We start from the raw sequence: 144,179 nt of genomic DNA on the forward strand, positions 1-144,179 counted from the left end.
AAAGTACATGAAAGACATCATCACCAATAAGAGAAAAATACCGGAACCTGAAATCTCCACCATGCATGATAATTATACTTTCAAAGATGGAGTACCTAAAAAACTTGGAGATCCGGGAATACCAACTATACCTTGCTCCATCAAAAGAAATTATGTTAAAACATGCTACCTTGCTGTTTTTATTATTTCAGATTACAAATACCTTTATCTTCTATCCATATTGCACTTGTACCACCATCTCTTCGCCGAACTAGTACACCTGTACAATTTACCATTGTATTGGGTGTGTTGGGGACACAAGAGACTCTTTGTTATTTGGTTGCAGGGTTGCTTGAGAGAGACCATCTTCATCCTACATCTCCTACGGATTGATAAACCTTAGGTCATCCACCTGAGGGAAATTTTCTATTGTCCTACAAACCTGTGCACTTGCAGGCCCAACAACGTCTACAAGAAGAAGGTTGTGTAGTAGACATCAAGCTCTGTTCTGGTGCTGTTGTCGGGGAGGTGAGTGCTTGAAGGTATATATTTAGATCTTGCAATCAAGTCTTTTAGTTTCTTGTTTTATCACTAGTTTAGTTTATAAAAAAATTACAAAAAATGGAATTGAGTTTGTCTCATACGCTTCATCTTTTTAATATCTTTCGTGAGTATGATGGAAAGGAAAATTGTGCCAAAGTGTTAGAAGAAGAATGCATTAAAATGTTTGTCACTAAATATTTAAATGATGAGCATGATTGCAATGTTGTTAGTATGAATTCCTTGAATATCCATGATGCTAATGATATGCAAAGCCACAAGCTTGGGGAAGCTATGTTTGATGAAGATGATATTTTTTGTCCCCCAAGCTTTGATTACTAAATTTACTATGATGAAAGCATTCCTCCTATCTATGATGATTATTGTGATGACACGTATGCTTTAAAGAATAATGATAACCATTAAACTTGTCATCTTGATCTTAATTTTCAATCACATGATAGTTATTTTGTTCAGTTTGCTCCCACTATTATTCATGAGAAGAATTTTGCTTGTGTGGAGAGTAGTAAATTTTCTATGCTTGTAGATCATGAAAAGAATGCTTTAGGTGCTGGTTATATTGTTGAATTCATTCATGATGCTACTGAAAATTATTATGAGGGAGGAACATATGCTTGTAGGAATTGCAATAATATCAAGTTTCTTATCTATGTGCTTAAAGTTTTGAAGTTATGCTTGTTTTACCGTCCTATGCAAGTTGATTCTTGTTCCCACAAGTTGTTTGCTCAAAAAATCCCTATTCATAGGAAGCATGTTATACTTAAATGTGCTAGTCATATTCTTCATGATGCTCTCTTTATGTTTCAATTCTTATCCTTTATGTGAGCATCATTGAAATCATCATGCCTAGCTAGGGGCATTAAACGATAGCGCTTGTTGGGAGGCAACCCAATTTTATTTAGTTCCCTTCTTTTTGCTCCTATTTAGTAATAAAGAATTCATCTAGCCTCTGTTTAGATGTGGTTTTATGCTTTTAATTAGTGTTTGTGCCAAGTAGAACCTTTGGGAAGACTTGGGAAAAGTCTTGTTGATCATGCTGTCAAAAACAGAAACTTTAGTGCTCACGAGAATTGCTGCCATTTTTATTTGGAGAGTGCTATTTAGTTAATTATTTTTGCAGATGATTAATAGATAAATTCCTCAGGTCCATAAATTTATTTGAGAATTTTATGAGTTCCATAAGTATACGTTTGATCCAGATTACTACAGACTGTTCTGTTTTTGACAGATTCTGTTTTCGATGTGTTGTCTGCTTATTTTGATGAATCTATGGCTAGTAAAATAGTTTATAAACCATAGATAAGTTGGAATAAAGTAGGTTTAACACCAATATAAATAAAGAATGAGTTCATTACAGTACCTTGAAGTGGTGATTTACTTTCTTATACTAACGGAGCTTACGAGTTTTCTGTTAAGTTTTGTGTTGTGAAGTTTTCAAGTTTTGGGTAAAGATTCGATGGACTATGGAATAAGGAGTAGCAAGAGCCTAAGCTTGGGGATTCCCAAGGCACCCCAAGGTAATATTCAAGGATAACCAAGCATCTAAGCTTGGGGATGCCCGGGTGGCATCCCCTCTTTCGTCTTCGTTCATTGGTAACTTCACTTGGAGCTATATTTTTATTCGCCACATGATATGTGTTTTGCTTGGAGCGTCATTTTATTTTCTTTAGCTTTGCTTGCTGTTTGAATAAAATACCAAGATCTTAAATTATTAAATGTTAGAGAGTCTTCACATAGTTGCATAATTATTCAACTACTCATTGATCTTCACTTATATCTTTCGGAGTAGTTTGTCATTTGTTCTAGTGCTTCACTTATACCCTTTAGAGCATGGTGGTAGTTTTATTTTGAAGAAATAGATGAACTCTCATGCTTCACTTATATTATTTTGAGAGTCTTGATAGCTTGGTAATTTGCTTAAAATCCTAATATGTTAGGTATTCAAGAATAATAAAATTCTCTTATGAGTGTGTTGAATACTAAGAGAAGTTTGATACTTGATGATTGTTTTGAGATATGAAGATGGTGATATTAGAGTCATGCTAGTTGAGCGGTTATGAATTTGAGAAATACTTGTGTTGAAGTTTGTGATTCCCGTAGCATGCACGTATGGTGAACTGTTATGTGATGAAGTCGGAGCATGATTTATTTATTGATTGTCTTCCTTATGAGTGGCGGTCGGGGACGAGCGATGGTCTTTTCCTACCAATGTATCCCCCTAGGAGCATGCGCGTAGTGCCAAGGTTTTTGATGACTTGTAGATTTTTGCAATAAGTATGTGAGTTCTTTATGACTAATGTTGAGTCCATGGATTATACGCACTCTCACCCTTCCATCCTTGCTAGCCTCTTCGGTACCGTGCATTGCCCTTTCTCACATCGAGAGTTGGTGCAAACTTCGCCGGTGCATCCAAACCCCGTGATATGATACGCTCTGTCACACATAAACCTCCTTATATCTTCCTCAAAACAGCCACCATACCTACCTATTATGGCATTTCCATAGCCATTCCGAGATATATTGCCATGCAACTTTCCATCATTCCGTTCATCATGACACGCATCATCATTGTCATATTGCTTTGCATGATCATGTAGTTGACATCGTATTTGTGGCAAAGCCACCGCTCATAATTCTTTCATACATGTCACTCTTGATTCATTGCATATCCCGGTACACCGCCAGAGGCATTCATATAGAGTCATACTTTGTTCTAGTATCGAGTTGTAATCATTGAGTTGTAAATAAATAGAAGCGTGATGATCATCATTCAATAGAGCATTGTCCCAAAAAAAAGAGAAAGGCCAAATAAAAAAATAAAGGCCAAATAAAAAAAAGGGACAATGCTACTATCCTTTTTCCATACTTGTGCTTCAAAGTAGCACCATGTTCTTCATATAGAGAGTCTCTTGAGTTATCACTTTCATATACTAGTGGGAATTTTCATTATAGAACTTGGCTTGTATATTCCAACAATGGGCCTCCTCAAGTGCCCTAGGTCTTCATGAGCAAGCAAGTTGGATGCACACCCACTAGTTTCTTTTGTTGAGCTTTCATACATTTATAGCTCTAGTGCATCCGTTGCATGGCAATCCCTACTCCTTGTATTAACATCAATCGATGGGCATCTCCATAGCCCATTGATTAGCCTCGTTGATGTGACACTTTCTCCTTTTTTTTGTCTTCTCCACATAACCCCCTCATTATTCTATTCCACCCATAGTGCTATATCCATGGCTCACGCTCATGTATTGTGTGAAGGTTTATAAGTTTGAGATTACTAAAGTATGAAACAATTGCTTGGCTTGTCATCGGGGTTGTGCATGATTTAAATATTTTGTGTGGTGAAGATGGAGCATAGCCAGACTATATGATTTTGTAGGGATAGCTTTCTTTGGCCATGTTATTTTGACAAGACATAATTGCTTAGTTAGTATGCTTGAAGTATTATTATTTCTATGTCAATATGAACTTTTGTCTTGAATCTTATGGATCTGAATATTCTTGCCACAATTAAGAAGAATTACATTGAAATTATGCCAACTAGCATTCCACATCAAAAATTATCTTTTTTATCATTTACCTACTCGAGGACGAGCAGGAATTAAGCTTGGGGATGCTTGATACGTCTCCAACGTATCTATAATTTTTGATTGCTCCATGCTATATTATCTACTGTTTTGGGAAATATTGGGCTTTACTATCCACTTTTATATTATTTTTGGGACTAACCTATTAACCGGAGGCCCAGCCCAGATATGCTGTTTTTTGCCTATTTCAGTGTTTCGAAGAAAAGGAATATCAGACGGAGTCGAAACGGAACGAAATCAACCGGACAAGTTATTTTTGGAAGGAAACACACCTGATGGACTTGGACCCCACGTCAGGGGAGACACGAGGTGCTCACGAGGGTGGGGGGGCGCGCCCCCTGTCTCGTGGGGCCCCCGTGGCTCCTCCGACGTCCTCCCTGCACCCATATATATCCACGTACCCTAAAACTTCCAGAACAGAGAATAGATCGGGAGTTCCACCGCCAGAAGCCTCCGTAGCCACCAAAAGTCAATCAGGACCCTGTTCCGGCACCGTGTCGGAGGGGGGATCCCTCACTGGTGGCCATCTTCATCATCTTGGCGCTCTCCATGACGAGGAGGGAGTAGTTCTCCCTCGGGGCTGAGGGTATGTACCAGTAGCTATGTGTTTGATCTCTCTCTCTCTCTCATGTTCTTGATTTGGCACGATCTTGATGTATCGCGAGCTTTGCTATTATAGTTGGATCTTATGTTTCTCCACCCCCTCTTCTCTCTTGTAATGAATTGAGTTTCCCCTTTGGAGTTATCTTATCGGATTGAGTCTTGAAAGATTTGAGAACACTTGATGTATGTCTTGCCGTGGATATCTGTGGTGACAATGGGATACCACGTGCCACTTGATGTATGTTTTGGTGACCAACTTGCGGGTTCATTAACCAATGCATAGGGGTTGGCACACGTTTTCGTCATGATTCTCCGGTAGAAACTTTGGGGCACTCTTTGAGGTCCTTTGTGTTGGTTGAATAGATGAATCTGAGATTGTGTGACGCATATCGTATAATCATACCCATGGATACTTGAGGTGACAATGGAGTATCTAGGTGACATTAGGGTTTTGGTTGATTTATGTCTTAAGGTGTTATTCTAGTACGAACTCTAGGGCTGTTTGTGACACTTATAGGAATAGCCCACTGGATTGATTGGAAAGAATAACTTTGAGGTGGTTTCGTACCCTACCATAATCTCTTCGTTCGTTCTCCGCTATTAGTGACTTTGGAATGACTCTTTGTTGCATGTTGAGGGATAGTTATGTGATCCAATTATGTTAGTATTGTTGAGGGAACTTACACTAGTGAAAGTATGAACCCTAGGCCTTATTTCCTATCATTGCAATACCGGTTATGCTCACTTTTATCACTTGCTACCTTGCTGTTTTTATTATTTCAGATTACAAATACCTTTATCTTCTATCCATATTGCACTTGTATCACCATCTCTTCGCCGAACTAGTGCACCTGTACAATTTACCATTGTATTGGGTGTGTTGGGGACACAAGAGACTCTTTGTTATTTGGTTGCAGGGTTGCTTGAGAGAGACCATCTTCATCCTACGCCTCCTAAGGATTGATAAACCTTAGGTCATCCACTTGAGGGAAATTTGCTACTGTCCTACAAACCTGTGCACTTGCAGGCCCAACAACGTCTACAAGAAGAAGGTTGTGTAGTAGACATCACTGGCTCAGCCACGCCGCGGGCCGTAGGCAGGCAAGGGACCTCCGTTCCCAGGACGCCGACACGATGAGGTTCATGAAAATACTCAAATAAATAATAAAGAACTAGACAATGATGTTGAGATAGAACCTGCAGTTGATCTTGATAACCCACAACCCAAGAATAAAAGATATGATAAAAGAGAGTTTGTTGCTAGAAAACATAGTAAAGAAAGGGGACTGTGGGTTCAAAAGCCTATGCCTTTTCCACCTAAGTCAACTAAAAAGAAAGATGACGAAGAATTTGAACGCGTTGCTGAAATGTTGAGGCCAATCTTTTTGCGTACCCGCTTGACTGATATCTTAAAAATGCCTCCTTATGCGAAGTACATGAAAGACATCATCACCAATAAGAGAAAAATGCCGGAACCTGAAATCTCCACCATGCTTGATAATTATACTTTCAAAGATGGAGTACCTAAAAAACTTGGAGATCCAGGAATACCAACTATACCTTGCTCTATCAAAAGAAATTATGTTAAAACTGCTTTATGTGATTTGGGAGCTGGTGTTAGTGTTATGCCTTTCTATTTATATAAAAGACTTGATTTGAATAAGCTCAGACCTACTGAAATATCTTTGCAAATGGCTGACAAATCTATTGCAATACCTATCGGTATTTATGAGGATGTGCCCGTTGTTGTTGCTAATGTTACTATTTTGACCGACTTTGTTATACTTGAGATACCCGAGGACGACAACATGTCGATTATCCTTGGTAGACCCTTATTGAATATTGCAGGGGATGTTATTGATTGCAATAAAAGCAAGGTAACTTTTCATATCAATGGTAATGAGCATACGGTGCACTTTCCGAAGAAACAATTCCAAGTGAATGGTATTAATGTTATTGAAAAATCTCCGACAATCACTATTGGAAGTTTTCAACTACCTCTACCTACTATCAAAAAGAAATATGAAATGCTTATTGTTGGGGATATTCATATCCCCGTTGCGGTAACTTAGTGATTTACGAAAGTTCTTCGGTTTCATGCTAATCGAAAGTGGTTGTTAATAAGACTTGATTAACCTTATTAATGGATCATTTTTAGAGGTATGGAGGTGATGAATTTAGTAGGCACTACCTTCTGTCCCTACTTTTTGTTTTCTGTTTTTATTAGTTAAATAAAATAAAATGCCATGTTTTGTCTGTTTTCCAAATTTCCTGTGCAATAAAAAATTACCCAAAAATAAAAGTTCTCAGAATGCTCTAAAAAATTAATACGATTTTTTCTGAATAGTTAAGAATTTTTGGTGCAAATAGCATCAGAGGGAGGTGCACCAGGTGGGCACAACCCACCTGGGCGCGCCAGGACCACCAGGCGCGCCCTGGTGGGTTGTGCTCCCCACGTGGGCCCCTCACTTATCTCTTCATCCCACATCACCACCTACCTCCAGAAAAAAATCACCATTGCTCTTTCTCTCTCTCTCTCTCTCTCTTGTATTCTTGTTCTCAAACCCGCGGATTTCAATATCTTTGCTCGAAGCTCCGTTTCTGAAACTGCTTTGGGGGATTGTTGCTTGGTATGTGACTCCTTCGTTTGTCCAATTAGTTTTTGCTTTAGTGGTTTATATTTTGAATAATTAGCTACTCTTGGAGTTTGTCCAATTAGCTTGCATGTTGAATTCTTAGAGTTTTAAGTAGTTTGTGTTAGAATACAACTTGTATTAGTATTATGACTCCTACTCGGTTTGTAATAAGGCTAGGTCAGGTGCGGCTTAGCTCTTATATATACTTCTTGTATCAGCACAATATTGCATCAACAATTATTCAATACAATTCTACATGGTATCAGACTTTCGATCCTAGGGTATGGCTAACCCGTCAGCCCCGCCACCGCTGCCACCGCCCGGCTACTTCGAGCGGCGCGCCGCCATCGTCGCCGCCAAGGTCGCTGCGGCCACGGCCTCCTCCGCCTCTACCTCTACTCTAGCTCTACCTCCACCAATACCCCCTTCCATCTCCTTCACCGACACCATCTCCGATATTAGCCCCTACATCCCCGTAACCCTAGACTTCGCTGCTCACAACTACTATCATTGGTGTCACCTCTTCGACGTCCACCTTGGGCGATGCAATCTCCACTCTCACGTTGCCGACGACTCTCTTCCTCAACTTCATGATCCGCAATGGGTCAAGGATGATCTCGCCATTATTCAATGGATCTACATGCGAGTCTCCACAGAGATCTTCAATCTCGTCCACTGTGACGGTGCCTCCGCCGCCGATCTATGGGCGGCCCTTTGTCAACACTTCCAAGACAACGTCGACGCTCACACCAAAAATTTCCACACTGAGATTCAGAATATGGTGCAAGGTGATTCACCAGTCGGCGTCTACTGCCAACGCCTCAAGGCGATCGCGGATGAACTCCACGAACTTGGTGATCCGATCGACGATCGCCAGCTCATCAACGTCCTCCTTGTCGGCCTCAGCGAGTGGTTCGAGAAGCAGGTCTCCTTCATCCCTATGATGCGTCTGCGTCCCTCCTTCACCGAGGTTTGCTCGATGCTCCAATGGGCCGATCGTGCCCTAACTACGAAGGACTCCCGTCCTCAGGTCTTCACTGCTTCTCCTCGCCCGCCTGCGTCGATGCCGCCACCACCACCTCCACCAACAGCACCTCCTCAACAATCCAGTTGGCGTCCAAGTCCCAATTACCGGGGCAAAAAACCCTAGGCTGCCGCAGTTCCGCACGGCGCCCGCTCCTGCTCCGCCTCCGGCTCCACCAACTGCACCATCGCCGCCCTCGGCTTCATCAACTGCACCACCATCGTCGCTCGGATGGCGCCCATCTCCTGATCCATGGACAGGGCTAGTCCAGGCATGGCCTATGCCCTGGTCCGCCCCTACGCCATATGGTGCCCCACCTGCCTATACCGGTGGCTGGCAGCCCGGTGCTCGCCCTCACACCAGCGCACCCATCCTCGCGCCTCGACAGCTAACGGCCGCGTACCACGATGCTCCCTCCTACGCGCCACCGATCTACAACACTAGTCCTTATGCATCCTATGGAGCTCCATCATCCCCCTACATGCAGCAGTACAATGATGGTGTCTCTCTCTTTACGCCGATGCCAGCCCTACTACCGACGCCACCACACCCGCAAGCTCCCATGACTACACCGGCCTCTACTTCGACTCCGAGCTGGGACCAAGCTGCTTTTCTACAAGCCATGAACAACTTTGCTGCACAAGGGAGCTCAGGTACGGATTGGATTTTCAATTCTGGTGCTTCTCGTCATATGTCTGCATCGAGTAATTTGCTTTGTTCTTGCACACCTTCGTCTTTTCCCTCTATTACTCTCGGCGATGGATCTTCTATTCCTATTTACTGTGACGGTCAGGCTCAAATCCAATCCCCAATTAAGCCTTTGCTTCTTCGTGATGTTCTTGTAGCGCCTGCTCTTATTAAAAATCTGATTTCTGTTCGCCAAATCACCACTGATAATCATGTTTCTGTTGAGTTTGACCCTTTTGGTTTGTCTGTGAAGGACTATCCGACCAAAGCCGAGATCGCTTGATTCAATAGCTCCGGTGATTTATATTCTCTCCATGGTGCTCCGATCGCTGCTCCTCCGACATCTATGGTGGCCTCTGTTGATCTGTGGCACCAACGTCTCGGCCATCTAAATAAACATGTGTTATCCACACTTCTTAGTGAATTTTCAATACCTTATAATAGAGACTCTCATAATTCTTCCATGTGTCAGTCATGTCAATTGGGCAAACATGTTCGCCTTCCCACCAAGTTTTAGCACGATCTCATGGTGAGAACGGAAATAGCTTCAATTTAACAATATCATTATCCACATCTTTCTTCTTTTGCATATCACACAACTCAACGAAATTATTTAGATGGGATGCGGCATCTTCACTAGGAAGGCCAGAAAATTGATCTTTCATAACAAGATTCAGCAAAGCGGCATTAATTTCATAAGATTCCACACTAGTGGCAGGAGCAATCGGAGTACTAATAAAATCATTATTATTAGTATTGGAGAATTCACACAATTGGTATTCTCTTGAGTCATCGTGACAAAGCAAGTAGTCTAAAACACGAGCAAACATTAAGCAAGTGAAAAGACGAATGGAAGAAGGGCGAATAAAAGGGCAAATCTTTTCGAAAATCGTTTTAGAAGTGGGGAGAGGAAAACGAGAGGCGAATGGCGAATAATGTAATGCAAGAGATGATAGCTTTATGATGCGTACTTGGTAGGCTTGACGTAGATCTCCCCACCAACGGCGCCAGAAATTCTTCATGCTACTTCTTGAGCTTGCATTGGTTTTTTCAATGAAGAGGAAAGGGTGATGCGGCACAGTAGAGATAAGTATTTTCCTCAGTTAAGAACCAAGGTATCAATCCAATAGGAGAAACGTGCAAGTCCCCAATAGATGCACCTGCACAAACAATCAAACACTTGCACCCAACACGATAAAGGGGTTGTCAATCCCTTCACGGTCACTTGCAAAGGTGAGATCTGATAGAGATAGATAGAACTAAATAAAATATAAACTATTTTTGGGGTTTTTTGGTTTATAGATCTAAAAATAAAAGACTGCAAAATAGTAGATCGGAAACTAATATGATGGAAAATAGACCCGGGGGCCATAGGTTTCACTAGAGGCTTCTCTCATGAAGGCAAATAACACGGTGGGTGAACAAATTACTGTCGAGCAATTGATAGAAAAGCGCGAATTATGACGATATCCAAGGCAATGATTATGCATATAGACATCACATCTGTGTCAAGTAGACCGACTCCTGTCTGCATCTACTACTATTTCTCCACACATCGACCGCTATCCAACATGCATCTAGAGTATTACGTTCATAAAGAACGGGGTGACGCCTTAAGTAAGATGACATGATGTAGAGGAATAAACTCAAGCAATATGATGAACACCCCATCTTTTTATCCTCGATGGCAACAATTCAATATGTGTCTTGCTACCCTACTTTGTCACTGGGTGAAATCATGCAAGATTGAACCCAAAGCTAAGCACCTCTCCCATTGTAAGAAAACCAATATAGTTGGCCAAACCAAAACGATAGTTCGAAGAAAAATACAAAGATATCAAATCATGCATATAAGAATTCAGAGAAGATTCAAATAATATTCATAGATAAGCTGATCATAAATCTACAATTCATCGGATCTCGACAAACACACTGCAAAAGAAGATTACATCATATATATCTCCAAAAACATCGAGGAGAACATGGTATTGAGAATCAAAGAGAGAGAGAGAGAAGAAGTCATCTAGCTACTAGCTATGGACCCGTAGGTCTGTAGTAAACTAATCACGCTTCATCGAAAGGGCAATAGAGTTGATGTAGATGCCCTCTGTGATCGAATCTCCCTCCGTCAGGATGCCGGAAAAGGCCCAAGATGGGATCTCACAGGAACAGAAGGTTGCGGCAGCGAAAAATTATTTTCATGGACTCTTCTGGTGGTTCTGAAATATATGTGAATATATAGGAGGAAGAGCTAGGTCAGGGGAGTCCCGAGGGCCCACAAGGTAGGGGGTGCCCCCCTAGGGCGCGCCCTCCACCCTTGCCGCTGACTCGTGGCTCTTCTGGCTTGGACTCCAAGTCCCCTGGGTGTCTTTTGGTCCAAGAAAAATCATCATGAAGTTTTATTCCGTTTGGACTCCGTTTAGTATTCTTTTTCTGTGAAGCTCAAAAACAAGGAAAAATAGAAACTAGCACTGGGCTCTAGGTTAATAGGTTAGTCTCAAAAATAATATAAAATAGCATATTAATGCATATAAAACATTCAAAACAGATAATATAATAGCATGAAACAATCAAAAAATATAGATACGTTGGAGATGCATCAGCCATCCGACCTTAATTGTAAAGATTTGGACTATGGTTCATCCAGGACAAAAAATACTTAATAATACTAGTAAAGATATGTATTCTAGGTTCATCCTTCAGAAAATACCCCACCACGAACAACGAAAACACACTGATCAACCAATCCTGACTCAACGACTCAGTCATAAATAGTTGACTCGTTGTTTAGTAGAGATTCCATGTCTTCTTGAAGCACTTGCCACAACTCTCACACTTTAAATTGAAAATCATTTTCCCTCGCAAAAAAAATAATTGAAAATCCTTTTGGGAGTCGACTTTAGAGGAACAAGTGGGCAGCTAAGGATCCAAAAGATACCATAGGAGTATGTAGTATACCGACCCAATTTTGCTTTACTGTACCCAAACAAAAGTGCACCGTGGTCAAGCTTGGTGACTAAAAAATCATTGTTTTAACCTTTTGGCTAAAGTCTAGCATGATTTGACCCCATCTTGAAAGTTTTTCACAGTTTGACCTTTTGATGACGCCGCCCACTGTGACGCTTGCATTGCACTGTAGACGCCATGGTCCATGGCGTTTGGCCCTGGCCCACCATCTGGCTCTCCATGTTGAATGGATCGAACTGATCCATCGTCTTACAACCTTTTGTCTCTAGTTAGATTCAGCAATCCATTTCAAGTAATTCATGTTATGTTGTTTTTTGCAGGACCATATCATGTTGTTTTGCATGTGGCTTTTTGAACGACATTGGACTAAAATGCTCAAGATGTGACAATTATTGTTTTGCCTATCTTGGAAATGTTTGTATGACCATCCATTCAGGTGTACCAAACAGTCTTTCACATGCATATACTCCCTCAGGTTCTTTTTACTTTGTGTATTAGATTTATGTCAAGTCAAACTTTACAAAGTTTGATCAAAGTTATATTGAAAACTATCAACATCTACGATACCAAATATATATATATATATATATATTACGAAACTACATTTCATAGTGAATCTAACAATATTGATTTGGTATTGTGAATGTTGATACTTTTTTCTATAAATTTGGTCAAAGTACAAATACTTTGACTTCGAACAAAACTTATGTGCAGACTAAAAAGGACTGGAGGAAGTATATGCTCATACGCGTTGTTAACAATGTTGTAACTTTCAAATGGCAGTTTTTTGTATTAGTGCTCTAATGCGAGTATGGGGAGGATAGTTAGGTATGTGAAACTTTAGTCATCTTTGGACAAATATGCATACTTCGAGTATTTGTTTAAACAATTGAATCATAAATGATTAAAATGGGAGAAAACAAAAGGCAACAGCTATAGAAGTAAAAGTAGGAAAAGAAAACTCAAAAAACGAGAGAGAAAGAGAGAGGAGTGATGGCGGGGAGGGTTGTAGTGTCAGAAGATGAAGTCTTGCCTCCCCTCACCGCCGCCTTTCTAAAAGCTTTATCGAATATACAGTTACAAGATGACCAGTATACCTTTAGATGGATTTTTCTAAAGGTATATGCACAAGAGGAATTATACTAACTGAGCGTCTTGAATGCCTAAAAAAATCCTCTTGAATGCCTAAAATTGCATGCACATGAGCATCTTGAATGCCTAAAAAATTCCTTTTGTTACTGTTTTTTTTTTGAATTTACTATTCACATCCGGGCATAGATGAGCCTTGGTACAGAATCGCTTTCCGTTCCATTGTGATGATTATATAAGGGGAAGGAAAAGTATAGATACCCCTAGAAGTATCTCGTTTCGTCCACATAAACCCTCATGTCAAAAAATAGGATCTTAATCTCCTCAACTATCGAAAACCATACAAATCACTCTCGACCCCACCGAAGCGGTATGGAACGGTGGTTCTGCCTACATGACGCTTGGGTTGAGCGACCAACTGCAATTGCAACTACAAAGTAGTGTGGAATGGTAGGTTGAGCGACCAACCGACCATGCCAGATATGTTGGGAAATGTTGCATGGAAAACAAAAATTTCTACGCACACGCAAGATCTATCCATGGAGATGTATAGCTATGAGAGGGGAGAGCATCTACATACCTTTGTAGATCGCTAAATGGAAGCGTTTATCAACACAGTTGATGTAGTCGTATACCTTCAGGATCCGTTCCAATCAAGCACCGAACGTACAGCACCTCCGCGTTCAACACACGTTCAGCTCGATGACGTCCTTGCCTTCTTGATCCAGTGAGGGGCGAAGTAGTAGATGAGTTCCGGCAGCATGATAGCGTGGTGACGATGGTGGTGAAACTATTTCCGCAGGGCCAAGCACAACAGTTTTAGATCATAGGATGAACTAGAGGGAGAGGGGGCGCCGGCACACGGCTTGGTGAATCGTGGTGTGTTCTAGGGGCTAGCCCTGCCCCTCTATTTATATGTTGAGCCCTGGGTCGTAACTTGGAGAGAGGGCCTCTCCAAAGTCGGTTTGAAATGCAAGGAAGAGTCCTTCTCGGATTCCAGCACCAGACGCCAGGGTCCCTGGCGTCTGGTCCCTGACCTCCGCAAAACTTCCTTTTGCATCGACCTAAAGCCCCGTGGGCCTTAACCCTTGGCCCAACCAAAGTGTCCTCGCACCAGAACATTTCTGGAAACATCTGAAACCCTTTCGGAGATCAAACACTATCATCCCATGTATCAATCTTTACCTTCGGACCATTCCGGAGCTCCTTGTCATGTCCGTGATCTCATCCATGACCCCGAACAACATTTGGTCACCAACATACATAACTCATATAATACTATATCGTCAACGAACGTTAAGCGTGCAGACCCTATGGATTTGAGAATGATGTAGACATGACCAAGACGCTTCTCTGGTCAATAACCAATAGCGGGACCTCGATGCCCATATTGGTTCCTACATATTCTACGAAGATCTTTATCGGTCAAACCTTTATGACAACATACGTAGTTCCCTTTGTCTGTCGGTATGTTACTTACCCGAGATTCGATCGTCGGTATCTCCATACCTAGTTCAATCTCGTTACTAGCAAATCTCTTTACTCGTTCTGTAATACATCATCTTGTAACTAACTCCTTAGTCACTTTGCTTGCAAGCTTCTTGTGTTGTTGTATTACTGAGAGGGCCCATAGATACCTCTCCGTCATATGGAGTGACAAATCCCAATCTCGATCCATGCCAACTCAATAGACAGCTTCGGAGATACATGTAGAGCACCTTTATGATCACCCAGTTACGAAGTGATGTTTCATACACACAAGGCATTCCTCTGGAGTCCGGGAGTTGCATGATCTCATGGTCGAAGGAATGTATATTTGACATTAAGAAAGGAGTAGCAATAAACTGAACGATCATATGCTATGCTAACAGATGAGTCTTGTCCATCACATCATTCTCCTAATGACGTGATCTCGTTATCAAATGATAACTCATGTCTATGGTCAGGAAACCTTAACCATCTTTTGATCAACAAGCTAGTCTAGTAGAGGCTTACTAGGGACTTGGTATTTGTTTATGTATTCATACATGTATTTAAGTTTTCGATCAATACAATTATAGCATGAATAATAAACCTTTATCATTATTAATGAAATATAATAATAACCACTTTATTATTGCCTCTAGGGCATATTTCCAACAAGATATAGGTTTTGCTGGGAGCGGTCTAAATGACCCTCTGCCCCTTCACCTTCATCCCCTTCTCTTCTCATCTTCACATCGCAATTGCCCCTCCCCCCTCTCTCTCACGGCAGTGACAAGGTGTGAGACGAAGATCACTGACATGAACCCAACATCGTACAATGGTGTGACGAGCAGATCTGTCACCATAACTAGGGAGTGTTTGGTTTCCTAGGTGCATCCGACCTGCATCACATGAGGGAGCTCGGTTGGGTCTGGCCTGGTTGAGCTGATGCAAGATGGAGTTGAGATGTGTGTTTGGTGTACTTGCATGGGGCTAGGTTCACCTCAGATGTTGTTTGGTAGGCTGCATGAGGCCAAATAATATGATAGATGTGGAATTTGATTCTAGGTACTACTACGTCTTGAGCTTGCGTTGGTTTTCCCCGAAGAGGAAGGGATGATGCAGCAGAGTAGCGTAAGTATTTCCCTCAGTTTTTGAGAACCAACGTATCAATCCAGTAGGAGCCCACGCTCAAGTCTCTCGTACCTGCACAAAGCGATAGCTACTCGCAACCAATGCGATTAGGGGTTGTCAAGCCCTTCACGGTCACTTACGAGAGTGAGATCTGATAGATAGAATATTTTTGGTATTTTTGATATAAAGATGCAAAGTAAAAAGTAAAGGCAAAGTAAATAGCAAAACAATATAAAAGTGATGGAGATTGATATGATGAGAATAGACCCGGGGGCCATAGGTTTCACTAGTGGCTTCTCTCAAGAGCATAAGTATTCTACGGTGGGTGAACAAATTACTGTTGAGCAATTGATAGAATTGTGCATAATTCTGAGAATATCTAGGCATGATCATGTATATAGGCATCACGTCCGTGACAAGTAGATCGAAACGATTCTGCATCTACTACTATTACTCCACTCATCGACCGCTATCCAGCATGCATCTAGAGTATTAAGTTAAAAACAGAGTAACGCTTTAAGCAAGATGACATGATGCAGAGAGATAAATTCATGCAATATGAAATAAACCCCATCTTGTTATCCTTGATGGCAACAATACAATATGTGCCTTGCTGCCCCTTCTGTCACTGGGTAAGGACACCGCAAGATTGAACCCAAAGCTAAGCACTTCTCCCATGGCAAGAACTACCAATCTAGTTGGCCAAACCAAACGGATAATTCGAAGAGACTTGTAAAGATAACCAATCATGCATAAAAGAATTCAGAGAAGATTCAAATATTGTTCATAGATAGACTTGATCATAAACCCACAATTCATCGGTCTCAACAAACACACCGCAAAAACAAGATTACATCAAATAGATCTCCACAAGAGAGGGGGAGAACTTTGTATTGAGATTCAAAGAGAGAGAAGAAGCCATCCAGCTACTAACTATGGACCCGAAGGTCTGAGGTAAACTACTCACACTTCATCGGAGAGGCTATGATGATGTAGAAGCCCTCCGTGATGACGGCCCTCTTCCGGCGGAGCTCTGGAACAGGCCCCAAGATGGGATCTCGTGGATACAGAAAGTTGCGGCGGTGGAATTAGGTTTTTGGCTCCTGTTTTGATCGTTTGGGGGTACGTGTGTATATATAGGAGGAAGGAGTACGTCGGTGGAGCACCGAGGGGCCCATGAGGCAGGGGCGCGCCCTAGGGGGGGCGTGCCCCCCACCCTCGTGACCTCCTCTTTGATCCCTTGCAGTAGGGTCCAAGTCTCCTGGATCACGTTCGGTGAGAAAATCACGTTTCTGAAGATTTTATTCCATTTGGATTCCGTTTGATATTCTGTTTATCCGAAACACTGAAATAGGCAAAAAAACAGGAATTCTGGGCTGGGCCTCCGGTTAATAGGTTAGTCCCAAAAATAATATAAAAGTGGAAAATAAAGCCCAATATAGTCCAAAACAGTAGATAATATAGCATGGAGCAATCAAAAATTATAGATACGTTGGAGACGTATCAGGCATCCCCAAGCTTAATTCATGCTCGTCCTCGAGTAGGTAAATGATAAAAAGAGAATTTTTGATGCGGAGTGCTACTTGGCATAATTTCAATGCAAATCTTCTTAATTGTGGTATGAATATGAGACTCGCTATAACATGGTGCTACTTTGAAGCACAAGTGTGGAAAAAGGATAGTAGCATTGCCCCTTTTTATTTTTTTTATTTTTTGGGGGGCCTTCTTTTTTTGGCCTTTCTCTTTTTTTGGGACAATGCTCTATTGAATGATGATCATCACACTTCTATTTATTTACAACTCAATGATTACAACTTGATACTAAAACAAAGTATGACTCTATATGAATGCCTCCGGCGGTGTACCGGGATATGCAATGAATCAAGAGTGACAAGTATGAAAGAATTATGAACGGTGGCTTTGCCACAAGTACTATGTCAACTACATGATCATGCTAAGCAATATGACAATGATGGATGTGTCATGACGAACTAGATGGTGGAAAGTTGCATGGCAATATATCTCGGAATGGCTATGAAAATGCCATAATAGGTCGGTATGGTGGCTATTTTGAGGAAGGTATATGGTAGGTGTATGATACCGGCGAAAGGTGCGCGGTATTAGAGAGGCTAGCAAGGGTGGAAATGTGAGAGTGCGTATAATCCATGGACTCAACATTAGTCATAAAGAACTCATATACTTATTGCAAAAATTTAGAAGTTATCAAAGCAAAGTATTACGCGCATGCTCCTAGGGAGATAGATTGGTAGGAAAAGACCATCGCTCGTCCCCGACCGCCACTCATAAGGAAGACAATCAATAAATAAATCATGCTCCGACTTCATCACATAACGGTTCACCATACGTGCATGCTACGGGAATCACAAACTTCAACACAAGTATTCTTTAAATTCACAACTACTCAACTAGCATGACTTTAATATTATCACCTCCATATCTCAAAACAATTATCATGCTTCAATCTTTTCTTAGTATTCAACACACTCAAAAGAAAGTTTCACAAATCTAGAATACCAAGCATATTATTATTAGGCAAATTACCATGCTATTAAGAGACTCTCAAATTAATTTAAGTGAAGCATGGGAGATCAATAGTTTCTTTAAAACGAATCCACCACCGTGCTCTAAAAGATCTAAGTGAAGCACATAGAGCAAAATTATCTAGCTCAAAGGATATAAGTGAAGCACATAGAGCAAAATTATCTAGCTCAAAAGATATAAGTGAAGAACATAGAGCAAAATTATCTAGCTCAAAGGATATAAGTGAAGAACATAGAGCAAAATTATCTAGCTCAAAGGATATAAGTGAAGCACATAGAGTATTCTATCAAATTTTAATTCATGTATGGCTCTCCCAAAAGGTGTGTACAGCAAGGATGATTGTGGTATACTAGCAAACAAAGACACAAATAATACAAGATGCTCCAAGCAAAACACATATCATGTTGGTGAATAAAAATATAGCTCCAAGTAAATTACCGATGGAAGTGGACGAAAAGAGGGGATGCCTTCCGGGGCATCCCCAAGCTTTAACTTTTTGGTGTCCTTGGATTATCTTGGGGGTGCCATGGGCATCCCCAATCTTAGGCTCTTTCCACTCCTTGTTCTATGATCCATCAAAAGAATTCACCCAAAACTTGAAAACTTCACAACACAAAACTCAAAATAGAAAACTCGTGAGCTCCGTTAGCGAAAGAAAACAAAAGACCACTTCAAGGTACTGTAATGAACTCATTATTTATTTATATTGGTGTTAAACCTACTGTATTCCAACTTCTCTATGGATTATAAACTATTTTACTAGCCATAGATTCATCAAAAAAAGCAAACAACACACGAAAAACAGAATCTGTCAAAAACAGAACAGTCTGTAGTAATCTGTAGCTAGAGCAAGATCTGGAACCCCAAAAATTCTAAAATAAATTTCTGGACGTGAGGAATTTATCTATTAATCATCTTCAAAAAGAATTAACTAAATATCACTCTTCAAATAAAAATGGCAGCAGTTCTCGTGAGTGCTAAAGTTTCTATTTTTTACAGCAAGTTCAACAAGACTTTCCCCAAGTCTTCCCAACGGTTCTACTTGGCACAAACACTAATTAAACACAAAAAACACAACCTAAACATAGGCTAAATAATTTATTTATTAATAAACAGGAGAAAATAGCAAGGAATAAAAATAAAATTGGGTTGCCTCCCAACAAGCGCTATCGTTTAACGCCCCTAGCTAGGCATAACAAGCAAGGATAGATCTAGGTATTGCCATCTTTGGTAGGCAACCCATAAGTGGCTCTCATGATAGTTTCATATGGTAATTTTATTTTCTTTCTTGGAAAGTGTTCCATGCCCTTTTTTAATGGAAATTGAAATCTAATATTCCCTTCCTTCATATCAATAATCGCACCAACCGTTCTAAGGAAAGGTCTACCAAGAATAATAGGGCAAGAAGGATTGCAATCTATATCAAGAACAATGAAATCTGCGGGCACATAATTCCTATTTGCAACAATAAGAACATCATTAATTCTTCCTATAGGTTTCTTAATAGTGGAATCCGCAAGATGCAAGTTTAGAGAGCAATCATCAAAATTACGAAAATCTAGTAAATCACACAAAGTCTTGGGAATAGTAGAGACACTAGCACCCAAATCACACAAAGCATAAAACTCATGATCTTTAATTTTAATTTTAATAGTTGGTTCCCACTCATCATAAAGTTTTCTAGGGATAGAAACTTTCAACTCAAGTTTTTCTTCATAAGATTGCATCAAGGCATCAACAATATGTTCGGTGAAGGCTTTATTTCGACTATAAGCATGTGGAGAATTTAGCACGGATTGCAACAAGGAAATACAATCAATCAAAAAGCAATTTTCATAATTAAATTCCTTGAAATCCAATATAGTGGGTTTAGCAACATCTAGATTTTTATTTCTTTCAATCCCACTTTCATCAATTTCATCATTAAGATCTAAATACTCTGAATTTTTAGAACGCCTTCTAGGTAAAGGAAGATCATATTCAGTTTCATCAAGATTCATATTGCAAAATAAAGATTTAATGGGAGACACATCAATAACTTTTAGATCTTCATCATTACTTTCATAGGAATTGGTAGAACACGCTTTAATAAAGGCATCTTTGGAAGCACGCATCCTAGTGGTTCTTTCTTTACACTCATCAATTGAGATTCTCATGGCTTTTAGAGATTCATTAATATCATGCTTAGGTGGAATAGATCTAAGTTTCAAAGCATCAACATCAAGAGCAATTCTATCAACGTTCCTAGCCAAATCATCAATCTTAAGCAATTTTTCTTCAATCATAGCATTAAAATTCTTTTGCAAAGAAATAAATTCTTTAATATTAGATTCAAAATCAGAGGGCATCTTATTATAATTTCCATAAGAGTTGTTGCAGGAATTCCCATAATTATTAGAAGGATTACTAGGATATGGCCTAGGATTAAAATTCCCTCTATAAGCGTTGTTACCAAAATTATTCCTACCAACAAAATTCACATCCATAGATTCATTATTATTCTCAATCAAAGTAGACAAAGGCATATCATTAGGATCAGAAGAAACACTCTTAGTAGAAAATAATTTCATAAGTTCATCCATCTTTCCACTCAACACATTAATTTCTTCTATTGCATGCACCTTTTTATTAGAAGTTCTTTCAGTATGCCATTGAGAATAATTAACCATAATATTATCTAGGAGTTTAGTAGCATCTCCTAAAGTGATTTCCATAAAAGTGCCTCCCGCGGCCGAATCTAAAAGATTTCTAGAAGCAAAATTCAATCCGGCAAAAAAAATTGTATAATCATCCACAAATTCAAACCATGAGTAGGGCAATTACGTATCATTAATTTCATTCTCTCCCAAGCTTGTGCAACATGTTCATGATCAAGTTGTTTAAAGTTCATAATATCGTTTCTAAGAGAGATGATCTTAGCGGGAGGAAAATACTTAGAGATAAAAGCATCTTTGCATTTGTTCCATGAATCAATACTATTCTTAGGCAAAGACGAAAACCAAGCTTTAGCACGATCTCTAAGCGAAAAGGGAAATAGCTTCAATTTAACGACATCATTATTGACATATTTTTTCTTTTGCATATCACATAAACCAACGAAGCTATTCAGATGAGTAGCGGCATCTTCGCTAGGAAGGCCGGCGAATTGATCTTTCATAACAAGATTCAACAAAGCAGTATTAATTTTGCAAGATTTAGCATCGGTAAGAGGAGAAATCGGAGTGCTAGGGAAATCATTATTATTGGTATTGGTGAAGTCACATAATTTGGTAGTATCTTGAGCCATCGCGACAAACAAGCAATCTAACACACGAGCAAACAAAAAGCAAACGGACAAAAAGAGACAAATAGAGAGGGGGGATAGAGAGAGAGGGCGAATAAAACGGCAAGGGTGAATTGGGGGGAGAGGAAAACGAGAGGCAAATGGCAAATAATGTAATGCGAGAGATAGGGATTGTGATGGGTACTTGGTATATTGACTTTTTGCGTAGACTCCCCGGCAACGGCGCCAAAAATCCTTCTTGCTATGTCTTGAGCTTGCGTTGGTTTTCCCCGAAGAGGAAGGAATGATGCAGCAGAGTAGCGTAAGTATTTCCCTTAGTTTTTGAGAACCAAGGTATCAATCCAGTAGGAGCCCACGCTCAAGTCCCTCGTACCTGCACAAAGCGATAGCTACTCGCAACCAACGCGATTAGGGGTTGTCAAGCCCTTCACGGTCACTTACGAGAGTGAGATCTGATAGATAGAATATTTTTGGTATTTTTGATATAAAGATGCAAAGTAAAAAGTAAAGGCAAAGTAAATAGCAAAACAATATAAAAGTTATGGAGATTGATATGATGAGAATAGACCCGGGGGCCATAGGTTTCACTAGTGGCTTCTCTCAAGAGCATAAGTATTCTACGGTGGGTGAACAAATTACTGTTGAGCAATTGATAGAATTGTGCATAATTATGAGAATATCTAGGCATGATCATGTATATAGGCACCACGTCCGTGACAAGTAGATCAAAACGATTCTGCATCTACTACTATTACTCCACTCATCGACCGCTATCCAGCATGCATCTAGAGTATTAAGTTAAAAACAGAGTAACGCTTTAAGCAAGATGACATGGTGTAGAGAGATAAATTCATGCAATATGAAATAAACCCCATCTTGTTATCCTCGATGGCAACAATACAATACGTGCCTTGCTGCCCCTTCTGTCACTGGGTAAGGACACCGCAAGATTGAACCCAAAGCTAAGCACTTCTCCCATGGCAAGAACTACCAATCTAGTTGGCCAAACCAAACGGATAATTCGAAGAGACTTGTAAAGATAACCAATCATGCATAAAAGAATTCAGAGAAGATTCAAATATTGTTCATAGATAGACTTGATCATAAACCCACAATTCATCGGTCTCAACAAACACACCGCAAAAACAAGATTACATCGAATAGATCTCCACAAGAGAGGGGGAGAACTTTGTATTGAGATTCAAAGAGAGAGAAGAAGCCATCCAGCTACTAACTATGGACCCAAAGGTCTGAGGTAAACTACTCACACTTCATCGGAGAGGCTATGATGATGTAGAAGCCCTCCGTGATGACGGCCCTCTTCCGGCGGAGCTCCGGAACAGGCCCCAAGATGGAATCTCGTGGATACAGAAAGTTGCGGCGGTGGAATTAGGTTTTTGGCTCCTGTTTTGATCGTTTGGGGGTACGTGTGTATATATAGGAGGAAGGAGTACGTCGGTGGAGCACCGAAGGGCTCACGAGGCAGGGGGCGCGCCCTAGGGGGGCGCCCCCCACCCTCGTGACCTCCTCTTTGATCCCTTGCAGTAGGGTCCAAGTCTCCTAGATCACGTTCGGTGAGAAAATCACGTTTCCGAAGATTTTATTCCGTTTGGACTCCGTTTGCTATTCTGTTTATCCGAAACACTGAAATAGGCAAAAAAACAGCAATTCTGGGTTGGGCCTCCGGTTAATAGGTTACCCCAAAAATAATATAAAAGTGGAAAATAAAGCCCAATATAGTCCAAAACAGTAGATAATATAGCATGGAGCAATCAAAAATTATAGATGCGTTGGAGACGTATCAGGTACTTATACATGTATGTAAAATAATTAGAAGATAGTTTTGGTGACATGCACTTCAACTCAGATATTTGCTTATTGAAGTAAAAAAATGATCAAATACAGATAAGAAATCCTGATATTCTAAATCTGACTAATTTCATATGAAGATCCTTTGAATCAAAGAGGTGGCTAAACAGCGAAAGGAAACAAATGAAAACCAATGTATTTCTTTGTGTACTCCATTGTCAGCATTCATGAGGTCCTATAAATTAGCAGCCGATCCCTGTGTTTCCGCTCAGCCTGGCTGGGAGCCCGATTTTGCATCAGTCGGGTCTGGCCCAATGAGACATGCAGCCTACCAAACATGGAGAAAATTGTATGGTGGATGCGATGCAGGTGCAAGCCAAGAAACCAAACATGCCCTAGATCTCCATATGAGTAATTTATGAATCTCTCCTTATTATCAATTCAGGTAGTTTTAGGGGTTTGGGGGATTTCAAAATCGGTTAGGGTTCACCTTAGATTGCATCAAAGACTATCTTTAGATGCTTTAATCGACCTCGTGTCACAGGTTTATTAATTTTCGGAGATCTATAACTTTAAAATATTAAATATGAAAAATAAGTGGCTTTTGATAACATCAATACTCACAAAGGGCATCGTGGTTATCTTTATTAATTTAGGAAAATAGCCATACCATCCACGAGAGTTTTTGAGAGAAAATCAATGGGCATCGATGAAGCTATTGCTGATTCGTCGTCGGCTCTGACTCTTACTAAGAAAACAGAAAACTGGAGAGAGAAAAGGTGGATATTGCACAGGAGAATCTGACCAAAAAAATCTCTACCTAATAATAAAAGGGCTATTGCTTCTGGCGGTACGTCATGTAATTTACCCTATAAGTTAAAAAAAATACCCATCAATTCCACCCGTAAGTCAAAATCGTTTTTTTCTTAAGTTGCCTCCACTGGCTTTTAGTTCATGTACATCTATGTCCTAAAACATCACAAGTGAACAACTCGCTAACTGTCAAGCGTTTCAATCCCCCCTACTCCCTGTTTTCTGTTTTTTTCCTCTTCTAACTGGCAAGCGGTTCGATTCCCCTACTCTCTATTTTCTGTTTTTTTTCTCTTCTAATGAGTAGGTGGGCCGCACAGTGTCACAGTTCGACCCAGCCTCTCTGTTTAACTTTTCTTTTTTTGGACATTTAAGTATTTTTAAAATAATCATATTTTTCAAAAATTAACACCAAATTTAACATGTTATTTATGGAAATCGCTTAGAAAAATGTGTAGATTTCAAAAATGCTTTTTCCTCAGAAATCTTACATGTTAATCATTTCAAAAAAGTTAATACTTTTTCTTATATGTGGTATTTTAAAATGTCTATTATATATTTTTCCTACCCATTTAAATTAACTAGATAGGATAGTACAATGTCACAATTCGGCCTGGCTTCTTTGTTTAACTTTTCTACTTTTTGACACATTCAATTACTTTTTAAAATATTCATATCTTTCAAAAATTAACACCAAATTTAACATGTTATTTATGAAAATCGCTCAGAAAAAATGTGTAGATTCCAAAAATGCTATTATCTTACATGTTAATCATTTAAGAAAAATAGTACTTTTTCTTATATGTGGTATTTCGAAAATGTCAATTATATATGTTTTCCACTCATTTAAATTGACTAGATAAGATAGTTAGATGCTCTCACAAAATATATTATTTGGTGCCTAGCTTTCGCTCCTTTAAAAAAAAACTACCAGCTAGCTTTTGTTCTTTTTCAAAGAAAAACTACTAGCTAGCTTAGTGATATATATGTACGTGTAGAAATATATGTCTACATGTCGTTGTGTACAGTGGGGCTGCCGCCATTGCATGTCAACGCCCACCAATGTGAAGCAGTTGATGGTCGGCTACAAATGACATGGACTAAAAAGGAATAATGTCCGATTCGCGCGGGGGGGGGGGGGGGGGGGGGTGCTCAAGGGAGGCAGGGCCTGGAGTTTGCACAAGCCGTGACATCAGACGGTGATTGGAAGGGCGGGAGGTCTCGACCAGATATCAATCATGATCTTGCCTAACACAAACAAACATGTTTTGCTTGCTCCCACCGTTACTCCAGATTAATCTACTTGATGTTATTGTTACTATTAAATTTGTTCATAATATTATTTATTTTTAATAAGCTGAAGTAAGTTGACTCGGGACCAAATCTCATGTTTCAAATTGACATCCTGAGAAATCCTATCCTCAGTTGATTCATTGTTCGACATGTTGTTCATTGTTTTGGAAGCTCACTGTGCCGAATGACCACTGGTTGTGATGTTAAAACAGAGGGCATGGACTTGTGAAGAGTGGTGAGAATGCTTATGATATTAGAGACGTGTGTTATTGTTTGATCTCCCGCACATTTACAGGTAGTATAAATCTAAGTTCTTCTCCAAAGAAATTATAAATCAAGTAGCACAACCGTATATCAGAAAAACAACGCCGCAGAGTCTCAAAAGGCGACCAGCCACGAAACCAACTGAAGTCTGAGCTCTGGCACCCTCAATCTGTACGGACTAGAGTCATGAATCGACGCTCGCGCCGCAGAGGCAAGCGCGGGCGCACGAGCCCGGACCCCCCGGCGAAGCGCCGCCGCGGCCCGCTGGAGTCGATGCCCGGCGAGCTGGAGGCCGCTCCAGCTCCAGCGCCGTCCGTAGTGATGGTCGCCGGGCTGCCGCCCGGGTGCGGGGTGATAGAGCTAAAGTCGCGCCTGGAGGCGTACGGCCCCGTCGCGCGCACTCGCATAGACGCAGCCGCGGCCACCGGGCACGTCACCTTCCGCTCCGCTGCCGCTGCCACGGCCGCCATTGCCGCTTCCCTCGACCCCGAGTGCGGCATCACCATCGGATCCAAGAAGGTAAAGATCTACGTTTGCTGAAGCGTGATGTCGCAGTTGCTGGATTCAGCATCAGGGGAGCCAATTTTTTGCTAGATTCGGGCCAATGCTAACTTGCTGTACATCTAGCAAGATCCGGTTAAGGTTCCAGCCTTCTTTTACTTGTAGTGCCAAAACAGCTGGATTTGTTGAGGTGCAAACCAGCTAGTTGATGGTGAATGCGTGAATTTCCCTGATGCCTCTAACAAGGCTAGACCAGGCATTGGTAGTCCATTACCCCTTTTAGGTTCATATTATGTTGGTAGGTTTTAGCTCAGTTCAGACATGTCAAACCCAATCTGGTTGTTCACTTTTGTCATTCACTTGGTAGTTTAATTTTTATTTACCCAAGCATTCTAGATTTTCGTAATCTAATCAATTTGCATACTCATTATCTCTGCAAAGTTGATTGACTATTTGATATGTTGTGCTTCATAGCAGTAACAATAACTGATTAAAATGGCAGGACTTGCAAAATTGAATACAGACCAGAATTAAGCATTTATATCTGTGATATACTGCTTGACATCACCCAATAGACTCTGTTGATCTCTGTGAGATTCTTGCTCAATTCATATGAAGCGTATGGGTGTGGGTTTCAGATGTATACTGTGTCTTGCTTTCACTTTATTCGCCAACCTTTGGTACTCAGATTGGTGTTTCTTTCGTTTGATACAGGTTTTAGTTGTACAGGCAAGTGAGGCGCCAAATAATTCGACAAGCGTAGTTCAATCAGACCCAGCGGATGCGAGTAACAATATTGCGAGTGATGCTTTGGCCATCCCAAGCTCCAGAATAGCTCCAGAAGCGATCCACAAAGCACGAGAAATAGTCGCTTATGATGATCTGTTCTGATAGGCGTTCTTACTCTAGATAAGGGAGAAATCAGTGTGCTGTTGTGCAATATTAGGGTCTTTAGGTGTCTAACTGTAACCGAGGTATCTCCTATCTTGTGATGTTGCACTGTAGGCTGCAACTAATTGCTTGTCTTCATCATTGAACCTATGTGTAGATCAAGCAGTGTCGTACTATGTGAGTTTTCACTGAATTAATTTACTACCATGCAAATCAGGCATTATACATGATTACATTTGTACTAGAAACAAAGTGATGTAGGCAAAAAAGAAACCAGAAAGCAACTCCTGGTTAACCAAAATTGTGTTCTCGACCAGCATAAAAAGTAGCAACAATAAAATTTAAAGGGCACATCATCTGTACTCCATGTATATCCTGGAAGAAATGGTATCAAATAGTTAGCCTATACACACAAGCTATTATTTACACATTAGTATCTGGGAAATGAGCAAGTTCCTTTCTTAGTGTGGGCAAGATTCTTTCTGCAGCATGATGTCATTGGACCTTGCCAGCATTTTCACTGAATGGCTTGCCTCATCTTGGTGATAGTTGGGTGCTTTATCAACTTCAGTCTGTTGGTACACCACTTACTTGAGCTCTTTCAAATGGTGACTTTACTGACTCAGAACACATTGCAGCTGAACTGAGCAATTATGTGCTATTCTTGAAGCTTCTTGCCTTCCTTTTGGGGTACCACTCAGCATGTCTCACTAATGTTGCTACAAATTTTTAAAATAAAGAAAGTTAAGGAGAATCCCAAGTAGTAATCTGTGTGCTGGTAAGATAAACGAAGACGTAAATTCTAGGCCAATGTCACAACAGGTTAAATACAAGGTATAGCCAAAATGCATCATTTGTTGAAAGAGGAGAATAGCCTTGTAATAATATCTGCCTGCCCAATTATTCATAGGATAGTGTTGATATGACTGGTTGATTACTGTCAGAAGTAACCAACGTTCTACACAGATAGATTGGTCAAAAAAAGCAGACATAATTCTAACATTATCTTGGTCGCATCTTCATACTCTTTTTGGATTATGAAGCTCAAGAACAGCATGCCATAGTGCACTAAGGTTATTAAGACAAAATGTGTGCACTTCATCAAATGAAAGCAACGGGAATAAAAGACAAAGAGACAGGAAAGGAAGGTTTTATCCACTAGCAACAATATTGATAATAGGAACAGGGATAGAGATTAACCCGTCTTGCTCCTTGCGATTCGATATCTTCACAAAAGCGGACTGCCAAACATTGAGAATGAGTAGCTGGGGGGAAATCTTCAGCTGGCATTGCAAATGGGCGGGTCATTTTATCAAATTTGTCTAAGGTGAGATATGAACCAACTTCTTGCAATTGCTCCGGTTCCATAATTTGCATTGTGTGGTCATCAGGTAGAAAACAATCTGTGTTAGTTGCACTCTGCATGGAGAAATTTTAAGAAACATGTGAATTAAAGAGTAATGCATTCATTAAGAACAAATTCATGTTAATCAACCAAAATCACCTCTAAGCAACTTATATCTGCGCCACGACTATATGTCATCTCTATACGGAACCTCTTTGGATCTTCCAAAGGCACCTGTAATAGTAGTGCCAATTAAAGAAAAGAAACAACATTGCTTCATGTTAGATATGTTTCTTGCATGTCCTAATTGTTCCAGAAAATCAGTTCATGACTTCGAGGTGGTATAAGCCTCAAAACTTATAAGACAGAATCAGAGATATTATTTATCTAAAATATTGCCATGGAATGAATCCTAAAAGCATTAAAAGCACCTGTATGAAACTGATGTAGTTGCTGGCATGCTGTTCTCCATTATTATAATTAATATGGGTGCAACTAGATTGCTTAAAGAAGCAGTGCCGCAACCCCACTGTTAATGCTTCTCCGTATCAGGGATTTTGAGGATTAAATTCACGGAAACAAATACTTAATATTCCCCCAATATCAAGATACTGAAACTAAATCTGGAACAGATGTAGAAGATTTATCTGTATTTCAATTGGTCATGCTTTATGTTTTTTCCTGGCATGATGCTGGCAAATTGGGTTCCAAACTTGTTTATACCAAGAGATGGAAACTACATCAGCTATTTACTGCAGGTTTCACAAGTTTGTATCAATTTGATAGCAATTATACTGCACCAAGTAACATGTAAGAAAACAAGTGTATTTACACATTTAATAGTAGATCCTTTTCTAAAAAATAAAAGATAAAGACAGTAATAGTTGTACTGTTTGCTTTTCGTTGGTGAAGTTAGTAACAAACACTGCAAAGGTACGACGATCCATCACACATGGTTAAGGGAATTTTAATACCTCCGTATTCTCAAACATACGCAACACAATGTAACTCATGTAGTCAAGTTCCTTTGTTTTAAATAGATGATCTGAAGCATTTTTGCAGATAAGACTCTCTTCTCCATTCAGAGACTCATCCAAATAGCAGTATCGAAGTACGTTCATTAGAGAATGTATATGTGATTCCTACAAGAAGAGAAGAACAAAATCTTGAGTCGCTTCTGAGGAGAAAACGAGTGAACAAGAAAACTACTCCAGGATACACTTAATTTATTGAGAATGTAAAAAATGAGCATGATTGATATTTCATGCTCTATGATGTCATAACACGAGAAAGCACAAATGAACAAAAAAATCTTGCAAAAAAGAAATAAAGGTTGAAGATCATCTACATACCGATGTAAAATAGAGCCTTGTTCGAACACGTCTCTCGGGATCCATCACATTTGCATATCTGCAGGAAGATTATTTGCTTATCTGTTTGTATCATTCAGAAGTCAAAATGACTGGAATTCTTGGTAAGTTACTTACTTCGGATCTAAGCAGTATTTTGTTTCTTTATGGGAATCTAGATCAACTGACTTCTCGTCTGTGCTAGATCCTTCAAAACTCTCATTCCTAACACTATCATGGTAACACCTCTCCTTACGTTTTGTAGAAGATACTACTATTGGATCATGTCGTGTACTAGATTCAGCAGCTACCTCGGTAATCTCTCGTCTGGTGTTGTGCAGGTCAATCAGTATCTTGCCCAATAAACGGCGTGCTATCTGCAGAAATGGACAGAAGAAATAGAACGTGATGATTTTTACCACGAAACAAAGGGGAAAACACCCTAGCGTTGAGTAGTAGAATGTCTGCGGATTGTCCACAAGTTATCAGTTTATTTATATTCAGCATCCTCCCTGTCTAAATAACTTTATCTTCTTATTTACAATAAATACTGCATAATGAGCAATTGAATATACAACTATACAAGATACGTCACATTGAACAAACCCAACTTACAGAATCAATTCAAAAGACAATACCTTTGAACCTATTTTGAGTTTTTGTTTCGGATTTATCCCGTACTCGTTTGGAATGACACCATCAGCTAGCAACTGAGTGAAATAGTAACACAACAAAATAATTAGAAATGTAGAGCAGAAAATTTCAGAAAACAAAAATATTGGGCTGAAAATGGATCGAGAGATAGCACTGGAATGAGGAAACATCAAATTGAAGAGTACGTTTCGTAAGACTAGGCATACTTTCATCAAACTATCAAAATACTACACTTCTCATATTTTGTTTCACAAAAATGACACTCTTTTTGTCACACTGTATGCCAAAAAATCAAGGACTGAGAACTTCTTGGGCCCGGATAGCTCCAGCACCGAATAAAATGATCAACAGCGGGGAGCATTGCATCTATCAACTCTGTTTTACTTTGGGGATGAGAAACATGCTCGGTTTACCTGAGATACTTTGAAGAGATCATGCAGACCATTAAGATTTAGATGTGAGTTATGCAGAAGGTCATACCTGTCATGTACAGTATTATTAGAAAATAATGACAGATCAGCTTAAAGGTGATGTGCAGAAATGAAGAACCACCATCTTCTTCAGATGCATCATGCCATTTTGAATAAGCACAGGAAGCTTTGAATATAAGAAATAAAATATTTAAAGAAAAATAATGCACACAGGCACCGGAAAGCAATCAGCAAAAAAGGCAAAACAGTGTTGGTACGGTGATATTTCTTTCTCTTTGTGATACCTCCATTTGAAATTTGAAGTGATCCACCAGAGCAGCATATATAACACTAATCAAGGCTAAAAAGACCTGCAGGTAAGCTCAGATCTTCTCCGGGACTTGGGCAGAGTATGAGATCAGAAATTTATTGTCCTATGACCCTTCAGTGAACTCACTATTCTTGTTAAAGTAGGTCTTTGTACCAAATGACGCCTACATGAGGCAAGTAACTCATTATTCTTGTTGAAGTAGGTCTATTGCTGAGCATGGAAAATAGACAGTGACAGCAAAAGATTAACTAAGTTGTCAGACACTAAAAAGTTGTTGGCTATGATTTTCCATAGCACTTCTATTCGATCTTTATCAGAAAATAAAGGCCAGCTGTTTGCCTTTTTTATAGCTGTTTCCCAGATTTAGTTGGAAGAGGAACATGGAAAATTATATCACTGCTAGTTTTCAGGAAAGATGCAGGGTGTTACCATCTTGCAAGCTCATTATAAAAGACAACTTTGAATGGGTCTGGCAGTAATTTCCAGAGATCTTACAGAAGAGTATATGAAAACATATATTCAGCTCTTCTGTAAAGACAAAACCCAAACAGAAGTAAGAATCTGAGGGATAGACTGTTACCTACTTGCAAGAGTCATATATATCGGGAATCTGTGTAGTGTCAAAGCGCCTGCATTATAGAGAGAATTCTGACAATGGTTACACAAGGCTGCATTTCCTTAAGAGGACTTCTAAACGGGCAAGCACTCAATAAGAATGTTAAAGCTGGGAGGCATACTTTTTCCTTTCATTGTAGAGATCCCTCTCTAGTTTCTTCCAACGGGCAAACATCAAAAGGAAGCTTTCGCTGCCACAAGGCAATCCAGCAGCGATGCGGTCCATGTCAATTTCTGTTCTCCATAGTGCCTTCGCTTGATCATAAGGATGATTAGGTGAGTCACTATCGGTTGCAACCTCCTCATTTTCATCATCAGAGAGCCGCTTCACTTGTGAAGTTATTTCTTTTGTTAACTCAGCCTGATCAGAGAGGGACAACTTAGTTACTACCATTATAATTGACATATTAGAGTGTGTTGAAGATATAGCTGGATGTTTTAAGTGAGAAGAATGAGCAATAGTTTTGGCATTCTCTGGGGCATTCGCGATTCATGGCAATTGAAGCGAGAAATAGAGAAGAAGTAGCACATTTGTGTGGAACCTGTGGCCGACATGGCAAAACACAAAATTTCAACCAGTTTTCGGGATACCATGCACCAGTTTTGACAGTAGCCCGGTTTGGAGTAAAGGGTTTGTTCCCGACTCGAACAAGAGCTTTTATTTTGGAAAGGGTGGGGGAATCAAGTCACTCTTGTATAAAAAGTATAAATCTAGAATTCAAGGGAAATGAAAGAAGATATCTAATGGATTTACCAAATCTGTTAGAAGCTGAGCAGCATTTGTAGACACATCAGCCCCATCAACCATCCATGGAAACCCCGCAGGATCACCACCATTTGCAACTTTTGAAGAGATGATAATATCATGCAACTGAGCCTGCAGTGAACGGGCATTTTAGAAACATTGGACTCAATCTCAACATGAAACGTTTATTTATGAGCAAAATATATCCAAGATCATAAGCACAGGATAGTCTCACTGAGGCTTATATTTGCACAATTGGTTCAATTTCCTTCTAACAGCTAATCGTTTTACTTCATTCAGTTCTAAATATCATCTATAGTTTTCACTCTCTAATTTCTTAGTGCGATCGAGTTTTTGGGTATTATGAGTTATCCCCCCCCCCCCACCCCCACCCCCCCCCCCCCCCCCCCCCCCCACACACACACCCACACCCACACCCACAAAAAAAAGGGTATTATGAGTTTATATTGGTTCCCGTGGCAAAACTTATTTGAAGTTTCAAACTAATATTTACTATAGTTATGGTATTGGCATCTGAAGCATACCTTTGCTTCACTTATCTCAATAGTACCATCCTGCAGTCCATCAAGCATAGACGAGTCCTTACTCACTAGTGAAACCTGGACATATCACAATCCAGTGAATAGCAGTTCTGCTTTGCTTCAACTGACATATATATAGTATTGAAGAGGAACAGACCAGGATTGGCGTTAAGTCCCCTTCCAAATCAAGAAGACCCTTTGCGAAAGCCGCGGCAGACATCTACAATAAATCAATTAGCAAATATGGAAGCAACCAATCCAAAATTACCAATACATGCAGAATGACATAACAACAGTAAAGACTGGGAAATGTCCTTCCCAATGCCTAAAACAGTTGGGTTCAATGGAACAACCTTACAACCGTATGAAAGATCAACCAATTTATAATAGGATAATGCTACTCCCTCCATTTTTTTTACAAGGCCACTACGTTTTTCGTGTCAAACTTTGAGTTATAATTTGGCCAACAAAATATGAATTATATGTCATTAAAAATATATCATCGGAAAGTTCTTTGAAATGTGCATCCAATGAAATAGTTCTTTATGGCATATAACTCAATTTTTGTAGGTAAAATTAATGGTCAAAGTTAGACATAAAAATATGAAGTGGCCTTGTATAAGGGAATGGATGGAGTACTATTTTGGGTGTCCCAGTGACAGGCAGTGGAATTAGAAGAGTTGCGAGTAAATAATGAATCATGTCATGTGGACATGCATTTTCTCCCAAAACTGTACGCCGGGGGGGGGGGGGGGGGAGCAGTTATTTTATTAATAAAGTAAGCGAGATGTTTATTCTTTCGAAGAGAGTATGCATGATTTTATTTTAGAAAATGGAAGCTTCATTATCACTGGCCTGCATGCAGGTTTTGGTTTCCGTTCCGAAATCCTAAAACCTGCTATAGACCATGACATACTTTGATAACACAGGATTGCAAGAAGAATACTACGGTTTACCTGGACACGGCCTTCATCTGAACTATATATTTTCAGATCATGCCTATATGTACTGTGCAGGCGAAGCAATCCTGGTCCTTCACCTAAGTGAACCAAATTTGTAAAAATCAACACAACATTCACAGGCATTAACTGTTTAGTCCATTCAGATGGTTCACAAAACACTTGAGAGCCGCTGTCTAGTGAAGTCTGAACAGAAATAAGAGCCAAATTAACAAAGAAAAAAAAGGATATACTTAGGGTACCAAAGATCAAGAATGGGAATTAAAAAAAGATCAAGAACGGGAATAAGCGCGATCAAGAATGTGGTCCACATGGCGAGGGCACAACAGCAAGGTCTTTTATCCGGAATCCAGTGACATAGTGTATGTGTTAGATGAGTTCAAAGCAGAATCTGAGCATTCGGCAGTTGCTTTCACTCATCGGTCGCATGATCCCCTGTGAGGTTTACCCTCTAGTCTGTGTTGTTTAGGACTTTTTTTGTGTTTATTTCATTTTCAAGATGCTTTTTGCGGTCTTCTATATGACTATGCTTTTCTGCTTAATGATAAGATGTGCAAAACTTTTGCACGTTCTCTAAGGATATGAATGGACATGAGACAATGGAGAATGACCATATAAGCAGAGTCAACAATCTGACCAGCAGAAAGGAACTGCATGGTAAATTGAGGAACATGAGCAACAGAAGGAACATGAAAAGATGAAGTTCTAAGAGTGCTTTTCTTAATGGTGAGGAGGTCTACATATACCCAACCCAACACCTGGGTATTTTGTTCCTGAGGGCATGGTATGTCATCTTCGCCGTTCTCCTTATGGCCTTAAGCAAGCCCTTTATGCTTGGTTTGAGCGTCTCACCTCTGGTCACTGCTGGGTATTTAGTGAGTGATCATGATCCTCCACTCTTGTCCACCATTTGTCCCGAGGTCGGACTCGTCTTCTTCTATAGGTGCAATCGGCCTTGCTAGTGACCTTATGAAGCATGAGCTCGCATAGCATACTGGCGTTGATGTTTCCTTCTTGCGATTCCATGTGCAACAGCTGTTTACTCTTTAGTATGTGCCTTCCTGGCTTCTGTTTTGTGGATTTTTCACTAAGGCCCAAATTAGAGCACAACACAAGTTTTACACCTCCAAACAGTGTTGTTCATCCACCATGAGTTTTGAGAGGGGGAGAGAGAAAACTGTGAGTTCTTTTTGGCGTATTTAACACACTACGTGCGTGTATATATCAACATATGGCCTCATGGAAATACAAGCTGCAAATTTCCTCACCTTCTTGATGACATGATAACTAAAAAAAATTCAACATACAACTTGCATTAAAGTAAATCAACTGAACTGAACCTAAACTGGCCAGAAATATTGAAATTTTAGCCAAAGCCAAAGCTGCGCACTGAAACTCAAGTGGTAACATTAAGAAAAATTGTTCTAGTGAAAAGTAGAATAATATGGATAGCTTATGGAAAATGTTTAGTTACTCAGTTCACACATGCATTTCAGCAAATTCGATTATCTCTTTGGCGACTAAAAGAATGATGTGGCAAATAGACAATTTGATATAGCAAATGTACCAAGGTTTATGAAGGCGTACTTGGATACATATTATTTCTGAAATATCTTCCCAGCTCTTCTGCCTGCACAATGAAAAAATGCACATGAAAAATGCATGACAGGAATTTATGTGAGTGAACTTAAAGGAATTCAGGCATGTTAAGGTTGTAGAGATAAAATAGTAACAACTTTATATTTAGAGAACAGTAGGCTCAATATTTGTACACTGGGATACGAAAAGATCGTTGAGCTAACCCAAGAAACATAAGAAATCAATAAAGTAATGCATAACATCCTTAACACCCCAAAATCTTTAGCAAGGTGCCCATTATGTTCATCAAACAATGGCTTAAGAACATAACAGAAACTTGAACATGTGAAGTAGTGCCAACCTGCTTTCTTCCTGCATGGGTTAGAACACCACCATACTTAAGAATCATTAGGGCTTCGCTTGGAACCTCCTCCTCCCCTTCTCCACTACTTTTAGGAATATGGGCCCAGTTTGATGGTTTTAGCTGTACTTTCCTATAGATACCTGAAAAGTGTCCACCCTGAAGGCCACAGGAACTAATATTTAATGTGTGTAAAATTATTGTTTTCTTCAAATACCCAAGGATAGAAAGATGTGCAGAATACATGTGCTAAGCAAAATATACATGTCTAATCATATTCCTGTATACCGCAGCACAAGTGCATTTCAGGACGAGAAACATGGCTAAATAATTTGCCTACTGATGTCCTTGTATTTACATCAACAAAAAGTATCCTTAGAAAATAGTTTCATATTTGAGTTTCATGCAGCATTATAAGCTAGGACAGTATTTTTGTCAAGATAAATCTAACCTCACTGATGACCAGGCTGTTTTATGAGTAAATATGACATATGCCGCTGGACCACTTAGCCTCAAGTTTGGGATGGTAGTATCGAATTATAGTTGAACATAAATCTTGGAGAACCAAAGATAACCCTCTAGGTGAAACGAGATTAAGTATAACATCTGTCCACAACCATCGGATGGATATTATAAAAATTGGATTAGAGATTTTGGACGGCTCAGATCAAAAGCATATCAACCAACTCGTGCATTTTTATGTTGGTATACATAATAACAGCAGACATTTCTCTTCCGTTCACATATACATGGAGTCACATTTCTTAGTTCTTGTAGAATCTCGCTAAGTCTACTAAGTTTTCACTATGATTTAGTTCCCACCGTCAACCAAATAATTGTATCTTCAGATCTAATATTTGCATGCTGACATGTATAAAATTCCAGGTTGTTAAGAGGACTGTATGGTGTAAGGATATATCAACTTGTTTGCACCATGACTTCTATGCTTGCTTTCTAGGTAAACAAGGTATACAAAGCGATTATAATCTAAAACATTATCGAGGTAAATCATAATTTATAAATACTTTAACTTTGTTACCTCTTCAAGAACCGCTCTAACTTGCCGTAGCTTCTCTGCATGCTCGACCTCAGCATCACTATCACTTTCACGGCCAGATCTAAAGTTCATAGCAATTTTCTCATCTTTATTGAGGACGCAAAAGAGAACCAATATTAAATAAATTTGATTTATGTTCTAAATATGAGAACAATAAGGTAGTAAAATTATGGTCAGATGCTGTGAAACCTACTTAAGAATTCCACTGGGCTCCCGCTTGGGAGTGTGACGACTTCTTAAGAACACTTTTAACATATTCTATAAGTGGTGTGTATGAAATTTGGTAGCTGTTGTCCAAAATTACCCAATTCAATGGCACAATGTAACAAAACAGAGTAATCCTACAACAACAACATCAAAGGCTTTAGTCCCAAACAAGTCAGGGTAGGCTAGAGCTGAAACCCATAAGATCTCGCAACCAACTCATGGTTCTGGCACATGGATAGCTAGCTTCCACGCACCCCCGTCCATGGCTAGTTCTTTGGTGATATTCCAGTCCTTCAGATCTATCTTTACCGACTCCTCCCATGACATGTTCGGTCTACCCTAACCTCTCTTGACATTATCACCACGCTTTAGCCGTCCGCTATGCACTGGAGCGTCTGGAGGCATGCGCTGAATATGCCAAACCATCTCAGACGATGTTGGACAAGCTTCTCTTGAATCGGTGCTGCCCCAAATATATTCCGTATATCATCATTCCAAACATGATCCTTACTTGTGTGGTTGCATATCAATCTCAACATGTGCATCTCCGCTACACCTAACTGTTGAACATGTCACCTTTTAGTCGGCCAACACTCAGAGCCATACAATTTGCAAGTCGAATCGCCATTCTCTAGGACCTGCCTTTTAGCTTTTGTGGCACTCTCTTGTCACAGAGAACGTCAGAAGCTTGGCGCTACTTCATCCATCCGGCTTTGATTCCATGGCTCACATCTTCATCGATATCACCATCCTTCTGCAGCATTGACCCCAAATATCTAAAGGTGTCCTTCTGAGGTACTACCTACCATCAAGGCTAACCTCTGCCTAGTAGTACCGAAACTGCACCTCATGTACTCGGTTTTAGTTCTACTAATCCTAAAACCTTTTGATTCCAAAGTTTGTCTACATATCTCTAACTTTCTATTAACCCCCGCCCGACTATCAATGACTAGCACCACATCATCCACAAAGAGCATACACCATGGGATATCTCCTTGTATATCCCTTGTGACCTCATCCATCACCAAAGCAAAAATATAAGGGATCAAAGCTGACCCTTGGTGCAGTTCTATTTTAATCGGGAAGTCATCATTGTCGCCAACATTTGTTCGAACACTTGTCACAACATGCTCACTCTACTTCTCCACCTCTTGCCGATTTGCCGCCACCATCTCCCACGGTTTCCTTACCTCGCATGTCACTAGATTCTGCACCTTCATCCCCGGTGATTTCTTCGTCTCCACCTCCTGATTCTACCTCGGCTATTCCTCCTAGTATTCTTCCATCTTTGCCTCAGCATTACACTCGTCGTTCACGTACTGTGGATGTTTCTGCTGACGTGCCATCCTCCTCGTCTCAGCCTACCTATGGCTTGCGTCCTCGTCCGCTTCCGCCTGTTGATCGCCTTGGTTTTTCAACCGTTGGTGTTGTTGTTCTTGAGCCGACTTCTTATCGTGAGGCTGTTGTTCATCCTGAATGGCAGTTTGCGATGGCAGAGGAGATTGTTGCTCTTGAACGCACTGGTACATGGGATCTTGTTTCTCTTCCTCCAGGTGTCCGTCCCATCACTTGTAAGTGGGTCTACAAGGTTAAGACTCGCTCCGATGGTTCTCTTGAGCGTTACAAAGTTCGTCTTGTGGCTCGTGGTTTTCAGCAGGAGCATGGTCGTGATTATGATGAGACATTTGCTCATGTGGCCCATATGACCACTATCCGCACACTTCTTGCCGTGGCCTCTGCACGCCACTGGTCTGTATCCCAGCTTGATGTTAAGAATGTCTTTCTTAATGGTGAGCTGCGTGAGGAGGTATACATGCAGCCACCACCTGGGTATTTTATTCCTGATGGCATGGTATGTCGTCTTCGTCGCTCTCTCTATGGCCTTAAGCAAGCCCCTCGTGCCTGGTTTGAGTGTTTTGCCTCTGTGGTGACTGCCGCCGGTTTTTCAGCGAGTGCTCATGATCCAGCATTGTTTGTCCACCTTTCTCCTCGTGGTCGGACTCTTCTTCTTCTCTATGTTGATGACATGATCATCACTGGCGATGACCCCGAGTATATTGCCTTTGTAAAGGCCCGTCTTAGTGAGCAGTTTCTTATGTCCGATCTTGGACCTCTTCGCTATTTTCTTGGGATTGAAGTCTCTTCTACCTCTGATGGCTTTTTTATATCCCAGGAAAAGTATATACAGGATCTTCTTGTTCGTGTTGCTCTTACCGATGAGCGCATTGTTGAGACTCCAATGGAGCTCAATGTTCACCTCCGTGATACTGATGGTGACCCCTTGCCTGACCCGACGCGTTATCGTCATCTTGTTGGGAGTCTTGTCTATCTAGCTGTCACTCGTCCGGATATCTCTTATCCGGTTCATATTCTGAGTCAGTTTGTCTCCGCTCCCACTTCGGTTCACTATAGTCACCTCCTTCGTGTTCTCCGATATCTTCGGGGCACGATCTCTCATCGTCTATTCTTTCCTCGCTCCAGTTCGTTACAGCTTCAGGCCTATTCGGATGCTACGTGGGCTAGTGATCCCTCCGATCGCCGTTCACTTTCTGCTTACTGTGTTTTTCTTGGTGGTTCTCTCATTGCCTGGAAGACGAAGAAACAGACTGCAGTTTCCCGTTCGAGTGCAGAGGCTGAGTTACGAGCTATGGCTCTTTTGACGGCAGAGGTGACTTGATTACGGTGGTTACTTCAGGATTTCGGTGTTTCTGTTACTACACCTACTCCGCTCTTGTCTGACAGTACAGGTGCTATTAGCATTGCGCGCGATCCTGTGAAGCATGAGCTCACCAAGCATATTGGTGTTGATGCTTTCTATGTGCGCGCTGGTGTGCAGGATCAGGTTATTGCTCTTCAGTATGTGCCTTCTGAGTTACAGTTGGCGGATTTTCTTACGAAGGCCCAGACTAGAGCGCAGCATGGCTTCTACCTCTCCAAACTCAGTGTTGTTCATCCACCATGAGTTTGAGGGGGGGGTGTTAGAGTTATATACATATAGCCATGTAACCTTTCATATTTACCCTATTGTATAAGGGGTTTCCTGCATATATTCCACACCTGTACATGTATATATACTGGCCTATGGCCACCTGGAAATACAAGTTGCATATTTCCTAACAATGATGAGCTACACAGAATCCTAACAGAGTAACCCTAACTCTTACAATATTTGATGATGATGAGCTACAAAGAATCCTAACAGAGTAACATGTATCTCTTGCATTTTCCACAGAACTAATGATGTTGAGCACGAATTGGACGGAAAGCAATTATAATGTAAACATATTTAAAATAGATCTTGGTGGGGGTATAGGGATCGTTTAGAGCTCCATAAACCATAAAAGTGGAGCAACCTTGAGATTCCAGAAAGTTACCTAGCACGTGGTACAAGGATTCTTGTTGCATCTAACAGATCTTGCAGTTGCAAGGCACTTTTAAGCTTCGCCTGCGTAATTATAACAACAGATTTTTTGTCAAGCAGCGAAGATACAAAGGATTTGAATAGAACCAAATAAAATTAACATAATTTTCTCACCTCCGCATGGGCCTTTCCGCCATTGTATTTCAGCATCAATTTTAAAAGCTTCTCTTGAGTTATTTTCAGCTTTACCTTCTGCTTTGGTGTGCGATCCCCACTTGCATAATTTGCAGTATCAGAAAGCAGCTTCATGGTAAGAAAAATTGAGAATCTTAATAATTATCCTTACTGGCGTATAACAGCTATGACACAGCGCAACTCTTCTGATTGCATGGGTATGCCCACAGTTCCCCGTTCTCGATTTCTTACAGCATCTGATGGTTGCGCTGGCTCACTGATTCTCCATGGAAGATGGGCAGGAATGGTATAAATATGTGGAGCTTTCTCATCAAGAAACATTTTCCTCAGAATGCATGCAGCGTCATCATAGTACCTGGAATTATGAAAGCATTCGCCATCTAAATAAGATATACAAAGGACTTCTGGGCTCTGACCATACTAATACATGAAAATTTTAGAATGGTCGTTGTCACCAGAAAGATGCTTACTTGTATGAGCTTTTCACAAAACTCCAGCCATTCACATCACATACATAAGATCTTGCCTCCCCCAGGTCACACCTTAGAAGATCAAAGCCACATACCTACACACAAAAAAGGGATATGTAACATGGGGATGCTACGTAAGTGCGTGGTTGGAAATTTCAGATAGCTTCAGTCTGGGCTCTGCTCATTTGGAGATTGGCTCAAGCAATGACGAGCATAGCTTATATTCTAGATTCTTGTCCAGTTAAATTTCAACCATAGAAGACCATATGAGGAAGTGCACTGCTCAAGGAATCGATCATGTTCTGTGGATTTGGTTTGACCTTGTTCAACACCAAGGTCTACCATGGAAAAAAGAGTCTGGACCTTATCAGATTTTACCATTTAACAAATTTGAAGTCAACTGCTGAGACAAGTTCTTACATATTGACACAGGCTTTGGCCTACGTCCTACTCCCAATGTGGCCGTCTCAAGATTAGCCATGAGTGATACCAAGATACACTTTAGACTGATGAAAGAACGATAATTAAGCTAAGCCTATTTCAAATTTCTGGCTGAGTTGCGGCCAAAACTCACCTACTCTGACTTCCACAGCAATCAATTGACATTTGATAACAAACAAATCCAACTGGAATGTTTGAGAAGAGAAAACAAGAATGATCTCGATGTCGGTATCCACTTTTTCTGGTTGTACCCACACTCTAACAGCTCATAATGAATAAGAGAGATATATGCATAGGTTCTGAATGTAGATTTCATCATAGTAGTCATTAAAAGAGAAAAGCATCTTGAATGTACCGCTTGTCTGAAGGCTTGGCAAACATTCCGTGCAATTTGTTTCTCGGTAGGTGTCAGTAAAACAGGATAGCGGACCTTCAAGCAAGATACCAAATACATTATAAGACAAGACAAGAAACGAAGGAACACACCAAGGAAGCAATTTATCACTTTCTCTTTTCTTTAATTGTTCCATCAACATGCCAAAAACACTAGTCTAATAGATATAAAGTAGTGAATCCTAATGAGGCAAGGAAGGGTACCTCTTTTCCATCAGAATTTCTCATGACAACCCCATCTACAACTGGGGATTTACGAGCTTCAGCATGTGCATATCCTGGTCCAATTGTATAAACCTACAACAGAAAGCGCACATTCCCTTTTCAGTTAATAGAAGTAAGAGTGTATCTAACAATATAACTATCTATTGCTCCTTTCCTTAGAAGAAGAAATGTAGCCATTACTACCATATAACTACTTTAGTACTGTGCTGCCATGCAAAATTCTAACAGAATCACTAAATTACCTATACAAGTAGGAATATTGACTACAAGAGTATTTGTGCTGTCACTTCAATTAACAGAGATATATTTAAAATGGACCATATGGGCTAAATCCACGGACCTGTGGTGATACGGTGGGCACTATTGTATTGTGGATGACATATCACAAGAATGATTACAATCTTGGTAATCAGATAGTACTTAAAATCTCTGCAGTCAGTTTGGTGACAAGTGCAGATTAAATATACGGCACCCGAGAACTCGAGGGATGAATTCTCACTGCTTAGTAACTCAATCAAGAAGCTAATGCAGGACCAGATCTGTTTGAGCCTGTTGTGGATGACCGTCTTGTTGCTTAATTTCTTTACATGAAATCTGGGTTAGTGTTTTTATAGCTTATAATAGGGCAAAAAAACACCCTGCATCCATCAAGAAACCATGATGTTGAAGACGGACTTCCTTCGGATGCCAGAATTCAGGGTGAATTTGAACCCCTTTTGGTAATTCTACAGAGATTCTAGGCTCCTTATCATGGTGGGTTTTATGATGCTCAAGTAAATTACAGAGTTTATGACATGTGTTGATGAATGTATCTTTCTATTCAAGTGTCTAAATTATAACCATCAGCAAGTTGTACAAGCCCATTTTTTCACATATTACACAGGAGAGGAAAAATAAAGAAAAAGAGAAAGTGATAAATGCAAGGTGTATCACCTTGACATCTGTTCCTCCTGTAGGCATGAACTCCTCATAAATGTAAGATCCATCTCGCCTCACCTTCCTAACTTCTGGATAAAATTCACTAGATCTGTTGCCAACCTGCATAAATTTGGAGGAATTTTACATCTCATCACTGCATTTGTGTGTGTGTGTGTGTGTGGGGGGGGGGGGGGGGGGGGGACAACAATATGGACTTGAAGAACATACATGATACCACTATTTGATGAAGAAAAAAATCATACATATGTGTAACCTATGGAATCACAAAAAGAAACTAGATATCATTCACCCATATGAAGCCAAGATATTACTCCCTCCGTCCCAAAATAAGTGTCTCAACTTTGTACACTAAGCTTGAGACACTTATTTTGGGATGGAGGGAGCATTTATGCATTTTATAGGAAATAAGCTAGTTCATTGTAGTGCTCCTGAACTATGCAAGAGTGTCAGCAAGGAATACTGACAGTGTCAATTTAGAAGCAAAAAAGATAAGTAAAGTGTTTAAACAGAAAGCAGATCATTTTCTAGTTAATTATAAGCTTATAACTAATACCGTGTCAGAGTAGGCTCGTTTGTATTTTCTCTAGCTGTAGCCTATTTCAGGCCTGTACAACAAGGCACAGCAGTCATTGCATTTTCTAGAAGTAAAAAAGAATGCTAATACTGTATTAGCTGCTATGGTTTCAACTTGGATTTTCTTGAACATAAAGATTTGATCGCAAATTTCAACCAAGAAGTGTGTGAAATTAATGGTATCAAAACTTTACCTTACGGAACAGTTCTTTCATTCCTCCACCAGCATAGCTAGGATAATATATCATTATATTATGGTCATCTCCTTCATGAATAAAGGTAATCAGGAGCAGAACAGGTTTATTTTAATACTTCTTCACCTTAAGTAGGTGACTAGTAGTCAAGAGAACAACAGTTTGACAATGAAATTGCAGTATTGTACATATAACGGAATATGCATGGACGCACCAATACTGGCAACTCACACAAAAAGGCTCCATGCGTCCAGAATTAATTACAGAACAACTAGGCAGTTAGGAAGGGCAGGCTTTTCAGAAAATGGAAGAGCACACTGAACACAAGCATGCAATTTAGAAGTACCATGCCTATAGTAGGTTATAAAATAACAAGAAAAGGTGAACATTTTATCCATCAAACTAATATGTAATATACATACCATGTCAGCAACAATATCTGTGGTAATATTCTAATTTTTTATGGTAGGCAAGTATTGAGCTGAAAGAAAAAGAAACAGCTTCTATTCTTTGTGCAAATCGGTGAAGGGAAAACAACAAATCATGGAAGGACAGGCTGAATATATTAATCAAGAGATATTACCATCAATGGGTTTCTCCACGAAAGGCTTGCAAAAACGCTTTCCATGAATCTCAATAAAATCATCTTGCTCGATAAAGTAGTTTAACTCTTGATTAGGATGCTCTCTTCTGACAACAGCATAAGTAGGGACCGGAACTCCGAACAATTTAAGGTGCTAAACAAGCAAAATACAAATATATCAACATTTAGATCAAGAGAATATATGTTTGAATGTAAGATGAAGAAGCCTTTATGTAATAGGCTACAATCAGAATGCACTGAGTTTTGAGCAAGATCATTTCTTCCCCAAGCATCATAGAATGACACTACTCTATCAAGAAGTAAAAGGATAAACTGTTACAGGACAAGCGTTTTATTGAAATACCGAAGATGGAATAACAAAGTAGACAACCTGGTAGGAACCGGATCCCTACCAGGGCGTGGTCTCAGGTTGTAGAGGTGGAAGGAGGGATGGCGTGGAGGAAGGCGTGGTCGCCGGTGCTGGGGCGCCGTCGTTGCGTGCGCGCGCGCGAGAGAGAGAGAGAGAGAGCGCAGGGGCGGCGGCTAGGGTTAGGTCTCCTGGCTCCCTAAGGAAGCCGAGCAAATATGATTGCTTCTTGCTTAATCCCAAAACGGGTCCTTACACGAGTTTATATAATCCTCCTAATAAGATAATTGGGCTAAGCCCCTAATAACGATAAGATAAACTGGGCCACAACTAACTAGGCTAAGCCCCTAATATGCCAGTCATAACATCTCTCCCCGCCTGCACAAACAGCTCGTCCTCGAGCTGGAAGGCGGGGAAGATCAACGGTCGCCAAACACCTCCACGTCAACTGGGGCGGCCTGGTCGCCGAGCCCGGCGGTGGCAGGGTCCTCCTCAATGTAGTCTGCAGCCTCCAGGTAGAAGAGTCATGGGCAGACGTGGCCCGGTACGTAGGGCTCGTCGCAGTTGAAGCACAACCCTTGGCGGCGACCCTCGAGTTGCTCAGCCGGAGTGAGCGGCGGAATGGGCGTGCCGCAGCCACGGCAAGGGGCGCCGCGGAAGCCTGGGCAAGCCGACCCTGCGCGGTAACTTCCGGCCAGGGTGGCGGCCCAGCGGCCCAGGGCAGTGGCACCTGCTGGATGGCTACCGCGTGACGCTCGAACGCGCGGGCGCAGTACATGGCCGTCTAGAGGTCCTGTGGCCCGCGCATCTCCACGTCCATGCGGATGTGGTCCGGTAGGCCGCCGACAAAGAGCTCAGCCCGCTAACGAGCCGAAACGACAGGGGCGTGGCACGCCAGTGCTTGGAAGCGATCGGCGAAGTCTTGCACCGAGGTGAGGAACGGAAGACGCCCAAGCTCCGCCGGACGGCTCCCGCGTATAGGCGGACCGAAGCGCAAGAGGCACAAATTGCGGGAGCGCTCCCATGGTGGCATGCCACCCTCGTCCTGGTTGAGGGCGTAGTACCACGTCTGCGCGGCTCCTCGAAGATGATACGAGGCGATCCAGGTGCGGTCGGACGCGAGCGTGCGTTGTCCCCTGAAAAATTGGTCGCATTGGTTGAGCCAATTCAGGGGGTCGACGGTGCCATCGTAGGTCACGAACTCCAGCTTGGAGAATCTCGGCGGCGTCTGGACGTGGACGACGGGCGGGTGCGCTTCGTCAGCACGGAGCGGCGAGGATGACGGGGCCGAGTAGGCGGGCATCAGGGTGCCGCCCTGGAACAGGGGCCCGTCGACGTTGGCGAAGGGCTCGGCGGAGCCCGAGGACCCGCCAAACTGCATGGCCGGGTGCGTCACCGGCGGAGGCAGCACGTGCGGCCCAACCAAGGCCGTCGTGTAGACCGGCTCAAGGGACCCAGCAAGCCAGGCCGGTAACGGAGACGGCGACGGGGGAAACCGGACCTGGTGGATGGGCACCCCCGGGCCCAGGGCCGCGGTCGCCAATGGCGGCGGCTGCAGCTGTTGCCCCTGCTGCATGGTGGAGGCGCCGGGGTTCGTCGCTGGTGGCGGCTGCCACAGCAGCTGCTGCATGGCGGCGGCGACGGGGGTCGCCGAGGATGGCAGCTGCCACGGCGGCTGCTGCGGCAACGGGGCGATGGCGAAGGGCACAGGCGGCTGCGGCCCATAGGATCTCCCGAGGAACGTGTAGATGCCCGTGACCGCCTGGGTGAGATCCCGGATGGCAGCCGTCATCTCCTCGGGGGTGAAGACGACGGGGACGGGCGCGGCGGAGGAGAGCGGGGCGCTGGCCGTGGTGGCCATCGGGGCGATCGTCGCGGTCGGCAGCGGGAGGGTCGGGGTGGGCGGCGGCGAGGACATGATCGCACCAAAGCTATCTGATACCAAATTGTTATGGTACTGCTAGAAGGAGGGCGTGAAAGGGCCGGCCGGGGGCCTTTTTGCCCATGGCCGGGCAAGAGGGATGGGATTTCCTTCTTAATTCTTGCTTGATTAGATTGATATATCTCCTCCCCTTATATAGAGAAGTTTACTTGACTCCCTAGCAAGGCTTACTTGACCCCTAAGCAAGCGACCCTTATCTCTCATTAACCCTAAGACTAATGGGCTATAGCGCCAGCCCGGGCCAATTACGTACTCTAACACAACCGATGTATTGCGTGTGCGGATTAAGATCAGAAAAAATCCATAGTGTAACGAACAAATATAAAATCATAGTGTATACTTTGCATCATCTAGACAATTTTCTTCAAATACAAAATGGCAGGCATTTTGGTGGCGTCTTTGAGAAAAGCTAGTATACGGTAACCATATACTAACATAGTTACGTTAGGCAAAGTTCCGAAAATTCCAGAACATAAATGAAAGATATACCTCCATCTCAAAATATAAGACGTTTTTGTAGGCTAAACTAGCCTACGAATATCTCTAGTAGTACTTATGAATTAAAAATGGGTTTTCTTTGCAAGCCAAAATAAACATCTCTGATTACATCGTTTGCTAAAATATGGTTATCTCGGTTGTGCAAATTTCCCCCAAAAAGAAGTGCATTTGAAGTTTCGAACTACTGTATTTATTGGGGAAAAATATCCTATTTGTATGAACAGTGTCACGCGGCGATACCCAATACTGTAGGCCTGAAATTAACACAGTCATGAATAGACTGCAGCAAAAAATAATCTTGTGAAAGAAAAGTCCTTCCTTTTAGTTTGGGATGACATTAAACTGTCGTCTTCCAATGATAAAAGGCATGAAAAAATCCAGCTTCAAAGCATCTACTATAGAGGGGGAAACTCATTTGAGCTCCGAAGGGAAGTTAATGATTTTAAGTAAAGTTAATGATTGAAATAAATCTATAAGAAATACATGAAGGCCAGCTTGTTATGATATACCTCATATACTTTGCTGCGATCATGAAGCAGGTATTGTGGGTCCAACTCATTGACCAAAAAAGGCCTGAATAGCAATATTAACAAAATCAGATCGTAGAACTCCTTCAAAGTTGAATAAGTATTATAACTTCTAATCGAAGTTGTGTTCTTGAAAGGATAAAATATATAATTGAAGTGTCATTTGCTTGTGTCTTTTCAAACAGAAACAAAAAGGAAATACATTCAAACTAAGTTGGCGCATGCAGCTTTGCAGCGCAAAAATGAACTCAGAGGATTATCTATACGATCTGTGAATTCTTTCATTTCTCCGGTTATGGGAAAAGGGGCATGGAGGAGATCACACCTATGAATACTGATAGGAGTTTAAGAAATATTGTTTTAAACAGATTGATTTAGGCAGGTGAATTAGTCATGGGTAAATTCAAGGACAACTGTATCGGAGTAACTTTTTAGAAGGGAGCAATCCTTGAAGACAAAAAGGAAAGGTGTTTTGAATGAGGACTGGGAATCCATACAGAAGCCACACATATATGGTCAGTCTTAGAAAATATTTGCATGTCAGGAAAGCATAATGCACAACTATAAAACTTTGTCAAACCCAATACTAAGATCATTTGATGCATATTTAAAGTGGGTGCTTTGAAGAATTTATGAGACAGAAAGCATTTAACCTGCGTAAAACAGCATATTTCTCCGCCTTTTCTAATGGGTAGCCAGCTGAATAAAAGGCGATTAGACAGTCACATAAAGGCCAACTGCCAAAAAAAAACAGTGGTTAGTTCAATACTATGAAAACTTGCACTTCTAATGGTGTCACAAACAAAAATACTGTCATGGGGTCATGGCAGGTCTGATGGGTAAGTGACATAGATGATAATCATCGACATTACAGGAATAAGAACTTAACATCTGCTAAGAAGCGCATAGATAATGGAAATTTAGCACCACAAAGTACAAAATTCTAAGATTTTACAATACACACAGATATTTCCAGTCACTCCCACATTGAATAAATATGGATAAGCTAGAGGAATAGTAGTTAGTTAAGTAATAATATTTACTAAACTCCATCCTTCGAGTAGGACAGCATGATCCACTAGTCCTGTTTGTGTATCTGTAAAGTAAATTTTGGCCTGCCTATACTCACTTTCTTTTTTCATTCAGAAAATTAATACTGAAAAATTCATATTCTAAGAAGACTTGCCCTTCACATTGTCAGGTATACCTTTCAATCGGATCTTCTAGAATTACCTTGTCACCAAAAATTATAATCTGCATACATCAAACATGCATATTACTTCAGTCTTGAATCTTGATGATCAGGACAATGATTTTAGTAACTTACCATGCTAAAGAACTAGAGTTCCTAACATTTGAACAGAAACAGGGGAAAGGACAATAAATGAAAAGCTCGTCTAAGAGCTTAAGAGGTTCTGTATTTCTGAATCATGCCAGCAGTAATATAAACTTAATGGTCCAGCCTCAAATTCTGGTGTTCACATTTACACACACAGACTTGCACGCGCGTGTGTGCGCACCTTGCAAGGTTATTCCTTTATACTCCCTCTGTCCCAAAATAAGTGTCTCAACTCTAGTACAACTTTATACTACACGCAAAAAAAAATAGTACAACTTTATACTAAAGTTAGTACAAAGTTGAGACATATTTTGGGACGGAGGGAGTGCCATTTGCTAAGCATGCATATTTTTTCTATGATGATTATAAACTTGAATTTGTGTCTCTGCGACACATTATTCAGTTGTATGCACTGATTCAAGAACTGTATGGTACGATGATATGTACTTTTTGTGACGACTAATATTCCAAGAATGGTGCAAGGGACTGATTAAGCAGAACGAAAAAAAAAAAAAACTTCATTCACGGACACAAGGAATTGAACCCAAGTGGCGGGACTGTACTACCCCCAATCCCCCAACCAAGGGAGCCAAGCATTCCCCACAACTCTGTTTATCTCCTCAATCATTGTAACCAATTAAATCATTTCTACAAGCACCAAATTAGTTACCGAAAGAAAACATAGGCGATAATCCGCACGGAAGGGCGGCCGAATCCCGAGCCATACCTCGAATTCGCCGAACGCGTGCAGCCTCTCAAGAATCTGCTCCATGGGAGAACATGACACCTGCAAAAAAAAACACGAAGAAACAAGCGGGAGAAGGACTCAGATAATCTTGATATTTTTCTTCTCACTCCCGCATTGCGGCCAACCCAAGAAACACAGACCACGAGAACTCGAAATTTTCTTGTCCCAAAACGCGCACCTTCTTCTCCATGACGCAGACACCAATCCTGATCTTGCCTCCGCCGTGGGCACCATGGTTCCGCCGCTCCATCCCCTCCGGTCCCCTCCCGTCCGTTGGTCCAAAGGTTACAGCAGGAAAGGGGATGTTTGTTTCTTGGGCATTCTTGCTCCCCAGGACCGGAATCTGGGAGGCTTTATGCTTTACAGAGGGGAGGAAGGAGGAGAAGTGAACGCAGCCCAAGAAGAAGAGGGGATGTCAGCAGTGAGTACTGTGTAAATGAGACTGGGAGGTTTCTTTTCTTCTCCTTCTTCGTCTTTTGAGCTGACTGAGACGCTTTTTCTTTTTCTTTTGAGCTGACTTGAGCGGCTTTCTTTCCCCCCGAACGCCGTGTTTATTTATGGATTTTAATCTATTAGAGCAACTTTAATGGGACGATTCATTTTGTCCGCGGTCATTTGTTTGGGTCGACGCGGACAGAAAAAGCGGCCCAACGCGCCGACCCAAACGGATGCGCGTCCGTTTCTCGTCCGCGGGCGACCCATTTTCCAGTCTTTTTTAACCTAATTTGCGTCAGCGCGGACACACGACGGACACGCGCGCTCGCCTACTCCTGTCCCCGGGCCCGCTAGTCTGTGACACATTGGCCTCCCCTCTCACCCCCCCCCCAGCCAACAAGTAACCCTCGCCCCGGCTCCTCCTCATCGACGCCGCCGCCCATTTTTGCCAGTGACTCTTCCAGCTACCGCCGCCTCCACATTCGCCCAGCACGCCGCCCCTGCCCCCAGTTGCCCGCCGTCGCCGTTTGCCGCCAGGGAGTAAACTGGTTCCCGCCGCCGCTTCCCCCACCACACAGCCGCCCGCGATCAAGAAGACGCCTCGCCGCCCCTGCCACATCCGACCAGCACGCTCGTCGGACGCCGTCACACTCGTCGGACGCCGGCAGGGCAACTAGCTAGTCTGTGGGCGCCGCGTCTACCCTCGTCGGCCGTCTCCTTCTTCGATGCCCGCAAGTTGTTCGACAGTTTGCCAAGGTACGAAAATAGACTCCGCCGACGAGTTCTTTTTCCACAATTTCCTTTGCGACTCTGACGATTCGTCGTCCGACGACGACGAGGAGATATTGACTGCCGTGTTGGTCCATCACCACCTCAACAACCAGCGGCCGTTGTTCCGTGGCTCCATTCCGGGCCACCTTCCGGCGTTGAATCGTAATCGAGAGAGCGGGCATTTCCTTCTGTGAAAGGACTAATTTGTTACAACAAACCCGTTGTTCAAACATCACAAATTCCGCCGCCGGTTCCGTGTGAGTAGGCATGATTTCAACCGTATTAGAGAGCGAGTGGTCGGCTATGATGACTACTTCGAGTGCAAAGAGGATGTCGTCGGCAAGATTGGTTTCTCCTCTTATCAGAAATGCACTGCCGCCATCTGAATGCTTGCATACGGAGTGCCCGGTGATCTCATTGACGAGTACGTCCGTATGAGCGAGTCTACATGCCTAGAGTCCCTGTATAAGTTTTGCACGGCTGTGATTGCTGTGTTTGGCCCTGAGTATTTGAGAGAGCCGACAGCTGAAGATACAGCCCGTTTGTTGGCGATGAATGCCAGCAAGGGCTTCCCGGGGATGCTTGGCAGAATAGACTGCATGCACTGGGAGTGGAAGAACTGACCTTCTGCTTGGCAAGGACAGTATAAGGGACATGTCAGGGCTTGCATTGCCATACTAGAGGCCGTGACGTCTCAAGATCTCTGGATCTGACACTCTTTCTTTGGCATGGCTGGATCACATAATGATATCAACATGCTTCAGCGCTCGCCGGTATTTGCTAGGCTTGCCGAAGGCAACAGCCCACCGGTGAACTTTACTGTCAACGGCCACAACTATGACAAAGGGTGCTATTTGGGTGACAGTACCTATCCTCAGTGAACCACTATTGTCAAGACAATACCCAACCCTGTCGGAGAGAAAAGGAAAAGATTTGCCCAAGAACAAGAGAGTGCTAGAAAGGATGTCGAGCGTGCCTTTGGTGTTTTGCAATCTCGATGGGGCATCGTTCGGTATCCTGCTAATACTTGGAGCACGCAGAAACTATGGGAGGTGATGACTGCTTGTGTGATCATGCACAATATGATAGTAGAAGACGAGCGCCCGAAACGTTTGTATGATCAAGGCTTTCAGTTTTGGGGTGAGAATGTTGTGGCTGAGCATGGAGTAGCGGCAACATTTGAACAGTTCACTCAGTTTCATGAAGACATGCGTGATTGGAAAACTCACGTGCAACTGCAAAATGATTTGGTTGAGCATATGTGGGCTCATGTTGGCAACCAATAGATGTATCTTCTTTTATTCGTTTGCAAAACTATGTGAAACATTTTTATTTGTATTTGGCTTGTAAAACTATACTATTTATTTGGGGGGCTAAACTATTTTGCTTGTTATTTCATTTCACAATATGTTTGAATGCAAATCAATGTAAAATTGGGCGGCCAGCCGGCCACGCCTGCACATATGAGTCGGCGCGTTGGGCGCGCTGCCGACCCATATGAAAAACAGGACGGACGCTGGGTGAGCGGCCGACCCAAACGGATAAAAAGCGGACGAAATCGCCGTCCATTTGGTCGGCCCGTTGGAGTTGCTCTTATGGATTTGCTCAGCGAAAAACTGTAAAAAAATCCTACTCCCTTTGATCCATATTACTTGTCGCTCAAACGGATGTATGTACGTTCATTTTTATTTCATGTTCTTGGTATAATTAAGAGTATGAGTGTGAGCTGTAAAAAGTGTTATCGAAATATGTAAGTGGCAACCGTGTGGCAGATTGCAAAACTGCCACACGCATCGCCATCCCGATCTCTTTCCTTTCCCGCACGCCTCCCGATCTCCTTCCTTTCCCGCACGTCCTCCCGATCTCCTTTCTTTCCCGCCCTCCTAATTTTCACCAGTTACGGCCCTATGCGCCTTTCAGATTTTTGGGCAAAAATAATGCTTGAATTGGGATTTATCTCTAGTCTGCAGGTAATTAACGAAGGGAGCTAACCATCTCGCATATGACACTAATTGTTGAACAAGCTAAGAAAAATAATGTTTTTGACAAGTTTTGCCTTTAATATTTTAGCACTGAAAAACTTTTGTTTCACCTATCAAACCTGGCACATAAACTTTTCCCGTGGTAAATTCTCCATCACCACCACGATAAATGACGCACCACCAACATGATAACTTCTGTATACCACGCAATACATTATGTGTAAGTAGCATGGTCATAAGCATTGATGGCGTGATAACTTTGGTGAAAGCATCATGGTAACTTTGATCATTGGAAATAAATTTGTTGAACCCCGGCCCCCGGTAATTTCTGTAAATAGCACGATAACATTCACGCCATAGACCTGATAATTTAGATACAAACATTATGGTAACTTTAACCATTGGGGAAGAAAAATGTGAAAAGATACCAGATAATTTATGTGTAAATAGATGATAATATACGCAGCGCACATCTGATAACTGAGATAGAAACACCATGGTAACTTTGACCATAGGGAAGATTTTTTTTAAAAGATACTCCAGTATCTTCTGTGTAAATAGTACGGTACTATACCTCCATCCCCTGGTATTTTTATGTGTAAATAGCATAAAAACATATGCCCCGTGATAACTAAACACCATGATAAGTTTTTGACCCATGGGGGGGGAATTTCGCTGAAACATACCCCTGATAAAGTTTGTGTAAATAGCATGATATTTTAAGCACTGCGGGCTTGATAGGTTACCTAGAATCACCATGATAACCTTTTGTCCCGGAGACAAGTTGTTTAAAACATCCCTGATAATTTTTACGTGAATAACATGATAATATAAGCACCGCATAACCGATAACTTACAATATAAACATGATGGTAACTTTTTACCAAAGGAAAACAAGTTGTTAGAAACATACACTCGCCTCGCGGGGCCTCTTAGATGAACACAACACATGATGTTGAAGGAAATATGCCCTAGAGGCAATAATAAAGTTATTATTTAAGGAAGTTTATTATTCATGCTAGAATTGTATTAACCGGAAACATAATACATGTGTGAATACATAGACAAACAGAGTGTCACTAGTATGCCTCTACTTGACTAGCTCGTTAATCAAAGATGGTTATGTTTCCTAACCATGGACAAAGAGTTGTCATTTGATTAACGGGATCACATCATTAGTTAAATGATCTGATTGATATGACCCATTCCATTAGCTTAGCACCCGATCGTTTAGTATGTTGCTATTGCTTTCTTCATGACTTATACATGTTCCTATGACTATGAGATTATGCAACTCCCGTTTGCCAGAGGAACACTTTGTGTGCTACCAAACGTCACAACGTAACTGGGTGATTATAAAGGAGCTCTACAGGTGTCTCCAAAGGTACGTGTTGAGTTGGCGTATTTCGATATTAGGATTTGTCACTCCAATTGTCGGAGAGGTATCTCTGGGCCCTCTCGGTAATGCACATCACTTAAGCCTTGCAAGCATTGCAACTAATGAGTTGGTTGCGGGATGATGTATTACAGAACGAGTAAAGAGACTTGCCGGTAACGAGATTGAACTAGGTATAGGATACCGACGGTCGAATCTCGGGCAAGTAACATACCGATGACAAAGGGAACAACGTATGTTGTTATGCGGTCTGACCGATAAAAGATCTTCGTAGAATATGTAGGAGCCAATATGAGCATCCAGGTTCCGCTATTGGTTATTGACTGGAGACGTGTCTCGGTCATGTCTACATTGTTCTCGAACCCGTAGGGTCCGCACGCTTAAGGTTACGATGACAGTTATATTATGAGTTTATGCATTTTGATGTACCGAAGGTTGTTTGGAGTCCCGGATGTGATCACGGACATGACGAGGAGTCTCGAAATGGTCGAGACATAAAGATTGATATATTGGACGGCTATATTCGGACACCGGAAATGTTCCGGGTGATTTCGGAGAAAACTGGAGAGCCGGAGGGTTATCGGAACCCCCCCGGAAGAAGTAATGGGCCATATGGGCCTTAGTGGAGAGAGAGAGAGAGGGGCAGCCAAAGGTGGGCCGCGCGCCTCCTCCCCCCTGGTCTGAATTGGACTAGGAGAGGGGGGCGGCGCCCCCCTTTCCTTCTCCCTCCCCACTTCTTTCCCCCTCCTAGTAGGAGTCCTACTCCTACTAGGAGGAGGACTCCTCCTTGGCGCGCCATAGGGGCCGGCCGGCCTCCTTCCCCTTGCTCCTTTATATACGGGGGCAGGGGGCACCCCTAGACACACAAGTTGATCCATGTGATAATATTCTTAGCCATGTGCGGTGCCCCCTTCCACCATAGTCCTCGATAATATTGTAGCGGTGCTTAGGCGAAGCCCTGTGACAGTAGTACATCAAGATCGTCACCACGCCGTCGTGCTGACGGAACTCTTCCCCGACACTTTGCTGGATCGGAGCCCGGGAATCGTCATCGAGCTAAACGTGTGCTAGAACTCGGAGGTGCCGTAGTTTCGGTGCTTGATCGGTCGGGCCGTGAAGACGTACGACTACATCAACCAAGTTAACGCTTTCGTTGTCGATCTACAAGGGTACGTAGATCACACTCTCCCCCTCTCATTGCTATGCATCACCATGATCTTGCGTGTGCGTAGGAATTTTTTTTGAAATTACTACGAAACCCAACAGTGGCATCTGAGCCTAGGTTTTATATGTTGATGTTATATGCATGAGTAGAACACAAGTGAGTTGTGGGCGATATAAGTCATACTGCTTACCAGCATGTCATAGTTTGGTTCGGCGGTATTGTTGGACGAAGCGGCCCGGACCGACATTACACGTACGCTTACGCGAGACCGGTTCTCCCGACGTGCTTTGCACATAGGTGGCTTGCGGGTGACAGTTTCTCCAACTTTAGTTGAACCGAGTGTGGCTACGCCCGGTCCTTGTGAAGGTTAAAACAGCACCAACTTGACAAACTATCGTTGTGGTTTTGATGCGTAGGTAAGATTGGTTCTTGCTTAAGCCCGTAGCAGCCACGTAAAACATGCAACAACAAAGTAGAGGACGTCTAACTTGTTTTTGCAGGGCATGTTGTGATGTGATATGGTCAAGACATGATGCTAAATTTTATTGTATGAGATGATCATGTTTTGTAACCGAGTTATCGGCAACTGGCAGGAGCCATATGGTTGTCGCTTTATTGTATGCAATGCAATCGCGCTGTAATGCTTTACTTTATCACTAAGCGGTAGCGATAGTGATGGAATCATAAGATTGGCGAGATGACAACGATGCTACGATGGAGATCAAGGTGTCGCGCCGGTGACGATGGTGATCATGACGGTGCTTCAGAGATGGAGATCACAAGCACAAGATGATGATGGCCATATCATATCACTTATATTGATTGCATGTGATGTTTATCTTTTATGCATCTTATCTTGCTTTGATTGACGGTAGCATTATAAGATGATCTCTCACTAACTATCAAGAAGTGTTCTCCCTGAGTATGCACCGTTGCGAAAGTTCTTCGTGCTGAGACACCACGTGATGATCGGGTGTGATAGGCTCTACGTTCAAATACAACGGGTGCAAAACAGTTGCACACACGAAATACTCAAGTTATACTTGACGAGCCAAGCATATACAGATATGGCCTCGGAACACGGAGACCGAAAGGTCGAGCGTGAATCATATAGTAGATATGATCAACATAGTGATGTTCACCAATGAAACTACTCCATCTCACGTGATGATCGGACATGGTTTAGTTGATTTGGATCACGTGATCACTTAGAGGATTAGAGGGATGTCTATCTAAGTGGGAGTTCTTAAGTAATATGATTAATTGAACTTAAATTTATCATGAACTTAGACCTGGTAGTATTTTGCAAATTATGTTGTAGATCAATAGCTCGCGTTGTTGCTTCCCTGTGTTTATTTTGATATGTTCCTAGAGAAAATTGTGTTGAAAGATGTTAGTAGCAATGATACGGATTAGATCCGTGATCTGAGGTTTATCCTCATTGCTGCACGGAAGAATTATGTCCTTGATGCACCACTAGGTGACGGACCTATTGCAGGAGCAGATGCAGACGTTATGAACGTTTGGCTAGATCAATATGATGACTACTTGATAGTTTAGTGCACCATGCTTAATGGCTTAGAATCGGGACTTCAAAGACGTTTTGAACGTCATGGAGCATATGAGATGTTCCAGGAGTTGAAGTTAATATTTCAAGCAAATACCTGAGTTGAGAGATATGAAGTCTCCAACAAGTTCTATAGCCAAAAGATGGAGGAGAATCGCTCAACTAGTGAGCATGTGCTCAGATTGTCTGAGTACTACAATCGCTTGAATCAAGTGGGAGTTAATCTTCCAGATAAGATAGTGATTGACAGAATTCTCTAGTCACCATCACCAAGTTAGTAGAACTTCGTGATGAACTATAGTATGCAAGGGATGACGAAAACGACTCCCGAGCTTTTCATAATGATGAAATCGATGAAGGTAGAAATCAAGAAAGAGCATCAAGTGTTGATGGTAGTCAAGACCACTAGTTTCAATAAAAGGGCAAAGGTAAGAAGGGGAACTTCAAGAAGAACAGCAAGCAAGTTGCTGCTCAAGTGAAGAAGCCCAAGTCTGGTCCTAAGCCTGAGACTAGGTGCTTCTACTGCAAAGGGACTGGTCACTGAAAGCGGAACTGCCCCAAGTATTTGGCGAATAAGAAGGATGGCAAAGTGAACAAAGGTATATTTGATATACAGATTATTAATGTGTATTTTACTAGTGTTCGTAGCAACCCCTCGGTATTTGATACTGGTTCAGTTGCTAAAAGTAGTAACTCGAAACGGGAGTTGCAGAATGAACAGAAACTAGTTAAGGGTGAAGTGACGATGTGTGTTGGAAGTAGTTCCAAGATTGATATGATCATCATCGCACACTCCCTATACTTTCGGGATTAGTGTTGGACCTAAATAAGTGTTATTTGGTGTTTGCGTTGAGCATGAATATGATTTGATCATGTTTATTGCAATACGGTTATTCATTTAAGTTAGAGAATAATTGTTGTTCTGTTTACATAAATAAAACCTTATATGGTTACACACCCAATGAAAATAGTTCGTTGGATCTCGATCGTAGTGATACACATAATCATAATATTGAAACCAAAAGATGCAAAGTTAATAATGATAGTGCAACTTATTTGTGGCACTGCCGTTTAGGTCATATTGGTGTAAAGCGCATGAAGAAACTCCATGCTGATGGGATTTTGGAATCACTTGATTATGAATCACTTGATGCTTGCGAACCATGCCTTATGGGCAAGATGACTAAGACTCCGTTCTCCGGAACAATGGAGCGAGCAACTGACTTATTGGAAATAATACATACTGATGTATGTGATCCGATGAGTGTTGAGGCTCATGGCGGGTATCGTTATTTTCTGACCTTCACAGATGATTTGAGCAGATATGGGTATATCTACTTGATGAAACACAAGTCTGAAACATTTGAAAAGTTCAAAGAATTTCAGAGTGAAGTGGAGAATCATCATAACAAAAATAAAAAGTTTCTACGATATGATCGCAGAAGTAAAATATTTAAGTTACGAGTTTGGCCTTCAGTTAAAAACAATGTGAAATAGTTTCACTACTCACGCCACCTGGAACACCACAGCATAATGGTGTGTCCGAACGTCATAACCATACTTTATTAGATATGGTGCGAACTATGATGTCTCTTACCAATCTACCACTATCGTTTTGGGATTATGCATTAGAGACAGCTGCATTCACGTTAAATAGGGCACCATCTAAATCCGTTGAAACGACACCGTATGAACTATGGTTTGGCAAGAAACCTAAGCTGTCGTTTCTTAAAGTTTGAGGTTGCAATGCTTATGTGAAAAAGTTTCAACCTGATAAGCTCAAACCCAAATCGGAGAAGTATGTCTTCATAGGATACCCAAAGGAGATTGTTGGGTACACCTTCTATCACAAATCCGAAGGCAAGACTTTGTTTTCTAAATTCGGAGTTTTTCTAGAGAAGGAGTTTCTCTCGAAAGAAGTGAGTGGGAGGAAAGTAGAACTTGATGAGGTAACTGTACCTGCTCCCTTATTGGAAAGTAGTTCATTACAGAAATCTGTTCCTGTGACTACTACACCAATTAGTGAGGAAGCTAATGATGATGATCATGTAACTTCAGATCAAGTTACTACCGAATCTCGTAGGTAAACCAGAGTGAGATCTGCACCAGAGTGGTACGGAAATCCTGTTCTAGAAGTCATGTTACTAGACCATGATGAACTTGCGAACTATGAGGAAGCAATGATGAGCCCAGATTCCATGAAATTGTTTGAGGCCATAAAATCTGAGATATGATCCATATATGAGAACAAAGTATGGACTTTGATGGATTTGCCCGATGATCGGCAAGCCATAGAAAATAAATGGATCTTCAAGAGGAAGACGGACGCTGATAGTAGTGTTACTATCTACAAAGCTAGAATTGTCGAAAAAGGTTTTCGACAAGTTCAAGGTGTTGACTACGATGAGATTTTCTCACTCGTATATATGCTTAAGTATGTCCGAATCATGTTAGCAATTGCCGCATTTTATGAAATCTGGCAAATGGATAAACAAAACTGCATTCCTTAATGGATTTCTTAAAGAAGAGTTGTATATGATGCAACCAGAAGGTTTTGTCAATCCTAAAGGTGTTAACAAAATATGCAAGCTCCAACGATCCATCTATGGACTGGTGCAAGCATCTCGGAGTTGGAATATACGCTTTGATAAGTTGATCAAAGCATATAGTTTTATACAGACTTACGGTGAAGCCTGTATTTACAAGAAAGTGAGTGGGAGCACTACAACATTTCTGATAAATATATGTGAACAAAATATTGTTGATCAGAAATAATGTATAATTTTCTGGAAAGCATAAAGGAATATTTGAAAGGAGTTTTTCAAAGAAAGACCTCGGTAAAGCTGCTTACATATTGAGCATCAAGATCTATAGAGATAGATTAAGATGCTTGATAAGTTTTTTCAATGAGTACATACCTTGACAAGATTTTGAAGTAGTTCAAAATGGAATAGTCAAAGAAAGAGTTCTTGCCTGTGTTGCAAGGTATGAAATTGAGTAAGACTCAAAGCCCGACCACGGCAGAAGATAGAAATAGAATGAAAGTCATTCCCTATGCCTCAGCCATAGTTCTATAAAGTATGCCATGCTGTGTACCAGATCTATTGTATACCCTACACTGTGTTAAGCAAGGGGGTACAATAGTGATCTAAGAGTAGATCACTGGACAGCGGTCAAAATTATCCTTAGTGGAATAAGGAAATATTTCTCAATTATGGAGGTGACAAAAAGGTTCGTCGTAAAAAGTTACATCGATGCAAGTTTTGACACAGATCTGGATGACTCTAAGTCTCGATCTAGATACATATTGAAAGTGGGAGCAATAAGCTAGAGTAGCTCCGTGCAGAGCATTGTTGACATAGAAATTCGCAAAACTTACGGATCTGAATGTGACAGACCCGTTGACTAAAATTATCTCACAAGCAAAACATGATCACACCTTAGTACTCTTTGGGTGTTAATCACATAGCAATGTGAACTAGATTACTGACTTTAGTAAACCCTTTGGGTGTTGATCACATATCGATGTGAACTATGGGTGTTAATCACATGGTGATGTGAACTATTGCTGTTAAATCACATGGCGATGTGAACTAGATTATTGACTCTGGTGCAAGTGGGAGACTGAAGGAAATATGCCCTAGAGGCAATAATAAAGTTATTATTTATTTCCTTATATCATGATAAAAGTTTATTATTCATGCTAGAATTGTATTAACCGGAAACATTATACATGTGTGAATACATAGACAAACAGAGTGTCACTAGTATGCCTCTACTTGACTAGCTCGTTAATCAAAGATGGTTATGTTTCCTAACCATGGACAAAGAGTTGTAATTTGATTAACGGGATCACATCATTAGTTGAATGATCTGATTGACATGACCCATTCCATTAGCTTAGCACCCGATCATTTAGTATGTTGCTATTGCTTTCTTCATGACTTATACATGTTCCTATGACTATGAGATTATGCAACTCCCGTTTGCCAGAGGAACACTTTGTGTGCTACCAAACGTCACAACATAACTGGGTGATTATAAAGGATCTCTACAGGTGTCTCCAAAGGTACGTGTTGAGTTGGCGTATTTCGAGATTAGGATTTGTCACTCCGATTGTCGGAGAGGTATCTCTGGGCCCTCTCGGTAATGCACATCACTTAAGCCTTGCAAGCATTGCAACTAATGAGTTGGTTGCGGGATGATGTATTACAGAACGAGTAAAGAGACTTGCCGGTAACGAGATTGAACTAGGTATAGGATACCGACGATCGAATCTCGGGCAAGTAACATACCGATGACAAAGGGAACAACATATGTTGTTATGCGGTCTGACCGATAAAAGATCTTCGTAGAATATGTAGGAGCCAATATAAGCATCCAGGTTCCACTATTGGTTATTGACCCGAGACGTGTCTCGGTCATGTCTACATTGTTCTCGAACCCGTAGGGTCCGCACGCTTAAGGTTACGATGACAGTTATATTATGAGTTTATGCATTTTGATGTACTGAAGGTTGTTCGGAGTCCCGGATGTGATCACGGACATTACGAGGAGTCTCGAAATGGTCGAGACATAAAGATTGATATATTGGACGGCTATATTCGGACACCGGAAGTGTTCCGGGTGATTTCGGAGAAAACCAGAGAGCCGGAGGGTTACCGGAACCCCCCCGGGAGAAGTAATGGGCCATATGGGCCTTAGTGGAGAGAGAGAGGGGCAGCCAAAGGTGGGCGCCGCGCCTCCTCCCCCCTGGTCCGAATTGGACTAGGAGAGGGGGGGCGGCGCCCCCCTTTCCTTCTCCCCCCCCACTTCTTTCCCCCTCCTAGTAGGAGTCCTACTCCTACTAGGAGGAGGACTCCTCCTTGGCGCGCCATAGGGGCCGGCCGGCCTCCTTCCCCTTGCTCCTTTATATACGGGGGCAGGGGGCACCCCTAGACACACAAGTTGATCCACGTGATCATATTCTTAGCCGTGTGCGGTGCCCCCTTCCACCATAGTCCTCGATAATATTGTAGCGGTGCTTAGGCGAAGCCCTGCGACAGTAGTACATCAAGATCGTCACCATGCCGTCGTGCTGACGGAACTCTTCCCCGACACTTTGCTAGATCGGAGTCCAGGGATCGTCATCGAGCTGAACGTGTGCTAGAACTCGGAGGTGCCGTAGTTTCGGTGCTTGATCGGTCGGGCCGTGAAGACGTACGACTACATCAACCAAGTTAACGCTTCCGTTGTCGATCTACAAGGGTACGTAGATCACACTCTCCCCCTCTCGTTGCTATGCATCACCATGATCTTGCGTGTGCGTAGGAAATTTTATTGAAATTACTACGAAACCCAACAGATGTGCCACAGAAAAGCCACATAATGTTTAGTGTCATGAGGAAGCACATGTACTTGTGGGTTGGCCCAGAAAAATGGCCCACTTTGACGCGCTATAGGCGTGATAAGTTACGCAAAAACATCGTGGTAATTTTTGACCTATGGAAAAAGTTACCGAAACACACCCAGTTTTTTATGTGTAAGTATGAAAGAACATGCGGTGCCCCCATGTTTGGTTTTGGTAATTGATGACAATCTCTATGGACTAATGGTTGCCTTGAGTTATATTTGAAGGTTTTGTCCATAGGCTTTTCTTGGAGTACATGTGTTGGTTTCAAGGAGAGTTTGTGTTGACCAAGGTGCTATTAAGGAATTATCCAAAGCTTGGTCATGTGAGAGTTGAGCTTATTGCAAGCATGTCTTGAAGAAGAAGATTGTGTGATCATTCATGTTTACCTTCAAGACATCATCCAAATGAAGAGAGTTGGAAAGATTCAAGGTTGATCAAGACTAAGTCAAGAGTGAATCAAGTTGATCAACTCACAAAGCGTAGAAGATGTACCGAGAGGGATCAAGTGATCCCATGGTTTGGTAAGCATTGTCCATTGTGCTTTGTGTACTAACCCATGGTCTATGTGAGAGTTCTACGTGGGGTTAGGTACGTGTTCATGGGCTTGTGTCAAGAGGAAGATATCACTCAACCCATGGAGAGGATGACATCAAGTGGTGATCGTCATCAAGATTGCCATGTGCAAGTTCAAGTGGATCATCGCGAAGAGATCAAGTGCTTGAAGCTTGCCGTCCATTGTGGTGACAATGGACTTGTGAAGATGTGCCGAAGAGTGGCTCACCCATAGTGGACTATGGGGGAGCAATCATCTAGTCTTCATCGAGCCAACACAATCAAGAAAGGTGGTCCAACTTGAGGGAGTCAAGATCGTCATCATCTAGCTCAAGTGGACCATGTGCAAGGCAAAGGTTTTCCCTTGATAGGTTTTCTATTTTACCGGTCTCATGGTGGTAGTTTGGAGACCGGGTTATAGGATCGTTTGCCGTACTATCAAGGGGGGCTCTCAAGTTGGTAGCTTGATCGTATCGTTAGTAGACAGCTCAAACCATTGCATCCTTGCATCATCTTTCTTGGTTCTTGTTTGGTTCTCTTTGTGAGTCTTAGAGCTTATGGTCATCTTGATTACAAGCTTGAGTTCATCGAAAACGGAGTTCGCATGCATCTTCTATGATGTTTTCGCTGTTGGAGGTTTTACCGGTCTTTTCCGAGGAAGGGTTCTCACCATTTTCTTATGGGACTTTTCTCATTTGCTTCTTATTGATATTTCTTTGAAGATTGTGTTAGCCCTTGTCGCTAGCTTTCCAACAAACTTGGTTTCATCGAATTCGGAGTCCGTTTGCAAAAGTTGTGACAGTTTTGGTGTTCTGAAAAGGCTGCAGCGGTACTACCGCGAATTGGAGTGGATGTAATTTTTTACTACCGCTCCAGAGCAGTACTACCGCGGCTCCTACAGCGGTAGTACCGCTCCGGACCAAAAACTCGTCCCAAGTCTTGCGGTGGTAGGCCCGGATATATTTTTTTAGTACCGCTCGCAAGCAGTAGTACCGCTACCATTTGCGGTAGTACCGTGAGGACGAGCGGTAGTACCGCTCCGGCGGTTCTTCTGGCCTTTTGCCTCCTCGCTGTTGTTTTTCAAAGGGGTACTTCCGCCCTAGCGGTAGTACCGCTCCTTGGAGCGGTAGTACTGCTTTGTGCGGGCTGTGAGCATAACGGTTGGATTTTTCCCCACCTATAAAAGGGGGTCTTCTTCCCCAATGAACCTTATCTCTTGAGCTCGTTTTTGCCCCCATTGTTGACCTTCTTTGAGCTTGCTAACTCTCAATCCCTCCATGGATTCTTGCTAGTTTTTGAGGGAAAAGATAGAGGAGATCTAGATCCACATTTCCACCAATCACTTTCTCCTCTATGTGAGGGGAACCCCTTGGATCTAGATCTTGGAGTTCTTGGTGTTCTCCTTGTTCTTCCTCTCATTTTCCTCCCTAGCATTAGTTGCTCCAGTGGGATTTGAGAGAGAAGGACTTGGGCACTCCGTGTGCCCTTGCCATTGCATTTGGTGCATCGGTTTGAGTTCTCCACGGTGATACGTGGAAGTGAAGTTTGAGAAGCTTATTACTCTTGGGTGTTTGGGCACCCTAGAGCTTGTTCCTCTTGGGTGCCTTGGCGCCCTAGACGGTTGGTGTTGTTCGGAGCTCAATCATTGTGGTGTAAAGCTCCGGACAAGCGTCAGGGTCTCCAATTAGGTTGTGGAGATCGCCCCGAGCAATTTGACGGGTACCGGTGACCGCCCCCAAGGGTTGCCAAAGTGTACGGGTTCGGTGACCGCCCCCAAGGGTTGCCATTTGTACGGGTTCGGTGACCGCCCTCAAGGGTCCCTTAGTGGAATCACGGCATCTTGCATTGTGCGAGGGCGTGAGGAGATTACGGTGGCCCTAGTGGCTTCTTGGGGAGCATTGTGCCTCCACACCGCTCCAAACGGAGATTAGCATCCGCAAGGGTGTGAACTTCGGGATACATCATCGTCTCCGCGTGCCTCGGTTATCTCTTACCCGAGCTCTTTACTTATGCACTTTACTTTGTGATAGCCGTATTGTTTCTTGTCATATATCTTGCTATCACATAGTTGCTTATCTTACTTAGCATAAGTTGTTGGTGCACATAGGTGAGCCTAATTGTTTTAGGTTTTGTGCTTGACAAATTAACCGCTAGGTTTATTCCGCATTTGTTCAAGCCTAAATCGTAATTATTTTAAAACGCCTATTCACCCCCCCTCTAGGCAATATCCACGATCTTTCAATTGGTATCAGAGCCTCGTCTCTCTTTGTTAGGCTTAACCGCCTAGAGAGTAAAGATGTCGACTAGGGGATTAGGATTCTCTCACACTCTTAGTTTCGATGGCACAAATTTTGATCTTTGGGTAATTCGCATGCTTAATCTCTTTAGGGTCATGGACCCAAATTTAGAGCGAATTGTAGATATTGGTTTTTCTCCTCCAAAGGATCCTCAAAGATTATCTTTAGAGGATGAGAAAAACTCTTATCTCAATGCTCAAGCTTCTAATGTGCTTTTCGATGCTTTGAGCAATGTAGTTGTGGTGGCGACTTACGCAACACAGGCCTGATAACTTGCATGCGAACACCATGGTAACTTTGTCCCGAAGGAAAATCGTGGTTATTTTCTGTACTTTTTTGTAGTAACACAATTGTAAAAAAAGGGATCAAAACGATTAGTTTCTTTAGTTTGAGCAACAAATACCTAAGGGTGGGGTTGTTGTGGTGGCGCGCTTTGGTGCCAAGGAGGTGTGGGTTTGAATCCCACATGTGCAATATTTTTTTTATCATGTGGTAGACGTGAATAAATGGCAGTTTTCTCAGGGATGGGTGCGCGAGATGTGCGGGAGAAGTAGGTTTCTCGGGCAAGCCTGCAGGGTCGTTCGAGAGAAGGCGGGGTTGAAGGAAGAAGGATCGTGTGGTACTTTAAAGTGAAAGAGATAGAGATGTGACAGTTTTGCTTATATGGCGCACATGTGCCAAATATCACAGTCCAAGTGTTATAGACAAAGTCCAGTTCACAAATTATGTAAAAAAGAGTCCAGTTCTCAAATTGTGTTAAGTTGCCCTTTTTTGTGTGCATGACACGCTTAGTCGTGTTTTGACACCAAATTTAAAATGAATATACCATGATGTATATCAGATAATCAAATAGGCATGACACTCTTTAGTCATGATGAATATAGATAATTTAAATTCAATTTGGAATAACCTAGTTTCGTTTTGCGAAAATGATCCAGATCTATTATCAAAGTTCCGCGAAAGTGGAAAGTATCTCGAACATAATAAAAATTGCATTGAGATTCCAAGACTCCCAAACAACCACTATTGCCGCCAGAACGAGCCGCCAACGCGCCGCTGTCGCCGCTCCCCCACCGGAGTAGGCTTACCTTGTCGATGGCAGCCAAAAAGTCTTCGTGCACGTGCCCCTAAAGACCACCGCCCTAGAGACGCAGTCGTCGCCGTTGAATCCTTACATAGATCTGAAGCACCTTACACCAAATATGTCCACATGATGAGAAACACTAACCTCACCGGCCCAAAGAGACGCCAGGAATTACGCCGGAGCTCCATCGACTACGTACAGACATACGTACTCGAGGAGGATCAGAGTCCGGAAGATAAACTCAAAGAAGTAGCGTTGTCATCTGCTCGAGCACCGCCCCTGCGAGGACTAAAAAAATCCTAACCTAAACTACTAGCCGGAGCAGAGGCACCGGAATTCCCCACTCCGCCACCGGCCGCCGGAGCCGCAGGCAGAGGGGAGGCGAATCCATGGGCTCGCCGACGAACTTCGGAGAGAATAGTTTGCCCTAGCCACCTAAGGTTAGTGAAGGAAAAACTTCGTTGGGCGATACGTATTAAAAATCGCCAACCAACAATAGAGTCGGCGGGAGGGACCAGTTCTTGTTTTTGGTAGGTTCAACGGCTTGGTTGGGGTTGTGTGGCGGTGACGATGTCCCTCAGTAGGAATAAAAAATAGCGTCGGAGGAGGATGTGTGCAGGTGTGTCTCCGTCGAATCTCACGGGATTCGTTCAGTGTTGGTCTTCAGTGGATCTATTTAGATCCAGCTTTTGTTCGACTTCGTTCTTGTGGTTACTGGTTTGAACTTTTCGATCTGGTGCGCTAGTCCTTTGGGACCTTAGCATGACGACTTTCCGACTGTCTACTACTACAAGGTTTGCCCGGCTCTGGTGATGGAGAGCGATGACGGCAGCGCGCCTTCGGCTCGCTCCAGTGCTTGTAGTCGTCGCTAGGTGATCCATGGACCTGATTGTAGTTTTTATTACCTCTAGCGTTTTTTGTACTGTCATGATTGACGAATAGATTGGAAATTTCTTGCAAAAACAATAGAGTAGGCAAACCTGAAAAGATTAACAGAATTACCACAATTGACTGAGTCAACCTATATCAGAGCCTAAGTGTACAGTTTGCACAAGCCCTTGATTCTCGGGGTCGAATTTGACTCGTAGTATATGGCATCTTCGTAGAGAGCAAAATCCCTATATTTATAGAAGAGCAAGACAAACATTCTCTAAGGAGACACAGGAAAGCAGGACATTCACAATAGAGTATTATTTAGAGTAACGAAGAGCAGGACAAACACGTCAGGCAGCTTAGCACCTCTTTAGTCTTCTACTCCCTCCATTCATATATAAGATGTTATTACACTTAAAATAATATGTGAGACAGATGAAGTATAACTGTTTCCCATTAGTATTAAGTGTGTCAGACAGACCTTGAACTGAATAAGGAAAGACCCAAGTAGGAATATTACAGTGAACATTCAGCTAGGCCGGGTGGGAATATCCGAGCAGCCAAATGCTCTGCTCCCCATGGAATGGAAGAGCATCCAGAGTTACGCGAAACCGGATCATATTACTTGTCGTAGCTTTAGTGCTTTAGTAAACATTTATTAAAGTTGAGGCAAGTAATATGGATTAGAGGGAGTAGGATATCTTATAATGCCGAACGGAGCGAATAGGTACAATCGTAGAAAGGCGTATATTTATCGAATAGCAAGACAAACGTTCTCTAACAAGACACGGGAAAGCAGGAAAATTCACATGACAATACAGTATTAAAGTATGGAGCAGCTGAGAGTGGATTCATAGCGTATGTTTTTTTTAACCAGTTTCATGGCGTATGGTCAAACACGTCAGGCGGCTTAATCACTCTTTAGTCTTGTATATAACTGCCCCCCATTAGTATTAGGACTTGTGTGGCCTTGCGCTGAATAAGGAAAGACCAAGTAGGAATATTATAGGGAACATTCAGCAAGACCGGGAATATCCAAGCAGGCAGGCAAATGCTCCCCCATGGAAGAGCATCCCAAGTCAGGCAGCCCTCGTGACTTGATTGATTGATGATGGCCGATCTAATGGCTGTTCCCGTCGCCGTACGTAGACGTCGGGATCGCGGAGCATCCAGCCGGAATATCCCAAACGTCGGTCCTGGTCTTGGGATCCGTCCCCACCAAATATACTACTGACACCATCCATCTACTCCAAAAGACTTGTTGGAGCCTTCCCTCCAACATCCATACTCAGCTTGGAATTTGACCTTCGGTTTACGCAAGAGCCAGCCCACCTATCGACCACAGCCTCTGTATATGTAGCGTATCTCTTCCTCTTTTCCTTGGTTTGAACTTTGAAGATGGCGTCCGGGCACACTGTTGTTTTCTTTTCCTCCAGGAACCAGATGCATCACTATTGATACCCTGTAGTATTTATATCCCCAATCCACAATATGGTCCTCTGCAATTATGAATGGCACTGGACAGTACGGTGTCTGTATTATTCCATCTTCCATTTTCACTAATACTCCAGTTGACAAGTCCAAATCGCGGGATGCAACAATATTGCTGCCCCGAGCCGGATTATAATACTAGACAACAAGTGGTTCATTCATACACACACGGAGCAAATCCTGTTGCGCTCCTCCTTCACTCTCCAACAGCATTACAAGAAAGCATCTACACTGGTGTTCACCTTTCTGACATACTGTGTGGAGACATAACCAAAATACGGTGGTACAACAGTACATCTGCCACTAAGGCAGGCTCACGGCGACGGTAAATCCGCTCCCACAGTACACGCTGAGCGAAGCAGAAGAACGTGAGCCCTCGTCGCCTAGATTTACTCTCCGAGGAACCACCTGATCACAAGTATCTCCCAAGCCCAGTTGCCCGTGCTCTCCCCAGCCCCAGGTGAACAATGCTCCGCTGTCTGAGAAAAACATGCGAAGAGCAGCAGTTAGTCCGGCCGCTGCTCATCTTATTCATTTTTAGATTCTGGGATAAAATGACCTCTTACCTGTCACCAAAGCTGAATGTTCAGTGCCGGCTGCTATCTGGGTCACCTGCTGTCCATGAATAGAGGGCACCTTCGCTAAATTTGACACTGAAGATGATTCTGCACAACACACACATACTTTCAGAGGGCGTGAGAGGTGCAAATGCGACATGGTCATCAGATGGAACAAATATGAATCTACTCTAGGAAAGTTAAAATGGATATAGAATAGGCTGGGGCGTGTATTAACGGCATGTAGTGTGAGCATACATAATGATAGTATTTTCTCATCATCCGTTCGTGCAGTGTGCACTATCTGCAAAACGCTTTTGTACAGTTCACACCAGTCATATTTTCTCATGAATTTTCACAAGTTCATATGCTGTACATCTATGATTGTCTTTTTTCTCATTCTTTTAAATACAGAAGAGATCAAGAGAATGCATTCTTGCCATGGGGTGCAGACAAGTTGTCGCAGTCATATAGATTTGACTTCCCATCTGAAGGTACCATTTTGTGCGAACAGTTGGCATATTCTCGTTTTGAAGGATGCTCAACTGCTTGGCAGTATTTACCAGATGAATATACAAGATACATGTCTCTGTTCCATAATTCAAATATGATGTAGCATATCAAAAGTTGTGAGGAGTACCATGATGTTTACTGCTTGTTGTGATAAGATTCAGTTTCTGCGCTACTGCATTTTCTGACACAGAAGGGTCACACTTCTGATGGCGGTAAGCACCAATGGTGTACAATTCACCTCCTAAGATAAATAAAAAAATGTCAACCTTCTGAGAAAGCTTCTGGAAAACATAGTTCAATTAATATGAAACAACTACATACCAGATAAAACTAGTGCATGATGCCATCCTAATGCCACTTGAGAAATACTCAAAGAGGGAAAGGCTGCCCGAGGTTGGTCATCATCATGTTCACCAACTAATGCTCTTCCCCAGATGTACAACTGGCCAGATTCTGTTATATTCAATGAAAGGGAAATTATTAGGCCAAGTATCAAATAGAAGAGAGTTGGTAACTGCAGGTCTACAATGCTTACCATCCAATGCAGCACTATGATCTCCATTGGCATATAAATTCACTATTTTGCAGTTTGGAAAACCATCAATTAATCTAGGAGTATTACAAAACTTCTGATTTTTGGAAGCAGATTTGCCAACTTGTCCCCGTCTTGCTGAGCCAAATCCATAAACTGAATTATCTGGAAGAAATAAGAATAATGTGTCATTTACTCGTAATGCACATGGGCCAAATTTGATAACTGTGTCATTTATCTGGAAGAAAGAAGTCTGTTATAAAGGAGAAATGGTATGGTCAATAAACTTCCAGCTGTCTGGTGAAAAGATCCTAAGATCATGATGATCTAACTTTTTTTCCTTTTTCCTCTTTAGTAGCTTCATTTACAGATTTTTTGCTTTCCATAATTTTCAGCAAGTTGCGCCCTGTTTTCCGCACAAAATACAGAATACTGGAATATTGATTAAGTATTGCCTTGCGGATGTCAGAACCTTAGGGAAGGCATAAATGAGTCACTATAGATCATGGTTTTTGAGTTGCGACTAGTCAAGTCGCCGCCAGCCCTGCGGCTCGGCGATTAGTCGACCCAAGTCGCTGTACAGTCGCGAGTCGCCCTGATTTCTAGAAAACGACTTGGCGATTAGTCGGCGACTATACAGCGATTAATCAGCGACTCAAAAACCATGCTATAGATATTGGGTGTTGCCAGAGACTAAAAAGATTACTGATCAAGTTGTTATGGAAAAGGTATTACCAGAGAAATTTGTGTTGTTCCATGAACATGCAATTTCATGCACCGGGCTGCCCATGAACATGCAGTTTCTTATAAATTAATGTGTCACTGTAACAGTCTGTCATAATTTTACCTACCTTTCAATAGGACAAGAGAATGGCGCATCCCAAATGCAAGCTTCTCAACATGCTTTGTGGTAAAGGATGGCACTTCAAATGGCGAGTTCCTTGACTGAGTATCACCAGTGCCAAGCTGTCCAAATGAGCCATCTCCGCACATGAAGAGTTGCCCAGAATCTGAAAATAACAACTAGAAACATCACAGCAAAGCTCATCAGTGACAATTCACTTTCCAAACAAAATAAGACAACAGTTCTAAAGCAAAACAAAATAAGAAACGGGCTGGCATGAAACGTGAAGACCAAAATAGAAGTAAAACGTAAATGAATGGTTTCAGAATTTGGAGACCTGTAGCAAATCCAGAATGGTTCCATCCAGTAGACACACAGGTTACTGTATAGTTTTCAAAGAACTTAACGGACTTTGGATGAGGGATGTTCTCTATGTTCCCATGGCCAAGCTGACCATGGGTACCTCTGCCCCAAGTAAATACTTCACCATCACCTGAAATGTTGAGTAAAGATTTTCAGAAAACTAACCCATATTGGTCTAGTCAGACATCAGTGAGGGGAAAATGACCTTTGGTGCATAGACAAGTTTTTTCTTGAGTCACTGGTAAAAATGGCACAGCAAGGTAAACAGATTATCTTCAACAAACATAGTATGTTGACAAGTAAAATGCCCAGGGAGAGATCAGCATGTCAAAATGCTTTAATCATTCCTACTCGCCAAGATGGAAAGCGGACCTGAACTAAAAAGCAACTTAATCACTGAACTGAAGAGGGGGGCTGTTTGGTTTATGCCCCCAACTAACCCTACCAAAATATTGGTCACGCCAAATCCCTTATATGTTGTTTGCTTTGTTGCCAAATATTTGGCTGCCAACGAGTCCTCTATTCTTTTCTTCACAGATTCTTGCCAAATTTTTGGCCAACCCTGGGCGGTGGAATCCCACGCCAAATAATTGGCAAGCCAATATTGGCAGGGCAGCTATAGGCAAGAACCAAACAACCCTTAGTCACTGAACGATACAATGGTGTATCACTGTATGGAACTGTGAATATAAGATCCTCTCTTGCATTACCAAGTTGGACAAGGAGGCAGTTCTAAAACCATGCGGTGGAACTCTATTCCTACCGAGCAGCGTGTCTATCATATAAGTCCGCACTGAATATGTATATGCAAATCCAGCTCAAGGGAACGAGATGAGGATGTCCAGACAAGATTCATAGGACACAGGGACCTAGAAGCAGGCAAGTAGGTGCGTGTACAAGAAGGAAACCTGCAATGCAATTCCAACTCTCTGAAACTGTGATGCTATGGTTACCAAAGCCCATTGTCGTGCACAAACTCCTCACCAATCTAAGTATCTAATCGAGTTCAGCTTCTACCCATGTGAGAGCCGTGCAATCATTAGACGACGAGGACCACGAAGACGAGCAGGCCCGCCTGACCAAATCCTATCGAGAAAGATCCTACTGAGGTGGGGTATCTGAACGAAGACCGAACGTACTTGTGAGGGCGATGGCGTGGGCGCCGCCGCCGGCGACGAAGGAAACGCGGCCACGGCAGCGAGGCGGGAGGAGGAGCGGCTGCGGGAGATGATAGTCCTGGAAGCCGCCGTTTCCCAGCTGCCCGTCCGTGCCCGCGCCCCAGGTCCACGCCCACGCTTCCTCCGGCTCCTCTTCGGCCGCCACCGCCGCCGCCGCCGCCGTTTTCTCCATGCCGCCCTGAGGAAGAGAGGTCATCCGTGTCGGCTCGATTGACCCGTGGTCGTGGTCTCAATCGAATTACTGAGACTACACCGTCCGATCGGGAAGCGAATGGCCAGGATTTCGCTCAGGGCGGAGAAGAAGGTAATCTACTAGGTACCCCCTCCGGTCCTTTTTACTCTGCATATTAGAATTCTCTGAAGTCAAACTTCATAAAATTTGATTGTATTTATATGAAAAAATATCAACATCTGTCATGCTAAAGTTATACTACAATAAGAAATTTTAAGTAATGACACATCTATTGATATTGATTTTAGATTGTAAATGTTGATACTCTTTTCTATAAAGTCGGTCAAACTTTATGAGTCTTGACTTCAGTCAAATCTTATATGCGAACTAAAAAAAACCGGAGGAAGTATCTATCCCACAACAGAGGCACTTTAACCCTCTCTTATCTTCACTTATTTAATATAGCTATGCTAGGGAAGCAAGGCTGGAGATTAATTACCCATCCGGAGACCCTTTGCTCGAGAGTTCTAAAAGAAAAATATTTCCCGCTCTCAGACTTTCAGAATGCCACTACACCAGCTCGATCATCTTAGTACGTGGAAAGCTATTGTGGCAGGTCAGAAGGCTCTTGACATGGGTCTCATAAAACGTGTTAGAGATGGCACATCGATTGCGACATGAACGGATTGTTGGATTCCGGATACTGTCACTATGAAGCCAATGGGGCGCACCGGTGTTGCTCAGCTCCCCAGAGTTTCAGATTTGATTGACAACTACACAAGGAATTGGAATGTAGATGTTGTGCGACAAAATTTCTTTCAGCCTGACGACGAGGCTATACTGAACATCCCTTTAAACCCTGCGGGAGGAGAGGACTCGCTAGCTTGGGCTCTTGAAAAATCGGGCATCTACTCTGTAAAATCCATGTATCGTTCTCTTATGACTCGTAACGAGCTTGGCTCTCTAGATGAAGGGACGAAACACAGAATCATCACCGTCAAATAAACAGCTGTGGACTGCTCTGTGGAAGCTTCATGTGGTATCAAAGGTCAGAGTTTTTTGGCGGAGAGTGTTGCGTGGTATTCTCCCAAACTCGGTCACCTTGCAGTACCGACACTTCAAACCTCTAGGCATTTGCGATATATGCAAAGCTATGAATGAGGACCTCAAGCATGCGCTTGAATGCATGCATGCCAAGAAATTTTGAATTGCTGTCAAGGATCGGTTCGAGTTCACCTTACCGAGACTACATACAGATACATGGGCTAGAGACATCTTGCTTGATCACATGTTCAATGATGACACAAGGTGCAAGATCATCACCATTATGCACTTCATCTGGACCTCAAAGGAATAATTGGACACATGATAGGGATGGTTATGACCCAGTTCAGGCGATAAAAATGGATGCATGAGACTTTGACACTAAAAGTACACACACATCCTATCCCTATGACCACCTCCGAGAAACTGGGCCGACATATCATCTTGAGATTTACGAAGTCACCATAGACGCCTCATCGTCGACGGGAACATCTCCTTCCACTGAAAGCGCATCGCCGGAAATCCTGAAATTAATTCAGAAATAATACGAGCACCAGGATTTGAACCCTATTGGGCTGAGGATACCACTGTCCTTCTAACCATCCAACCACATATTGGTTCGTGAAAAAAGAGTAAAAGATTAGACCCGTTGGCTAGCGGTGTTAGTAGTATGTGTGTGTACATATACAGACGCGGATACTAGAGGTGTTAGTTGGATGTATGGATTTCAACTTCGGTATTCAGAATTTAATTAAATCTTCACAATATATTTTGCTTAGAATCAACTAAAGTTTGGCGGACTCTATTTGTTCATAGAGGAGTTGTTTCAATTTTTTCTTCTAAAAATCCTCTGATTTATTATTGGCATGCAATAGTAGTACAGAAATCATCGAAAGTATATGTTCGAGTTGATTGGTCCTACCTTAAACAAATGATGCAAAAACTTGGCTTCTCTCACCGATGGGTTAGTTGGATAATGACTTGTGTGACCTCAGTGAGATACCACGTAAAAATTGATGGAGCCATCTTGGATTCTTTTGCACCGATGTGTAGGCTTCTGCAAGGTGACCCTTCATCTCCATATTTGTTTCTGTTTGTTGTTGATGGTCTCTCTGCTCTGATAAATCAAGGTATTGAATTGTCAATATTTCCCGCTAAAAATTACAGGAAGAGCTACTGATATATCTCATTTGCTATTTGTGAATGATACTTTGTTGTTCTTTAAAGCTTGTAACTAAGAGGCTATACATGTCCAAAATATTCTGGATGCTTATGAACATGCCACGGGCCACCTTATTAACCCTACAAAGACACCAACAGAAAAGAGGCCCAATCAAATCCAAACGGCCTTGCGGAGGACACATATTCGTACGCCCTTCGTCAGTGCTAGGTGCACCACTAGAGCAGGGATATGACCGGAGGATATTATTCTAACTTTGGAACGCCGTTGCCGCATCACCGTCCCAACCAAGACACCAAAAAAGTACCTAAAGCAAATATGCTTCTATCGATCAGTTTGTCGTTGAAGCCACGGACGAGACTTGCCTGCTCCCCGCACGTGCGTCCATCCGTGCTCCCACATACGTGGTTTGATTTGATTGGAACAAAATAAGGCTCGGCCCCACCCTTTAAAATCAGGGGGGAGAGATGATTAGATTAAAAAAGAAAAAGAAAAAAAGACAGTTGTAGGATAAAGTGGAAGCACGGATGAGAGTATGAAGAGAGAGCAGGCAAGCCGGATCCTGAAGCCACACAATCTGATGTCGATGTCTCGGAAATCTGTCAGGTACATTTCCTACGAAGAGATGGTAGTCGCTACAAACCTGCGTTCCTGCCGATTTTCCTTTAGTTTTTCCTCAAAGGTGGCGATATCCCCTACAGTTTCTGAATTCTGGCAACCTGCAACTGCAAATGCAGACGGTTATCTGAACCCTTATGCTTAGGTTTCACGGTTGTGCACCACGCGTCACTCCCGTGTGCCTGCTGGAAGGGCGGCATAGACACAGAAAACTCTAGAGAAGGCGATCTGGTTGCTACGAATCGTGCAAAAGAAACAAAGAACCCAGCATCTACCCTTGAATCGTCGACCGATTTCTGATGATTTAACCGGACCATGCATTCTCCTCGTCTCGCCGTCTCGAGTTGGCAACGTCGCTTTACCTGCCTCTTACCAACGAAGAAGAAGAAGATCGTAGCTCGCGTTGCATGCAGAGGTTTAGATTCCCAGCGTCTTTGGTGTCTGATGCTGGTTACCGAGTTGTGCCGTTCACATTACAAGGTGGCGCATTAGCATCGATCCCTAGCGCTTGTTAGATAACTACTGTAATTGTAAATAGCGACAGCAAGCAGAGATAGAGTTCAATCGTATGAATATGATCCCCCCATTTGCTTGAAGTTAAAGGCAGGAATAATCCACGGAAGGTCAAAAAGGAAGGGCGGAATTAAAAGGAAGCAAAGAGATAATAATCGGATAACGATCGAGTAGCTTTATTCGTTTCCCCTCGCTGCCGCCTAGGATCGATGAGCTGCCGACAGCGGCCCGCCGAATGTTTCAGAAGCGCCACTAAAAGTGCAATCCACGGCAAAAATATACTAGCAGGCCACTTGATCTTCGGTTTGCAGCCGCTATTTATACTCCCTCTAGGTCCAGCACCGGCCGGTCCACTTCTGCTAGCAGGCAGCCATCTGCAGCTAGGGTTCATAGTTCATAGTCAGTGACCAACATGAGTGACCGAAGGTACGGGTACTCGTACCCACACAACCAAGGTAACTCCCACGCATGATAGATAGACGAATATATGTTTGTGTTTCTTGCATTCCATTTCCCTTTTCCCCTTCTTGTTTGCTCACGCTCACTGCCTTGCATGAAACTGAAACTGGAACGCGCGCGCACATGCAGGGTATTACAACGGACCGCCGGTGATGGCGCCGCCGCAGTACGCCCCGCCGCCGAGACGGCAGACGGGATTCCTCGAAGGATGGTAATAAAAAGCTACGAACCTGACGGTTTTTCTTAATTTCCTCTGCGTAAACTATGTGGGCAGTGCTAATCTGAGGTGCTCTGTGCTTGCATGCCCGCAAACTACGTACGAATAGCCTGGCTGCTCTGTGCTGCTGCTGCCTCGTCGACGAGTGCTGCTGCGACCCGTCCATCATATTCGTGAGCTGATCGAAACACGTACGCGGTCCAGACGACGGCCGACCGACCGACCGACCGACGAACCATCCGAGCCGAGCTACGTACCTAACGTACTGGTAGTAGTACATGTGCGATTTATATATGCGTGTCGTGTGTATGTGTGCTTCCCTTGAGCTGTTGCTTTCAGTTATAGCAATAGCATATGCCCCTAGAGGCCTAGAACAGAGTAGAACTGCAGAAAGAATAGCCACCCCGTCCTGCCGTTCGGTTCAGCTCTCCAGCGGCACGACGGGTGGGTGGTGTGTGTTGCATGTATGTATGTATCTGATGTGATCCCCTAAAAAAAAGTATCTGATGTGAGTCTACGAATAAGATGAGGAAAAAGAAAAGTTCGGCACCTTCTATGATGTGAGCCTATGACATCCTGAATTTTACAAAAATAACATTATCAATATCAGGCTCACAGGAGATGCACCGGTAAGGTAGAAAGTCAAAACTGAGCGCCATGACGAACGCAAACACACGCCCCCTCCAGAGAATTGAATCGCACCGAACAGAGTCAAACAGAGTGAAGCGGAACATACAGGAAGCGAAGAGGCACATTGGTTCGAACAAGAACCTGAAGAGACAGGCTAAGGCTAGCACTGGTAGTGTGCGCAATCTGTGGCAGGAGCCGATGGTTTCGTCTCTCCGGTTGCGCGGGGAGTGGCGGCCCGGAGGCGGAATCGGTGCAGCGGCGATCCACGAAGAATATGTGCAGCGGCGGCTGGGGGTGGACAAAGGGCATCCTGCCCGTCTTCTGGCGCGTTGCGTTCCGCGGGCGCGGCGTGGAGACTCCTCCAGGCTCCAGCAACCGCAAGAGCTACTAGCCCCGCCCACGAAGTTCTCAAAGAACAAAATGCGCCCATGAATATGGCCGACTCAACATAGTCTCTCTGTCCCAAAATAAATGTAGTTGATTTATATTTATTTTAGGACGGAGGGAATAGATGTTGACATTTGCAATATATTATTTTAACGAGATTTAATTGTCTTAGAATTTAAATTTGAGATCAAAGGTTAAAAAATATACATACTATGATTTATTGTATTTGATTATTATATACTCCCTCCGTTCCTAAATATAAACCTTTTTAAAAATTATAATATGGACTTTATACGAAGCAAAATAAATGAATTTACACTCTAAAATCCATCTATATACATATATTCATATTGAAATCTCTAAAAAGACTTATATTTAGAAACGGAGGGGATATTTATAAAACACAAGTACTATTTATGCACACAGGGAGATATAAAAGTAGTGACACCACGCCCGTCCGTCCTTCCTTTGTCTCTCCTCTCAAGGAAAGGCAACAAGGGTTTCTGCCTCCCGGTAGCGGAGCCGCCGATTTGCCACGTCTCCTGTTGCTTTAGGGTCATGAGTGCATGGTGGATCCCATCCCTTGCCGGTGGAAGGGTTCCGTTCTTAGGTGTTACTTCAAGTTTGGTTAGGGTTTGTGTTCTGCTCAGAAAGACAAGACATTGACGGCTTCCTGAAATTAGAATAAGATTCTCCCAGCCTAGCCCCTGTCCTACTGGTGTGCCTAGCATCGTCCGGAGGCGTGTGGGGGTGTGTCTCTGCCGGATCTCGCGGGATTCGGTCGATGGTCGTCTTTGGTTGATCTGCTCGGATCCGTTCTTTGTTCTTCTTTATTCGTGTGTCTTTAGGTTGGATCTTTTCGATCTACACTTCTCTTCGTCGGCGACGGTTGTTGTTCTGGTGCGTTGGTCCTATGAGGCCTTAGCATGACAACTTTCCGAATGTTTACTACAACAAGTTGTGTATGGCTCCGGCGAGGTAGGGGCGATGACGGCGGCACGCCTTCGACTCGCTTCTGGTGCTTTAGTCGTTGCTAGGTGGTCTACGGATCTGGATGTAATTTTTATTATTTTTAATGTTCGTTGTACTGTCATGATTAAGGATGAATAGATCAAAAGTTTCACGCAAAAAAAGTAGTGAGGCCAATAATAGGATGCGTACGTGTGTTAAGGGAATTAGTATAAGTAGCATTTTTCATGCATGCATATTGGGATAAAAAAATTAGTGGAGTTGATAAGGTGGCATATGTAGATGTTCTTTGTGGTGGAACCTGTCCATCAGGGTTCAAGTCCTTAGCTTTGTACTGGTGGTTGCATTTTTTGGAATTATTTTAAACTTTTTGGCGATGTTTGTTCAATGAAAGACGACATTTTTCATTGATTATGAGGCGTCGCATATAATGACTTTGTCAATCTCAAGATTTTTTTTGTTATCTCTGACGTTTGTTGTACTGTCATGATTGATTATGAATAAATGAAAAGTCTCACTGAGGAAAAAAATAAGTATGAAAAATACTCTCTTCGTTTTTATTTAGTTCATATATTAGCTTTGGTCAAAGTCAAGCTTTACAAACTTTGACCAAGTTTATATACAAAAATATTAAAATATACAGTAACAAATCAACAACATTAGATTTATTATTAAATGTACTTTCACATCGTATAGATTTATTATAATAAATGTCTATATTGTTTTCTATAAACTTGGTCAAACTTTACGAAGTTTGACTTCAGTCAACTCTAATATGCAAAGATAAAAATGGAGGGAGTAAAAACAACTTCTTAAAAGCATCTCCAACAAATCATCCAAAAAACCTTCCTCAATAACAACTTATTAGGGCTCCCGATAGCACTTTTTTAGTTATTGGGGATGAACGCTTCGGCAGATCCCCAATAACCTCAACCCCAGAACCAAACTGACATAAGGGGCCCACTTGTCAACCTGACATACGTGATACAAGCTACCGACAACGACCGGTGGGCGGCGACACAGTGTGGCGGCGCGACGATGGTCCGATCAATATGCGGCCGCAGAGGTGGCCTGTGGGTGGTGACGGGCGGTGGCGGTATGACGATCTGCGGTGGCGATCTAACTATGTGCGACGGTGGCGGTCTATCAAAGTGACCGATGTGATCCGACAACTTTCGGCGGCTGGGATGGCGACGGTGGGCTGTAGTGCGATGAAACGCCGCCGGTGCGCTGACGTGAAAGAATTGAGGATTGGATCGGGAGAGGGCCAACTCTCCCTTCAAATAGGGGAATATGGGTTACCTTTTCGGTGGTCACTAAAAAATTATTGAGGAAAGGGGACTATTCAAGCTGTTGTTTGGCTCAACTCCTCCAATACAAAGATTTTATTTGGGATAAAGAGAACTGTTGGAGATGCTCTAAGTAAATAAATTAAGGGTTAAACAAATTATAAGGCATGTATAGAACTGCTTTGCTCCCTAAAATCCAGCTCCGCTCTAGAAATTACAACTCAAACGGGGTAGTTGCACCATATGACGCTTCGCAAAAAAATAAGAATCTGGGATACGTCATCTTTTTTTTGTGAAGCTCTACACGGGGCTTCAAACTGTAGAAGCTCGAGTTGAGGGAAAATTACCCACCACTGTCATCAATAAATGGATACCTCTTCGTTTTTCTCAAGTTGTCTACTCAAATAGATATTTTTCATCAAATTTCTTATTCTTGAAGCTAGAGCTAGCTGAAAGACAAACATTTTATTTTTTGCAATGAAGCTGAAAGACAAACATGATAAGCTGCTCTTTCATAAAACTGCAACTTCTGTACGAAACTCGTTTAAAATGAATTTAATAGAGTGAAACTGATTTTAATTTTTTTAGACATGAAACTGACCTTTTTTAGAATTTGATTATTAATGAAACGGAGCAACACTAAACAGACCCTAAGGATCAACCTTTTTGGCGTAGTCTGGGCCAACACAGCCCAATATTTGTCCAGTTGCGGCGAACATATAGGGCTTCCTACGCGTCGGTTGATTTGGGATTAGGGCCGTTTTGTTCCTCCTGGTGCATTCGGTGCCTCATCTGGGGTCTTAGGGCATGTACAATGACTGATAAAATAGTCTTATCTTAAGTTTTTTTTTGCGGCAAGTTTTATCTTAAGTTTTGCATGTAATTTAGAGAAGACAAAAAAACATGTCTACAGTAGGTTATATCTTAGTTTTATCTTAAATAACTAGCTATTCCTAAAAATGTTATGAGACAAATTGTGCTAAAAGATCATCTCTTGTCTTTTAAATAAGAGAAGACAAGCCTTTTTTTATGATTTCTCTCTCCTCCATCTCATCATTTATCTTACGTGGCATTGTTAAGATAGAACCATTGTACATGCCCTTAGTGTTCTGCAAAAATATAATAGGACACTACCGGCAAACATATTTTCGATGATATACGTTAAGTTTTTTTAGAGGAAAATGCCTTGATACATTGTTAAATTTCATATTTCTTTAACACAGTACATATGTAGACGCTTATAAACACACATATACACTCACTTCTATGAACATACGCATGCACATCCTACCTTTCTGAGCTGGTAAATCGTCTTGAGATTGACGAAGTCGCCACAGATGTTTTCTTAGTCGACGGAGACATCTCCTTCCACCGAACGCATATCACCGAAAGACCTAAAAAATCCAGAAAAATGCGAGCACCAGTGTCAAGTCTAGCGCTTCAAACTTTATGGACTGAGAATATCATTGTCCTTCTAACCATCCAACCACATGTTGGTTCGTTGTTAAGTTTTATATTAGCGTGTAAATTTTAATCAGAAACTATGTTCCTCTGAGCCTTCTTTGAGTTAATAAAGAAAATGTAAACTACATGCTGCAGGAAGCATATCAAAATAGTCATAATATTCCCTCCAATACAAGGGAGTAGTATATTTTGTTTATCATATACCTATGTTTTCTTGAACTTTTTGAATAAACTTCTAGTAAAATCAATGGTCAAAGTTATGCTCGGAATGAAGAGGTACTTGTATACTAACCCACGTAGTATACATCAACATTTTAACCATGCAAAATCCATGGCCAAAGAGTGGGAACGGTTAACATGTCACAAAATGTTGCTACGCGGTCGTTAATACCGAGGAAACCTGTCACCTGTCGCGTGCGAACAACCATCATCTAGGCATTATTCTTCCTTTTTTTTAACATCAGTACGGCATTATTCTTCCTTTATAATGCTATCTCCGTTCTGATTTATTGGTCTATTTTGTAGTTTATGACAAATTTTGATTAAAAATTTAACAAACAAAATGTTAATGCATGTAAACAAAAATTATATCATTGGATTCGTATTTAAACATAGTTTTCAGTAGTATAAATTTTTATGACATGCATGAGTATTTTGTCAGTTAAACATATGATCAAAACTTGGCACAAAATACAATAAGGACCAATAAATTAGGATGAGGGTAGTTGTATATAGTCGCTGCAAATGGGTACGAACTCGGCTTAGCCTGAGGTCCTCCTGTACGGAGTAGAGTTATTTAAAAGAAGCTGGCTAAGCTAGAAAGCGACGGTGCAGTACACCGTGAAGCTGTTGCAACCGTCGGCATCGACATGTACGTACCAACACGTCGTTAGGTTGACCCAACACACATTAACTAAGAAACACAAAGTCCTAGCGAGGAAACATTATGAGAAACGAATTCAGAATTCGTTTTATGCCGGAGAATGCAAGTGCGTACCGTGGCAAAGCCTACGAGGAATATAATAGACACAACGCTGCCGTACGATAAGCGGCCAGATAGTTTTTTCCTTTGGTCGAAAAGTAGTCGACAAATGGCAGGCTTACGAGTAGCTACGACCAAGTTACAGCCTTCCAAAACAGTCGGTAGCAGAGGCAGAAGCTCCCAGGGGTGCAATTCTTCAATGTTTTGAGGAAGAGGGAGGTGCACACCCGCAAAAAAAAAGGGACAAAAAAGAGGGTGCAGTTCTGATTTGGCCAGTTTGAGGAGAGATTGCACGGTAGATGCTGTTAAGAACAATTTTTTTAAAAAAAACTCGGCAATTTTTTTTATCATTTTCATTAAACAAGGAAGAAGGTTTAGAGTTTGTAACGGCCGAATTACAAAACATCACTCTCACGGCATTGAATTGCACAAATGCTTTGCTCCAGCGAGACACCACATATTACACTCTTCTTTGATCCTAGCGACAATAACATCAACCGGCACCGCCAAGTTGCGGAAGACCCTTGCATTCCATTCCTTCCAAATTTCCCATGAAACGAGTAGCATGAGGAGATGAGCGGCTTTCTGGACTGTGTCTTCCTGGTCGCGTTGAGGCTCCATCATTCTTTAACTGGATTCATGTGACCCACTCCACAAGGTTCACGTCATGAAGCCCAAGCCAAACCTTGATCAAAGCCCAAACTCTAGTTGTGTATCTGCATTGGAAGAGAAGGGTGTGCCGCTGATTCTTGGACTTGTTTACAAACGGGGCAAAGGTTGCAATTAGGCTATCCACGTCGCTGCAGCTGATCTGCCGTCCAACCCCTGTTGTTGATGACATGCCAGGCGAAAAACTTGCATTTTGAAGGAGCCCAATTCTTCCAGACCGTTTGCACACAAGCTCCGTGTCAACTAAGCCCCTGAACTGGACCTCATATGCCGATGCGGCGGAGTAGTGGCCATCATTTGTTAGCTTCCAGGAGATGGTATCCGTCCTATCCAGGTTGAGGTGAATGGGGGAGAGCTTTTCCCATAGATTGACGAACTCAGTTAGATGATGAACAGAGATGCCCGCACTGATGTTAATTTGGGAGACCCAAAAGTTGTTGTGTATCACCTTTTGGACCGAGCAGTTCTTTCTTCTGGATAGTAAGAATATGTGGGGAGCAATATCTTTGGGCCTCAGCTCCCCAAGCCAGGCAGACTCCCAGGAAGAAGCACGAAGGCCATCACCAATCTTCACTTTGGTAGCAACCGCAAAGATGTCGCGGTCAGCACTGTCACATGGGTTCCCCAGCCCCACCCAAGGCTTAATCGGGTCCATCCATTCAAACCACAACCATCGAATACGGAGGGCAACGGCAAATTTAAGATACCAATGCCTCCCTGGAGCTTGGATCGGCACACTTGATCCCAGTTAATCTTGCATTTGCCTCCAGTGACCTTGTCGCACCCCGCCCATAGGTAAGCTCGCCTTTAGAGCATCAATCTTGTTCAATACTTCGATCGGAAGATTCAGTGTCGTCATGTAGTAAATGGCAATGGCAATAAGGACGGATTTAACCAACGCAACCCTTCCAGGTGAAGCAACATGTTTTCCCATCCCAGGAGCAAGGTGGGCAGCAATCTTATCCTCAAGTGGTTGGAAGTGGATCCGCTTCAACCTCTTGACCGACAGAGGGAGACCAAGATATTTCATTGGAAAGGAAGAGCGGTTGGCCGGAAAAGGTTGGAGGATGTCGGTGAGGTCCACGTTTCATTTGTCCTTGCTGAACTTACCACGGTCATCATCACTCGTTAGGTCACTACTGCAGTGCTATTGCTGGTTGGAACTTACCAAGTTGGACTACCCTGGAAGTCAAGGAACAGAGAGGAACACCTTGAAGAAGGAAGATGTATGAGCATTTGCGTTTGTGCTGTGTTTAAAACAAACTCGCAATGAAATTCTATTTGTGGATTGTCGGCACGTTGATCTTTTCCTTGATTGAAAAGAAAGAAGAAGAAAAAAACAGCTCGGTTAATTCTTTTTAATAAATTTACGCACGGAACGCGTGACAAGCAAACCTCAAACCAAGCAACAAAAAATAAGAAAAAACTCAAACCGTTGCAACGACAAGATGGGTATTAAACTCCAACTTTACCAGTGAAGGAAATATTATAGGGTGTGTCTAGGGCACATCTAGATGTGCTTTAGTTATTGCACATCTAAGTGAGTGAATCAAGCATAAAGAGAAAAGAAAAAAGAAAAAAAGAAATATCCACACGAATCTCAACGTAAGATCAATGACATAAAATTTAGATGTGCAATATTTATGGCACATCTAGATGTGCTTTAGCAAAACTGAATATTATAAGTAAGGAATGTGGCACGGTCTTGAATGGCGATTATTCCTCCCCATAACGACCTACGAGGTGGGCCATCCCATCCATCACCAGACCTCTCTCTCCATCTCCATATAAATACTAGTTTCCCCCATAGTAATCCTCGGCCGCGAGAGATTCCCGAACCTAAACTATCCACCTCAGGAGGAGTCCGGCCCCCCGACTCGGTCAGTGAGGCGTCGTCCAACGCGACGCTAGCATCTCGAGCCACGCGAGCGTCCCTTGATCCTCGAACTGACCGTCGCACGCCGGCGGCCGTCCTCCCTCCCACTGCCGGCCTGCACATAACAACTGTCAGCCAAAGATCCACGCCTGGCGGCGTGCGTCTTAAATAGATCGCAGCTGTAGCTTTGGTGCCACCGCGCTCTCCTTGTTCCTTTCGCGTTGTCGTCGTCGATGGAGAAGGCCATGGACTCCTACAACAAGGGGGGTGGCGCCGGCGAGGTCAGGAGGATCAACGTGGTGTACTTCCTCAGCCGCGGCGGCAGGACCGACCACCCCCACCTCTTCCGCGTCAACCACCTCCACCGCTCCGGCGTGCGCCTCCGGGGTACGTACCCACTGCCTCTTCTTCTTCCTCTTCTTCTTCGTCGATCCCTTTTGCATGCGGCTAACGGCAATGGCGGCGTGTCGCCGTCGATTATAATTCAGATGTGAAGCGGTGGCTCTCGGAGGTCCGCGGCAAGGACATGCCGGAGAACTTCTCCTGGGCCTACAAAAGGTAAGCGATTCATTTTTGGGGTGCAATCATTCTGGCTTTTTATTTCGGCAATGTTTTATATCCCATTGATCTGATTAGCTGTTTCCTTGTGCTCCTTCCGTTAATGGATTCTCGCCATTAATAATCGCCTGTTGAAGTGCAGAAAGTACAAGGCCGGGTACGTATGGCAGGACCTAATGGACGATGACCTCATCACGCCCATCTCCGACAACGAGTACGTGCTCAAGGGCTGCGACGTGCGTGGAACCCCTCCTCCTCCTCCTCCTTGCGCCGACGTGCCAAAGCCTTCTTCCTTGGCAGACGAGAAGAAGCTGCACCGGACGGAAGAAAAGGGCCGGAAGCAGGCCGAGGAGGAGCTCCAGGCGGCGCCAGACTCCGACGAGAGCTCCCCGAAGCCGCCGCCGCCGATCGACCAGGACTCGCCGAGCAGCGAGGGCGAGGCGGCGCATTTCAGGATCGTCCTGCCGCTGGACCTCGAGGAGCGAAAGCGGCGGCAGCAGGAGGCCGCGAGACGTGCGGTCACGACAGAGCGGCAGGCGTTGGTGGTGCGGGCGGCGGCGCCGGGCGTCAGGAAGCAGCAGCCGGCCGTGGGGAGGGCGCGGAGGATGCGCGTGGCGCGGGTGCTCCACAGCATCCTCACGTGCGGCGCGGCCGACTCCGTGGACGCCGCCGCGCTCCAGCCCGTCGCGCTGCCTCGGGCGAGAGGTGGCTCCGACGACGACGAGGACCGCCGGGACACGACGCCCGTGTGCCCCGGCATGGACGGCTGCGGCATCCAGTGAGTGCCGTTTCTGGATTCGATTTTGTCAAATTCGATGTAGAGTTTTGTTACTGATTCTGGGCGTTGGCAGCATGAACAGGAAGGTGAGGCTGCGGCGAGGCGGGAAAGACAAGGCGAAGCCGGAGGGAGGGAAGCGTCCCGGCGCCGTCGCGGCCGCGCACAAGCCGGCGAGCCTGCCGCTCTGCTCGTAAGCGCCACTCCTTCCTCCTCCTCCTCCTCCTCCGTTGGTCGTAGGGTAGACTCACTCGATGATCGGTTCTCTAGACGGACCGGGTCTCGTGCACGTCGGTTAAGTTCGGTGCGGTCGTTCTGTCTGGGATTGGGCGGGTATACGTCTTGCGAACGTGTGCAGTGTCCTCGTGCGACGCCCATGGGGCACTAGGAAAAAAATGAGTGGACTCGGTTTTAAGGTTAGCCCGTCGGATTTCGTGTGGGCCCTGTCGTCCTTCTTGTGCCAGCCTCAAAAGCTCGCCTAGCTAGGCCTAAACGGAACACCTTTCTGGTTTGGGTAGGCTGGCCACACACCAGCCCGGGAGAGAGTCCAAACTAACTTCAAAAGGCGTGGTCCAGGCGAACGAAACGTTGAGCCCGAATCTGTACAACCCGCAGGGCCACTTGATGTATTGCTGTCACGATCGTTAGCTTCCAAGAAATTAGTATCTTTTTCAGTTCAAAAGATTTATTTTGCGAGTAAATTAATTTTTGAACGCTGATGGTAATACTGGGGGTACTGACCACGAGCATCGATCTTAACCACTTTCAGGCAGTGCGGGAAGGAGTTCAAGCCGCAGGATCTGCACTCGCACATGCAGTCATGCAGGGGCTTCAGGGCGCGGATGAGGAGCAGCAACGGCACCCGTGGCGTGGACAGGAACCACACGAGGAGCGCCAGGGCCGACGACTCCTCCCCGGAGAGGACGTCCACCGGGCTCCTCCTCACTCAGTCGTGATGTGATCAGTGTTGCGAAATGTAAATGTGAATACGTAGGTGCGTGCGGACGAATTTTGGAATTATTTAGGGTGGCGTTTATACAACAGTTTGGAGCCGAGTGCATCTTTCTTTGCTTCTATGTTTGCCAGTGCAATGTTGATGGCAAGCTCGTGCTCTAGTCCACAAGCACAAACTAAGCTCATGCCTCTCATGACACATGAACACGACGGTGATGTACGTATACTGATGTGTCCACTAACCAGCTAACCAGGAACCTCATGCTGATGGTAACAAACCTAACGGGGAGACGTATTGGACTTCCGACGGCTGCCGGCGACTGGCGTGATGCCGATCCCCTTCTTCCCCTCTTCTTCTCCTTCCTCTCCTCCACCCCACCTTCTTCCCTAGCTGATCCACTCTTCCCTGCTCTGTCGCTACTTCTATCTCTGTTTCCTTTCTCTCAGATCCCTTTCCTTTCCCCTTGTTCCTGCCGGATTCAAGCCGGAGGCGATCTTTCTGACCGGATCTGATGCGGCGTCGTTCGATCCGACCGGATCCAGTCCATCCCCAGCCTTTGCTATTCTTTCTACCTTTCCCGTCTTCCACTCCTCCAATCCCCTTGTTTTTGTTTTCTGTTCCTCTCAACTTGTCCCACTTATAATCTTCGATTCAAGTTTCCCAAAACCTGTTTTGCTGGATCTGCTTTTGCGCAATCTTTTTGTCTGGTTTAAGCCCTCTCTCTCGCGCAGGGGTCAGCAATGCATCGTCCTTAAGGATCTTGGGTGCCATGAAAGCTATAGCGTGGAATTGCCGAGGCATGGGCCGGAGCCTCAGCAATGATCGTATGCTATTTCTGGCTAATCTGATCCGTTCTACTAAAGCGCAGGTAACTTTTGTTTCTGAAATAAAATCTTCTAAAGTGCGATCAATTGATCTGGTTAATAGATTTGATGTTGCCAACAGTTTTGTTGTTCCTTCGAGAGGGGCCTCTGGAGGGCTCTGGCTAATGTGGAATGATGATCTCAAAGTCACTATTCATGCTGCTTCCTTCCACTATATATTAGCTACTGTACTTCATGTAACCACTGGTGTCCAATTTTGTTTGGTCTGTATATATGGTGATCCCTATCATAGACAAACTACTGCCATTTGGAGTGAGATTTCAACTCTTGTGTATGATAATCTGGGTCTGCCCATGATGTGTATGGGAGACCTTAATGACATCTTGTATGATACGGATGGTTGTAATGGCAATGTTAACTATTATCGTATGAATGTTTTCCGCTCTCTTGTTAAAAATTGTGGATTCTATGATATAGGTTTTAGTGGTCCTGCGTATACTTGGCGTAGTAAACAACACACTTCGAAACCTATTTATAGACGCCTTGATCGCTGCTTGGTTAATTCTGAATGGTGCATGCATTATCCTAATACTAAAGTCCTCAACTTGCCTATTATTCTTAGTGATCATGCCCCCATTCTAGTGTCTACTGAAGGTACTTTTGTTAAACCTAAGCAAACATTTAAGTTTGAAAATTGGTGGCTGCTGGAGAAAGATTTCGCTAGTTTTGCTAAATCTGCATGGAATAATTGCTCAGTTCACTCCTTTGCAGCCAAAACCTCTTATTTGGCAGGTTCCTTAAAGATGTGGTGCAAGAAAAAAAGCCTCTCCAGCAGGATCTTCTTGACCTAGAATCGAAGATTAATCAAATTCAACAACTTCCTTTGCAACCGCAGAATCATGCATTGGAAAGTTCTCTTATTTTCAGGTATGAGCAAACTCTTTCTAATCTTAACCAATTCTATAAGCAGAGAAGTAAGAAAGGTTGGGATACTGCTGGAGATCGTAATACTAAATTTTTCCATCAAGCAGTGGTTAAACGTAGGAAGAGGAATACTATTTGTTCTGTTAAGGATGAGAATGATACGATCCATTTCAAACCTAGTGCTATCACTAACACTTTTGTTAATTATTTTCGTTATATTTTCTCATCTCCCGATAATAATGCTGATAGGCCTTATCTTGATACACATTGGCCTAGTGACTCTCTGGATCCTACCTATGCTCTTCCTGATAAACATGAGGTTTTACAGATTCTCAAAGAAATGAAATTGAATGCTTCTCCAGGGCCAGATGGGTTTAATGTTGAATTTTATTTGGCGGCCTGGGACTGGATATGAGATGAAGTCACTCAACTTGTCATTAACTTTTACACTACTGGTATTTTGCCTCCACATATTAATGACACTAACATTGCTCTTATTCCGAAAAAGCTTGTGCCTCAAGTTCCCATGGACTATCGCCCTATTAGCCTTTGTAATGTTGTTTACAAAATCATTGCGAAGTCGCTTGCTAATAGGATCAAGCCTCATCTTCCTGATTATATCGATCCTGCTCAACAAGCTTTCATTGAGGGTAGACGTATTAGTGATAACATCATTATTGCCCAGGAGATTGCCCACTCTTTCTCTCTTAAATCTTGGAAACACAGTGCTTTCATGCTTAAGATAGATCTAGCCAAAGCTTTTGATCGTCTAGAATGGAATTTTATTGTGTCTGCTCTTGCTCATAAAGGGCTGCATGGTCACTTCATTAATTTAATTCATGCATGTGTTTCTTCTCCTACGTTCTCTATGCTGATTAATGGACAACCCTCTCACAAGTTTAGGAGCTTTCGAGGTATTCGTCAGGGCTGTCCGATGTCTCCTTTTTTGTTTGTTATTGCCATCAATGAATTATCTATTGCTCTCAACGAAGCTCTTGCTGCTCATCATTTGCAGGGTATTTCGCTTGGACCAAATTGCCCTTCTATCCACTCTTTGTTATTTGCAGATGACTTGTTGGTTTGTGGGCAAGCCAGTCTTCAAGAAGCTCGCACTATGGCTGATCTTATTAATCATTTTTGTTCTATCTCAGGTCAAACTCCAAATTGGGCCAAATCAGCCATTCTTTTCAGTTCTCATGTTCCTCAAGCTATGATGCAGGATATTAAGCAGATTTTCCCTGTTTCTAATCTGGATAGCAATTTCACTCATCTTGGTCATCCACTTGTTCTTCCTGCAAAAAGAAGAGCTGCTGCATATAACTTTGTTCTAGACAAATTTCTGAATAAGTTGCCCATTTATAAAGCTAACATGCTTTCTCATGCTGCCAGACTTGAATTGATTCGCTCGGTTTTCTCGGCTATCCCTGTCTATTACATGGCTAATATCTTGTTTACGAAGAAATTCATTGCTAAGCTTACTGCTGTTATTAGGAATTTTTGGTGGACAGGTGTTCGAGAAAATGACTCAAAAAAGAGTCTTCGCCTTAGAGCATGGAAGGACATTTGCAATTCAAAAGATGAAGGTGGCTTAGGTGTCAGAAATTTAAAAGCTATTAATGAGAGTCTTCTTATTTCTGCTGCCTGGAGGTTAGCCAAGTTCCCTTCTTCTCACTTGCATCTTGTGCTTAAGGCTAAGTACTTTCATGATGCTTCTATCTGGACAGCTACTGCTATTTCTCCCAAATCAGCTTTCTGGGCCTCTATTTTGAAATTGTTGCCTAAACTTAAAGCTCATTCTTTTTATCAGTTATCTCAAGGTAATATTTCAATTTGGAGCACACCTTGGTGCACTCTTTGGAGCTCGGTTCATGATCATCTTATTTCTCAACAACTTGGTTTTATATATCCTTCTTTAGTTAAAGATCTTTGGCTTCCAGGTCAAAAAAGTTGGAATCATGATCTTGTTTTCTCCCTTTTCCAGCAACCTTTGGCCTCTCTCATTGTTCAAACTGAAATTATTGATGACGAAAGTCCAGACTTGCTTTGTTGGGATCTTACCCCTAATGGAATTTGTTCTTCTAAATCTGCATATAAACTTTGTTTACAGGAGATTCATGCTAATCCCAGAAATGCGCCTGCTACTCTTCCTTTGGATTTGTTAGATTTTCTCAAATTAATTTGGAAATAGAAGGATTTGCTTCCTAGGGTCAAAACTTTTGCCTGGAGATTACTTAGAAAGGCCTTGCCTACGGGTTTGCGAGCTGGTCGTTTTTCCATTCATATTTCTAAAAAATGTTGTCGTTGTGGCCAGCAAGAGGATGAGTTCCATCTATTTTTTCTGTGTAACTTTTCCCGTGCGGCTTGGTTTTCCTCTCCTTGGTTCCTTCGACCGGATGCTTTAATTCAGGGCCATTCCACTATGCATTCTATTCTTTTTGACTTGCTTCGTATGGGACATCCTCATGGTTCTATTTCTAGTGTTTTAAATTTTTTGTGGTGTCTCTGGAAGGCTAGAAATGATTTTCTCTTTGATAGAAAAAAGGCTCTTCCCCACCAAGTTCATATTGCAGCTCTTGCTTTAGCTTCTGATTGTTATGATAATCTTCCATGTTTACCTTCGAAGCAGGATCAAGCTCATAATCAATTGCCTCCTAATCAGCTCCCTATGCAAGGTAGAACGCTTAAGACAGATCTGTTAATTGTTGGCCCTAAGATCTATTCTGATGCTGCTTATAGGACCAAGAAAGTTCCAGGTTTGTTGCAAGGAGAGGTTGCTACAGGTGTGGGAGTGTACATCTCTATGCCCTTCAACCAAAAGGAAATTAATGTGCAAGTTCAAGCTTCGGCTTCTCCTACTTCTACTCCCTCTGTAAGCTGAAGCATTGGCTCTTTCTTTTGCTGCTCATCTTGCTTCTCAACTCAATATTGCGCAGCCCACTTTTCTTTTGGATTGTATTGCTTTAGCTTTGGTTGTTGCCTCAGGTAATATTTGTGATTCTGCCACCCCCTGGAATATTAGAAAGTCTTTGGCTAGCTTTTTCAAATGTACATCTAATTTGCAACCGCGCGTGTTTCATATTTCTAGAGAAATCAATGGTATTGCTCACAATCTTGCGCAACAGGTTTTTCGTTCCGATGGGCACACTCAACTCTCTTGTTTTGCTGCTACTCATTCTCAAGTTTCTTGTCCTGTGTTGCCCCTTCTTTCAAATTTCCAGATTCAGGGTTTTAGAATTCATACTATACATTGCTACTAACAACCTTGTTGTGCATGGATCTTCTGCTTCTATTCACAGTGTTGCTGTGCTGGCTTTTATACTCTCTCTCTCTTTCAGGATGCGCCTTTGCCAGATTAAGGATGGTCTTCTTCAACCTGCTGGTTTCTCACAGGAAAAGGAATCCTCTTCCATGTTGTGCATTTTGCAGAGTTTGCCAAGATGACGCCAGTTGACGTCTTAAGCTCTGCAGGATTAAATTTAGAGGCTTGTATTACACCTGCCTTTGGGTGCTTCAGTACACTTTCAAGTCATCTTTGTTTGGCACACTTGTTGTTTTAGGCTGTCTGTTGTCTGTCTTTCTGTTCTTCTGATCATGGTGTTCATCAGTTGGGGTTTCCCTCTCTGTCTTCCAAGATAGTTCCTCAGCTCATATAGCCTTAGACTCTGCTTCTCTTTCTTTCAATTTCTTGGCAGGTCTATGTAATGCTTGATGTACTCTGTCAATGAGCTGAATGAAATTGGCACCTGTTGGTGCCTTCTCTTGTTCAAAAAAAAAGCTCATGCCTCTCTCCTACAACCATTTAACACAGTGGTGGAGCTTGTCCAAATTCTTGGAGGGGCAAATAGCCTAGGGGGGCGGCGATAGCAAGATCTGGGCTTATTTTCACTAGTTATATAGGCTATATATTAAGGATACTCAAAGAAAATCTCCTAGGCTGGAGGGTGACAACCCAGGTTGACCTTTACTGCTAGGCTTCACATGGATCTTTTTGGTCCCACTCACTACTCAACTTTTACTACTACTGCTTGCCTCTATGGCTTTGTCATTGTTGATGATTACTCTAGATATACTTGGGTGCACATAATCCTTTACAAGACTGAAGTGCAGGATGTCTTTAGACGCTTCGCCAATCGAGCCATGAACAATTACGGCGCCAAGATAAAGCACATCAGAAGTGACAATGGCACTGAATTCAAGAACACTGGCCTTGATACATATCTTGATACCTTGGGCATCACACATGAATTCTCAGCTCCGTACACACCACAGTAGAATGGCGTCGTCGAACGCAAGAACAGAACACTCATTGAGATGGCCAGAACGATGCTAGATGAATACAAGACTCCAAGAAAATTCTGGACTGAAGCCATTGACACTGCATGCCATACAATCAATCGCGTTTATCTTCACAAGCTTCTGAACAAGACATCTTATGAACTCCTAACTGGCAAAAAGCCAAATGTCAGTTACTTCAGAGTATTTGGCGCAAGGTGCTGGATCAAGGACCCACATCACACCTCAAAATTTGCACCAAAAGCACATGAAGGTTTTATGCTTGGATATGGAAAGGATTCGCACTCCTATAGAGTCTTCAATCTCTTTCATTACAAAGTGGTTGAAACAGTGGATGTGCGGTTCAATGAGACAAATGGTTCACAAAGAGAGCAACTGCCAAATGTGCTAGATGAAATTCCAGCTAGTGAATCAATCAAGCTAATGGGAACTGGAGAGATTATGTTGGGGAACGTAGCATAAATTCAAAATTTTCCTACGTGTCACCAAGATCTATCTATGGAGTCATCTAGCAACGAGGGAGGAGTGGATCTACATACCCTTGTAGATCGCGCGCGGAAGCGTTCAAGAGAACGGGGTTGATGGAGTCGTACTCGTCGTGATCCAAATCACCGATGATCCTAGCGCCGAACGGACGGCACCTCCGCGTTCAACACACGTACGGAGCAGCGACGTCTCCTCCTTCTTGATCTAGCAAGGGGGAAGGAGAGGTTTATGGAGATCCAGCAGCACGACGGCGTGGTGGTGGAAGTAGCGGGATTCCAACAGGGCTTCGCCAAGCGCTGCGGGAGGAGGGAGATGTGTCATGGGAGGGAGAGGGAGGCGCCAGGGCTTAGGTGTTGCTGCCCTCCCTTCCCCCACTATATATAGGGCCAAGGGAGAGGGGGGGGGCGCAGCCTTGGCCCTTCCTCCAAGGAAGGGTGCGGCCAAGGGAGGAGTCCCTCCTCCCCAAGGCACCTCGGAGGTGCCTTCCCCCTTTAGGACTCTTCCTTTCCCTCATCTCTTGGCGCATGGGCCTCTTGGGGCTGGTGCCCTTGGCCCATATAGGCCAAGGCGCACCCCCTACAGCCCATGTGGCCCCCCGAGGCAGGTGGCCCCACCCGGTGGACCCTCGGGACCCTTCCGGTGGTCCCCGTACAATACCGGTGACCCCGAAACTTGTCCCGATGGCCGAAATAGCACTTCCTATATATAATTCTTTACCTCCGTACCATTCCGGAACTCCTCGTGACGTCCGGGATCTCATCCGGGACTCCAAACAACTTTCGGGTTACCGCATACTAATATCTCTATAACCCTAGCGTCACCGAACCTTAAGTGTGTAGACCCTACGGGTTCGGGAGACATGCAGACATGACCGAGATGACTCTCCGGTCAATAACCAATAGCGGGATCTGGATACCCATGTTGGCTCCCACATGTTCCACGATGATCTCATCGGATGAACCACGATGTCAAGGACTTAATCAATCCCGTATACAATTCCCTTTGTCTATCGGTACGACACTTGCCCGAGATTCGATCGTCGGTATCCCGATACCTTGTTCAATCTCGTTACCGGCAAGTCTCTTTACTCGTTTCGTAACACATCATCCCGTGATCAACTCCTTGATCACATTGTGCACATTATGATGATGTCCTACCGAGTGGGCCCAGAGATACCTCTCCGTTTACACGGAGTGACAAATCCCAGTCTCGATTCGTGCCAACCCAACAGACACTTTCGGAGATACCTACAGTGTACCTTTATAGCCACCCAGTTACGTTGTGACGTTTGGCACACCCAAAGCACTCCTACGGTATCCGGGAGTTGCACAATCTCATGGTCTAAGGAAATGATACTTGACATTAGAAAAGCTTTAGCATACAAACTACATGATCTTGTGCTAGGCTTAGGATTGGGTCTTTGTCCATCACATCATTCTCCTAATGATGTGATCCCGTTATCAATGACATCCAATGTCCATGGTTAGGAAACCTTAACCATCTATTGATCAACGAGCTAGTCAACTAGAGGCTTACTAGGGACATGGTATTGTCTATGTATCCACACATGTATCTGAGTTTCCTATCAATACAATTCTAGCATGGATAATAAACGATTATCATGAACAAGGAAATACAATAATAACTAATTTATTATTGCCTCTAGGGCATATTTCCAACAGTCCCCCACTTGCACTAGAGTCAATAATCCAGTTCACATCGATATGTGATTAACACTCAAGGTCACATCCCCATGTGACTAACACCCAAAGAGTTTACTAGAGTCAATAATCTAGTTCACATTACCATGTGATTAACACTCGATGAGTTCTGGGTTTGAACATGTTATGCTTGTGAGAGATGTTATAGTCAACGGGTATGAATCTTTCGGATCCATATGTACTTCGCAAATTTCTATGTCATCTTGTAGATGCAACTACTACGCTACATTTGGAGCTATTCCAAATAACTGTTCTACTATACGAATCCAGTTTACTACTCAGAATAATCTGGATTAGTGTCAAAGTTTGCATCGGCGTAACCCTTTACGACAAACTCTTTTACCACCTCCATAATCGAGAAAATTCCTTAGTCCACTAGTTATTAAGGATAACTTTGACCGCTGTATTGTGATCCATTCTTGGATCACTCTTGTACCCCTTGACTGACTCATGGCAAGGCACATTTCAGGTGCGGCACACAGCATATCATACTGTAGGGCCTATGTCTTAAGCATAGGGGACGACCTTCGTCCTTTCTCTCTATTCTGCCGTGGTCGAGCTTTAAGTCTTAACTTCATACCTTACAACTCAGGCAAGAACTCCTTCTTTGACTGATCCATCTTGAACACCTTCAAGATCATGTCAAGGTATGTGCTCATTTGAAAGTACCATTAAGCGTTTTGATCTATCCTTATAGATCTTGATGCTCAATGTTCAAGTAGCTTAATCCAGGTTTTCCATTGAAAAACACTTTCCAAATAACCCTATATGCTTTCCAGAAATTCTACGCCATTTCTGATCAACAATATGTCAACAACATATACTCATCAGAAATTCTATAGTGCTCCCACTCACTTCTTTGGAAATACAAGTTTCTCATAAACTTTGTATACACCCAAAATCTTTGATCATCTCATCAAAGCATACATTCCAACTCCGAGATGCTTACTCCAGTCCTTAGAAGGATTGCTGGAGCTTTGCATACTTATTAGCATCTTTCAGGATTAACAAAACCTTCCGGTTGTATCACATACAACCTTTCCTCAAAAATCGTCGAGGAAACAATGGTTTTTGGCATCCTATCTGCAAGATTTCACAAATAATGCAGTAATTGCTAATATAATTCCAACAGACTCTTAGCATCGCTACGAGTGAGAAAGTCTCATCGCAGTCAACTCCTTGAACTTGTCGGAAAATATCTTAACGACAAGTCGAGCTTTCTTAATGGTGATACCTACCATCATTGTCTGTCTTCCTTTTAAAATCCATATGTACCTAACAGCCTTACGACCATCAAGTAGTTCTCCCAAAGTCTACACTTTGTTTTCATATATGGATCCTCTCTCGGATTATATGGCCTCGAGCCATTTTGGAATCCAGGCCCACCATCGCTTCTCCATAGCTCGTAGGTTCATTGTTGTCTAGCAACATGACTTCCAAGACAGGATTACGTACCACTCCGAAGTAGTACGCATCCTTGTCATCCCATGAGGTTTGGTAGTGACCTGATCTGAAGTTTCATGATCACTATCATAAGCTTCCACTTCAATTGGTGTAGGTGCCACAGGAACAACTCCTGTGCCCTGCCACACACTAGTTGAAGAGACGGTTCAATAACCTCATCAAGTCTCCACCATCCTCCCACTCAATTCTTTTGAGAGAAACTTTTCCTCGAGAAAGGACCTGATTCTAGAAACAATCCCTTATTGCTTTCGGATCTGAGACAGGAGGTATACCCAACTGTTTTGGGTGTCCTATGAAGATGCATTTATCCGCTTTGGGTTCGAGCTTATCAGCCTGAAACTTTTTCACATAAGCGTCGCAGCCCCAAACTTTTAAGAAATGACAGCTTAGGTTTCTCTAAACCATAGTTCATACGGTGTCATCTTATCGGAATTACGTGGTGCCCCTTTTAAAGTGAATGTGGTTGTCTCTAATGCCTAACCCATAAACTATTGTGGTAATTCGATAAGAGACATCATGGTATGCATCATATCCAATAGGGTGCAGTTATGATGTTCGGACACACCATCACACTATGGTGTTCCAGGCTGTATTAGTTGTGAAACAATTTCCACAATGTCTTAATTCTGTGCCAAACTCGTAATTCAGATATTCATCTCTATGATCATATCATAGATATTTTATCCTCTTGTCACGACGATCTTTCAACTTCACCCTGAAATTACTTGAACCTTTCAATAATTCAAACTCGTGATTTATCACGTAAATATACTCAACATCTACTCAAATCATCTGTGAAGTAAGAACATAATGATATCCACTACACGCCTCAGCACTCATTGGACTGCACACATCAAAATGTATTACTTCCAACAAGTTGCTTTCTAGTTCCATTTTACTGAAAAACGAGGCTTTCAGTCATCTTGCCCATGTGGTATGATTTGCATGTTTCAAGTGATTCAAAATCAAGTGAGTCCAAATGATCCATCTGTATAGAGTTTCTTCATGCATATCTACCAACAAACATGGTTTGCATGTCTCAATCCTTTCAAAAATGAGTGAGTCCAAAGATCCATCAACATGGAGCTTCTTCATGCATTTTATACCGATATGACTTAAGTGGCAGTGCCACAAGTAGGTGGTACTATCATTACTATCTTTTGGCATGAACATGTGTATCACTACGATCGAGATTCAATAAACCATTCATTTCAGGTGTAAGACCATTGAAGGTATTATTCAAATAAACAGAGTAACCATTATTCTCTTTAAATGAATAACCGTATTGTGATAGACATAATCCAATCATGTCTACGCTCAACGCAAACACCAATCTCGATGGTAGAGGGAGCGTACGATATTTGATCAACCTTGGAAATACTTCCAACACATATCGTCATCTCACCTTTAGCTAGTCTCCGTTTATTCCGTAGCTTTTATTTCGAGTTACTAACACTTAGCAACCGAACCGGTATCTAATACCCTGGTGCTACTAGGAGTACCAGTAAAGTACACATTAACATAATACATCCAATATATTTCTATCGACCTTGCCAGCCTTCTTATCTACCAAGCATCTAGGGTAATTCTGCTCCAGTGGCTGTTCCCTTTATTACAGAAGCACTTAGTCTCGGGTTTGGGTTCAACCTTGGGTTTCTTCACTAGAGCAGCAGCTGATTTGCCGTTTCATGAAGCATCCCTTTTTGCCCTTGCCCTTCTTGAAACTAGTGGTTTCACCAACCATCAACAATTGATGCTCCTTCTTGATCTCTACTTTTGTGGTGTCAAACATCGCGAATATCTCAAGGATCATCATATATGTCCCTGATATATTATAGTTCATCATGAAGCTCAAGCAGCTTGGTGGTAATGACTTCGGAGAACCATCACTATTTCATCTGGAAGATCAACTCCCACTCGATTAAAGCGATTGTTGTACTCAGACAATCTGAGCACAAGTTCAACAATTGAGATTTTCTCCCTTAGTTTGCAGGCTAAGAAAATCGTCGGAGGTCTTATACCTCTTGACGTGGGCACGAGCCTGAAATCCCAATTTCAGCCCTCGAAACATCTCATATGTTTCGCGATGTTTCAAAACGTCTTCGGTGCCTCAACTCTAAGCCGTTTAACTGAACTATCACGTAGTTATCAAAATGTGTATGTCAGATGTTCGCAACATCCATAGACAACGTTCGAGGTTCAGCACACTGAGCGGTGCATTAAGGACATAAGCCTTCTATGAAGCAATGAGGACAAACCTCAGTTTACGGACCTAGTCCACATAATTACTACTATCAACTTTCAACTAAATTTTCTCTAGGAACATATCTAAACAGTAGAATTGAAGCGCGAGCTACGACATAATTTGCGAAGACCTTTTGACTATGTTCAGGATAATTAAGTTCATCTTATGAACTCCCACTCAGATAGACATCCCTCTAGTCATCTAAGTGATTACATGATCCGAGTCAACTAGGCCGTGTCCGATCATCACGTGAGACGGACTAGTCATCATCGGTGAACATCTTCATGTTGATCGTATCTACCATACGACTCATGCTCGACCTTTCGGTCTCTTGTGTTCCGAGGCCATGTCTGTACATGCTAGGCTCGTCAAGTTAACCTAAGTGTTTCGCATGTGTTCCGAGGCCATGTCTGTACATGCTAGGCTCGTCAACACCCGTTGTATTCAAACGTAAGAATCTATCACACCCGATCATCACGTGGTGCTTTGAAACGACAAACTTTCGCAATGGTGCACAGTTAGGGGGAACACCTTCTTGAAATTTTAGTGAGGGATCATCTTATTTACTACCGTCGTTCTAAGCAAATAAGATGTATAAACATGATAAACATCACATGCAATCAAATAGTGACATGATATGGCCAATATCATATTGCTCCTTTTGATCTTCATCTTCGGGGCTCCATGATCATCATCGTCACCGGCATGACACCATGATCTCCATCATCATGATCTCCATCATCGTGTCTCCATGAAGTTGCCTCGCCAACTATTACTTCTACTACTACAGCTAACGGTTAGCAATAAAGTAAAGTAATTACATGATGTTTATGTTGACACGCAGGTCATAAATAAATTAAGACAACTCCTATGGCTCCTGCCGGTTGTCATACTCATCGACATGCAAGTCGTGATTCCTATTACAAGAACATGATCATCTCATACATCACATATATCATTCATCACATCCTTTGGCCATATCACATCACATAGCATACCCTGCAAAAACAAGTTAGACGTCCTCTAATTGTTGTTTGCATGTTTTACGTGGCTGCTATGAGTTTCTAGCAAGAACGTTTCTTACCTACGCAAAGACCACAACGTGATATGCCAATTGCTATTTACCCTTCATAAGTACCCTTTTCATCGAATCCGATCCGACTAAAGTGGGAGAGACAGACACCCGCCAGCCACCTCATGCAACTAGTGCATGTTAGTCGGTGGAACCGGTCTCACGTAAGCGTACGTGTAAGGTTGGTCTGGGCCGCTTCATCCCACAATGCCGCCGAATCAAGATTGGACTAGTAACGGTAAGCATATTGAACAAAATCAACGCCCACAACTACTTTGTGTTCTACTCGTGCATAGAAACTACGCAATAGACCTAGCTCTGATACCACTGTTGGGGAACGTAGCATAAATTCAAAATTTTCCTACGTGTCACCAAGATCTATCTATGGAGTCATCTAGCAACGAGGGAGGAGTGGATCTACATACCCTTGTAGATCGCGCGCGGAAGCATTCAAGAGAACGGGGTTGATGGAGTCGTACTCGTCGTGATCCAAATCACCAATGATCCTAGCGCCGAACGGACGGCACCTCCGCGTTCAACACACGTACGGAGCAGCGACGTCTCCTCCTTCTTGATCTAGCAAGGGGGAAGGAGAGGTTGATGGAGATCCAGCAGCACGACGGCGTGGTGGTGGAAGTAGCGGGATTCCAACAGGGCTTCGCCAAGCGCTGCGGGAGGAGGGAGATGTGTCATGGGAGGGAGAGGGAGGCGCCAGGGCTTAGGTGTTGCTGCCCTCCCTTCCCCCACTATATATAGGGCCAAGGGAGAGGGGGGGCGCAGCCTTGGCCCTTCCTCCAAGGAAGGGTGCGGCCAAGGGAGGAGTCCCTCCTCCCCAAGGCACCTCGGAGGTGCCTTCCCCCTTTAGGACTCTTCCTTTCCCTCTTCTCTTGGCGCATGGGCCTCTTGGGGCTGGTGCCCTTGGCCCACATAGGCCAAGGCGCACCCCCTACAGCCCATGTGCCCCCCCGGGGCAGGTGGCCCCACCCGGTGGACCCCCGAGACCCTTCCGGTGGTCCCGGTACAATACCGGTGACCCCGAAACTTGTCCCGATGGCCGAAATAGCACTTCCTATATATAATTCTTTACCTCCGGACCATTCCGGAACTCCTCGTGATGTCCAGGATCTCATCCGGGACTCCGAACAACTTTCGGGTTACCGCATACTAATATCTCTATAACCCTAGCGTCACCGAACCTTAAGTGTGTAGACCCTACGGGTTCGGGAAACATGCAGACATGACCGAGATGACTCTCCGGTCAATAACCAACAGCGGGATCTGGATACCCATGTTGGCTCCCACATGTTCCACGATGATCTCATCGGATGAACCACGATGTCAAGGACTTAATCAATCCCGTATACAATTCCCTTTGTCTATCGGTACGACACTTGCCCGAGATTCGATCGTCGGTATCCCGATACCTTGTTCAATCTCGTTACCGGCAAGTCTCTTTACTCGTTTCGTAACACATCATCCCGTGATCAACTCCTTGATCACATTGTGCACATTATGATGATGTCCTACCGAGTGGGCCCAGAGATACCTCTCCGTTTACACGGAGTGACAAATCCCAGTCTCGATTCGTGCCAACCCAACAGACACTTTCGGAGATACCTGTAGTGTACCTTTATAGCCACCCAGTTACGTTGTGACGTTTGGCACACCCAAAGCACTCCTACGGTATCCGAGAGTTGCACAATCTCATGGTCTAAGGAAATGATACTTGACATTAGAAAAGCTTTAGCATACGAACTACATGATCTTGTGCTAGGCTTAGGATTGGGTCTTTGTCCATCACATCATTCTCCTAATGATGTGATCCCGTTATCAATGACATCCAATGTCCATGGTTAGGAAACCATAACCATCTATTGATCAACGAGCTAGTCAACTAGAGGCTTACTAGGGACATGGTGTTGTCTATGTATCCACACATGTATCTGAGTTTCCTATCAATACAATTCTAGCATGGATAATAAATGATTATCATGAACAAGGAAATATAATAATAACTAATTTATTATTGCCTCTAGGGCATATTTCCAATAGATTATACCTTCTGAAGCTCATCCTGAAGAAGAACTTATCATCTCAGCACCTGATCAACATGAAGACAATGCTGAGCCTGAAGACATTCCTCCCAACAACAACACAGATCAGCAAGAGCAAAGTCTTCGCCCTGTACATCCTCGCGTTGCCAATGAAGTGCAGATTGAAAGAATAATTGATAGCATCAATGCACCTGGTCCACTCACTCGTTCAAGGGCAACTCAGCTAGCAAATTTCTGTGGGCACTTCGCATTCGTATCAATATCAGAACCCAAGAAAGTTGAAGAAGCCTTCATGGAACCTGAATGGATTCAAGCTATGCAAGAAGAGCTTCAACAGTTTGAGCTGAATAATGTATGGGAACTGGTGAAGCGTCCTGATCCACGGAAGCACAATATAATAGGCACCAAATGGATATACCGCAACAAGCAAGATGAGCATGGTCAAGTTGTCAGAAACAAAGCTCGTCTCGTTGCTCAAGGATATACTCAAGTGGAAGGCATTGACTTCGATGAAACATTTGCTCCTGTGGCTAGGCTTGAAGCCATACGCATACTGCTGGCCTATGCAAATCATCATAACATACTTCTATATCAAATGGATGTGAAGAGTGCCTTTCTCAATGGCAAGATTGAAGAAGAAGTGTATGTTGCACAACCGCCTGGCTTTGAAAATCCAAAACATCCTGACATGGTATACAAGCTCAACAAGGCACTGTATGGCCTCAAACAAGCCCCTAGGGCCTGGTATGAAACACTCAAATACTTCCTGAAGAGCAAAGGCTTCATACCTGGTTCCCTAGATCCCACTCTTTTCACGAAGACATATGATGGTGAACTGTTTGTGTGCCAAATATATGTGGATGGCATTATCTTCGGCTGCACCAATCAGAAGTACAGTGAAGAGTTTGGATATATGATGCAAGAGCAATATCAGATGTCCATGATGGGGGAGCTGAAGTTCTTCCTTGGTCTTCAAATACGACAACAACGCAATGGCATCTTCATATCTCAAGAGAAGTATCTCAAAGATTGCCTGAAGAAGTTCGGTATGCAAGACTGTAAAGGCTTCACAACACCAATGCCAGCCAAACATCATCTAGGTCCTGACGAAAATGGTAAAGAGTTCGATCAAAAGGTATACCGCTCCATGATTGGTTCTTTACTTTATCTATGTGCATCTAGGCCAGATATTATGCTTAGTGTTTGCATGTGTGCTCGATTTCAAGCGGCACCAAAGGAGTCGCATCACTTAGCTGTGAAGCGAATTCTTCGATATTTGGCTCACACCCCAACTCTAGGATTATGGTATCCAAAGGGCTCAGAGTTTGATTCTCATAGTCTGCATTCATTTGCAGAATTCTAACAGCATCACATAAATTCTCCTGAAGCCAGTTCCTGTTGGTCCAGCAAAAGAAAGCCTTTGAAGCCTTTGAACATCTTGAAGCCTTCCAAGTTAAGATTTATGGCTTCAGAAACAGCAGCAAGGAAAGGGGGCAGACAGAGACGTGGAGGAACATCCAAAGATCTGCCTGATGAACTGGCAGAAATGTACAAAACAGATCCTGAAGAGAATTATGGTCAGTGCAAGACCCGAATCCAATGGATTCGACGCTATTGGGCAGAACAATGGTTCCAATACCGCTTCTGTAACACCCCGGATGTAACTTTCCCTTTTTGTACTCCAACTCTTGCCGTTTTCGGCGTTAAGTTATATTTATTCCTCGGGATCGGGTCTTTGTCTCCGTGTGTTGTTTTCGTTTTCATGCATCTCATATCATGTCATCATGTGCATTGCATTCGCATACGTGTTCATCTCATGCATTCGAGCTTTTTCCCCGTTGTCCGTTTTGCATTCCGACGCTTCGTTCTTCTCCGGTGGCCATTTCTAGCTTTCTTTCGTGTGTGGGGATTAAACATTTCCGGATTGGACTGAGACTTGCCAATCGGCCTTGGTTTACTACCGGTAGACCGCCTGTCAAGTTTCGTACCATTTGGACTTCGTTTGATACTCCAACGGTTAACCGAGGGACCGAAAAGGCCTCGTGTGTGTTGCAGCCCAACACCCCTTCAATTTGGCCCAAAACCCACCAAACTCTGCTCCATGTCCTAGAGCGTTTGATCACGATCGCCTGGCCGAAAACCGTGCCTCATTTGGACTCTGCTAGCTCCACTTATGCCTATAAATAACCCCCTTCATTTTCGGATCTCTCCTCCCCCTCGAAACCCTAGTTGAAAAAAAAAGTTTCAGATCTGCCGCCGACGGACGTGTCCGGTGCGGACCGGACAACGTCCGCCCCATCGCGCCCGGCCACTCCCGTCCTGCCATCTGTCCCCGGGCGGTGCCCACATCGCCGCCGGCCCGCAGGCCCGAGGCGGGCCCTCCTCTCCACCTCGCCGGGCCCGAGGAGCCACGCCCGCGCGCCGCTTGTCTTCCTCGGCCCCGGGGGCCGAAGCTCGCCGGCCGCCGCCCCGCTGCTCACCGCCTCCCCGCCGGCGCCGCGCACCACCGCGGGCCCTCGCCGCCCCGGCGACCGCGGCCGGACCCCACCGGCCACCTCGCCGCCCCACGGCGCTCCGCCGCCGCCCCTCGTCGCCGGATCCGCCGCCCCTCACCGGCCGGCCTCTCCTCCGATGAACTCCGGCCGGCCATCATCGTTTTCCGCACCATGAACAGTGCCCGTGAACAGTAACCGGTCCAGATCTGAGATCTAAAAAAAAACCTACGGTTGACTTTTCCCTCTCCCCCTTAATCTTTTATGCATACTTTGACCGATGATATCTCCGCATCCGTAACTCCGTTTTGGACTTATAGTATATCAAAATCTTCGTCTCGACGAGTACATCATTTCATTCCATTGCATCATTTTCATTTGAGCTCATCTTGATGCCCAAAATGCTGTTAGAAGGAGGGTTCGTGAGTTAATTGTCAGATCTGCTAGTTCATCTTAGACTTTTGTCATTTTTGCCATGATTATTGTGTGCATGATATGCCTGTGAGTCCTTCATATGTTTTGTTAAGCATTTTGTCTTCTTTCCAGAGGTGTAACCCATGCATTTTTAGGATGTGTGTGGTGACTTGTGCAAGCTTGCAAAGTGAGGCACCCGGTAAATCTGTTTTCAGGGACTTACTTGCTTTCACTAAGTCTGGGATATTTTAGTTCATGATGCCATATGTTCATCTTGTTTCCTAGTGATCCGTGCCTCTTTTGAGGATGATCAGTAAAGGAGTTTTGTTAATCATATTATGCTCTATCCATCCATATCTTTGTTTGAAATTATGGAGCACCCTAGCTTGAGTTAATCGAGCTCTACTTTTGCTTCGTGGTGAATCTGGGCAGATCGTCAACTCGTTTGCGATTTTGCCGGCGTTGTTGTAGTTGATCCGTACATGCTATGCCATTGTTCTTGCCATGTCTAGCTTGTATTTTGTGCCTTCTTTATGGGTGTATGATTGCCTTGCCATGAATTGCACCGTAGTGAGTGCATCGAGCTCGTTTACATGCCTTCGTGAGTATATTTCAGCATGTCTCAGTTTTCACCAAGTCTGAAAACTGATTGTGTTTTAGCTATGTTCGTGTGCCCGTTAATATATTTTGTGATCCCTTTTGGCCCCAGGTCACTTTGGGACTTTTATTAAGCTTGTTGAGTAGCTCCATACCATATTCTTACTTGTCAAGTTCAGGTCCTTTTTAATGTTGTTTTGCTGCTCCGAAGAGGGCTTCGTGATCTGAAATTTCAGACTAGTGTTAATTTCACTAAGTCTGGAATCTGTTTTGCATTTGCGTTTTTGCCATGCTTGTTTGAACCTCATAATGGATGAATTGGCCATGGCTCAGTGCTAGTCTTTTGTTAAGCATCTTGTGTGCATCCCTGCCATGTATTTTTTTGTCATGATTGGTGGCTGTAGCATGTTCATTCCATTGCATTTAGATGCCTACTTGCTGTAAATTGCAGACCGGTGTCATATCTTAAATCGCTTGCCATTTCCAAACCGTAACTCCGATTCCAATGATCTTTATATCGTTTTCAAGCGATTTCATCCCCTCTATCCAGTGGCACACTTGGAATTCCAAGTTGAGGCCAGGTTCATGCATTTCCTGTTATATCTTGCATTTTGCATCCCGCATCGCATCCCGCATAGCATATAATCATTTCATCATATTGCTTTGTCTTGCACGTGATTGATTGTATCCTTGTTGCTTGTTTGTCTTGTTTGGGTAGAGCCGGGAGACGAGTTCGCTACCGAGGATCCCGTTGAGTTTGCTTGTGAGGATCCAGTCAACTCTGACAACTGTGCAGGCAAGATGATCATACCCTCGAAATCACTACTATCTTTGCTATGCTAGTTTGCTCGCTCTTGCTATGCCAATGATACGATGCCTACCTTTTGCTTGTCAGCCTCCTAATTGCCATGTCAAACTCTAACCCACCTTGTCCTAGCAAACCGTTGATTGGCTATGTTACCGCTTTGCTCAGCCCCTCTTATAGCGTTGCTAGTTGCAGGTGAAGATTGCAGGCCGTTCCTTGTTGGAACATCAATTGTTTACTTGTTGGGGATATCATTATATTGCCATGTTATCTTAATGCATCTATATACTTGGTAAAGGGTGGAAGGCTCGGCCTCTCGCCTAGTGTTTTGTTCCACTCTTGCCGCCCTAGTTTCCGTCATATCGGTGTTATGTTTCCGGATTTTTGCGTTCCTTATGCGGTTGGGTTATAATGGGAACCCCTTGATAGTTCGCCTTGACTAAAGCTTTTCCAGCAATGCCCAACATTGGTCTTACCATTTTCCACCTAGCCTTTTCCTTGCCCTTGGGTTCTGCAGACTCAAGGGTCATCTTATTTTAACCCCCCCGGGCCAGTGCTCCTCTGAGTGTTGGTCCAAACTAGAGTCCTGTGCAGCGCCCCCTCGGGGAAACTCAGGGTTTGGTTTTAGTTGTATGGAGCGCTCATCTGAGTGTGCCCTGAGAAAGATATATGTGCAGCTCCTATCGGGATTTGTCGGCACATTCGGGCGGTGTTGCTGGTCTTGTTTTAACCTGTCGAATTGTCTTGTTGTATCGGGTTGCCGAGTCTGATCGGTGTGTCTCGGGTGGAGGTCTATTCCTTCGTTGACCGTGAGAGCTTGTCATGGGCTAAGTTGGGACTCCCCTGCAGGGATTGAACTTTCGAAAGCCGTGCCCGCGGTTATGGGCAGATGGGAATTTGTTAATGTCCGGTTGTAGATAACTTAAACCTTAATTAATTTAAAATGAATCAATTGAGTGTGTTACCGTGATGGCCTCTTCTCGGCGGAGTCCGGGAAGTGGACACGGTGTTGGAGTTATGCTTGCGCAGGTTGTTCCTCTAGGTTATCGCTTGTGCCTTGCCTCCTCCCCTCGCTCTCTTTTGCGGATAAGTTAGCCACCATATGCTAGTCGCTTGCTGCAGTTCCACATATATTTGCCGAATCCATTCCTATAAGCTTAAATAGTCTTGATCACGAGGGTGCGAGATTGCTGAGTCCCTGTGACTCACAGATACTACAACTCCAGATGCAGGTCCAGGCGATTCCGCTCCAGGTGACGAGTACGAGCTCAAGTGGGAGTTCGACGAGGACTCTCAGCGTTATTATGTTTCCTTTCCCGATGATCAGTAGTGGTGCCTAGTTGGGGTTTGATTCAGGGCCTTGTCGCATGTTGGGTTCTTTTCTATTTTGGCGCCGTAGTCGGGCCATGAGTGTTTGTCTGATGGATGTTATTTATGTACTCTGATGTGACGTGGCGAGTGTAAGCCAACTATGTATCTCCCCCTTTTATTATGTATTACATGGGATGTTGTAATGCTTGCCTGACTTGCGACATTGCTTTCAATGCGGTTATGTCTCTAAGTCGTGCCTCAACACGTGGGAGCTATAGTCGCATCGAGGGCGTTACAAGTTGGTAATCAGAGCCTTCCCCGACCTTAGGAGCCCCATTGCTTGATCGTCTTAGCAGCCGAGTTGTGTCTAGAAAAAAAATGTTTTGAGTCACTTAGGAATTATATATCGGAGAGCTTACGAATTCTTTTTACTTCCCAGTCTCCTCATCGCTCTGGTAAGGCATCCTGACGTAGAGTTTTGACTCTTCTCTTCTCAAATTTCACTAAATTTTTTTTTAGGATCACGCGAGTATCTTGGAATCGTTCCGATGGCTTATGATGAGAACATTGACTTGGTGCCTCCTGTCAGGGGTTTAGTGGAAGTGTCCCGGGGAGTTGAGCTCTGAGGTGTTGTCATCATAATTTTATCGTTGCAATTCTGGAATACTTGAGATATGTTCGCCGACATCGAAAATCTCTTTTATGCAGTTCGTTGGTGAGATAACCTCGACGCCACCCAGTACTGGGGCGGGAGTTCGGGAGTATCGCCATAACTTGTATAACGAATGCTTTTCGAAGGTTGAGGTAGATGGTTTCCGAAGTTTTCTTGGTTATGTGTTGAAGGATGGATACAGCTGGATGTAGGATTTGCTAGTTTGGGTGAGATATTATGCTTCCCCTGTATCCCCAACACCTGATTGCATAACCGGAAAGGTTCGAGAGTTTCATAGGTGGGAATTCTAGTAGCTCTAGTTCTTCTTCCACGGATATTGGTTTGAGATTGGGATTTCTTACCGATTATTCGTTCTTGATCTGTACCTTGTTGATTTATTTCTCTACCTTAATTCTACGTGGCTTCTCAATTTATGGATATGTGACCATTTGAAGAGGAATGCATTCGTTCATTTTGTTCGGATGTGAAGACTATATGTTGCAATTTTCATTCCGTTGGATTCAGCTTCAATATTTATCTGTCTATGCGCTAATGGTGGTCAACCTCTTCAGGATGGCTCCCGCTAAGAGCACCAGTCAGAACCAGAATCAAGATCCGCCACCGCCTCCACCTCCTCTAGAGGAATGGCAAGCTGTGATGGCCGCAACTAATGCAAACACTCAGCTGATCATGCAAATTCTCCAAGAGCGCAATCAAGGCAGTCAAGGGAGTCAAGGCAGCAATCAGAGTCACTTTGCTACACTCAACCAGTTCCTTGCTAACGGGCCAAAGACTTTCAGTAATTGTGTTGAGGCAACCGATGTTGACGATTGGCTTGTGGATCTGTGTAAGCATTTCGAGTGCAGCAACGTCAGGCCTGAGGACTTTGTGAAGTTCGCTTCCTTCCAACTCAAAGATCAAGCTGCAGAATGGTTCCAGCAGTACAAGGATTCCAGAGGTGGACGTGTTATCACTTGGGATGATTTCCGTCGAGATTTCCGAGCTCATCACATTCCGCAGAGCGTGGTTGAAAGCAAGCGTGAGGAATTCCGCAATCTGAAACAAGGCTCTTTGTTTGTCTATGACTACAACAAATTGTTCCAGAAGCTTGCCCGCTTTGCCAAGCAGGACGTGCCTGATGAGAAGAGCATGATATATCAGTTCAGGGGTGGTCTCAGAGAAGATATTCAGCTCGCTCTTGTTCTCTTTGAGCCCTTGAGATATGATGAGTTCTACAACATGGCACTGAAGCAAGAGGCTGCTCAGTTGAGGTGTGATGCTTCCAGGAAGCGAGTCAGAGATGTTACTCCTTCTTCCTCTACTCAAGTGGCCAAGCAGCAGAAGTTTTGGCTTCCTCCTCCTCCATTCCGTCAGCCGTACCAGCAGAAGAGCAAAGGTGGCAGTGGTTCTTCCCACCCACCCAACCTAGGCTTTCAGAACAAGACTTCGTCTCAAGCTCCAAGATCGAGTGCCCGTATCACCGTCCGCTTTCAGAGGTCACGTGCAACAAGTGCCAACAGAAGGGTCACTATGCCAACAAGTGTTTTAACCAGAGGCGTCTTCCTCCTCCTCCTCCTGTCAGATCGGCAAGTACAGCTGTGGTCAAGCATAACTCCAAGTTCGCCAAGGTCAATATGTGAATGCAGCTCAGGCAGAGGACTCGTCAGATGTGATCATGGGTAACCTTCCTGTTAATGATATTCCTGCAAAAGTTCTTTTTGACACGGGTGCATCGCATTGCTTCATTTCCAAACCTTTTGCATCAAAGTATGAGTGTGATTATCAGTATCTGCAAAGTTCCTTGCAAATTATGTCACCGGGCAAGCAGATGATAGCTAACACCTGCGTCCCTGAGGTTACTATCACATTGGGTGACTACAAGTTCCTTTCTTCCCCAATTGTTCTCGGTAACTCGGATATTGATCTTATTCTCGGGATGGATTGGCTTTCTAAGCACAAGGCTCAGCTTGATTGTGCTGCCAGGCAGATTCAATTGACTCATTCGTCTGAGGATGTAATTGTCTTTGCCGCTTGGGAGAATACTATCCGTCTGTTTTCTCTCAATGAGAAGGGTGAATTGGATGCTATCTCTCAAATTCCAGTCGTTTGCGAATATCAAGACGTCTTTCCAGAAGAGCTCCCAGGAATGCCTCCGCACCGGCCAGTTGAATTCGTTATTGAACTTGAACCTGGCACGGAACCTGTGTGCAAACGTCCTTACAAGCTCGGACCTGAAGAGTTGAAGGAGCTGAAGAAGCAACTTGATGAGCAAGAAAGAATGGGTCTCATCCGGCCTAGTACTTCTCCGTGGGGTTGTGGTGTTCTTTTTGTGAAGAAGAAGGATGGAACGACAGACTTTGTGTTGATTACCGTCCGGTGAACAAGAAGACCATCAAGAACAAATACCCACTTCCCAACATTAATGAGCTGTTCGAACAACTCAAAGGTGCCCAAGTATTCTCCAAGCTTGATCTCCGTATGGGTTATCACCAGATTCGCATTCGTGAAGAAGATATTCCCAAGACAGCATTCAGAACAAGCTTTGGTTCATATGAATACACTGTCATGTCTTTTAGCCTCGCCAACGCTCCTCCGACGTTCTCTCGCATGATGAACTTCATCTTCAACGCCTACACCAATGACTTCGTTTTGGTCTATCTCAGTGACATTCTGGTTTTCTCGAAGAACAAGGAAGATCATGCCAAGCACTTGCGTTTGGTTCTCGATAAGCTCAGGGAACATCAGTTCTACGCCAAGTTCTCCAAGTGTGAATTTTGGCTCGATGAGGTTCTTTATCTTGGTCATATCATCTCTGCCAAGGGCATTTCCGTGAATCCCGAGAAGGTATCCGCAATTGTGAATTGGGAACCTCCTCAGAACGTGAAGCAACTCTGAAGTTTTCTCGGTCTCGCAAGCTATTGCTGAAGATTCGTTGAAAACTTTTCCAAGATCGCGAAGCCTCTCTCAAATCTTCTTCAGAAGCACGTCAAGTATGTTTGGTCTCCAGAGTGTGATATTGCTTTCAACACTTTGAAAGAGAAGTTGATCACTGCTCCAGTTCTGACTCCGCCTGATGAATCCAAGCCGTACGAGGTCTTTTGTGATGCCTCTCTCCAAGGTCTTGGCGCAGTATTGATGCAAGAGAAGAAAGTTGTTGCTTATACATCTCGCCAGTTGAAGCCTAATGAGAAGAACTACCCCACTCATGATCTCGAGTTGGCGGCAGTTGTGCATGCTCTTTTGACTTGGAGACATCTTCTATTGGGAAGAAAAGTGGACATTTTCACTGATCACAAGAGTCTCAAGTACATCTTCACTCAGCCTAATCTCAACCTCAGGCAAACTCGATGGGTCGAAATGATTCAAGAGTATAATCCGAGTATTGAGTATACTCCAGGCAAGGCCAATGTGATTGCTGACGCTTTGAGCAGAAAGGCCTACTGCAACAGTCTGATTCTCAAGCCTTATCAACCCGAGCTTTGTGAAGCTTTCCGCAAACTTAATCTGCAAGTTGTCCCTCAAGGTTTCCTCGCCAACCTTCAAGTCTCTCCTACCTTAGAAAACCAGATTCGCCAAGCCCAGCTTCTTGATGCTATGGTGAAAAAGGTGAAGATTGGAATTGCCAAGAGTCACTCCAAGTACAAGTGCTACTGCCTTGATGACAAGGACACTCTCTTCTTCGAGGATCGTATTGTTGTGCCCAAAGGCGACCTCCGTAAAGTGATCATGCACGAGGCTCACAATTCTCTCCTCTCCATCCACCCTGGGAGCACGAAGATGTATCAGGACCTCAAGCAAGCTTATTGGTGGACTCGAATGAAGCGCGAGATCGCTCAATTCGTGAATGAATGTGATGTCTGCAGAAGAGTGAAGGCAGAACACCAAAGGCCAGCTGGTATCCTCCAACCTCTTGCCATTCCAGAATGGAAGTTTGACCACATTGAAATGGACTTCGTGACTGGGTTTCCAAAGTCCAAGCGTGGCAATGATGCTATATTTGTTGTCATCGACAAACTCACCAAAGTGGCTCACTTTCTGCCTATCGAAGAGTCGATCACTGCAGCTCAATTGGCGGAACTCTATACCTCTCGTATTGTCTCTCTGCACGGTATTCCTCAAGTGATATCTTCAGACCGTGGCAGCATTTTTACCTCAAAGTTTTGGGATTCTTTTCAGAAGGCCATGGGCACTAACATCCGCTTCAGCACAGCTTTCCATCCTCAAACAAGCGGTCAAGTCGAGCGTGTCAACCAGATTCTTGAAGATATGCTCAGGGCTTGTGTGATCTCCTTCGGCATGAAGTGGGAGGATTGTCTTCCTTATGCTGAATTCTCCTACAACAATAGTTTTCAAGCAAGTTCGGGCAAGGCCCCTTTTGAAATTCTGTATGGCAGGAAGTGCCGTACCCCTCTCAACTGGTCTGAAACCGGTGAACGTCAGCTGCTGGGTAATGACTTAATCACAGAAGCAGAAGAAATGTGCAAAGTCATTCGTGATAACCTCAAAGCAACCCAATCCCGCCAGAAGAGCTACTATGATAGTAAGCACCGTGATTTGGCTTTCGAGATCGGAGATCATGTTTACCTCCGTGTCTCTCCTATGAAAGGTACTCGTCGCTTCGGTATCAAAGGGAAGCTTGCCCCTAGATACGTGGGACCTTTCAAGATTGTCAGCAAGAGAGGCGACCTAGCCTATCAACTCGAGCTTCCTTCAAACTTTGCAAATGTTCATGATGTGTTCCACGTCTCTCAGCTTCGAAAGTGCTTCAAGACTCCTGACCGCACCGTCAACTTCGAGGACATTGAGCTCCAAGAAGATCTCTCCTATCGTGAGCACCCAGTTGCTATTCTTGAAGAGACTGAACGCAAGACTCGCAACAAGTCAATCAAATTTCTCAAAGTAAAGTGGTCTCACCATTCCGACCGTGAAGCTACCTGGGAACGCGAGGATCACCTCCGTTCTGAGTACTCGGAGTTCTTTCAGTCCTAGATCTCGGGACGAGATCTTTTCGTAGTGGTGGAGTGTTGTAACACCACGGATGTAACTTTCCCTTTTTGTACTCCAACTCTTGCCGTTTCTGGCGTTAAGTTATATTTATTCCTTGGGTTCGGGTCTTTGTCTCCGTGTGTTGTTTTCGTTTTCATGCATCTCATATCATGTCATCATGTGCATTGCATTCGCATACGTGTTCATCTCATGCATTCGAGCTTTTTCCCCGTTGTCCGTTTTGCATTCCGACGCTTCGTTCTTCTCCGGTGGACATTTCTAGCTTTCTTTCGTGTGTGGGGATTAAACATTTCCGGATTGGACCGAGACTTGCCAAGCGGCCTTGGTTTACTACCAGTAGACCGCCTGTCAAGTTTCGTACCATTTGGACTTCGTTTGATACTCCAACGGTTAACCGAGGGACCGAAAAGGCCTCGTGTGTGTTGCAGCCCAACACCCCTTCAATTTGGCCCAAAACCCACCAAACTCTGCTCCATGTCCTAGAGCGTTCGATCACGATCGCGTGGCCGAAAACCGCGCCTCATTTGGACTCTCCTAACTCCACTTATGCCTATAAATAGCCCCCTTCATTTTCGAATCTCTCCTCCCCCTCGAAACCCTAGTTGAAAAAAAAAGTTTCAGATCTGCCGCCGACGGACGTGTCCGGTGCGGACCGGACAACGTCCGCCCCGTCGCGCCCGGCCACTCCCTCCTGCCATCTGTCCCCGGGCGGTGTCCACATCGCCGCCGGCCCGCAGGCCCGAGGCGGGCCCTCCTCTCCACCTCGCCGGGCCCGAGGAGCCACGCCCGCGCGCCGCTTGTCTTCCCCGGCCCCGGGGTCCGAAGCTCGCCGGCCGCCGCCCCGCTGCTCACCGCCTCCCCGCCGGCGCCGCGCACCACCGCGCGCCCTCGCCGCCCCGGCGACCGCGGCCGGACCCCACCGGCCACCTCGCCGCCCCACGCCGCTCCGCCGCCACCCCTCGTCGCCGGATCCGTCGCCCCTCACCGGCCGGCCTCTCCTCCGACGAACTCCGGCCGGCCATCATCGTTTTCCGTGCCATGAACAGTGCCCGTGAACAGTAACCGGTCCAGATCTGAGATCTAAAAAAAAAACCCTACGGTTGACTTTTCCCTCTCCCCCTTAATCTTTTATGCATACTTTGACCGATGATATCTCCGCATCCGTAACTCCGTTTTGGACTTATAGTATATCAAAATCTTCGTCTCGACGAGTAAATCATTTCATTACATTGCATCATTTTCATTTGAGCTCATCTTGATGCCCAAAATGCTGTTAGAAGGAGGCTTCGTGAGTTAATTGTCAGATCTGCTAGTTCATCTTAGACTTTTGTCATTTTTGCCATGATTATTGTGTGCATGATATGCCTGTGAGTCCTTCATATGTTTTGTTAAGCATTTTGTCTTCTTTCCAGAGGTGCAACCCATGCATTTTTAGGATGTGTGTGGTGACTTGTGCAAGCTTGCAAAGTGAGGCACCCGGTAAATCTGTTTTCAGGGACTTACTTGCTTTCACTAAGTCTGGAATATTTTAGTTCATGATGCCATATATTCAGCTTGTTTCCTAGTGATCCGTGACTCTTTTGAGGATGATCAGTAAAGGAGTTTTGTTAATCATGTTATGCTCTATCCATCCATGTCTTTGTTTGCAATTATGGAGCACCCTAGCTTGAGTCAATCGAGCTCTACTTTTGCTTCGTGGTGAATCTGGACAGATCATCAACTCGTTTGCGATTTTGCCGGCGTTGTTGTAGTTGATCCGTGCATGCTATGCCATTGTTCTTGCCATGTCTAGCTTGTATTTTGTGCCTTCTTTATGGGTGTATGATTGCCTTGCCATGAATTGCACCGTAGTGAGTGCATCGAGCTCGTTTACATGCCTTCGTGAGTATATTTCAGCATGTCTCAGTTTTCACTAAGTCTGAAAACTGATTGTGTTTTAGCTATGTTCGTGTGCCCGTTAATATATTTTGTGATCCCTTTTGGCCCCAGGTCACTTTGGGACTTTTGTTAACCTTGTTGAGTAGCTCCATGCCATGTTCTTACTTGTCATGTTCAGGTCCTGTTTAATGTTGTTTTGCTGCTCCGAAGAGGGCTTCGTGATCTGAAATTTCAGACTAGTGTTAATTTCACTAAGTCTGGAATCTGTTTTGCATTTTCGTTTTTGCCATGCTTGTTTGAACCTCATAATGGATGAATTGGCCGTGGCTCAGTGCTAGCATCTTGTGTGCATCCCTGCCATGTATTTTGTTGTCATGGTTGGTGGCTGTAGCATGTTCATTCCGTTGCATTTAGATGCCTACTTGCTGTAAATTGCAGACCGGTGTCATATCTTAAATCGCTTGCCATTTCCAAACCGTAACTCCGATTCCAATGATCTTTATATCGTTTTCAAGTGATTTCATCCCCTCTATCCAATGGCACACTTGGAATTCCAGGTTGATGCCAGGTTCATGCATTTCCTGTTATATCTTGCATTTTGCATCCCGCATCGCATCCCACATAGCATATCATCATTTTATCATATTGCTTTGTCTTGCACGTGGTTGATTGTATCCTTGTTGCTTGTTTGTCTTGTTTGGGTAGAGCCGGGAGACGAGTTCGCTACCGAGGATCCCGTTGAGTTTGCTTGTGAGGATCCAGTCAACTCTGACAACTGTGCAGGCAAGATGATCATACCCTCGAAATCACTACTATCTTTGCTATGCTAGTTTGCTCGCTCTTGCTATGCCAATGCTACGATGCCTACCTTTTGCTTGTCAGCCTCCTAATTGCCATGTCAAACTCTAACCCACCTTGTCCTAGCAAACCGTTGATTGGCTATGTTACCGCTTTGCTCAGCCCCTCTTATAGCGTTGCTAGTTGCAGGTGAAGATTGCAGGCCATTCCTTGTTGGAACATCAATTGTTTACTTGTTGGGGATATCATTATATTGCCATGTTATCTTAATGCATCTATATACTTGGTAAAGGGTGGAAGGCTCGGCCTCTCGCCTAGTGTTTTGTTCCACTCTTGCCGCCCTAGTTTCCGTCATATCGGTGTTATGTTCCCGGATTTTTGCGTTCCTTACGCGGTTGGGTTATAATGGGAACCCCTTGATAGTTCGCCTTGACTAAAGCTTTTCCAGCAATGCCCAACATTGGTCTTACCATTTGCCACCTAGCCTTTTCCTTTCCCTTGGGTTCTGCAGACTCAAGGGTCATCTTATTTTAACCCCCCCGGGCCAGTGCTCCTCTGAGTGTTGGTCCAAACTAGAGTCCTGTGCAGCGCCCCCTCGGGGAAACTCGGGGTTTGGTTTAGTTGTATGGAACGCTCATCTGAGTGTGCCCTGAGAAAGATATATGTCCAGCTCCTATCGGGATTTGTCGGCACATTCGGGCGGTGTTGCTGGTCTTGTTTTAACCTGTCGAATTGTCTTGTTGTACCGGGTTGCCGAGTCTGATCGGTGTGTCTCGGGTGGAGGTCTATTCCTTCGTTGACCGTGAGAGCTTGTCATGGGCTAAGTTGGGACTCCCCTGCAGGGATTGAACTTTCGAAAGCCGTGCCCGCGGTTATGGGCAGATGGGAATTTGTTAATGTCCGGTTGTAGATAACTTAAACCTTAATTAATTTAAAATGAATCAATTGAGTGTGTTACCGTGATGGCCTCTTCTCGGCGGAGTCCGGGAAGTGGACACGGTGTTGGAGTTATGCTTGCGCAGGTTGTTCCTCTAGGTTATCGCTCGTGCCTTGCCTCCTCCCCTCGCTCTCTTTTGCGGATAAGTTAGCCACCATATGCTAGTCGCTTGCTGCAGTTCCACATATATTTGCCGAATCCATTCCTATAAGCTTAAATAGTCTTGATCGCGAGGGTGCGAGATTGCTGAGTCCCTGTGACTCACAGATACTACAACTCCAGATGCAGGTCCAGGCGATTCCGCTCCAGGTGACGAGTACGAGCTCAAGTGGGAGTTCGACGAGGACTCTCAGCGTTATTATGTTTCCTTTCCCGATGATCAGTAGTGGTGCCTAGTTGGGGTTTGATTCAGGGCCTTGTCGCATGTTGGGTTCTTTTCTATTTTGGCGCCGTAGTCGGGCCATGAGTGTCTGTCTGATGGATGTTATTTATGTACTCTGATGTGACGTGGCGAGTGTAAGCCAACTATGTATCTCCCCCTTTTATTATGTATTACATGGGATGTTGTAATGCTTGCCTGACTTGCGACATTGCTTTCAATGCGGTTATGTCTCTAAGTCGTGCCTCGACACGTGGGAGCTATAGCCGCATCGAGGGCGTTACAGCTTCGTCACCCAGGAGTATGCTGAGAAAAGTGCCATCAAGAGACCGTGGGGGAACATCCTTTACAAGAACCTCATACCCAGGACCAGAGATGAAGCCATTGCTCAAGGCTTCTACCCATGCATGGTCCGAGGACCACAGCCTGCTGAAGCACATCCGTCGTCACTACTCTGGTGTCATGACGACAATCTGTTCAAGCACAACTTCCAGTTTGCCCAAAACTCAGCGAAGCAGAACAAGAAGAAGTTGGGGTTAGACTTCAACCCTGGTCCCTCCGCACCAAGGGCAGATGGCACACGCGACGCAGAACCCAATATCATCGGTCCGTATGCCAACCTTGAGGGCCTCATCACCCGCATCTTAGTCCAAGGGACTGCCGTGAATGACCCTCCAGCTGACTCTGAGTCTGATGAAGCTTCTGCTGTACCGAAGCCAAAGCAGTCGAAGAAGCCAAAAGCTTCAAAGCCGGCCCCTTCACCAAAAATCTCAAGGGCGAAGCCATTGGCAACTGCACCTCCTGAAGACAGTGTGCAGTCTAAAGACGTATCCCGCGTCTCCAAGCTCCAGAAGGCCAAGATGCCTCAGCCACACACCGGCAAAGAGCTCACAGCTGCTGCCATTCTGCGCAGCGAAGCCATTGATCTGTCAAGTGATGAAGATTTTGGAGATGACGCTCTCGAGCAGCTCATCAAGAGCAAAGAAGAAGCTGAAATCTTCAACAATTTGCCTCTCTTTGATGTCGCCATCATCCACAACTTCATCGATGAATGGTTTGCCACACCAAACATCAGCTTCGAAGATCTGCAGCTGCCCGTTGGCCTCAGCGTCGCCTTCCAAGGCGCTATTGCTTCAGAACTTGCAATTGCCCAGCGCATTGTTGAACTGAAGCAAAAAATTGATCATGAAAAGGCTCAGTTCAAGAAGCATATGGCCAAGCTCAGCGTGCAAGAAGTGAAGAGCTTCAAGATCATGTTGCATGAGCTAAAGGAAAACTTTCTGAAGAAGCGTGCAGAAGCTTAGGGTTCACGTGAGCGGATGAAGTCTCTGGCTGACAGATGTGTGCAAGCCTACAATGAGGCTGAGAAGCGCAAGGCACTTGGGCGTCCTGGCATCGACCCCAAGATGGCCGCAAAGAAAAAGAAGAAGACTGTTCCAGCTGAACCAGAGGCACCAAGGCAGGAAGCAGTTCCGCTTGTCTTCCCAACTGCAACGACTGGCTCGAAGCCAAAGAGCCGGTCAACAGCTTCAGAGCTCAAGAAGACAAGAACTGCTGAGGCTGAAGCCAGGAAGAGGAAAAGCTCTGAAGCCTCTCCTACTGCCCCCAGCAAGAAAAAGAGAAAGACCAAGAAATCTCGGGCTGCTCCCACAGAGCCCTTGATAGTTGAACCTATTTCTATGGTTCACCCTGACGCAGAACGTCAACTGACGGTGCATGAGCCTGCTTCCACAGAGGCTCCTGTTCCTGAAGACATTCCAGCAGCTGATCCCATCGCTGCTGAAGACATTGGTCATCATGACAATGTAGAAGATGATGCAGCCCTTCCTCAGTTGGAACACAGCGAACTCATCAGCATTGGTCGTCCATTGACGCCAATTGCACAGGATGCTTCATGGGCGGATCGCCCACAAGAGGAAGAAGACAATGAGGCCCAGCCCACTCCAACCCCACAGGCATCGTCTGCATTCTGCAGGCTTCGCAAAGGTCCAAGGCCTCAAGTCTATGCTGAAGACATTCCGGCTGCATCAGCCGCAGAAGAAGCACCACAAGAGCCCACTCCTATGCTCCACCAAGAAGCAGTTCTCCAGGAGAACGTGCTTGTGACCGACCCTCCAGCTAGTCAAGCGGAGGCTGAAAATATTGAAGCTGCCACAACCAACACTGAAGCCAATGTGGAGCCCTCCCCACCAAAAGCTTCAGAGGACAGCGAAGCTACTGATCCAGACACTTCTGTTCCTGAGTCTGCTGCAGGTCCTCAATTTGATTACCATGTTGAGCACATGCCTCATGTCCAGAAGCCAGCCCAAGGCTGCCGAGGTTCCCAGGTCCTGCATCAGCACCTGGCTCCTTTAACATCAATAGCTTCAAGGCAGATAATACGTTCTTCAATAGCTCCAAGAACCCCTATTCAAGGGAAAGGATTTCATCAGATAGGTTCTGGAGCTATCCTCAGCGCAACTACTATTCATGCATCCTATACAACCAAGGTCACATCTTCCCGCACAAGCGCCTTGATGTTGAAGCCATTGCTGGTCTGCCCTGTTTAGAGGAAGCGTTGGATTTCTTCAAGCAAGTGGGTCTGCTACAGTTTGTAACTAATGAAGAGCACTGGAATGAAGAGCTTCTGCTGCAATTCTATGCCACCCTCCACATCAAAGGATACAACAGAGATCCGAAGACTTGGGCCCTGGAGTGGATGATCGGCAATGTCCATCACGAAGCCAATGCATTTGATATCATTGAGCTCACCGGCCTGCCCACTCCTGGCGAATTCTTCGAGGAAGGCTGTCCACTACACACTGAAGCTCTTGAGAGCATATTCCAGAGGCCTGAACCGAATATGAGTCAGATGCTCTCCATGATGAAGCCATTGCCCCACGATGCTCCTTATCCAACAGAGTTCTTCGTTGAAGACTTTGAGTACCTGCCCAGAACCATCTATCACATTATCTGGCGGACTCTCTGGCCTATCAAAGGGCACTCTCCAAATGCCAAGATCGAGGGTGCAATGAAGACTCTGATATTTTGTATCCTTCATGGCAAATGCTTCAACGCACAGGACTTCTTCATACGCCAACTTGCTGCATCAGGCTCAAATTTACTTGATTTGAAGTTCTATGCTCCTTGGGTAATGAGACTGATCAAGCTTCACTTTGCGATCTCATATCAGCCCTCAGCCCGCAACCATCGGATCTTCTTGCCAGATGTGGATACCTCTGCTGAAGCTATATATCCTGAGCCCGCCAAGCAACCTTTGAGTCTTCAGAATGCAGAACACCAGAGCTTCACTCAGAACGTTGAAGGTGTTGAAGCCATCTCCAGGGTGTATCCTTTGGCTGGCACTACACGTGCACCACACCCTGCTTCAACTGAAGCCACTGACAGTGCCACTGCTTCAAGACCCAAGAAGCACACTCGTGTTCTCAACGACCGAGAGCTTCTTGTGACCCTTCATCAAAAGCAGGATAGGCATCATGACTGGTTGAAGAGACAGATGAAGAGCCTCTTGGTGGATGTAAATCGCATCCGAAATCTTGCCACCAAGAACACTTTCGTTGCCCATGAAACCTGTCGCCGCACATGGAAAGGGCTAACGATGATGCTTTCTGAAGCTGATCTTCAAGAGGATGGCTTCACTGAGAGATTCAAGTTTGACTCCACATCTCCTCGAAGAGCTGTGCTGCTGGGGACTCCATCTCTTGAAGACTCTGAGTTTTCTTCCTCTGCTGCCATAGTCACTGCCAGAATCATTGAGGAAGAAGACGGTGCTACCTCACTGCCACCTGCTTCAGCACCTCCAAGCTTTTCTGCACCAACAAACAACACCAACAACCCTGCTACTTCATCTACTCCTCATGGAAACGAGTAGAGACTCTATGTCTTCAAACCTTTTTGGTCATTACTGACAAAAGGGGGAGAAGCATATGAGATTGATAGTCTTCAAGCGGGTTCATATGGGCGGGTGCCTTATATTTTGCTTCGTGCTTACAACTCTTGTTTTTTTTGCTACATTTGATTCTTATGAGTCGTAACACTTAAACCAGATGGTCGTCTGCTACTTGTTTGCCACCCTATTTTGCGAAGATAAATTCTGCATGTGCGACGATAAATTCCGCACTTATCTCATTCCGCAGACGTCCATTTTCCATTATGCATGTCATTATCTTCATATACTTTCACATGCATAGTGGATTGTCATCATAAGCTGAAGTGGATCTCCACAAGTACAACCTGCCATGTGCATTTGCATTCCAAAAGCAAATTAACTTATATGCACATCTTCAGGGGGAGCCCTTGCAACTTATGAAGACAATTCCTTATCCTTTACAATTTCACAGACTATATTCCCCGTTGAAAACTTCAACTAGTTTGTCATCAATCACCAAAAAGGGGGAGATTGTAAGTGCATCTAGTGCCACCCCTAGTTGGTTTTGGAGTATTGACGACAAACCTAGTTGAGGGACTAATGTGTTTGTGAGAATTGCAGGATAACACAGGTAGAAGTCCCTCATTGATTCGGTTTTACTACCAGAGATGACCCCTAAAAATGTATGAAGACATTGAAGTCAAAGGTGGTATATGAAGATATTCACATTGAAGACTATGACAAATGAAGACACGTTATGAAGCCTATGGAGCTCGAAGACTTAGATCTTTCGTAGTTCTTTTTCTTTTGTGTTGAGTCATAGGAACCACCGTACTGTTAAGTGGGGTCCATGAGAACCAGTCAGAATGACTGAAGTGATGCCTAAACCAAAAACCTATGTCTTCGGGTGAAGACAATGAGAGCGAATCTTGTCCAGAGCCGGACAAGTCAGCTTTGCTTGTAGCCCAAGTAAAGTTGCCATGAGAGTTTGAAATCTGACCGTTGAGACACGTGTCAGTTCCTTAGTGACCCAGGGTCATTTCAGACAAATCAGGCCGGGTTGCCAAGTGGCTATAAATAGCCCACCCCCTACAACCATAAACGGTTGGCTGCTCAGATTTCAGTGCACGGCTTTTGTCGTTTGAGAGCAACCCACCTCGAAGCCTTTGAGAGAAAATTCCTTGTGAGGATAAAGCCCTAACCACCTAGAGCCAGAGAACATTGGGCATCACTTAAGTCTTCTTGTCTGTGTGATCTGAAGACTTATTACACTTGAGGACTGTGCATCCCCAGACGGTTAGGCGTCGCGTTCAGAGCATCCAAGAGACATTGTGGATTGCCAGTGAACGAAGTCTATGAAGGTTTGGGAGTCTACCTTGAAGACTTACCAGAGTGATTGGGCGAGGACTATGTGACCTTAGCTCAAGGAGAATACGGTGAGGACTTGGTGTCCTGAGCTGCGTGTTCAGGACTGGGTGTCTGGGACTGTGTGTCTTAAGGTTTAAATACCTAGCCGCTCCAACCAGACGTACAGTTGTCACAGCAACTGGAACTGGTCCAACACATCATTGTCTTCAACGAGTCACTGGTTTCATCTTCACTTCCTTTTACTTACTGATCACTCATTGTGAAGCCATTGCGTGTCTGTTCTATCTTTTGTCTTCACAACATGAGTGTATGATCTGTTTGGCTTCATAGTATCTTCCTACTTGATCCTAATTACACTACAGCTATTTGTCACTGTGCTTTCACTCTGTTGATACTTGACCATGGCTTGCCTAGTGTAGTCTAACTTCCGCTGCATGGTAATAGGCATATCTCTACTATTTGTCTTCATAACTTCCACGTTTTGAAGACTTCCATAAAAATCGCCTATTCACCCCCCTCTAGTCGATATAACGCACTTTTAGTAAGTGACCGTGAAGGGATTGACAACCCCTAATCGCGTTGGTTGCATTGAGATATTTGTTTTGTGTAGGTACGAGGGACTCGTGCGTAGCCTCCTACTGGATTGATACCTTGGTTCTCAAAAACTGAGGGAAATACTTACTCTACTCTGCTGCATCACCCTTTCCTCTTCAAGGAAATCCAACGCAATGCTCAAGAGGTAGCAGGAAGATTTCTGGCGCCGTTGCCAGGGAGGCTTACGCAAGGTCAAGTGAAGATTTGGACTCCCGTCAACGAGCCATTTCTGGCGCCGTTGCCGAGGAGTCTACGCAAAAGTCAACATACCAAGTACCCATCACAAACCCTTATCCCTCGCATTACATTATTTGCCATTTGCCTCTCGTTTTCCTCTCCCCCACTTCACCCTTGCCGTTTTATTCGCCATCTCTTTCCGTTCGCCTCTTTTCGCTTGCCTCTTGTGTTACCATGTGCCTTCTTTTTGCTTGCATCTTCGCTTGCTAAAAGTTTATGGATCCTCATCCGCTTGCCAATCTCTTTAAGAGATCCAATTATGATGAACCTATTGCTAGTGAGTTGAGTGCACTAGATTATCTTTATGAGGTTTTGCTTGAAATTTGTGAATCTAAAATTTGTGATGAAGTGCTTTATAAAGTGATTCACGGTAGATCTTTGAATAAAAAGCATGATTGCAATGATGTTACTATAAATTCTATTGATGTGAATTATGCTAATGATATGCAGAACCCTAAGCTTGGCGATGCTAATTTTGCTATGTCTGCTACTTGTTGCAATGATCATGATCGGGGTGATTCTTCTTATGATCTTGAAAATTTATTTAAGCCCCATGATGAACATGAGATTGATAATAGTGTTTGCAATAATATTGAAAGTGGGTTTGGAAGCGTGTCAACTTTATATCCCACATATTTGGAGAATATTCAATCTTATGGTATTTTTGATAAAAGTGGGTTTGGAGAGGTCATGACTTTAGTTAATGATAATCCCACTATTTCGGAAGAGTGTCAACTTTGCATGCATGTGGATCATGTAGAGAAAATTTTATGTGATAGCTATATTGTTGAATTTTCTTTTAATACTACATGTAATTATTATGAGAGAGGAAAATATGGTTGTAGGAATTTTCATGTTACTAAATTACCTCTCGTCATGTTGAGATTGCTATCATCTCTTTCTTCTTCTTCCTTGCATATGCTAATTTTTGCTTGCTATGATAATTTGTTTGCTTATAAAATGCCTATGCATAGGAAGTATGTTAGACTTATATGTGTTTGTCACGTGTTTTATGATGCTATTTTTTGTGCTTCAATTCTTGTCTTTCATGCGAGCATCATTAATTATCAATGCCTAGCTAGGGGCGTTAAACGATAGCGCTTGTTGGGAGGCAACCCAATTTTATTTTAGTTCTTATTTTATTTTTGCTTCTGTTTAGGAATAAATAATCCATATACCTTCTGTTTAGATGTGGCTTTATCTTTTAATTAGTGTTTGTGCTAAGTTAAACCTATAAGATCTTCTTGGATGATAGTTATTTGATCTTGCTGTAATTTCCAGAAACTTTGCGCTTAGTGCCAGAATTGTTAAAAATCACCAGAACGTGATAAAATACTGATTCCAATTGATGCTGATCAATAAACAAATTTCCTAGGTCGTCCTATTTTGGATGATTTTTTGGAGTTCCAGAAGTTTGCGTTAGTTACAGATTACTACAGACTGTTCTGTTTTTGACAGATTCCGTTTTTCGTATGTTGTTTGCTTATTTTGATGAGTCTATGGCTAGTAAAATAGTTTATAATCCATAGAGAAGTTGGAATACAGTAGGTTTAACACCAATATAAATAAAGAATTAGTTCATTAGAGTACCTTGAAGTGGTCTTTTGTTTTTTCTTTCGCTAACGGAGCTTACGAGATTTCTGTTGAGTTTTGTGTTGTGAAGTTTTCAAGTTTTGGGTGAAATCTTTTGATGGATTATGGAACAAGGAGTGGCAAGAGCTTGGAATTTCTTAGAATACTCTATGTGCTTCACTTATACCTTTTGAGCCATATAGTTTTGCTCTAGTGCTTCACTTATATCTTTTAGAGCACGGTGGTGGATTTGTTTTATAGAAACTATTGATCTCTCATGCTTCACTTAGATTATTTTGAGAGACTTAAATAGCATGGTAATTTTCTTAATAATAATATGCTTGGTATTCAAGGTTTGTAAAAATTTCTTTTGAGTGCGTTGAATACTAATAAAAGTTTGATGCTTGATAATTGTTTTGAGATATGAAGATGGTGATATTAGAGTTATGCTAGTTGAGTAGTTGTGAATTTGAGAAATACTTGTGTTAAAGTTTGTGATTTCCGTAGCATGCACGTATGGTGAACCGTTATGTGATGAAGTCAGAGCATGATTTTTATTGATTGTCTTCCTTATGAGTGGCAGTCGGGGACGAGCGATGGTCTTTTCCTACCAATCTATCCCCCTAGGAGCATGCGCGTAATACTTTGCTTTGATAACTTCTAGATTTTTGCAATAAGTATATGAGTTTTTTTATGACTAATGTTGAGTCCATGGATTATACGCACTTTTCCTTCCTTCCACCATTGCTAGCCTCTCTAATACTGCGCACTTTTCGCCGGTATCATACACCCACCATATACCTTCCTCAAAACAGCCACCATACCTACCTATCATGGCATTTCCATAGCCATTCCGAGATATATTGCCATGCAACTTTCCACCGTTCCGTTTATTATGACACGCTCCAAAATTGTCATATTGCTAGCATGATCATGTAGTTGACATCGTATTTGTGGCAAAGCAGCCATTCATAATTCTTTCATACATGTCACTCTTGATTCATTGCATATCCCGGTACACCGCCGGAGGCATTCATATAAAGTCATATTTTTTCTAAGTATCAAGTTGTAATTGTTGAGTTGTAAGAAAAATAAAAGTGTGATGATCATAATTTTTAGAGCATTGTCCCAAGTGAGGAAAGGATGATGGAGACTATGATTCCCCCACAAGTCGGGATGAGACTCCGGACGAAAAATAAAAAAAATAAAAAAAGGAAAAAAGAGGCCATAAAAAAAGAGAAAAGGCCCAAATAAAAAGAAAAAGAGAGAAAAAGAGAGAAGGGATAATGTTACTATCCTTTTACCACACTTGTGCTTCAAAGTAGCACCATGATCTTCATGATAGAGAGTCTCTCATTTTGTCACTTTCATATACTAGTGGGAATTTTTCATTATAGAACTTGGTTTGTATATTCCAATGATGGGCTTCCTCAAATTGCCCTAGGTCTTCGTGAGCAAGCGAGTTGGATGCACACCCACTTAGTTTCTTTTGTTGAGCTTTCATATACTTATAGCTCTAGTGCATCTGTTGCATGGCAATCCCTACTCACTCACATTGATATCTCTTGATGGGCATCTCCATAGCCCGTTGATACGCCTAGTTGATGTGAGACTATCTTCCCCTCTTTTTGTCTTCTCCACAACCACCATTCTATTCCACATATAGTGCTATATCCATGGCTCACGCTCATGTATTGCGTGAAGATTGAAAAAGTTTTGAAAATGTCAAAAGTATGAAACAATTGCTTGGCTTGTCACCAGGGTTGTGCATGATTTAAATACTTTGTGTGGTGAAGATAGAGCATAGCCATACTATATGATTTTGTAGGGATAACTTTCTTTGGCCATGTTATTTTGAGAAGACATAATTGCTTTGTTAATATGCTTGAAGTATTATTATTTTTATGTCAATATGAACTTTTATCTTCAATCTTTAGGATCTAAATATTCATACCACAATTAAGAAGAATTACATTGAAATTATGCCAAGTAGCACTCCTCATCAAAAATTCTTTTTTATCATTTACCTACTCGAGGACGAGCAGGAATTAAGCTTGGGGATGCCTGATACGTCTCCAACGTATCTATAATTTTTGATTGCTCCATGCTATATTATCTACTGTTTTGGACCATATTGGGCTTTATTTTCCACTTTTATATTACTTTTGGGACTAACCTATTAACCGGAGGCCCAGCCCAGAATTGCTGTTTTTTTGCCTATTTCAGTGTTTCGAAGAAATGGAATATCAAACGGAGTCCAAACGGAATGAAACCTTCGGGAACGTGATTTTCTCAACAAATATGATCCGGGAGACTTGGACCCTCCGTCAAGACATGAGGGAGGCGGCCACGAGGGTGGAGGGCGCCCCCCTAGGGCGCGCCCCCCTGCCTCGTGTCCCCCCTAAAGCTCCACTGACGTACTCCTTCCTCCTATATATACCTACGTACCACTAAACGATCAGATACGGAGCCAAAAACCTAATTCCACCGCCGCAACCTTCTGTACCCACGAGATCCCATCTTGGGGCCTGTTCCAGAGCTCCGCCGGAAGGGGAATCCACCATGGAGGGCTTCTACATCATCACCATACACTGGTAGAAAAAGGGCTTTTAGTCCCGGTTCGTAAGGGCCTTTAGTCCCGGTTCTGGAACCGGGACTAAAGTGTCGGTACTAATGCCCTGACCCTTTAGTCCTGGTTCAATCCAGAACCGGGACTAAAGGCCCTCCACGTGGCCGGTCCACCTTTAGTCCCGGTTGGTAACACCAACCGGTACTAAAGGAAATTTCCTGAATTTTTTTTTGAAATTTTTTTTGAATTTTTTTTATTTTCAAATTTCTGAATTGTTTTAACCTCTAATCTCTAATCACCCCTCATCACTACTCAATTTAATCTCTAATCACCCCTCATCATTCCAAATCATCTCACTTCCCGAACGGTCACCCATCCTCTCACTACTCCAGCCTGAGCACGCTTAACTTCCGGGTTCTATTCTCCCTCGTTTCCAAGTCTGCACTTGTTGTTTTCCTGACAATAGTAAGATGTCAATCCTATTAACCCTCAGGAATTTAGCTTGAACATGAAGTCACATATTTCACTGTTTGAGTTTAAAACTATTGTTCTAAAAAACAATAATTTTTTAGTAACACTAATATTTTTGAATAAGTAGTTTGACCATTGTTTGACCATAGTTTGACCATAGTTTGACCAGATTTGACCAAAATTCAAAAAAGGTGAAATAATTATTTAATAACACTAATATTCTTGGACCAGTATTTAGTAACACTAATACTTCTTGAATAAGTAGTTTGACCATAGTTTGACCAGATTTACTGAAAATTTAAAAAAACTGAAATTTGAGCATAACTTTTTTTCCTTTTGGAATCTGAGGATTCTAGAAATTTGCAAACTGGCCATAGGCCGTCTCCATCAGATGTAACTTTTCGAGTAGATGATTTTTCATATAAAAAGCTTTTTCATCCGAGTTCGTATGCAAAAATTATGCCCATTTTACAAATTCCAGAGAGATTTTGTAAATAAAGTCGAAATTCATATTTGTAAATTTTCCCAACAACTAGACCACATATCACATGTGAAACTTATTTTCTTTTATTTTTTTGACATTTCCATCATTTTCTTTTATTTTTTTTAAAACTGAAAAGGCGGTCCACAAGGTCTATTGGTCCCGGTTCATCCCACCAACTGGGACCAAAAGGTCTAGATGAACCGGGACTAATGCCTTAGCCGCACGAACCGGGACCAATGCTCACATTAGTCCCGGTTCTAGACTGAACCGGGACTAATGGGCTAAGCTGGCCTGGACCATAGCCCTGTTTTCTACTAGTGATAGCCCCTCCGATGAAGTGTGAGTAGTTTACCTCAGACCTTCGGGTCCATAGTTAGTAGCTAGATGGCTTATTCTCTCTTTTTGGACCTCAATACAATGTTCTCCCCCTCTCTCGTGGAGATCTATTCGATGTAATCTTCTTTTTGCGGTGTGTTTGTTGAGATCGATGAATTGTGGGTTTATGATCAAGATTATCTATGAACAATATTTGAATCTTCTCTAAATTCTTTTATGTATGATTGGTTATCTTTGCAAGTCTCTTCGAATTATCAGTTTGGTTTGGCCTACTAGATTGGTTTTTCTTGCAATGGGAGAAGTGCTTAGCTTTGGGTTCAATCTTGCGGTGTCCTTTCCCAGTGACAGTAGGGGCAGCAAGGCACGTATTGTATTGCTGCCATCGAGGATAACAAGATGGTTTTTTTATCATATTGCATGAATTTATCCCTCTACATCATGTCATCTTGCTTAAGGCGTTACTCTGTTTTCTTGAACTTAATACTCTAGATGCATGCTGGATAGCGGTCGATGAGTGGATTAATAGTAGTAGATGCAGGCAGGAGTCGGTCTACTTGTCTCGGACGTGATGCCTATATACATGATCATACCTAGATATTCTCATAACTATGCTCAGTTCTGTCAATTGCTCAACAGTAATTTGTTCACCCACCATAGAAATACTTATGCTCTTGAGAGAAGCCACTAGTGAAATCTATGGCCCCCGGGTCTATTCTCATCATATCAATCTTCAATCACTTTATTATTGCTTTGCTTTTTTACTTTGCCTTTTATTTTACTTTGCATCTTTATATCAAAAATACCAAAAATATTATCTATCATCTCTATCAGATCTCACTCTCGTAAGTGACCGTGAAGGGATTGACAACCCCTAATCGCGTTGGTTGCGTTGAGCTATTTGTTTTGTGTAGGTACGAGGGACTCGCGCGTAGCCTCCTACTGGATTGATATCTTGGTTCTCAAAAACTGAGGGAAATACTTACTCTACTTTGCTGCATCACCCTTTCCTCTTCAAGGAAATCCAACACAGTGCTCAAGAGGTAGCAGACATCAAGCAGTTTCTGGCGCCGTTGCCGGGGAGGTGAGTGCTTGAAGGTATATCTTTAGATTTTGCAATTGAATCTTTTAGTTTCTTGTTTTATCACTAGTTCAGTTTATAAAAGAAAACTACAAAAAAAATGGAATTGAGGGTGCCTCATATGCTTCATCTTTTTAATATCTTCCATGAAAAATAAGGAATCCGATAATTGTGCTCAATTGCTAGAGGAAGAATGCATTAGGATGTTTGGAACTAAATATTTGAATGATGGGTATGATTGCAATGTTGTTAGTATGAATTCTTTGAATATCCATAGTACTAATGATGATTGCACTAGTCATGATGAAAATGTCTCTTATAAGCATGCCAACTTTTGTGGAATACATAGAGCTTGCAAGTACACACCAAATAGGGAAGATAGATTTTGTAAGAGGCATAAGTATTTGGAAACTAAATGGTTGCAAGAAAGGCTAGATGATTGTGCTGAAATATTCAATATTTATCGCCATCCTTGTGAACTTTGCAATGAACATGGTCATTTAAAGCTCCAATGCTATTTGTTTCATGATCAAATCGTGTCCAAAAATTGTGATAACTTGATTATCCTTGAGCATCATAAAGATCTTAGTCTTACTTTGGGGTATGAAGAAATGAAACATATAACTGAGGGTATTCCAAAATTTAATCTTGATAGATTTCTTGATTTTGACCTAGAAGAAATTTTTATGTATTGTGCGGTGAATTGCATTGAAAATCCTTATATTGCCAATTACATAAGGAGAAGAGAACAAATAGAAGATGAAGAGAATACTAATGAAAGGGAAGAGACTTCCCAATATCCTCCTATTATTTCTGATGATGAATCAGGTAACGAGGAGGAGCTTTCTATTCAACCAATCCATTAACAAGGAGCTCAAAAAAGAGGGTTAAACCCACACATGATGTGAAGAAGAAAAAGAAAAGACGGAGAAGCAAAGGTAGAAAGGTGTACCTCCCAAATGATGCTGCTCCTATTACTCATTGTGATGATGATAATTGCTATACTATTGGTGCTATCCATACTATTAATGATGAGAGTGATTATGCTTATGATATGAAAAGGCCCAAGCTTGGGGATGCTATGTTTGATGAGAATGACAAGTTTGAAAATATATTTGCTACAATTAAGGTTTGTCCCAAGCTTGGGGTTGCTATGTTTAATGAAGATGATATTTTTAGTCTCCCAAGTTTTGATATGCAAATTTATTATGATGATAGCATGCCTCCTATTTATGATGATTATATTGATGAAAGTGGGTTTGGAAGAGTGTCAACTTTAGGAAGTAATGATCCCACTATTTTGGAGGGTGTTGAATCTTATTGTGATAATTATGAAAGTGGATTTGGAGAGGTCATGACTTTATTTAGTGATGAATCCACTATTTCGGAAGAGGTTTCAATTGATTATGATGAGAACAAAGTTGCTACTTATGATGATTATTGTGATGACACTTATGCTATAAAAAGTAGTGATGATTATATTTATAAAACTTGTCATGATTATGATTACCCTTTTTATGAAAATTACTCTTTTAACGTGGAAACAATTTATAGTATTCAAGTCTCTTACGATACTCCCACTATTCCGATTGAGAAGAATTTTGCTTATGTAGAGAGTAGTAAATTTTCTATGCTTGTAGATCATGAAAAGAATGCTTTAGGTGCTGGTTATATTGTTGAATTCATTCATGATGCTACTGACAATTATTATGAGGGAGGAATATATGCTTGTAGGAATTGCAACAATATCAAGTTTCCTCTCTATGTGCTTAAAGTTTTGAAGTTATGCTTGTTTTGCCTTCCTATACTAGTTGATTATTGTTCTCATAAGTTGTTTCCTCACAAAATCCCTATGCATAGGAAGTGGGTTAGACTTAAATGTGTTAGTCATATTCTTCATGATGCTCTCTTTATATTTCAATTCTTATCTTTTATGTGAGCATCATTGAAATCATCATGCCTAGCTAGGGGCGTTAAATGTTAGCGCTTGTTGGGAGGCAACCCAATTTTATTTTTATTCCTTGCTTTTTGTTCCTGTTTAGTAATAAATAATTCATCTAGCCTCTGTTTAGATGTGGTTTTATGTTTTAATTAGTATTTGTGCCAAGTAGAACCACTACACCACGACACTGCATTCCCTACAGACGTGTGTTGGAAAAAGGTACTATCGCCGACCAACAGTTGGCTGGGAAATGTTGTGACAGATAGTCCGTTGGAAAAACTTGTGAACAGTATTAGACCATCGGACGGGAATACAAACTCATTTATTGTCAAACTGTGGGTCGGGAAAGCTCCCATGCACATCTGTTCCTCGGTCGGCAAATAACGCTGACCAACTGTCTGTTCCAAATGGGCCTGCGCGCGCATACAGAAAAATTAGCGCCAACATTTGGCCCAAGCCCGCGAAAGTTCCCCCCAACGCATAAGTCACCAAGCGTGGAGCCAAATCCCTAATTCCCCTTCCTCGTTCCCCACGCGCGCCGCCAAGGGTTCTCTGTCGCCGGCTTCTCCGGGCGCCACCGCGCCATTCTGCCGCTCCCGGGCGACCCTGCTGGGTTGCCGCCCACACCGCCTGCCCCCACACGCTCGAAACCTCTCCTCTGCCCTGCTGCTCTCCCCTGACCACAAGAACTCTGGCGTCGTCTCCGTCATGGCGTGCGCCGGGCAGAACCCGTGGGAGACGGGGTTCAAATTGCTGCAGAGGGACGTTGCCCTGCACTACAAGACTGTGGCGGCCGTGCTGAAGCACTCTCGCCTACCTCGCCTTGAACCTTTCAGGGTTGGGTTCCAGGCGAGCGGGGTCATCTGCTCCGGTACCAACCTCGACGCCTCCAGGTTCTGGTTCCTCATCAACGAGCCCCCCGCCATCAACGTGCAGGACGTGCAGGTAACTTACTAGACCCGAATCCATCCAAGAATCGATTGGCCTCTTGCTCTCTCGATAAAAATTTCTCAGGTTCATAGAAATACTTTAGGAGTATTTGTTTTTTTTTTAAAAGTCTAACTTGTTACTAGTTTGTTCGATACCTTCCAGAAGAAGGTAGCATATGTAACAGGCCTTCTAGGTACTCTTCACGTACATATTTTCTCATAGAAAATTCTTCATTTCCATATATATTTTCCGTTGATATATCATTAAGCATCAGTACTGTATATTGATTATAGAAGATGTTTTTTGTCCAGCCTACACTCATGTTTAATTTCCGCATAGTTTGTTTCCTTACTTCCTTTCTCATGTAACTATTATGTTGTTATTCTACATTCTACATAGTACTAATCAGATTCACGGCAGTAGTTATATCATTGATTAGTTGTTGCAATTTCTGCTACATATATATATATATATATATATGTAGATTTGTGAAAGTATTTCTAAATATGTTATCAGGTTTAATGGAAGAAATCCTACAAATGAAATAGCAATGTTAGGCAAGGTGTGGGGGACGTCCTGCTTCCTTCTCTGTTCAATTTACACTGCTGCCAGTGTCCTCACATAATAAATCTAATTAAATGAAGTCGATATATTACTATATCTTCTGGACCAAATGATGTCCATGTTGTGCATATTGATCTGCAATAGCATGTCCTTAATCGAAATTCCATGTATAGTATTTGTTAAAAGATGGAAATAGCAGGATCTTTGTTGCAATGTTTTATAGTTTCGTACATTCATTTATCAGAGATAATACTGCTTGAAACTATTCTAACTCCACTGAGAGTTAATGAATTTTAACCAGGAGTGTTGTGCTGCAGGATTCCCAGCCCACCACAGCGCCCCCTTCAACCCCGAACCAGTTTACTGATGCGCCTCCACAACCTTATGTGTTGCCGCCGTCCGTGCAGCAGCTAGCAGCAGGGCCCATTGTCGTTGCTCTGCAATCCAGGTTGATCTGCTTGCTGCTGTTTCTGCTATCGCTGAAACTAACCAGGATTTACTGGCCTCAAAACACCAAGGTATAATAAGCTTTTCGTCTTCATAGGTCATCACTTCGTAATCCTAATTCAGTTCACTACATAATCCTAGTTCACTTCATAGGTCATCACGTCGTAATCATAGTTCAGTTCACTCTGTTATTCCTTTTATTTATAAGTAATGGGGCATCATATTATTAAATAATTTTTGTTCTCTATACACCGAATGAAAACTAGGTATTTTGAGGTTTTCTTCTCTGTTTTGCATAAGTGACATGCAACTTGTTCCATGCCTTTTCTTTTCTAGAAGCAACAAGGATATATCATATATGAGGGGGTTACCCACTATTACTCTCAAGAGATTCCATTTTAGGACATTAGCTTGTTAGAACTCTACCAATGTTGTTGTATTATGATGCAGTCTACGAATAATTGATGTTGTATTATCAAGAGATTTGTCTTTGTACTAGTACATTATTACATGATGCAGTCTGCTAATATAGCTAACTACAAAATATTTTTGAACCAGGTTGGTTGGGCAATCTGGTGCTTATCTGCTGGGATTTTGAATTTAATGTGTGAAATTTCTGGTAGCTATTTGGGGCCATGTAGGGTATGATATAAATCTCAGATTTTCTTGGTTAATTAGTCGCAATTGTTAGTTTGTTAATGGCTTCATGTATGCAGCTCAAGCCTCACTTCATCAGGTAAAATGTCAACCTAAAAATCATCCAGGCAGTAGGATACTTCCCCAAGAGCACCAATTGCAGGTACAGATAATAATACACAACTTTGTAACTTTCTAAGAAATGCACGAGTAGAAAATTGTTGTGTGCAAAGTGAGGCTACACATGCTTGCAATTACTTATTTCAAGCTCGAGATTTTAGTTTCTGATGATGTGAACACAAGCTTCTGTTTTTATGTATATTAATCTGATGGAACTTAGGAACTATATGCCGCTAATGATGGGTGGCTTGGATGCGGTACTTTAACCTAAAATTTAACCTGAAGAGCATCTTATTTATGCCCTGTTTCTAGAATATTTTAAATATCTGAATGTTATGAACAAATGAAATCAAAATATTTTCATGTCTCCCTTGTTCCCATCAGGGTGGCCTCATAGTTTTCTGAGCAAGAAATACGATCCGGAGAAGCGAAAGTCAAGTTCATTTGTTCGGACTGAAGTTGCAAAAATAACTAGAAGCGATCATTTTTTTTATATTTTTATTTAGAATCCCTAGGTTCATAGTTACTGATAGTTACTGTACACCTTCTACTCAATATTGGACACATTAATAAAAGATGGTTGATAGATATGTTGCTCTGAACCTTGGCTCACTGTAGCCCAGGTCATTTACTTGGGAGACGAGCACAACACCCCACCAGGCTGTTTCTCAATGTCTCATTTTTGTCTCCTGTAGTAAACAACTTTGGCGATGCTCACGATAGGCTGTGACGCTGTGTGGTGGTGTGGAGCATTGGGGGTAGGTAAGCAGAACATCATCAACTCTGCCTGACCTCTTCCACTCGTGCTGTCTGATGGTACCCTATTGATGTACTGTAGTGCAGTGCGATTCTTTTGATTTTGCCTTTTTATTAATTTTGACTCGTTTTGGGAACAGTTCTAATTAGGTTGAACGTTTCACTAAATGGAAAGGTCAAACTCCGTGGTTAAGTAGTATTTTGGTACTTCCTGTGGAAAAAGGTTGTTATTTGGTAGTACTCTGTTTTGGAGAAACTTTTATATGTGATTGGTGTTAGAAATGTACTCCCTTGTAAAGAAATATAAGATCATTTAGATAACTGCTTTAGTGATCTAAACGATCTTATATTTCTTTACAGAGGGAGTATTTGGTAAGCAGAAAAGATCAATATGTAACATGCTACAAATTCTAACTTGTGGTCATACTTTGGTATTCCAAAAACAAAATCATATCATTTTGCAGCCTCCCCCACCCCCTTGAAATTTCATTCACGCTCCACCATTGTTATCACCACATGTTACAATCTATTCTGTTTTTTTAAGAGGGAACCTAGAGAGGCTAGAGTTTGTGCAATGTAACTGCTAATATATTATCTGAGAAGTTTCAGCGGAGGCTTGCTGAGCAAATGCAGAATATTAACTCGGGATTTTGACTTGCAGATGTTCAAGCTGGAGGATTTTCTCCAATGAGATGTAGAATGAAGGCTTTGATTTCAAGCACGAGAATGATGGAAGGATGTTGGTGGAAGGCTGAGGATGGGTATGTAGTTGCCCACTACAAGGAGCCAAGGCAGATGATGTGCCTCTTAGACAAATTCTAGAAAACAATGCAAGGAATTTTTTCTCTTGGACAATGAACCATAATGTCTGATATATTTCATTAGTTGCATTAGTTTATAGGAAACTTGGATGGTCACTGGTTCGTAACAGATGAACTATCTATATGTGAAAATTAATGAATTTGTGTTTTTATTGTGTGGTTTTGGTTTATTATTGATGGACAGCAACCATGTTACTGTTATGAACTACTATGCAACTTGAATGATATTCTGTTGGTAACGTGAAATCTAGCTACGTGAGGGTAATTGGATGTTGACTGGCAAAACAAACCCTGTCCAACAGTCGGTCGGGAAAAGCCAAAGACAGGCCCAACAGAATGTTGGTCAGGAAAGACTACACTATCAGATTGTCGGTCGGGAAAGGTCCATGTCAGCCATGTCAGAAAATCGGTCGGGAAAGGTCCATGTCAACCCTGTCAGACAGTCGGTCGGGAAAGGCCCATGGCAGCACCAACGGACTGTTGGTCGGGAAAGGCCCATGGCAGCACCAACAAACTATTAGTCGGGAAAGATACTCCATAGCCGACAAGCAGTCGGTCGGGGAAGATATGTCGGTCGGGAAATGGCTTTCCCGTTTGGACTTTCCCCAACAGACATGGTTGGTCGGCAATATTCTTTCCCGACCGACTGTTTGTTGGCAGTACTTGTATTCCCAACCAACTTGGCTGTCAGGGATGTAGTGCTGTGGTGTAGTGAACCTTTGGGAAGACTTGGGTGAAGTCTTTATGATCTTGCTGTAAAAAACAGAAACTTTAGCGCTCACGAGATTAGCTGCCTTTTTTTACTGGAGAGTGATATTAGGTTGATTCTTTTTGAAGATGATTAATAGACAAATTCCCCGGGTCCACCAATTTATTTCAGAATTTTTGGAGTTCCATAAGTATGCGTTTGATACAGAATACTACAGACTATTCTGTTTTTGACAGATTCTGTTTTCTATGTGTTGTTTGCTTATTTTGATGAATCTATGAGTATATAGTATCGGAGGGTATGAACCATAGAGAAGTTGGAATACAGTAGATATTACACCAATATAAATAAAGAATGAGTTCACAACAGTACCAAAAGTGGTGATCTTATTTCCTTATAATAACGGAGCTTACGAGTTTTCTGTTAAGTTTTGTGTTGTGAAGTTTTCAAGTTTTGGGTAAAGATTCAATGGACTATGGAATAAGGAGTGGCAAGAGCCTAAGCTTGGGGATGCCCAAGGCACCCCAAGGTAATATTCAAGGACAACCAAGAGCCTAAGCTTGGGGATGCCCCGGAAGGCATCCCCTCTTTCGTCTTCGTTCATCGGTAACCTTACTTGGAGCTATATTTTTATTCACCACATGATATGTGTTTTGCTTGGAGCGTCATTCTATTTTTTTGCTTGCTGTTTAAATAAAATACAAAGATCTTAAATTCTTAAATGTTAGAGAGTCTTCACATAGTTGCATAATTATTCAACTACTCATTGATCTTCACTTATATCTTTCGGAGTAGTTTGTCGTTTGCTCTAGTGCTTCACTTATATCTTTTAGAGCACAGCAGTGGTTTTATTTTGAAGAAATAGATGAACTCTCATGCTTCACTTATATTATTTTGAGAGTCTTAAACAACACGGTAATTTGCTTTGGTTATGAATTTAGTCCTAATATGATAGGCATCCAAGAGGGATATAATAAAAACTTTCATATAAAGTGCATTGAATACTATGTGAAGTTTGATTCATTATGATTGTTTTGAGATATGAAGGTGGTGATATTAGAGTCATGCTAGTGGAGTAGTTGTGAATTTGAGAGATACTTGTGTTAAAGTTTGTGATTCCCATAGCATGCACGTATGGTGAACCGTTATGTGATGAAGTCGGAGCATGATTTATTTTTTGATTGTCTTCCTTATGAGTGGCGGTCGGGGACGAGCGATGGTCTTTTCCTACCAGTCTATCCCGCTAGGAGCATGCGCGTTGTACTTCGTTTCGATAACTAATAGATTTTGCAATAAGTATGTGAGTTTTTTATGACTAATGTTGAGTCCATGGATTATACGCACTCTCACCCTTCCACCATTGCTAGCCTCTCTAATACCGCGCACCCTTCACCGGTATCATATACCCACCATACACCTTCCTCAAAACAGCCACCATACCTACCTATTATGGCATTTCCATAGCCATTCCGAGATATATTGCCATGCAACTTACCACCGTTCTGTTTATTATGACACGCTCCAAAATTGTCATATTGCTTTGCATGATCATGTAGTTGACATCGTATTTGTGGCAAAGCCACCGTTCATAATTCTTTCATACATTCACTCTTGATTCATTGCACATACCGGTACACCGCCAGATGCATTCATATAGAGTCATATTTTGTTCTAAGTATCGAGTTGTAATTAAATAAAAGTGTGATGATCATCATTATTAGGATGATGGAGACTATGATTCCCCCACAAGCCGGGATGAGACTCCGGACGAAAAAAGAAAAAAAAGGCCATAAAAAAGAGAAAATGCCCAAATAAAAAAATAAAAAAAAGAGAAAAAGAGAGAAGGGGCAATGCTACTATCCTTTTACCACACTTGTGCTTCAAAGTAGCACCATGATCTTCATGATAGGGAATCTCCTATGTTGTCACTTTCATATACTAGTGGGAATTTTTCATTATAGAACTTGGCTTGTATATTCCAATGATGGGCTTCCTCAAAATGCCCTAGGTCTTCGTGAGCAAGCAAGTTGGATGCACACCCACTTAGTTTCTTTTGTTGAGCTTTTATACACTTATATCTCTAGTGCATCCATTGCATGGCAATCCCTACTCACTCACATTGATATCTATTGATGGGCATCTCCATAGCCCGTTGATACGCCTAGTGTTGGGGAACGTAGTAATTTAAAAAAATTCCTACGCACACGCAAGATCATGGTGATGCATAGCAACGAGAGGGAAGAGTGTTGTCCACGTACCCTCGTAGACCGAAAGCGGAAGAGTTAGAACAACGCGGTTGATATAGTCGTACGTTTTCACGATCCGACCGATCCAAGTACCGAACGCACGGCACCTCCGAGTTTAGCACATGTCCAGCTCGATGACGTCCCACGAACTCCGATCCAATAGAGCTTCGAGGGAGAGTTCCGTCAGCACGACGGCGTGATGACAGTGATGATGATGCTACGGACGCAGGGCTTCACCTAAGCACCGCTACGATATGATCGAGGTGGATTATGGTGGAGGGGGGCACCGCACATGGCTAAGAGATCAATGATCAATTGTTGTGTCCATGGGGTGCCCCCTCCCGCGTATATAAAGGAGTGGAGGAGGGGGAGCGCCGGTCCTCTCTATGGCGCGCCCTAGGGGAGTCCTACTCCCACCGGGAGTAGGATTCCCCCTTTCCTAGTAGAACTAGGAGCCTTTCCAAGTAGTAGGAGTAGGAGAGAAGGAAAGGGAAAAGAGAAGAGAAGGAAGGAGGGGGCGCCACCCCTCCCCCTAGTCCAATTCGGACTAAGCCTTGGGGGGGGGCACGCAGCCTCCCCTCTCTCTTTTCCCTAAAGCCCAATAAGGCCCATTTACTCCCCGGAGAATTCCCGTAACTCTCCGGTACTCCGGAAAATACCCGAATCACTCGGAACCTTATCCGATGTCCGAATATAGTCGTCCAATATATCGATCTTTATGTCTCAACCATTTCGAGACTCCTCGTCATGTCGCCGATCTCATCCGGGACTCCGAACTACCTTCGGTACATCAAAACACATAAACTCATAATACCGATCGTCACCGAACGTTAAGCGTGCGGACCCTATAGGTTCAAGAACTATGTAGACATGACCGAGACACGTTCAAAACTATGTATAAAACAATATGCTTTGATCACACTATCAAAACTTTTATTCCAACTCCGAGAGGCTTGCACCAGTCCATAAATGGATTGCTGGAGCTTGCACACTTTATTAGCACCCTTTGGATCGATAAAACCTTCAGGTTGCATCATATACAACTCTTCTTTAAGAAATCCATTAAGGAATGTAGTTTTGACATCCATTTGCCAGATTTCATAAAATGTGGCAATTTGCTAACATGATTCGGACAGACTTAAGCATCACTACGAGTGAGAAAATCTCATCGTAGTCAACCCCTTGAACTTTGTCTAAAACCTTTTTCGACAAGTCTAGCTTTGTAGATAGTAACACTACTATCAGCGTCTGTATTCCTCTTGAAGATCCATTTATTTTCTATGGCTTGCCGTTCATCGGGAAAGTCAACCAAAATCCACACTTTGTTCTCATACATGGGTCCCATCTCAGATTTCATGGCCTCAAGCCATTTCGCGGAATCTGGGCTCATCATCGCTTCCTCATAGTTCGTAGGTTCGTCATGGTCAAGTAGCATGACCTCCAAAACAGGATTACCGTACCACTCTAGTGCGGACCTTACTCACGCTGACCTACAAGGTTCAGTAGTAACTTGATCTGAAGTTACATGATCATCATCATTAGCTTCCTTACTAATTGGTGTAGGAGTCACATGAACTGATTTCTGTGATGAACTACTTTCCAATAAGGGAGCAGGTACAGTTACCTCATCAAGTTCTACTTTCATCCCACTCACTTCTTTCGAGAGAAACTCCTTCTCTAGAAAGAATCCATTCTTAACAACGAATGTCTTGCCTTTGGATCTGTGATAGAAGGTGTACCCAACTGTCTCCTCTGTCTCCTTTGGGTATTCTATGAAGACTCATTTCTCTGATTTGGGTTTGAGCTTATCAGGATGAAACTTTTTCACATAAGCATGGCAACCCCAAACTTTAAGAAACGACAACTTTTCTTTCTTGTCAAACCACAGTTCATATGGTGTCGTCTCAACGGATTTAGATGGTGCCCTATTTAACATGAATGCAGCTGTCTCTAATGCATAACCCCAAAACGATAGTGGTAAATCGTTAAGAGACATCATAGATTGCACCATATCTAGTAAAGTACGGTTACGATGTTCGGACACACCATTACGCTGTGGTGTTCCAGGTGGCGTGAGTTGCGAAACTATTCCGCATTGTTTGAAATGAAGACCAAACTCGTAACTCAAATATTCTCCTCCACGATCAGATCGTAGAAACTTTATTTTCTTGTTACGATGATTTTCCACTTCACTCTGAAATTATATGAACTTTTCAAATGTTTCAGACTTATGTTTCATCAAGTAGATATACCCATATCTGCACAAATCACCTGTGAAGGTCAAAAAATAACGATACCCACCGCGAGCCTCAACACTCATCGGATCGCATACATCAGTATGTATTATTTCCAATAAGTCAGTTGCTCGCTCCATTGTTCCAGAGAACGGAGTCGTAGTCATCTTGCCCATAAGGCATGGTTCACAAGCATCAAGTGATTCATAATCAAGTGATATCAAAATCCCATCAACATGGAGTTTCTTCATGTGCTTTACACCAATATGACCTAAACGGCAGTGCCACAAATAAGTTGCACTATCATTATTAACTTTGCATCTTTTGGTTTCAATATTATGAATATGTGTATCACTACGATCGAGATCCAACAAACCATTTTCATTGGGTGTATGACCATAGGAAGTTTTATTCATGTAAACAGAACAACAATTATTCTCTAACTTAAATGAATAACCGTATTGCAATAAACATGATCAAATCATATTCATGCTCAACGCAAACACCAAATATCACTTATTTAGGTTCAACACTAATCTCGAAATTATAGGGAGTGTGCGATGATGATCATATCAATCTTGGAACTACTTCCAACACACATCGTCACCTCGCCTTTAACTAGTTTCTGTTCATTCTGCAACTCCCGTTTCAAGTTACTACTCTTAGCAACTGAACCAGTATCAAATGCTGAGGGGTTGCTATAAACACTAGTAAAGTACACATCAATAACATGTATATCCAATATACCTTTGTTCACTTTGCCATCCTTCTTATCCGCCAAGTATCAAGGGCAGTTCCACTTACAGTGACCATTTCCTTTGCAGTAGAAGCACTCAGTTTCAGGCTTGGGTCTAGCTTTGGGCTTCTTCACGGGATCAGCAACTTGCTTGTCATTCTTTTTGAAGTTCCCCTTCTTCCCTTTGCCCTTTTGTTGAAACTAGTGGTCTTGTCAACCATCAACACTTGATGCTTTTCTTGATTTCTACCTTCGTCGATTTCAGCATCACGAAGAGCTTGGGAATCGTTTCCGTTATCCCTTGCATATTATAGTTCATCACGAAGTTCTAGTAACTTGGTGATAGTGACTACAGAACTCTGTCAATCACTATCTTATCTGGAAGATTAACTCCCACTTGATTCAAGTGATTGTAGTACTCAGACATTCTGAGCATATGCTCACTAGCTGAGCTATTCTCCTCCATCTTGTAGGCAAAGTACTCGTCAAAGGTCTCATACCTTTTGACATGGGCATGAGTCTAAAATACTAATTTCAACTCTTGGAACGTCTCATATGTTCCGTGGCGTTCAAAATGTCTTTGAAGCCCCGATTCTAAGACGTAAAGCATGGTGCACTAAACTATCAAGTAGTTATCATATCGAGCTTGCCAAACATTCACAACGTCTCCATCTGCTCCTGCAATCGGTCTGTCACCTAGCGGTGCATCAAGGACATAATTCTTCTGTGCATCAATGAGGATAATCCTCAGATCATGGATCCAATCCGTATCATCGCTACTAACATCTTTCAACTTAGTTTTCTCTAGGAACATATCAAAAATAAAACAGGGGAGCTAAACGCGAGCTATTGATCTACAACATAGATATGCTAATACTACCAGGACTAAGTTCATGATAAACTAAAGTTCAATTAATCAAATTACTTAAGAACTCTCACTTAGATAGACATCCCTCTAATCATCTAAGTGATCACGTGATCCATATCAACTAAACCATCTCCGATCATCACGTGAGATGGAGTAGTTTTCAATGGTGAACATCACTATGTTGATCATATCTACTATATGAATCACACTCAAACTTTAGGTCTCACTGTTCCGAGTTCATATCTGCATATGCTAGGCTCGTCAAGTTTAACCCGAGTATTCTGCATGTGCAAAACTTACTTGCACCCGTTGTATGTGAACGTAGAGCTTATCACACCCGATCATCACGTGGTGTCTCGGCATGATGAACTTTCACAACGGTGCATACTCAGGGAG

General features: G+C 43.0%; 4 protein-coding genes and 1 long non-coding RNA gene across 8 annotated transcripts; 3 read left to right on the forward strand and 2 right to left on the reverse strand.

Annotated features, from left to right (window-relative positions):
* The first annotated feature begins 25,848 nt into the window (after positions 1-25,848).
* On the forward strand, positions 25,849-27,323 carry LOC125545000 (homeobox leucine zipper protein). Its single transcript, XM_048708820.2, has 2 exons — positions 25,849-26,274; positions 26,971-27,323. Exons 1-2 carry the CDS (start codon positions 25,942-25,944, stop codon positions 27,145-27,147), a joined length of 510 nt encoding a protein of 169 aa, XP_048564777.1. The 5' UTR covers positions 25,849-25,941; the 3' UTR covers positions 27,148-27,323.
* Positions 27,324-27,438: 115 nt separating this feature from the next.
* On the reverse strand, positions 27,439-50,551 carry LOC125544999 (inositol hexakisphosphate and diphosphoinositol-pentakisphosphate kinase VIP1). 2 transcript variants are annotated; one of them, XM_048708818.2, is made up of 31 exons: positions 50,274-50,551; positions 50,075-50,134; positions 49,216-49,262; positions 48,662-48,745; positions 47,991-48,054; positions 44,675-44,828; positions 44,092-44,162; positions 43,319-43,423; positions 42,365-42,457; positions 42,123-42,197; positions 41,327-41,421; positions 41,008-41,211; positions 40,836-40,935; positions 40,675-40,745; positions 37,076-37,154; positions 36,037-36,195; positions 35,685-35,727; positions 34,095-34,177; positions 33,296-33,358; positions 33,142-33,216; positions 32,606-32,728; positions 31,974-32,212; positions 31,821-31,865; positions 30,909-30,975; positions 30,480-30,551; positions 29,980-30,218; positions 29,845-29,902; positions 29,467-29,634; positions 28,652-28,726; positions 28,348-28,566; positions 27,439-27,866 (listed from the first exon to the last, which is right to left on the reverse strand). In XM_048708818.2, exons 1-31 carry the CDS (start codon positions 50,343-50,345, stop codon positions 27,858-27,860), a joined length of 3,111 nt encoding a protein of 1,036 aa, XP_048564775.1. In that variant the 5' UTR covers positions 50,346-50,551; the 3' UTR covers positions 27,439-27,857. The 2 variants fall into 2 exon arrangements, 1 of the variants encoding a protein (XP_048564775.1); XR_015619336.1 differs by lacking the exons at positions 27,439-27,866; positions 28,348-28,566; positions 28,652-28,726; positions 29,467-29,634 and having other exon boundaries at positions 29,858-29,902; positions 29,980-30,072; positions 30,153-30,218.
* Positions 50,552-69,186: 18,635 nt separating this feature from the next.
* Positions 69,187-73,333, reverse strand: LOC125544997 (Regulator of chromosome condensation (RCC1) family protein). 2 transcript variants are annotated; one of them, XM_048708816.2, is made up of 9 exons: positions 73,049-73,333; positions 72,115-72,147; positions 71,884-72,039; positions 71,554-71,712; positions 70,706-70,867; positions 70,492-70,623; positions 70,298-70,411; positions 69,667-69,765; positions 69,187-69,579 (listed from the first exon to the last, which is right to left on the reverse strand). In XM_048708816.2, exons 1-9 carry the CDS (start codon positions 73,281-73,283, stop codon positions 69,404-69,406), a joined length of 1,266 nt encoding a protein of 421 aa, XP_048564773.1. In that variant the 5' UTR covers positions 73,284-73,333; the 3' UTR covers positions 69,187-69,403. The 2 variants fall into 2 exon arrangements, with proteins under 2 accessions (XP_048564773.1, XP_048564774.1); XM_048708817.2 differs by lacking the exon at positions 72,115-72,147 and having other exon boundaries at positions 73,049-73,329.
* Positions 73,334-76,912: 3,579 nt separating this feature from the next.
* On the forward strand, positions 76,913-77,844 carry LOC125544996 (uncharacterized). The gene is made up of 3 exons (XR_007299873.2): positions 76,913-77,069; positions 77,203-77,284; positions 77,400-77,844. It is a non-coding gene; the product is annotated as an uncharacterized LOC125544996 (long non-coding RNA).
* Positions 77,845-85,479: 7,635 nt separating this feature from the next.
* On the forward strand, positions 85,480-87,961 carry LOC125548699 (UPSTREAM OF FLC protein (DUF966)). 2 transcript variants are annotated; one of them, XM_048712251.2, is made up of 5 exons: positions 85,480-85,943; positions 86,045-86,114; positions 86,257-86,892; positions 86,966-87,082; positions 87,659-87,961. In XM_048712251.2, exons 1-5 carry the CDS (start codon positions 85,790-85,792, stop codon positions 87,843-87,845), a joined length of 1,164 nt encoding a protein of 387 aa, XP_048568208.2. In that variant the 5' UTR covers positions 85,480-85,789; the 3' UTR covers positions 87,846-87,961. The 2 variants fall into 2 exon arrangements, with proteins under 2 accessions (XP_048568208.2, XP_048568209.2); XM_048712252.2 differs by having other exon boundaries at positions 86,975-87,082.
* The last annotated feature ends 56,218 nt before the right edge of the window (positions 87,962-144,179 follow it).

This window comes from Triticum urartu, chromosome 3A, assembly GCF_056163025.1.
Source record: "Triticum urartu cultivar PI428250 chromosome 3A, HENAU_Tu73, whole genome shotgun sequence".
NCBI lineage: Eukaryota > Viridiplantae > Streptophyta > Magnoliopsida > Poales > Poaceae > Triticum > Triticum urartu.

What these genes read in the sequence shown, in the direction of transcription:
- LOC125544997 (XM_048708816.2), bottom strand. Translation starts at nt 73,283, where the DNA reads ATGACCTCTCTTCCTCAGGGCGGCATGGAGAAAACGGCGGCGGCGGCG. An exon ending in AACTTGTCTATGCACCAAAG is followed by an intron (nt 72,040 to 72,114) that starts GTCATTTTCCCC and finishes TCAACATTTCAG; the next exon opens with GTGATGGTGAAGTATTTACT. An exon ending in TCATAGTGCTGCATTGGATG is followed by an intron (nt 70,624 to 70,705) that starts GTAAGCATTGTA and finishes TGAATATAACAG; the next exon opens with AATCTGGCCAGTTGTACATC.
- LOC125545000 (XM_048708820.2), top strand. Translation starts at nt 25,942, where the DNA reads ATGAATCGACGCTCGCGCCGCAGAGGCAAGCGCGGGCGCACGAGCCCG. An exon ending in TCACCATCGGATCCAAGAAG is followed by an intron (nt 26,275 to 26,970) that starts GTAAAGATCTAC and finishes CGTTTGATACAG; the next exon opens with GTTTTAGTTGTACAGGCAAG.
- LOC125548699 (XM_048712251.2), top strand. Translation starts at nt 85,790, where the DNA reads ATGGAGAAGGCCATGGACTCCTACAACAAGGGGGGTGGCGCCGGCGAG. An exon ending in CTCCGGCGTGCGCCTCCGGG is followed by an intron (nt 85,944 to 86,044) that starts GTACGTACCCAC and finishes ATTATAATTCAG; the next exon opens with ATGTGAAGCGGTGGCTCTCG. An exon ending in ATGGACGGCTGCGGCATCCA is followed by an intron (nt 86,893 to 86,965) that starts GTGAGTGCCGTT and finishes GGGCGTTGGCAG; the next exon opens with CATGAACAGGAAGGTGAGGC.
- LOC125544999 (XM_048708818.2), bottom strand. Translation starts at nt 50,345, where the DNA reads ATGGAGCGGCGGAACCATGGTGCCCACGGCGGAGGCAAGATCAGGATT. An exon ending in ATCGCAGCAAAGTATATGAG is followed by an intron (nt 44,829 to 47,990) that starts GTATATCATAAC and finishes TTGCTTGTTTAG; the next exon opens with CACCTTAAATTGTTCGGAGT. An exon ending in GTCATAGCTGTTATACGCCA is followed by an intron (nt 40,936 to 41,007) that starts GTAAGGATAATT and finishes AAATTATGCAAG; the next exon opens with TGGGGATCGCACACCAAAGC.